General features: G+C 39.5%; 3 protein-coding genes across 3 annotated transcripts; 1 reads left to right on the top strand and 2 right to left on the bottom strand.

The window, feature by feature from the left end:
- The first annotated feature begins 8,008 nt into the window (after window positions 1-8,008).
- Window positions 8,009-37,693, top strand: BEND4 (BEN domain containing 4). Its single transcript, XM_059818138.1, has 5 exons — window positions 8,009-8,381; window positions 16,372-16,938; window positions 29,365-29,456; window positions 33,998-34,238; window positions 37,476-37,693. Exons 1-5 carry the CDS (start codon window positions 8,009-8,011, stop codon window positions 37,691-37,693), a joined length of 1,491 nt encoding a protein of 496 aa, XP_059674121.1.
- A 15,368-nt stretch (window positions 37,694-53,061) lies between these two features.
- SLC30A9 (solute carrier family 30 member 9) lies at window positions 53,062-89,532 on the bottom strand. Its single transcript, XM_059817648.1, has 18 exons — window positions 89,421-89,532; window positions 87,285-87,461; window positions 84,232-84,294; window positions 81,351-81,450; window positions 79,876-79,968; window positions 79,407-79,489; window positions 77,956-78,014; window positions 77,143-77,210; window positions 72,344-72,446; window positions 68,973-69,028; window positions 67,521-67,656; window positions 67,068-67,107; window positions 66,543-66,614; window positions 65,969-66,076; window positions 64,565-64,730; window positions 59,352-59,481; window positions 56,835-56,948; window positions 53,062-55,310 (listed from the first exon to the last, which is right to left on the bottom strand). Exons 1-18 carry the CDS (start codon window positions 89,515-89,517, stop codon window positions 55,266-55,268), a joined length of 1,710 nt encoding a protein of 569 aa, XP_059673631.1. The 5' UTR covers window positions 89,518-89,532; the 3' UTR covers window positions 53,062-55,265.
- Window positions 89,533-100,177: 10,645 nt separating this feature from the next.
- TMEM33 (transmembrane protein 33) lies at window positions 100,178-109,536 on the bottom strand. The gene is made up of 8 exons (XM_059817454.1): window positions 109,502-109,536; window positions 109,360-109,424; window positions 108,106-108,200; window positions 107,483-107,670; window positions 106,470-106,537; window positions 105,552-105,685; window positions 103,544-103,627; window positions 100,178-102,133 (listed from the first exon to the last, which is right to left on the bottom strand). The coding sequence occupies exons 2-8, from the start codon at window positions 109,414-109,416 to the stop codon at window positions 102,004-102,006; spliced, it is 756 nt and encodes a 251-aa protein (XP_059673437.1). The 5' UTR covers window positions 109,417-109,424; window positions 109,502-109,536; the 3' UTR covers window positions 100,178-102,003.
- Between the last annotated feature and the right edge of the window lie 12,360 nt (window positions 109,537-121,896).

Raw genomic sequence — 121,896 nt, 5'->3', positions numbered from 1 at the left:
TGGGTATGAAGATAGCACAATCGAAAGCTAAGAATCTCCCTTTTCAAGTGATAAGTGTAAGAAGTCCTTTTCTAGCTACAAAGGGCTATAAGATGACTGACTTCAAGGCTGACTTGTAAAGGATTAGACACTGTCCTTTCTGCATCTTTTTCCGCACTGTAATGTCAGGGTATCTCCAAAGCTACGTGGCAATTTTAGGGGTTAGAAGAAATCCTTTGCAGAGATATATTACTGAACAAACTGCACGGAAGACACTTGGATGAACCAGAATATAGGATTGATTGATGTAGCTAATCTAAATAATTCAATAATCAGTCATCAAATGAAAAATAAAACACATCATACATGTGTTGTCATGAATGTGTGACAAAAAAGGGTGCTGTCAGACATGGGGTTTTATTTCCCTGGTCAAAGACATCTAATATGTGTCAGGATTACAAAAGGTTAATATCAGATGACAGGAGCAAGAAATCTACTGTCTTCGGAGGTTACTCTTGAAGAATGTCACCATGGACCGGATGGAATATACCACTAATAAATCACAGCAATGTTCTTCCAATAGACCAAGCGATTTTTGAAAAGGGCAAAAAAATCAAATAACATATTCAGCTAACAGGATTTGATCAGCCAATCATCTAGTGAATATTAAAAAAGCTGATCTGATGAATAAATTATTCAGTGGAAGCAGGCAAAATTAACAAATTACGTATTTGCTGAACAACAGTTAAACCGTTCAGCATATGTATAATTAAATATTTATTCATACATATTCATAAATAGTTCTACACATTTTTTTGTTTCATCCAGGTGAATAAAAACTCCCGACTCTTTTTTTCTTTCTTCTGAGGAAGGTGGAAATAGCCTGTCTTCAGAAAGCTTGATCTCAGGTCAGCATCCCAGCGAAGCCAGCTTCATTTGCATTTTTTATCAGATGCCTGTGTAAGTGAACATGTAAAATCTTAACTGTGCAAGTGTCAGATCTTAATATTTAGTTTTACAGTTTTCTGGATGTGTGTGTGTCTGCAAGACAGTGTAAAGAAAGAAAGGCTATGTCTGTGCTCATGTTTTGGCCATATGTATTTGAGCAGTGTATTTTCTTTCAAAGCTGGACAGCTATCTTTCTTGGTACTTGGGTTTTCCAGGAGCCACAGTCTCTTTCTTTCATACATGTATATGGTCTGAAAACACCCTTTCTTTGGAAAGCATGGTTTCCACCATCATTAATAGAGCTGATCAGAAAGGATTTTTATCCCAGCAAAAGAAAATGACAATAACCATAGTATTAAATATACAAGGTGTTCAAGAATTACAGAGACAAAAAAAACCCAAACCAAACAACAACAAAAAAAACCCCACAACACTTTTTTTCTTAACAAGTTAAATCCTACGTAAGTGAAATGGTTGTTTGTGGAGAGAGAGCAAGAAATACTGTCTTCCTTGAAAAGCCACTTTCCTACCAGCTGGGAAGAAGATTGTCATAAATTTTTAAATGTTAGTCCAGATCAAAATAATGTAAATTACCTAAATTCTGATCTCCTTTACTCTAACTAAGGGTGGCAGAATCAGCACCAAAACTAGTACGTATTTCCAAGGATGGTAGATGATATAAGATTTCCTCAATTATAAATTAAGAGATTCAGGGACAGAGCATTAGCTAACGTTAACTCTCACCTCTCTGTTGACATTGATGGGCAAGTCTCTCTCCTGTTTTAGGACATAAACCCATTGTCACATAGCAAAGAAACAAGAATATAATAACAAGGATGCTGAATAATGGCCAGGACGTGAAGAGATTCTCATAATACAGTAATCACAAAAGTAAAGCTGATAGATGCTCGGGGTATTATCATATAATTATTTGAGACAACCACACACAAACCATCAATTTTCTTTCAGATCCTTTGCATTTAAACAAGTAAAAGCATACATTTTTATAGAATGTCGCTTATTTGAAGTGTTCTGAGATCACTTCTGGATGTCTTTTGGGTGCAACTCATCTGTGTGTGGAGGGCCAGAGGCGGGTGGTGCATCAGGTGAATTTCAGCCTCTGCAAACACAACATCTGTACATTTACCATTGAGCAAACACGGTTTCACCTTTTTTTTTTTTCCTAAGCAGATGCAGCTTGTGATGGACACGTTCCCAGGCACAAATACTTGCAGGGTGATGGAATTTCTTCACACTTGAAACCACAGCAGTCTGCTGGCCCTGCTCCCACACAATTTTGCCTTTACATACTGTTGTCTTTTTTTTTTTTTGCATTTCTTTTAATGTGGCATTCAGTCCGGTTTGTGTTCCTAAGGTTTTAGCACCTCTCCCGACTGAGTCATTTTGTGCTGCACTACCCAGTGTGCAATCAAGGTCTCAGGAGATTCCAGGCTTTGCCCATTGCTTTCCTCTTTTCTGGACTGTAAGTAATGATTTTGCCCCCAAGGACAGCTTTTTGGGATCTCCCACAGGATTACCAGTGTTACTTCTACAAGATTATTAATGTAGAGGAAGTCCTTGAACTCTGCATTCAAGAATGAGCTGTTAAGTTGTCATGATTTAATGTAAGGTTTGGGGCTGCCTGAGAATGGAAGAGTGATGAAGGCAAACGCAGGGAAGATTTTACACCCTTCAATTCCTAACAGGCCCTCTTCAAAGCCAGGAAAAGGATCTAATCTGGGGTGAAGGCTGTCTTCAGCAAAGAATCAGGTGTCATTCCCATGCTTCCAGCACTGGTGGTATCTCCAGGCATCTGTCAGGCCTGTGTTTTTCATCAAATTAAGCCTAGATGACTCTTCGCTTGGTAGACGCCGCATGACTGGTCATGTATCTCCTGTTGTGTTTGAACCGCAGTCAGGTTCCCCATCTAGATGAGTTTAAGGAAGATTCTGCTTCCAGCTGTTTTCTCCTGTCCATCCCATCTGTGTTTTAACTGCACCTGATACGCACAGCTTGCTTGACAAAATTTGACAGTATTTCTGAACAGCCGCCAAGCTGTATAGGTGCTGGGCCCGAACGTAACACTTCAATGCAAAATACTAATAACGTCTCTACTTCAGGAAACAACGTTTTCTACTCTAATTGAGTTCTAGCTCAGTATGACTTCTCCTGCCCTGCAAGGACCACTTTTTTGCAAGCCTGGGTAACAGGTTGGAAAGTATATGAAGGGCAAGAAATAGCAGAAGCGGTGAGAGTCGCACAGGTTTGGCAAAGCAGCTGGATCCCAGCCTGTGGAGCATCAGCCCTCCCTTTCAGCACGCAGCCAGCAGACCTTCTGAGGTGCTGCTCTTAAAATGCTAAGTGCCACAAGATGAGGTCTAAACATTGCAAAGAGCAATTAAACATTATAGAGCAACTCTACATTATACGGTGCTGGCCAAGACGAGAGCACCAAGCTTGGGGAAGGGCTAGGGCAAGAGCTAATGTTCCAGGGAGGTGAAGCTGTTCCAAATCACTCCAATACAGACAGTGAAGCTTTCTTAGGGCAGACGGAAGTTTGGAATACGTTATATCATCTGTTTCATCCATGACATATTTCTAAAAAATTCTCAGCAACAAGTACCCTATACTATTTCTCCCTTCTTAAAACTGCTTTATGTAAGCTATCTTTAATTAAAACGAGCTTTTCCATGTGTCCACAATCGATTCCTTAAAATATTAATAATTTTCCCTACATTGGATATCAAAGCCATTACTTTTTCCTGTGTGTCCTTTAACTATATTTAAATAATTCATTTATCCATTTTCCAGCCCTCAGGGAGACCAGTTCTTTTTTTTATTTTACACACTGTGATCCCATTTAAAACATAGGATATTTCCTCCTCCTAAAGTTATAGGATATTTTCTTTCTTGCCAGTGTTTACTCAGCACAAGAATCCAGTTAGCTACCATTTTATTAAGACACAAATGTAGCACAGAAATGTGTGTCTGCCTCTGTATAAATGCCCTTTCCACTGCTCATCAATCTTGCACTAATTAGAAAGACAAAAATATTTTAAAACCAATTAATGTCACTGAGAAACATTCCAGTAATTCTCAAAATACAATGTAACCGTGATAGATACATTTCAATTATTTCAAAGCGTTTTCACAGAGCACTGGGTAAGCGTAAGGGAGAAGCAGGGACTAAAAGCTGCGTCGCTGGGCTGATGGATCTCTGACATAGGATGTGGATTAAGGTTTAGGTGAGACCGGCAGTTCATGTTCTCCCTCAAAAAGCTCCTGAGTCACCTGATTAAAGTGCAACCTTGACAAATATGCACAGCGTTGTCTCTCACAGTTGGAATCACCAAAGAGGCTAAAAACAGCACCATGCGCTGCATAATCTCTAACCTCAGGGGACAACAAAAACAGAGAATTGCTGTGTCAATCTCATTTCCTTGTTAGGCTCATTATCATAAATGCAGGCCTTTGGTTTTGAATGCCACACTTCAATAACATTTACCTATCAACAGCTGCTGAAATATTGAATTCCACAGTCATCTTTTCCTTTTGATGCTCTCCCTTTTGTTTCTTTATCCATAAACATGAGCAACTGAGCTAAGCTTAAATTAACTAGCTGGGGTTAAATGTTTAGGGCAGCAAATTATGGCTAGCCTGCTTGCAGAGTGGTTTAGATTACAGGGGAGAGTTGCCAATCTTAGCTCTCATCATGCACTCCAAATGTGCAGAGCAATATTGGCAGTTCATGGTCAAATCCTGCATGCTTTAGTTATCGCAGGAGCACTGCTCCCATGAATAAGTGGAGCAAGATTTAGCCCCTGCTCGGAAGATAGAGATGAATCACACTTTTATTCTTTGAGTACCTCACGGTACCTTCAACACAGGCACGCTCAGTGATTGATAGCCCGTGTCTAGATTGGGTATTTTTCTATATACTGACAAATATTCTCTTTGTGGTGATTTCTAGGAGCGGAGGAGTATACACTGCAGCAACGTTGGGTTTCTTATTTTTCGTTGTGCCCTTTGTCTTTGTTTTGATTAGGTTTTTTTCCGAGGGTCAGTTACTTCCCATCCTTTTTCCGCTCAGGGTGCTCTGAAATAATCCTGTTACAGATCTCCAGCCCTTAGCGTCAGTAAAACAGTGGAACTTGCATCGGTAAACAGGTAGGGAAAGATGCAACCTTCGCTTCAGGGTCAAATCCCAAGTGGTGGCACAGTCTAAGGGAAATGAAGGTGTTTAGCTTTCTTGAAATGAGCTGCTGGTATCAGCTAAGGCTTTCTTCTTTTTTTCACTTGATCAAGGCAAGGGCTACGTGTTAACTGTTTTAATCCAGTGAGCAACCAAAATGGGACTGTAATACAGAGATAAATGCTTGGTTAATAATAATTTAATGACTACATGCTCATGAGACCGCTCGGGTGCTGTAGGATGTGCCACAGGGAGCGGCTGTGGAAGGGGGCAGCCCACAACCGCTCGCAACAGGTACAGTGGCATCTCCCCGTACTTTGAGACCGTCACGTCACCCAGCCTGCCTCTTTGCCGGTCTAGGGCCACGCTCCTCAGCTGCAAAGTCACGTCAGTTCACTTGCAAGGACTTCATACCTGTACAGAGCTTATGAGTACAATGGTGTTCCCCTAAATGGGGGCATCCTGCAAGGCCAAAGGCTTGACCACCGGGGTTAAACACTTTTGCTCCACAGGGCTGGGTTGCAGGAGCCCCTCAGTTTAGGCACAACACACAGCCTTTGGGCCACGGCACCAGTGTCCCTTGTCTGAAACTCAGGGAAAGACTCATAGAAGGAAAGGGGGGGAAAAAAACCAGCACGTTTTTTAGGTCCACATACCTGGAAGACTCATGGAGAGCAGAGGAGAGGAAAAGCCAAGACTTCCTGAAGGCAACTCAAGGGGCATTTTGGTAGTCCAGTCAAAAGGCACTGTCAAAAACCTCAGCAGAAAGAAATTCAGTGGATAAAGTATGTACGCCATTTTCCTCCTGGCTGAGGTCCCCGCCTCATTTCAGTGGCTTTGGACCCCATTAACCCCAGATCTGCTTCTCTCTTTATGTCCATAGAGACCCAGCATCTGCCTGATGAGCTGCAGGGACCCCAGATAAAGGAGGCAGCTTGGAGTACATGACATGCCAACCCCGGTTTTCTCTGTTTGTACAAGGCTCGTGGTAGGCAAGGGTTGTTTCCTCCACCGGGAGCAGAGGGGTAGGCATCAACATCGAAGAGCAGTGATGTCCTAGGAATGTAGCTGACACCGGAGCAGGTAATTTTTGGCTGTTTATTTGAGCCTAGCTATTAAGAGCCTAATATTAAGTTTATACAATTTTATTACTATACTGACCTCAGTCAGTTGCTGGCCACAGCTGTGGCAGAGGCCAGTCAGATGGAGGAAACATCTCACTTCTGAGTGGAAGCAGAGTTTCCCTCACACTTATTTCCAGTCTCTCTTTTGCATTACAGTACAATTTTTTTTTTAAAGAACAGGCGATCAAAGAGTCAGTCAGAAAACAAAAAGACTTATGATTGATTTTGCTTAAGTAAAACAGTGATTTCTATTACACTAGCCTTTACTTAGAGGCTTTTGGCTGCGACAAGGAATCGATTTATTCTACTTGTCAAAAAAATCAAAATCAGAAACAGCCCAGCTCCTTGTACACCCTGCATGAAAGAAATGCCTGGCTTGTAGAAGTTAGCCTGACTTCTCTGCAGGAGAGGGGCCGAAGACCACAGGAGTTAATTACATCACTAGAGAAGGGTCACTTTTCATTTCCAGCAAGCCCAACTCTGACTAAATAAATAAAGCTGAAATGGGAGAGCGATGACCACAATAAGTAGCCGAAACTCCACGTGATGACAGAGAAATGATTTCCCACCGCCACCGCTTAAATATAACTAAGGTGTTCTGTAATTTTACTTCCAGAAGCCAGAGGGCTTATTGTAATCCTGATAAATTATAGCAGCAGAAGCAGGAGAGAAGTGGGACAGAAGAAGGGAAATGTTAATGCAAAATATAAAATTGCCTCTCAGAAAAGAATGGGGAGAACAAGCGAGCGGTTTGTTATCGTTTATTTTTCTTCAGCGTATCATTCAGTTTCAGCTGTCTCCCATCTCACGCAGATCTCCACCATTTCTCAGAACCGTCTCTCGATGGCATCTCATTCTCTTCCTGTCTTTCAGCAGCGTTTCATTATTTCACTGTCCCTGAAAGGGTCCGGGCAGGAGGCGGAGGGGAGAGGGAGGCGAGGGGAGAGGGACGAGGCTTCGCCCCACGTGTCCGCCTCATTTAAGCAGTTTGCAAAACCGGGGGGGGGGGGGGGGGGGGGGGCGACACGACACACGTTGCAAATAATGTTAAATGTGATTAATCTCCCGGATTCCTGGAAATCTGACATGCATGAGCTACAGCGAAACCTCTTTTATTTCGCCATGAAATGCATTTGCATAATGAGAAAGAAAATGTCCTCTGTGCCCTAATCAACTCTGACAGGTCCTGGACTCCCAAATACTTTTATTTACGGTATTATTTACTCCAACCCTAATAACCGGGGAGGCAGGCCCGCGGCTCGCTCCGTGCGGGGAGAGGGGAGGAGGGCCGGGCGGCCGACGGGGCACCCGCGGCGGGGCTCCGCGCCCGGCGGAGGGGCCACAAAGTTTTCGCCGCGGCGCCGCGCTCCGCGCAGCGCGGGGCGGGGCGGGGCGGGGCAGCAGCCGCGGCCCCGGCGGGCCGTGCCGCGCCGGCCGGAGGGAGGGCGCTGGTCCGCGGCCGCTCGTCCCCCGCGGCGGCGCCCGGCGGCTCACCTGCCCCCGCGGGGGGGTGCCGGCGGCGGCGGCGGCCCCGCCAGGGCCCGCCTCCCCGCCCCGCTGCCATTAGCAGAGATTACCCTAAACACTTGCCGGTCGCCGCCCGTCTCCCTCCAGGCATTGGCGCGGCCGCCTGTCAATCAGGCCGGCGCCCCGCCGTGCCGGGGCTCCGCCGTGCCACAGAGACGAGCCGCGGCGGCGGCAGACACAGCCCCGGAGCGGGGCCGCTCTGCGCCGCGCGGGGCCGGGCCCGGGGAGGCGGTGGAGGATGGAGGAGGAGATGCAGCCGGCGGAGGAGGGGCCCAGCACCCCCAAAATCTACAAGCAGCGGGGCCCCTACAGCGTCCTGAAGACCTTCCCCGGGAAGCGGGCGGCGCTGGCCAAGCGCTACGAGAGACCCACCATGGTGGAGGTGCCCCGCGGGCGCGGAGCGGGGCAGCCCTTCCCGCACGCCGCCGCCGAGCCGCTGCCCTACGCGCCGCACGGCCCCTTCCCCAACGGGCCCGCCCGCCCCGCCGCCGCCCCCGGCGCTGCCCAGGGCCACCCCCGCCCGCCGCCGCCGCCGCCGGCCCCGAGCTCCTCGGGCCGCTACGGCCCCTGCCCGGCGGCGGCGGGGGGCGGCGGCGCGGAGCTGAGCGCAGGTACCCGCAACTCCTCCGCCGCGCAACTTCGCGGGGCACTTTGCAGCAGGCGGGAGCGGGATGGCGGCTGCGGGCTCCCCCCCCCCCTCTCCCGGCGGGCTGGCGGCGGGCTCGGCCCCCCGCGGCGTCCCCCCCATCGGGGCTGGCGGCGCTGGGCGCCCCGGGGCTGGGCGCGGGGGGTCGGGGCGAGCGGCTGGGTCCGCCCGTCGGTCGGGCATCGCTAAAGTTCCCGGGGGCGGGCGGGGCCGCCGTCGGGGCCGGGGCCGCTGCCCGGCCGGCATCGCCCCGGGGCGGCGGGAGTGGGGGCGGGATGGTGGCCGGGGCCGTCGGGGCTGTGCCGGCAGCCGCTCGCGACTTGGCGGGGCGGGCGCCCGCCGGGCGGTTCGCACCTGCGGGAGCGCCGCCGCCGCCGTCTGCGGGGCGGGGGGGGGGAGCCCCGGGCCGGCCGCTCCGCCGCGGTCGCGGCCGGGGAGGGCGGCGGGCTGGGGCTGGCTGCCGGAGGGAGCTGCTGGTGATGGAGAGGCGGCTGTTAAAGAGGTGGTGGTTTTAGCAGAAAGGATATAGGTGGGCTGCTTGCCTGCACCGTTTTCGTAAGATGCAGCGAGGAACAGGAGATCGGGTTATTTTATTATTTCTTTTCTTTAAAGGTGTAAGATACTGAGATGCTGAACGCATATCTTTCTTCTAGTGGTGGCTTGGAGTTAAAAACCACGTAGATCTTGATATGCAGCCTAAATTTGGCATCAGGAAATGGGAAATTGCATCTTTAAGCAGAGTACAATCAAAAATGAATTACAATAAATCCTATATAATTGCATAGGTCATTCTCTTTAATGAGATTTTATTAACCTGACTGTCAAGCTTTTGAGTCAGGCAGATATTTTATCTTCTTCAACTGATAAAAGTGTCAGCTATAAACCACCATATAAATATTCATAAATCTACACATCTGTGGCAGCCTATCAGCATCATTCTTTTGGACATTAAAAGCATTCTAATTACTTTCTGTCTAGCAGAGCTGAAATGCTGCCTGTTATAGTATGTGCTTGGCAGGCATGATTGCTTTTGTTTGCCATCACAAATAGCAGCATCCTATTTTATATACTGATGGTCCAGAATATATTCAGGGTTTGACTGAACAGGATGAATATTATGAAGCACCATCTGGTTTTGATAACATCGGGTATATTAACTCATCTGTTAATTTTTGACACATCATTGATTTATTTATTTAGAAAAATTGGATCCTGTTTTGGTATGTTGCTGTTTGCCTTTGTAACAAATGTGATGACATTTCCTTACTAAACAGGGAGATATGCTAGTTAATAGGATATATGGCTATGTTTTAATGCCTGTTTTCACTCAGAAGCAGCCATGGACTGGATGAATTTATCATGTCTTGTTACAAATAATTCAAGTACTTTACCAAAAAAGTTTAATACTTGAAGAGATTAGCCTGAAAATTCACGGCTCTGACGCATAGTCCCATAATCCGTGGCAGAAGGTCATGTTTTCTTTTTTCTCGAAATTACTTCTTATTTTAAATGTCCAAATGGTGGTGGTATTTCAGTGGGGTTTTTTGTGGCCCACAACCAAAACACTGCTGATAAATGTGACACCTACCTTTCTTTACAGAAGCAGATTACACCATGGAAAACACTCAGCTGTCTGGTGGATGATCTATGAGGCCATATTCACAGCAAAGCCCTCTGGGCTTTGATGAGCAGAAGTTTGGCCTTTCTCCTGCCTCTGTAGACTGTACTAACCAGGAGCTAGAGCAGGCTTCAGAGTTTGTCATTGATTTCAGTTCTGTGCTAAAAAAGATAGTTAAGGAACTGCTGTTTGTGCACTGAATTTCTGTGAAGTCCCTGCCCCATCACCTGCACATCCAAGCTTTACTTTTACTTTAGGTTCCTATATGGGTCCCAACATACCCTTCTCTCAGCTAAGACTGAAGTACCAAGCAAAACAGAACGGAAGAAAACAAACCAAAAACTTGCTATGGTGTGCCGAAGTGGGATTTTGTACAAGTAGTTACCAGAGGCTGGTAAAGCAAGGAGGCGTTGTATTCCCTGAGGTGCGGGTGCTTTGCTGAGCTGTGCACCTATCCTTCCCGCTCGATGGTGGAGAAACACCAGGTGCCTTCTGTTGGAGGAGGCGTAGCACCGGTAAGCTGAGCAGGGAGCTGTCGAGGGTGAGCTCGTTGGGACCTCAAGGCTGTCTGTACGTGAGGTACTTCCATCCCACCATCCAGAGCTCTGAAATCCTCTTACCAAATGTGTGAGCCAATTTAACAGCTCAGGCTGCCGCTGGGGAAACAGAGCTGGGGTTTTGCCCCGGGGGAGTGGGCCTACTTGTGTGTGCTCTGTGCATGGTCACTCTGCGCTTTGCCCAGCACCTGCAGGGTCTCTGCCCACCCAGCTCCTGGGTTCCCCACAGCAGCAAGGGGCACGGGCCGGGCCCTTTCCAGAGCACCTCTTTGCCAGAGGTTTATCTCACAAGTGGTGGGTGTCATGGGGGGGGGTGAGGATCCTTCCTTAGCAGGTATCCAGCTGCAGGTCCACTGGGTTGTTCTCCAAAAGGCAGACAGTCACCATCCATGACTTGCACAGTTTTCCCACTTAGCTTAGACGTAGCACTAGGCGGGTGCTTACTTGAATGAAGGGTTGGAGGGCTGTAGATCACAGTTCTGTAGGGATACCTGTTTTGTAAATTCAGTTTGGGAGGTTTCCCCTCTTTTCACTGATACCCCTTCACTTGTGCAGGCAGCAGTGAGCAAGCTGACTAGTAAAACACCATTCCTGGGATGTCTAACTCTGTGTTAGCAACTTAAACACTTCATGCGGTTGAGTCTTAATCTTCAGGCATGACATTTCTGGCCCCTTGGTATTCAGAGCACCAAGTTTGCTTTTGAGAGTGGGCACCTAAAACACAGGCGCAAGTACGGATGCTTCCATGTTTTTGAAGCATTTCCTAATGGTTAGAGCTTTTGCCAAGAATGAATGCTTTCTTCCTCAGTCCCTCTCTAAGAGACCACCCTGGCCTCCAGACTCGAGAAGAATTGCAGGAAGAGGCGTTGTGGGAAGGAGGAAAAGCAGGTGTTCTCCACCCTGCGCCATGGTGAGGAAAGATCTAGCTCGAGATCCCATCTTTTAGGGAAAGATCCTGCATGAGAAATGTCATCTTACGATGAGAAATGTCGAGCTGCACTGCAGCACGAGCCTTCCCTTTTTCTCTAGTGAGTAGTGGTTACTCTGACCACTGCTGCTGCAGAGTAAGCCACACAAATGGACACATCCAAAGCACCAGCAGATACCCATTTTCTCCCGTAGAATATTAATTCTTTATTAGGCTATTCAGATTTTCCTGGTATGAAAAGAATGTTTGTCTTTGGTAGCATGTGCATTAAACAGTGTCATAGTCCACCAAACAAACTCCTTTTCCGTAGGAAAGCATGATGTAGACCTTACAGTGTGCCTTAAAATGTAAGATGGGCTTTCATGGAAAGCAGAGAAAGAAGAGCAGAGCTGTCTTAAGAGGTGTTACTCCATTGCCAACAACCTGGCATGTTTAACAACCAGTTAATCAAGCTCTATCATGTCTGGACAGAAGAAAGTTTTTAAGTGAACAGAGAAGGTGAAGATCATCATTTTGGCCTTAACCAAGAAGTTAAGAACCCTCATCTGAAAGTGGATCTATCAGTACTAAAATGGCCAAACACTTGTAGTTGTCATCCACTGGACTGTCTTGGTGATCTTCATGCGAGATGCCCAAGAAAGCATTGCTTAGTCATGGGGGGTGTCAAATGCTCTCGATTTTATGACTCAAGCATAGGTATTTGCAGCACTGTTCAAATCTAAAAACATAGTTAAAAGGTTTATATGGATGGACAAAGCCATTTCGGGGGTACAGAGCTGCTGCCCCAGGATCTATAGTAATAATAATATGATAATAATCCAACAAATAAACACAAATCATCAAGTGAGAGGACTGAAACACTGCGAGGTGAAGAGTGAGATGATTGAAATTGCTAAGGAACCTGGACTTTCAAATCTTGCTGAAAATTAAATACCAATGAATACATTCCCCACAGGGGAGAATGTATGGTATTCAGACCCGCTCAATAGTTACAAAGATGACTCTTTAAACCATCTGCGCAAGATTACAAAGGAGTCTGTGGAAAAGGCACGACCTGCATCCAGAGCCACTGAGACCCAACACAATGCCTTATTCATAAACCTGTCTGGTCTAAGTATTGAAAAGATCCTCAGGTGTAGGAAAAGCTGATGTAATACCTGCTAACCTTTCCAGACATCTTTTCTGATGCGTCAGTGTAAGTCACCAGGTTGAGTTTCAGAAGTTTGCTCTTAGCAGTTGGATAGCTAAGAAGCTCCATAGTTCAGCATCAATGAGAAAAAGATATAAAGATGAATGCTATATCGGGGAGTTGGTACCTGATTTGCCATATGATGGTGTCTTCTAGTTGCTTGCACTCTCAATCTGGTTAGGAATATTTATACTTTTAGCAATTTAATCCTGATCTATTAGCACTTTATGGGCCTGATCTGGCAAGTCCACCTTCAGGCAACAGTCTAGTTAAAGTTGATAGAAGTTCTGTAAGACTAAAGACTGCGGGGTCTGAGACATTAGAATTACATGGTTGCTGCACATTGTAATAAGGAGAAGGAATATCACAATAAGACTTTAATAAACTGTTTACACTGTTTTAGTCCAGTGCAGTCATTTCAACAGAGTCCTCCTTTCCTAGAAAATATATACATTATATTAAATCAATTAAGAATCATAGATCAGTGATTATTCAGTAGTGTTCACATAAAAATATCTTTTTGTCATTTCTTGGTGATGAGATGTTGCACAGTCCTTGCATTTCTAATTACAGTCCATAAAAGCTGAAATCCCAATTTCTACGATATATGCTAAATGGGCAGCATTTGTTTTTATTTTTTTCTCCATCGCAAGAAATGACTGTAGTTACCATTCTCATTTAGGGTTGTTCAGGCTGTGGGTACGTGTACCGTTACTGGTGTAGAAGTTGCTTCAAAGTGGTACCTGCTTCAGCAAAGAGCCAGATGTTTCCAGAATGTGTGCTGAGAGCATCCCTCGCTATTGCTGCCCAGTGGTACCCACAAAAACAGCATTTGCGAATATTTTTGCTAGCATTTCAAAATAGCCCTGCTTTGTCATGACTTTCATTTTTATATCTTCGAGTATGGGTTAAAGTTAAGAAGAAAACAGAAATTGCTGTTATTGTGTCTTTATAGTAGTTCTGATACTGAACTGAAGATTAAATCAATACTGTCATTTCTGTATACAATTTCAGTTACATTTTAAGCCATTATCACAGTGAATGTGCCTAATGCATTCAATTTTGCAACAAAACTAATCATTAATTTTATCTTTACTGATGTTAGTATGTATTATAGCATTCTTCAGAACTGGTATTTGAGATGTCAGGTTACTTTTTGCCATATTTTAGGAGAAACCGTAAGATTAGAATAACATATCTTATACTAATCTAATCCTTTTTAAGTTGTTCCATTCATATTTTGTCCCCTTGCAACAAGGATACACAAAGAATGAGTAACTGTTTTGTCAACAGGGACCATAATGATTAAAATAAAACCAGTAAATATGACTTCAGGTCTGGAATCGGATTATAGGATTAAAATGAATGAAAAACTGCTCTGTAGTAGGATTGCAAAGTTCCAATCAATACCATCCTGTAATAATTTTAAAGGGAAAATGTGGGAAGTAAAGAAATAAGGTAAAGAAAGCACAACTTAAGGTTGTTAGTGATGCTTGAGTTTCTTGATTTTCTTTTGATTTATTGGTAGGTCCCAGCTAGAAAGCTGCAGTGTCACTGGGGTTCCATGCTTTTGATTTACATTGCATCTGTTCTGCTGGGTTATTTTGCACTAGCATCGTAAGGCTTAAAGACGGATGACCTTAGGTTAATGCAGTAAAAGGGAAGGAGGGACAGCAGGTATGGAGGCTGCAGAGCACCTGGCACTGGCACCCACTTGCGAAGGGGGCAGCAGTGCCTGTGCATTTCTGCCCTTTTGAGTTTGTAATGTGGACGGAGGGCATTGCTTAACGTTTTGCATCAAAGATGTGTTGGAGAAATCTGCCCTGGTTCATCTGAGCCTATCTACAAGGGTGTGGTACGGCTCGTTAGCACAGGAGGCTGATTGCGAGGATGCTTTAAGTGGTCTTAGGGCCACCCCAATCCTTCACGTGCCGGTGGGCTCTCTCCCTTTGGCCCTGGGCAGCCTCCTAGCCCAGCACTGCGCCTGTGCTTATTCTGTCCGCCTCATGTCCCTGTTCTTATGTTTGAGTCCTCGGGAGATCACATCCTCGGGTTTTGTGTTGGGGAGGTCTCCTCGGCCTGCATTCGAGAGTGAAAGCATTTGTATGCTGCTTCAGCCCTGCCCTCTTTGCAGAGAGCTGGAGGATGGTAAAAATGCAGATTAGCGTTGTTTCAGATATTCTTCAGGCCAGCTCTACTAACCTCAGTATGAAGTAGATTTTCCACCAGAAGGTGTATCTTCTGGTTCATGGATAAGTACCGTAAGAAGTGCCACCTCTTAAAGAACTGAATTCGGAACGTTTCTGTTCTTTACGTATTATCAGTGTGATGAGGCTATGTTTTCATCTCTAGTGATGAAGTTAAGATAGATGAAGGTCTGGGGTGCTTAGTCTCATGCATCTGTAGCAGGTTGCCTTTTCAAAAGTAAATGCGTTTGTCGCTTTCTAAAAGTCAAGCCTGCCTGAGAAGAGCTCTCCAAAATTGGCAGCGCTTAAACCTACCAGTCTTTTTTTTTTTTATCTCATGCAAAATGTTAGTTCCATCTTTTTAGACACCTAGAGGAACTCAGCTAGGAATAAGCTAAAAAAATTTTAAAAGGCATTATTTTTATTAGGAAACCTAACAGGTTGTACCATAAATGTCTTGGTCATTTTCCATTTGGGTCTGAGAACTGTTACAGCAGCTTGAGCTATATATACACTCAGAAATGAACCAGTCTACTGTGTAGGTTTAGGTTGTAGCTGCTATTGCTCCCTGAGACGTGACACCTCCTGTCGTTAGAGGCAGGGCTGACTAGGTGTGGCATGGCATCCTTATCCTGCTTCCAGAGCCGAGCTGCTGCCTCCAGAAACTGCTGCACAGCCCCACACAGAGTTTCCTGATTATGTCCAGAGCAGCTCAAAGAACTCAGCGCTGCTCTCCACTGCGTGATACTGGCCTACCCACAAACTCATAGGAGGTCAGCAGGACAGAAAAAATTCGTCCTCTGATCAGAGGAGCTTCACGTTGTATGTTTGATGCCTTTCCTTGGTGTAAGAAGAGGGTTTTGTGCTTATCAGTCTTGGGGTTGTTCTTGGACATATCTGGAACCTAAAGCAAAAGGAAGACAGAAGCGAAGTCCATAGAATTGGGGGTAGGTCATATGAAGTGTCCTGTGCCCAATGTCAAGTGAGTGCAGCAAAGATGAAAGGGAGAAAAAACAAAGCTTGGAAGCCTTGTTGGAGAGGAGCAGTGCATAGGATGAAGGTGTAGTGCAGAGTCCTGCAAATACATACAGGCAGTGCCCACCAGCAGCTTGAAATAGGCTTCCAGAGAAGTACTTACTTGAACTTTTACTTGTAGCAAATTTTATGGAAATTGTGTTTTCTTCCCCATTTTCCTGTCTTAATCCCTCTGAAAAAAGATGGCAGTAAGCAGTGACTATCATCACAATGCATTTCTGATTAACAGCAAGGGCACAAGGGCACTCTCAAAATAGAAGCAAAGTCGGGATTGTTTTAAATCACAGTGTTGCAGAAGTATTAAAGCAGAAGCCATAATTTTAATGTGTTCAGAAATAAAATGCATGCTACTGTAAACGGTTGTGTACATTCATCTAGCTGCTACTGCCTGGCATAACCTTTTGCATTAGGTTTCTGTGATTCATCTTTTCTTTTGTTTCAGAGAGTCGAATGATTCTGGATGCCTTTGCCCAACAATGCAGCCGGGTTCTAAGTCTCTTAAATTGTGGTGGAAAACTGCTGGACAACAATCACTCTCAGTCCATGATTTCTTGTATAAAGCAGGAAAATCCAAATTATAGTGAAAGACAAGAGCAATGTCAGCTTGGGAAAATGGTCCATAGTCAGACATCAGACATTTTAGACATAGAGATGCAGTATATGCAAAAGAAACAACAAACCTCAGCCTTTCTGAGAGTTTTTACCGATTCCCTTCAGAACTATTTGCTTTCTGGGAGCTTCCCTTCTCAGAACACCTCATCAGTAAATGATTTTAGCCATTTGGCAGATGTGGATCCACTTTCAACCTCTCCAGTGCACACTTTAGGTGGATGGACATCTCCAGCAACATCTGAATCTCATGGTCACCCATCATCTTCTACACTTCCAGAGGAGGAAGAGGAGGAAGAGGAAGAAGGTTACTGCCCTCGGTGTCAAGAGCTAGAGCAGGAGGTAATTTCATTGCAACAAGAAAACGAGGAACTTCGTAGAAAATTGGAGAGCATTCCAGGTAAATAATCCCCTGCTGTCAGTGATAAAAATAGTTTGGGTAATGGTTTGCTTTAAGTTCTAGTCATTTTTTTTAAGGTTGCGATCATAGTAATCAAACACTGGAATTTGTCTCCAGCCAAAATTCCTGTAGCTGTGCCCACTGGAAAATTATCTGCCGATACTTATCCATATGAATCTTGAGTCCTAGACTAGTGAGCTGTGTTCAGGATGGGTTATGTTTGTAATCCCAAATTCCAAACATCAGGTGGTTTGTCACAGTAATTCCAAACATATGCTTTTATACCTAATTATCTGTCTTGTTCTTTAAGTGACATTACAGCTTATAAACCTAATTCCCTTCTGGGGCTCCTTTTTGGTTAGTTAAAGAAACTATGCAAAGTTACATCCATACTTTTAACTGAAATAGATTTGGTTTTTACCTTGAACAGTATCTCTTAGATTGCTGTTAGCTCAGTGAGAAGCATAAATACATCTCCTCCCATTCATCTTCAAATAAAACCTGAAAAAAAAGCTTGACAACAACTTCTTCAGCAATACCTAGCAGCCACTGGGAAAGAGAAAGCAAACAGAAAAACCCAATCTAACAGAAACCCACTTTGTGAAAAATTTCTCTTGCCCATTTAAACTTGGGATTTCTCACTGTTAAGGTGCGCCAAGATACTTGAAGAGTGGTATCGGATCAGAACAAATATCTTGGACCCATATCCTCTAAACTTTAAACACAGACAAAAATGCATCTCAAATAATAATACTAAAAGCAAATTGGAATTTAGCTAAGAAAGTAAGTATACAACACACTTCTGACATGTATAAGCGCTCAGGAGCTGCACCTTTGCTAGCTGAAGTTTAAGGTGCTTAGGGTAGATCCATGCACAGTTAATTGAACTAATCCCTAAATGGCAGACAAGCACAGATAATATAGCATGGACTGCAAGAGAGAAAATGCTTCAAAACTGCTAACTATGCAGAAAGGAAGAAGGCCGTAACCAGCTGCTGCCCCAATACGTAGGTGCAGTTGCAAAATCTGAGCAAAAAGCAAGCAGCAGTCTTCATAATTCTCCCCAGCTATCAGTGATGTATTATGCATTATTTGTATTACACTGTGTTTTTCTTTGGTGCATTGGTCCCTAGGGGTACCAGCAAATCCCATAAGCAACATTGTTCAGTGCAGAGAAAACCCAAAATTTAGAATACTTCCCCCACCCCTCCCAAAATCTGGAGACACCATAACTTGTGCACTCTCGCTGGATTCAGTAGTGGTTCATACACCATGTGGAAACACACTGTGACAAAGGGAATCATGTGGACTTCAACTCCTGTTGAGTCCTAGCTTCAGGTGTGTAAGATCAAAAGTGATCATTAGGGTCTGTAACCTGACCTACAGCTTTCATTCAGTCACCTATACTGAACCCAATAATCTTTTTGACTTTGACTGAAGCATAGCTTACATTTGACTCTAGTAATATCTCAGAAGGCCTCCAGCCCTGAGTTGGAGACTCTGGTGAGCAGTGGCTCTACCTCTTACCCTGACACTCAGCTCCAGTGGTTAGTTACACTGGTGAAAATGTGTGCCTTATTCCCTGCCTGACTATCTGAAATCAGCTTCTAGCCATTGACTTCTATGGTGTGCTCTGCTAAATGAAGTTCTGTGTAGGACTTGGTGTTTTTTCTCGTTGAAGCTACTTCAGGATTGAAAGCTGACTTAATATCCATCTTAGATAAACTAAGCAAACAGAGCTGTTTAAAACTCCTCAAATGAGTTGAACCCTTCTTTGCAGTACTTTTCTCCCATTCTGCTCATTTCTTTAAAATTTGGGCACTGGAAATACATGCAATATGTTCCTATCTGCCTGAGTGAAGGTGAATAGTCTCTTTGTTCCCACTCGTAGTTGCCCTGGTCATTTGGCCATCGGTCATACCGCTGGGCTTCTTGTTCTGCGCACATTTCTTCCTAGACGTGCGTACTTTGTATTTGGCTGTGTTCGTTCACTAAGTGATCCGGATTGCTTTGGCTGCCCTGTTTGCCCACTGTTTGCTGGTTCACCAGTTTCTGTATCAGACGGGATTTTTTTGATTGTTTTCAAATTAACTGTGTGATCCTGGTTAGAAATGTTGAATGGTATTGAGGCTGCTGTCAGGCCCTGTTGAGCCTTGCTAGTAACACATCTATTCATGATGATTCCCCCAATGACAAATACTTGAGATGTCAGTAGCAGGTTCTTAATCCGTGTATGCTCTAGTCTACTGATGTTGTAGGTTGCTGCTTTTGCAATCAGCTAACTCATGGTAGTAAGTTAAATGTCCTTCAGGAGTCTAGGTATATTACATCTCTTCAACTTTTTCAAGCGAACCTATAATCTCATCAAAGAATGACAGTCTGGTTAGTTTGACAAGATCCACTTTCCATAAGACCATTTTGACTGGCATTAATTATATTCATATTCTTTAGTTCTTGAACTAAAGTTCTTGAACTAACTTTTAGTTCTTGAACTAATTTTAGTCAATTGAATCCCGTTGCATTTGGCTGTATTTTGCTAGGATTAATGCTGGGCTAAGCAGCCAGTATTTACCTGGGTCATCACAGTCACCCTTCAACTCCCTTTTAAAGAGAGATAAACATACATAAGCGTAGTCATTTTCCACCCCCCAGGAGTAATGAAACACCTTGTTAAGAGTGTATGAAAGGAAGCAGACAAACATAAAACAAATGTGCAAGGACGTATGACTTCATCAGCCAACATAAAATTGTCATCAAATGCATCTGCTGTGGTCTGGGTGACATATACAGATAGGTCTAAAGTGACCCAGGTGTGTGGGGAAGCGTTAAGAGCCACAGAAGGTGTCCTCGGATTCTGCTTTGTGGTGGGACAGAGATCTGAGCTCCCCAGGCAGTCCCACAGCCACCATTGAGCAATGTTAATCAAAAATCAGCTAAAGGCGATGTCTAATTATTTTTGTCTCCAGTGCTGATTTTGCTCCGGTGAGCTTCTGCTACCAAAGAAGCTGGCAGAATTTTTTCTGTGATTTGAAACGCCCAACTCTGTATGTAAACAGGCGGAACGCTCATTCGTTGAGCATTTTTTTTTGCCCATCAAGACATTGCGTGCCTTGGGAAGGAGCCAGAAAGCCCTCTGCAGAGGGCTTCAGTGTTGTTTGCCACCATCTTATCACATTGGAGTCATCTTGGAGCACAAACTTCCTTCCCTACTCGTTCATACATCTCATGCTGGGCATCAGGCCAGGCAAGGTGATTAGTGCAGCGGAGAAGCAATGGTGGAGGCAGCTATATGAGTGTGGAGGCTGCCATACTGTCCCATCAAGCTGCTGAAAGAGCGTGGTTTTTGACATAGTGGTTTTCCCACTCATCCTTGAGGGAGCTGGGCCAGAGTCGCTCGGTGAGGCTCACGGGGGACCCCGCGGGGCGGTGGGAGGTGTGCACTGTGCCCTCCCTGTGGGCGCTGAGGCTCCCACTAGCAACCCTGTCAACAGGAGGTAAAAGCACCAAGCCCTCCCTTCTGCTCTGTAACCATCTGTGAATTATTTTATCCTTTTCCTGAAATACTTTGCATTTCTTTTTTTTTTTTACTTTCCATATGCAAAAGCCCTTTTAAAATCCATGAGAGTTTGCAGTCTAAAAATAGTTACCACTGTACATCTCTGCCTCTAGCTCTGCAAAGCACCATTTGCATGGCTCACAAAGAGACTACCAGGAAGAAGAGTGTTTTCTCAGCAGATGTAAAGGCAATGACTTTTTTTTAACAAATATTACACAAAATATATCCTCCTGCAGCTTTCAGACACAGAAAATAAGATCTTCCTGTTTTCAGGACTGTGCCCCATTGCTGTAGAAGCCCTCCAGTCCTCTAGGATCTTTTTGCCCATAGCCTAGCATCGCTCTTTGGCAGATCACCACTGGAGAAAAATTATTACATGAGTGAAATATTGCATATGTTTTGGTTGTTGGGGGTTTTTTTCTCAAAAAATACCCGTTTGATTTGACTGAAACAATACTTAAATTTGTGTGAAATCTTAATTGTTTCAGCTATGGAATAAATGAAGAAAAAAATTCCTATTTCAGTGCTTTGGTTGTGGAGCAATGTGACATCTTGCAAATTGTGCAGTTTTCCCCAACATTTATTTTTTTTAGGCAAAACATTTTCAGTTTTCAGTCCAACTGAAAAAAAGAGAAACATTTTTGCTCAGTGTGTTATTTTGTCTTGTTTTAAAAAATACTTAAAGATTAGGTAGTTCCTGGAAGGAGTTTAGCAAACTTGTCATTGGCTCTTTAAGGTTTTGAGACCATCAAGAACAGCGCAAAGTAATCCATCTATATGAGGAGAAAAATGTCTCCTAATCTTTTTCGTCTATATAAAAATTACTAGAGCTGTGATACATTCCCAATAGTAAAATTAAAGACTTATTTGTGAGACTGCACGTAAGACCTGGATTTAGACTCTCTAACATATAAGGATATTAAGCAGTTCTCCTTAACTATTGTCAGCAGGATTTTTTCACAGCTTTTAGCGTAAAAGGGAGAAAATATTTCCAGGTGGTTAAAGTGAAGGCCAGGGTCGTGAGTGAGGGTTTGCCTCCTGGTGCTCCAAGCTTTGCTGCATGGTTTCAGGCCAACCAGCCTGAAAGTAGTGAAAAGGCATAAATAAGTAAGATGAAGCAGCGTGTGATAAATACAGTAATTATTCTTACCTCATTAACCCAGCAGCAAAAAATACTCTAGCAAACAGCAGAAGGATGGGGATGGAAAACCCCCTCAAATGTAGAGAGGTGATCACCTACAGAGACAACATCCATGGTGGCTGCAAGTAGCCAAAGGAAAGTGAGATTTGCAGGTAGAGTTAATATCAATGTAATTGAAAAAGTCAGACAAGTTTTCCAGAAGGTTTTGTGTGCCCAAGGCTTGACTCTTTTCCTGACTATGTCGGATGATCTAATAAAAGATATTACTTTTCCCTACAAATCCTGTCTCCTTTATACTTTCAGAGCATCGCGTTTCCAAAGAGCCTATCACAGCAGCAGCATAGATAAAGCAGCCATCAAGGGTTATGATGAATGCTTTTTCATGTCCTTTTTTTTGGTCCTTTTTCTTGATGTTCACATTTAACCACTTCTTTGGTTTCCCTTGATGTTCTGGATGTTTTGGTCTGATCTCTGGCCTCGTTCTGCTGTTCAGCTTCAAAGCATGAAGTTACTTCGGGAAGAGTGAGCCTCAAGCGCGGTTGCCCAGTGTTTGGCACGAGAACCCCTTTGAATTTGCAGCATGGCTTTGCTTGCAGCTTGGGGGTGCAGGCTTAGTTTGCTAAACTAGCCTGAGTACAAAAACTTACTGAAACACATAACGGCAGCAGACCAGGGCTTTATTAATCTGTTTTCTCCGCGCTTCTGGGTAAACATCCATGAGAATTTGGGGGGACAGGTTTCTTAGCCTACCTTGGGGAGCAAGAGCTGGTGGGAATTCTGCGGGGAGCTGCAGTTCAGCCTGGCGAGGCTGAACTCTTTGGTCTCAACTTCGGTTTGTGTTTCACAGATCAGCATTTGGCATTTTAGTCAGACAAACTGCTGTCCCCGCTCACCGGGGGCTCCTTGGTTTCCCTGTTAGTTATCAGCAGTATGAACGTGTAGAGGGGTTTACAGGGGAGGTCCCTGCCCTGAAGACTTCACGGCTGAAAGGGAGGACAAGAAGAGGTACCTTCTACGTACCTTCTATTAAGTAGAAGGAAGGTGAGGGAGCAGAGACAAAACTAAAAGCCACAGGAGCATGTGGCAGCATCACTTAAATGAGAGATGCACAGCTGCCTTGTTTTATCTCTTTTCTTCTGTTGTTTAGGCAGAGGTGTACATCCCAGGGGTGTATGGAAGGGGCACATTCTTTCTTCTTTCTGGAAGAAATATTTTTGCAAAAGAAAATTAAAAGAAATGCAATGGCTTTTCAGATGCAGCTTAACAGAAGTAAAATGGTTTTCCACTCCACCTGGAAAACACAACCAAGAGGGATTTTAAAAGTAAGGGGATATTTGCTACAATTTTTTCTCCCGTCCCTGCGTTTGGCAGACACGTAGGTCAGTTTAGCCAATCTTTAACACCCTTCCGCGTGTAATACCGATTTTTCTGATTTCTGCTGGCTGCTCTCACTACAAATGGGTGCTGGTTTTATTTTACCATCCAGTTACAAACATCCAAATTTGTAGGGTCTTGAGTACTGAGATCAGTTCCTCTTTACTAACCCCCATCTCTCCTTGCCCTTCGCTCTTTTTCCAGCTCATCGCACCCCAACAACTTGTCTTCACGGCCTGTCCATGCAGCTTTCGCTGGCTTTCAAGCTGACTATTGAAATAAATGAGTGTATGAGCTAAAATAATCCAAGCCGTGTTATACTGCACACTTGTCCAAATCTCAGGCAGAGAAGGCATCTCCGTTAATGTTTTAAGAAATTCGCACTGCCCTCTAGTTCGTTAGCAGGTTCCCTATCATTTGTTACATCTTTTGACAGTCGAGCATCAATTTAGAAATGCCCTGCAATGAACTTGGAGTGAAGCATCACTCAAGGTCAAGCGAAGGAGGACGCGTTGCAGTGCTGAGCCAGTCTTAACTGAGCAGGGTGGATGTAGATGTACACGCTTCCCAATTCCTCTCCTTGTTGGCGGGTCAGAAGTAAATGGTCTTGAGTGCTAAGGGATTTGTCTTCTGCTGTACAAAACACCAGGAGGAACACTAGTCAGTGTCAGCTACAGAGCACAAAATCTCATTAATGAACAGAATAACCACATTTCTTACTGTCTGCTTATGGGGCCAAGGCCACCGCAGGGAGACACGCAGCCGAACCGAGGGTGAGCCATCCTTTCTCACTAGGGCTGTCTGATGCTGTGGGAGAAGTTGGAGATACACCTTATTTACATTGGAGATACGCCTTATTTACAGCAAGCCCAAGTATCTCTTCATAGCACTGTGTTTTGGCAATATAAACAGCCCTGGAGTGTGTTACACTGGAGGCCACATTTTGGGGAGGATAAATGAGAGCCCTCATTTTGACAGATACCAATACAAGTGATTGTGGCCCAATAACATTTATAATGAGCAAAAACCCAGCCCAAACCAATAATAGACGTGTTCTTGGCACTTCATTAAAAGCTGGAAACAATTATTAGAGCCAAAGGTTAAAAGAAAGAAAAAAAGAGTGGGTGATAATTGGGAAACATTAAAAGGATGTTGTTGAAGGCCCCAAAAGACTATCTAGGAGGAAAAGGTTCATGCTGGTTACAAAAACAACCAGCTTAGAGGGAAAGAGAAGGAGCAATTAGAAGCATAACAAATGGAGTAGGGGGGAGGTTGATGGTGATGAGTAAAAAGCAGAGGTTAAGATCAGTGGAAAATTAATAATTAAAATTAAACCTGGAGCACTCTGTCAAGGAGGCATTCTTCCCCTGGCAAATTAAAGGAAAAATATGGCATCCTAGTAACAGTGTCGGACCATTATCAGATGGAAATGGTAGGTTTTGCCAAAAACATGGAACTGCTGATTGAGTATTTCTGTTCTGGTACTTGTGAAGTGTAAAATGATGCAGTCACGCCAATACGATGATGATGATGGTAAGCAGGTGGAAGTATTTTCCGGTTCCGCCATAACTCTGGGGGTTAGCACGCGTTCAACAGCGGCTTCGGGTGAGACTGCAACCTCAGCTGTCTGCCGCAACTCCCTCCCAGTGTCGGGGCAACTGAAGAGCTTGTTAGTCAGCACCAGAATTGCCGGCCTTTTTAGAAATGATAAAGAGATGCTGATTCCAGCCCAGGTTGTAAGACAGAGTGGTTCAAGAGCGGACTCAGGAGTCCCTCTTTCAGAGACCGGCATCACCAGGAGAGCCGCAGCACATGCCGCCGGGAGCAGTAACTGCTTGAGCACACCAGCTTTTCATCCATAAGTACACATCAACTTATTACCAAAAGCATTAGGCAGCTGCTACCAAAGCTTGATGTTTTCAAAATCGTGAGATTTGGACAACTCACTTCAGGAGCTAAAACAAAAATGAAGGTGGACAAAGAGGACTCTGACTGTGATTTGCTTTATGTTTTGGAGTATTTGGGACACTCCCGAAGACTGAAAGATGCAAATACTGTATGTTTGGGTTTTTTTGAAGGATACATGAGGTGTCCCGGATGATTGTAGGCTTGTTGGCCTGATACTGAGCCCAGACAAACTAATTGCACGGCTGATGGCGGCTTCAATTAATAGAGTACAAAAAGAGAATAATGGAGTTAGGACCAGGCAACATCTTGCCAAATTATGGTTTTGATGAGATGAAAAGTTTGGTTGATGAGGGTATTGCAGACATTCAGGGTGTTACATAACACTGTATTGCAAAGAGTGATTTAAAAAACACAAATATATTTGTATTCAGGAAATTGCCACAATGCAGATGAATTTCTGGAGGGATTGTGTGTGAAACTGTTCACAGCCTATGTTTTTAATACTTTCATCAGTGAAAGAAAGCAAACAATCATTGCTCACAGCTTGCAAGCGGTGCAGAGGCAGCAGTGAGTGAGGAAGATGAGAGGTGACAGGCTCAGCCGAACGCAGTGCAGCGTTACCACGTGTTGAGGCACAGAGAACATCAGCTCTGCTTGGTTTCAGCCCCTGGGAAGCGGACACTGGGAAAGGCTTTTGGAGGACACGGTGGCTTTCCGGCTGAGTATTGATGCACAGTATGCCCAAAAGGGCTGGCATGGTCTTTGGATATACAGACATGTAGGTAGATGTAGGGACTCTGCTTTTAGCGCAAGCCCAGCATCTTGGGAAGGTCAGTGTTGAGCTTAGCAAAGACAAGACAGAGAAATGACTTCACCACTAATTACAAGTACGTAACAGGTGAGAGGCATTTTCCATTTCTTTTCCAAAGATTTTATAAAACTCGATTGAAGGAAAACAAAATGCAGGCTTGAAATAAGGTGTAGGTTTCTGAGGGTGAAATGGCACACGCTGTAACAACTAGCCAGGGGTAGAAACTGCATCGCTGGGAGATGACAACTTGAGTTTTACTGTGCTTCACCCGCTCATGCCGTCTGGTGCAAAGAGGATTTAGTCTGGGGAGTTGCTGCGCTGTGCAGCAGGTCAGCCTGAGAAATCACACCCTGGCTTTTGTCATCGGCACAGTCGGTGGCCACCATGCCATTCAACAGTTTATTAGAAATTAGGATACTCTGCAGAGAAAGCGGTGACAAGCTATGCCGAAGAAGCACTTGTTACAACATACAGATGCCTAGAATAACAACGAAGTCTTATAACTTGGATCAATAAATGGCAAAGACCTGCCACCTCTTATGGGTGTCCTGCTTAGTCACTGCTCAGCATCTTAGCAAGACCAGCCTTCCCCGGCGTGCTGAGTCCCCTGTAGCACCTCCTCCTCGCCCGTTAGCTCCCGCAAAGATCTCACTCTTCTTTTCACTCGCTGCAGGCCACGTTACTGTGCCACTCTCAGTGTCTCTTCTGAGTCACTGGCGCTTTCAGAAAGTAACGGCCATGGAAACTTCTTCCTAATGGGCAGGAAAATTACTGCCTCCCTGCAGGCTTTCTACTAAATCACAACAAGTGTTATTTCAACATTAGCGTCTTTCCCATTGGTTACAGTAGGCACAGATCCCTCTTGGTGTTGTCAGTGATAGTGGATACATGCATAAGCCTGCAGAGAATCCACTCTCGGGGTTATGATCTTGTTAACGCTCTAGAGACCACATCAAAGTCAAAGAAATACAAAATAAATAAGCTAGTAGGTTTAAATGATCTTTCATACTCACAGTTGGGAGCCACGTTGCTCTTACAAAGTTACATTTGCTGCAGTGTTTGAAGGAAATGGTTCCTCTTACCTCTTGGCAAAGAAAGTATTTGCAGAGCCGTAAGAGTGACACAGAAGCAAAACCAAACCTTTGACTCTCGGCCTCGTGCTGCCCTCTTTGTGGCTTCCTTTAGGCTTTGGTTAACGCAGCAGCCCAAGAACCCTGGCTTTGCAAGCAGCATCTGGTTTTTGAAAGGCTGAGGTTATTTGTACCAAAAGCAAACAGTGTGATGTACGATGGTTTTACAAGTCAAAAGCGCTCAGAGTCCTCCAGTCACTAGAATGATAGCGAAATCATACAATTCTGTGCTTGAAACGTTACTGCTTTTATGAAGATAGAAGTATAAGTATTTATAAGCTTCATCCCGCTTTTAGTACCTTCGTATTTAGAAGTATCTATAAGCTTCAGCCAGCTTTTAGTACCTTCATATTTAGAAGTATCTATAAGCTTCAGCCAGCTTTTAGTACCTTCGTATTTCTCACTGCCAATGAGAAAGCATTTTATCAGCAGAATACAGTTAAAGTAGAGCTGTACTTCATGTGCTGGGGACACAACAGGTTAAATAGTTCCCTGTTGTCTTCTCACTTGTGCCCCATCCCTTTAGAATAACATAGGTAAATACATCTTTGGCTAGCCTGCAGTGAAATTACTTACTGTGGGTAAAATACCATCCTGCTGTGAGATCAGCTCCTAAAAATTAGAAATTGTTGATGCATTATATTCTGTTCGCTTTCAGGCCCCACGTTGTTCCACGTAATTACAGGTAATAGTACCAAGTATGGCTGAGAGCCATCAGGTCATCACCAGGGACTTTTGCTGATAGAGATAACCAGAAAAGCAAGTGCAAACTTCGCAGACTGTTTTGAGCACAGCTTCATGGGGACCAAAGAAGTCTAAAGCTCCCAGGTACCGCTGATGCTTCGGCAACTGTGTCCTCAGTGAGCTTGTTAAACAAAAAGCGACACATTTAGACAGGCCAGGAAAGGGATACTTTGCACGTAGCTCTGATTTCCCAAGTATCGCTCAACTCTCCTCCGAGTCCAAGTGTCAGGCATCTTTTTTTTTCAGGCAGTGGTACAATCACCCGCCATAGCACAATCACCCCACATAGCCCCTTCCATCCTTGCTGTCACCTTGCAGGAGATCCAGGACCTCACGGGAGATGCTGGTTGTCCGTGGTAGCTTCCACCCAAGTGGGAGTTTTTGCTGACCTTGTCACAGGGTTTCTGACGCTGCCTGGGGCAGCGAGCCTTCTCGATTCTTGTGCCTCTTTCCTGGACACCTACTTAATCACCGAGTAACCTGTGCATGGGTTTAAACCTAGTTTAACCTTAGTTTTGGACATACCAAACAGCAAACACACACAGAGGATAAGAAAAGGATCTCAAAAGACAGACTTACCCTTCAGCCCATCCACATGGAAAAAAAAAAAAAAGAAAGTAAAAGTGTTTTGCACTCTGTCTGCCTAGACAGGGGCATAGTTGCTGTGCAGTGTGAATGCCCAGGAAGGGGTGAGAAAAACCTGTAAATCCTACCTTGAGACATTCTCAGTGATTTCAGTGCTTGCTTTCAGATTCCCAGCTGAAGACAAAGCCCAAAACACTACATTTTTCCAGGTGTAAAGGCTGAATGCCAAGAAATAATTAAAAAAAAAAAAAAGAAGGAACACTGAAATATTTTTTCTGGATTTTTAGCTGAAGCAAAGATTATCTTTGAATATTTTACGAAAACAACCCATATGAAATGTGAGAGTGATAGGGTACCTTAAAAATGATGCTTCTTTAGTCTTGCACAAGTCAGTCGTAATGCTGGGTTAATATCTGTTTAATTCTCCTAAGGTGTTCCAGGCTCAGGCGAAAAGCACTGTATCTCAAAAATACTCCAGAGTTAATCAGGGATGTGGCAGCATCTGCTTAAGAGAGACCCATAATTGAATCATCCCTAATTAACCTATCACCTCAGCAGAAGGGAATAGGATGTTGGTACCACCACTGAAATGGATGAGAGTGATGGGAATGGAAAGGGGGGAGGATGAGGGAAAGAGAAATAAAGCAATTTGCCTAACACCTAGTTTTATAATAAATTTGGGAGGAGGGAGGGAAAAGAAATTAAAGTATATGAATCATTAAATCTGTTCAGTATAGTTAATCAGACTGCAGTTTCAAAAACATTTGAGCATATTTACATGTTAATCAGTGCATGATTTAGGTCCAAGAAATGTTTTCTCCTTTGTATGGTTTGGGCTGTTTACAGTATTTACAGATTTTTTTCTTATTATCATTACTGCTGACCTAATTTGTATTTGTAATAATTATAATTTCAAACTAGGAAAAAAAACCTTTGAAAACTAGTGGGCAGAAAATAAAAGTAATGATGTCAGAGATCTCAGCATAAGAAATACAACATCTGTTGTATATTTATTGAATTAAATGACTGCACAAATCAAAATGAGAAGTATTTCCTATTTGAAATAAATCTCACAGACGTATAAAATAGATCCTGAAGAACACTGCTTGATTTCATATTGTTGTTCTATTTTGTGCTAGATAGCTAATATACAGTAATTGCAATTTGTTTCATGCAGTGCCCTGCCAGACTGTTTTAGATTATTTGAAGACTGTACTTCAGCATCACAACCAGCTTATGGTACCACAGCCAACAGACCATCCGACTGAGGTAGTATACAGTGAAGACAAGCTACATCTCTTTATGTTTGACAATTCATTGAAAGCATGTGGGCAAATAAATCAGTAGGCGCTGGAAGAATATAAGTAGTAGGAAAAATATGTAAAATCTGTTATTAAACTGTCATTCTTAGGTACAGTAATCCCCCAAATGGAGGAGACTCGTCACTAGTATAATCTAGAATGACTTTACTGAGCAGCGCGTAAGTCCCTCCATCGGCACCAGCTGCACTTGCCTTGCTTTGCGTAATTTTTCTCTCACCTTTCCTCAGAAACATCACTTTTGTGGGTAGAATTTAGGCTAGGACTAGCCTGGTGAAAACTGCAGCTGGGTGACTGACGGTGGCTGCACGCGGCTGCTGCCAGTGCAACAGAGGCTGCAGCCCGTGCGTGGGGGTACCGACATGTTGTGTGTATGGACACAGGCACGCGTGTGTATACAGTTAGCATAGCTCTAATGCAGCCCTGAGATGGTTAACACTAAAATACACGTTTCCTTCATTTTGCAGACAGACCCAAATACAGGCTTCTGCAAGTCTTTGGAGTGCTCTTGCTTTTCAGAAAGCATCCCAAACAAAATGTTGAGCGTTGACAATTTTATACTTGATACGGAGTTTGGGGATTTTTGTAATTATGATCTGTTTAAAAGTGCTGCAGTGAAAAAGAAGGAAATTTAAGTCCTCCCCTTCTCTGGAAGGTAGATGTATAGATTTATAAGCTCTAGTGTAACTCACATTAATTTTGCTCCAGTGTGTTTCTATCCAGGCTTGTAAAAATGCCTCAAATGAATGGGTTTTGTTGAGACTTTTCTAGTTCAGATTGTCTGTATTTGAGGCTCTTGCTATGCAAGTTTTCGTATATGTAGTGTATACATGTCACTACCCATTATTCACGCAAACAAATTCAGAAGAGGGAAGACTTTGGTCTACTCTGACCTCCTTTTGCACATAAATTATATGTAGTGCAAGCCTCATGTAGTCCAACTTACTGTAGTTTCACTGAAGATGCTTTGCAGCAGTTCAGGATGTGCATCACTTTGGTCCTCCGTTCAGTTTTATCCTGTGCAAATTGATATATACATATATATATATATATATTTGTATTTATATATATCATTAGCTGTTATCACTCAAATATATTCCAAGGATTCATTTTCCTTTTTTTCATGCTCTTTTACTTAACTAAAATTTTCAAGCACTGTAAAAAATGAGGCTGTTCTGTAACGTCCCACATGGAATAGCTTGTCATGATGTGACAGAATTTTTTATTCAATTAAACACATAGATGCTAATCTTTTATTCATAAGCTTAATCATGTACAAATACAAGCATGAACACATTTGTACTTTGGTTCTTCCTTCAGGATCTGCTTATTTCGTTCCTGGAAGGTTTTATGTTTGTTTTAGTTTAATGACTGCTGGACACACCAAACTGCATCATGTATTTACCAGGAATCTTTTGCCCAGAAGTGCTTTACTTTCAGAGGAAATAATGAAAGTGTATCTGTAGCAGGAACCCAGTAATTGTTTAGCAGAGTAGCATAACACTATATCATGCCTTTGGAGAATAAGGAGGAAAAATATTCTAAATTTCAGGGGGAATAAGAGAGAAGTGTAATAAAATTGGGGCTGAGGAAATTATGCAAAATTTATTGCCTTCTCCTCAGTTAATAGTAACGTGAGCTCTCATGAAATTTAGATGTTGGGCCTTTCTGCACCCTATTTCCATCCGTGCAATACATTTAAACACAGAGGTAGCTTTTAGGATAGCTTGCTACTTAGCAAAGTCATATATGAGCATCCATCCCTAACACACATGAGCACGCCTGGAGCCTTACACTGTGCCGTTACAGGCTTGCATTGCATTGCTCCTGCCTGCCAGGGCACAAAAGCAAGGCAGTGCCTACAGCGTTAGCTGCAGCTTGTACTTTGCACCGGTATCACTAAGAAGGGTTCTTGCTTCACTACAGTTTTTTTTACATCAGGAAAGAAGTAGGTTTCAGGAATCTAAGGTAGGAAAATAATTAGCTTTATGTAGAAGGGATGCTGAGCTCACTGCTGAAAAAAATTAGTATCAATGTGGGGATCAGATGGTCCTGTGTATTACCTTTGTGATGGAACAAGACAAGGAAATACTACTGTCAGCGCTCACTGAGATGGAGTGGTCACAGTTGCTTCTGCATAAGAGCATCATACCCCCAAAGAGCTTTCCATGCTGCCCCCCTGCTCTTCCTCCTTCCCTGGCCCTCTTGCCACCTTGGCAGAGGAAAAGGAGCTGGGCTGGATGGAGGAAATGTTCTTCCCATAGCAGAGCTCCTCAGCTGTACTATTGGCTTCCCAGGGACACGTGTACCTGGCAAAAACTAAAGCAACTTCTTGCGTCATGAGTGGAGGTATGTCGTGGTTTAGCCCCAGCCGGCAATTACGCACCACACAGCCGCTCACTCACTCCCCCCCAATGAGATGGGGAGAGAATCAGAGAAAAAGGTAAACTCACAGGTTGAGATAAAAACAGTTTAATAGGACAGAAAAGGAAGAAAATAATAATAATGATGGTAATGATAAAGGAATATACCGAACAAGTGATGCACAATGCAATTGCTCACCACCCAGTGACCGATGCCCGGCCAGTTCCTGAGCAGCAGCCCTGGCCCCCCGTTTTTGTTCAGCGTGACATCATATGGTATGGAATATGCCTTTGGCCAGTTTGGGTCAGCTGTCCTGCCTGTGTCCCCTCCCAGCTTCTTGTGCACCTGGCAGGGCAGTGTCAGAAGCTGAAAAGTCCTGACTTGGTGTAAGCACTGCTCAGCAACAACTAAAACATCGGTGTGTTATCATTATTATTCTCATCCTAAATCCAGAACACAGTACTATACCAGCTACTAGGAGGACAATTAACTCCATCCCAGCTGAAACCAGAACAAGGGGGAAGAATTGACCCTGGCCCTTTTACAGTAGTGGGAGCGGACAAATGAAATGCAAATTATAGACATAGTTGGACTGTAGGTAAAGAGTTTTTTTCTTAGGGGTTACAAGCTTGGATTTACAAGCTAAAGGATTGAGATGTTTTGGGGAAAGGATAGGGGCTCATCAGACAGACGAAGCCTGTCTCCTCCTTTGTATTTTGGCTTCCTTTGCAGAGTTTTGCATTTGCTTGTGGGTGCCTTTCCCAGCAGTTTGTACCAAACCAGCTAGGTTTGCACCGAGGCAAACAAGTAGCAGACAGTCACACAGGTTCAGCTCCCAGTGATGCTAACCCCGCCGTAGGAGGTGGTGGTATCCTAAATCATACAAACAGATTCTTCAAGGACCCTTTCATCATGGTCTTCACTAAATTCAACCTTCCACGTATTTATCAAACTTGCAAAAAAATTAAAAGCAAATACCTGAGGAAAAACCTCAAAGATGCGCCCAAGCTGTCTCCCAGGATGCTGTAATAAATATATGAAAGGAGGCAAGGGTAGTCCTTAAAATAGTTTTCAGGTATCAAAGATCTGGAAGCAAGGAGGAGAACTTTGCAACAGAGTGCAGCATGCGGGTGATTGCCTCTGTTGAGCATGAGACCCTTACTTCTCTAGTTCACTGTGAGCTCCTATCTAAGCTGGGGGCTGTATGAAGCTTTTACTAATTGGGCCTCCAGATTTACGTGTTTTGATAAAGAGGTGTAGCTGTAAAAGTGAGTAAGTCTCTAGGAGGGTGTGGTTTGGTTTTTTTGTGTACTTCAATTATTTCAAGTATATGAACAGTACCGTTTTATGTTAACCGGGTAATCTTGAACTATAGCATTTTATGGGCAACAAGAATTAAATACAATTTAGGTACAGTTGACTAAAGAGGCCTTATAAATGTGTGTAGATTACAGGAATCCCCATAATTAGTCCCACAGCATTCATTTAATGTTGGAATATTTAAGCACACAAATTATGAAGGTTAAAAGCAAAATTTCTTTCCAGCTGGCATTTCTGTAAAGCTATAATTTGAGTTAATACGGCATTCATTAATAATAATGAAGCTTTTAGTTTTCATAGTTCCTTTATTTATTTTCTTTATATTTTTCACAGTAACATAACTGCTGTCAAGTTTCAGGTGTGTTCTACAGAAGTAATAAATTTATTATGAAAACAGACCAAAAGAGTCACCTCTGAAGTAAACTGTCAGCTGCGATGAAGTGATTCATTTGATCACGCTCTTCAAAGACCCTTTTTATGCATTTTAACAGATTAAGAAGAAAGGTTACACTTAAATAATATACCCAGTCACTGGTTCTTAACTCTTTTTAACCTGCTTGTTAAAGTAGAAAATATCAATAGCCATCTTTCAAAGCATATTCCTTGTACCTCACCAAATTTAAGTTCTAGAAAATGGAAATGTAATTTTAAAAGTACTCATTCTTAGTAAGAGCAATTATGTGTTCACTTCAGGATGTGTTTTGCTGTCAGTATCGTGGCTAGTTAAAAAGTGTATTTCTTATTGCAACTGACATCTTTACTTATTTGTCTTGTAAAATAAGCAACAGAAATATTTCACTTTTTCAGGGGAGCAAGCAGTTGCTGAACAACTACCCTGTCTACATCACTAGTAAACAGTGGGATGAGGCTGTAAATTCTTCCAAGAAAGATGGACGACGGCTCCTTCGCTATCTCATCAGATTTGTTTTCACAACCGATGAGCTTAAGTACTCATGCGGCCTTGGAAAAAGGAAAAGGTCAGTGCAGTCAGGAGAGACAGGTCCTGAAAGACGTCCTCTGGATCCAGTAAAAGTAACATGTCTCAGAGGTACTGCATCTTTTCGCTCAGTGTCCACCATATGTGATCTCATTTCACCACATTGGCTCTGGCTCAGTAGAAGCATTTGGCTGACAGTTGCAGAACTAGAATGGGTTTCACAGGCAGGTGACAAGCAACCAGAAACCCTCTGCTTTTTTTTTATACATACATATATGTATGTATGTATGTATTATATATGTGCTTTTCTTTTTTTTTAAATAGTAAATAACAGGGCTGCCTATTTAAGAGAGGAGACAAACGCAAGGGCAGATGACACTGATATACTTGAAACAGCAAAGAAGGAAAATCAGACAATCCTGATTACACTCTTTTATAATAAACTAACAGGGCATTCTTTAACATTGGAATATTTATAGCCTAATGTGTAGTAAGCATATGGTACTTAAGGCCACAGCGCATCATTGGAGTTAAAAGCTAACCGAGTTTCAGAATAGGTTTGAACATTTTGTAGGGCCAAGAACATCTACAGGTTAGTTACATACAAAGTGTATACAATTGCGTTGTCAAGGATTTAACTTTTTTGGAGTACTGATGCAACATTGACTGAAAAAGTTAGGAAACAACTTTCCCCCATGTTTAGCCTGAGAAGGAGGGGGAGTTTGCAAGCATTTCACAATGTCAGAGAGTGAGGATGTTGGACAATACAGAGAAAGGGTCCAGACTGAGAAGAATTATCTGTTGTGGCAGTTCATAATTTGGTTTCCTAAAATTGTTCAAAAGGCCTTGTACTGGGCTTTATAACAAAACATACAAAACAGGCCTTTTTAAAGCCCAATTAAAAACATGTTTGTAGTATCCGCATCTGCATTTTATAAATGCATATGCTTATCATTTTTTTAATTAACTCATAGTTAACTTCATAGTATTTTGTGAGCATGTACACAAAATTTTGGTTGAACTGACTTCAGGAATGTTTTACTAATCAGTGCAGTGTAAAAAGCTGTATTTTGGCCAGTCAATGATAAAAATACCTTTAGTCATCCAACTGGAGTTCGAAGTGGTTATATACATCAGACGGAGCCTCTTCTCATCTAGGGCAGAAGCATCCAACAAGGCCAAGTAGATAAGACTTGTAGTTGGGGTACGTTGATGTAACCAGGTAATGAACTCAGATTTTACGTACAGCCAAATTAGGCAAAGAGGCTCTTTTTTTGCTACAAAGGAACCTGTTAACCTGTTACATGATGCTCTACCAGACCTCATACTCTATCAGAGCTTAATAGAAGGGCAGGTCCGTTGTACGCTGTGCTCCACAGAGGTCTGGAGCGAGAGTCAGGGTCCCAGAAGTTCTCCTGGAAACTGAAGGCTGAATACAAGTGCATTAACCATTTACTAAATTACTTTAAATTTCACCTAATAATTTATGCAGAAGTAGAGTGTTAATACCCTTTTCTTCCCCTTTGTTCCGCCTGCCTCCCACCAAGACTAACAGTAAATCCACCTGTAGATGGATTTTTGCTTATGGCCACTCTCCTTTCTGGGATCCTGGACATACAGAACATGTGGAGCACTCCTTGGGAGAAAGACCAATTTCCTTAATTTTCAGAAGCTTGAAGAGGAAGGCAAAACATTCAGTATCTAAGGACCAGTTAGGAAAGCAGAGTAGACAGTTCTCCCTTTGGGCTTTCGTGCTGCATGGGTGGGAACATGACAACTTTCTCCAGTGCCAAGAGTTGGCCGCTGGCTCCTACCCATTTGCAAGCCAAGGTAACAAGTGTCTGACTAATTCTCAGCACGTCCAATTATGCCTACCCACCACAGCACAGAGTACAAACTGCTTCTCTCTCTGCACTCAGAGTGGTTTAAACATCTGTAAACATTTTCAATCTATTCCTACAACTGACTGATGTCTGGAACCAGCTTTAAAACAGCCTGGCATGCTTACGTTATAGCATTACTCCTTTACATGGTAACCATTTCTCTAAGAAAAACACCTGTCTGTGGAGCCCCACGTGAACATAACTAGGTAGGAATTACTGTTGCCTGTGTGGATTTCCAGGGAAATATATTTAAAACTGAGATAGCTATCATTTCTGCAGACACACTGCTGGAGGAGCTATGCAAAAACCATGTCCTAATTGTCCAACAGATGAGATACCTTGCAGGCACAGGAACTCACGTAAAAGCACAGCATTCCCTGGTCTCGAGATGTGGTGACAGTAATCAAGTTACCTTATGCCACTTACTGTGCTGTTGGCTTGTCAACAGTAGAGAACAGGATTTAAAAATATCCTGGGACACACAATACTGCATGAGGGAATAACTAATGTTACAGAATACATAAGAAGCTCAGTTTCCCTGTGAGGTACAGTGTATCCAATGTATCTAATAAGGTGCCCTCACATTTAAAATCGTATTTGGACGTTTCAAAGTCCAAATACACCTGTTTGAGCTATGTCTAGCAGTTACAACTCTAGAATTGATAAGACGCCTTCTGCAAGTTTAGCATATTGCATGTCAAAGGATCTGAAAAAGAAATTATAAAAAATGCAATCATCACATACAAATAGCTGTATGTGGAAGCAGCAGCTACTTAAATAGCCGAATTACATGCAGTACAATTCATTTTCTCCTGCATTGAAAACTATTGCAAGGCTCCCCAAATTAGCCCTCTCATCTCATTTAGCTATTTCTAAGGCCAATTTAGTCTCTGAAAAATAGGTGTCAGATTCAGGAAGCTGGAAAGAGCAGGACCTAAAATGAAAGACAGGCCAAACAGAAAGGGGCACCAGGCAACTGAAGTAACGGTAGTGCCATTTTGGAGCTGGTTGTGGGCTACTGCAGCCTGCAGCTGCGGAAGCAGCCAGCAGAGGGAAGTCATAAAGATCCACGAGAGTAATCGCCTTAAGGTATAAATACACAACAGGTTTCAAATTAAATATCTCCCAGTTCATGTTAACTTCCACATGTATTGCACACACTGAATCACAACCGTCACTTCCAATTAGTTCTTTTTACTTCCACAAGAAGGGATTTTATCTCCAGGTCCCATGCATCACATAATTAGCTGAGGTCTAAGTACATACACTGCATGTGGAGAAACACACTTATACAGAAATAAAATAGGTCCAAGTGGCATTATCATGGCATCCCCCATAAGGCTTTACTTCTGCTTAAGTAGAGCAGTAATGCCCCCTGTCTTCTTTCCCATGAGCTTTTGACGCCTGGGCAATAACAGGGGCTGCAAAGGCAAGTTGTTTTTTATCCTTGCATGTCTTCCTGCAGAGTTCATTAGGATGCATTGTACTTCCAACCCAGACTGGTGGATGCCATCCGAAGAGCAAATAAACAAGGTATTCAGCGATGCAGTAGGACACGCTCGTCAAGGGCGTGCGGTGGGGACTTTCCTTCACAATGGGAACTCGTATTACGAAGGGACTGACCATCCAGGATCACAGGATGAAGTCTTCAATAGAGGTATGCAAGATGGATCTGGAGATTGATGGCAGTGAGAGGAACCTCATACAACAGTAGCAACCACTTAATTTAGGAGAGACTATTTGTTAAACATACTTACCCTGCTGTCATTTAAGAGTCCAAAGCATGTTTGAACACATACTGCATACATTTCAGCTTCTCCATCCTACCATGTCCCAGTTAACAGAAAGAAATCCATTTCAAGACCTGCTCTATGGGACTTCTCAGTGCCTATTTTTTGCAAATCCTTCATAGCACCCTCAAAGAGAAATTGCAGTTCCTTTCATCTAGTTCTAGAGGAAAGGTCATTTATAAACTATAAAAATGTCAAGAGAAACAGCAACTACCATCTTGTCTGCGTATTGATAACAAGCCCAGGTCTGGACCCAGAACAGCTGGGTACTATTTGCTTTCCCTGAGTAGGAGATGTAAAAACAGGTCTGCATGCTTAAAAAAAAAGAAGCGGTCTCCCATTTTCTAACAGAAAATAACATAATTATAAATGCTACCTTAAAATACCACACAAGATGGAAAATTCAGGGACTTCCTTTAGCCAACTCCTCCAGGAAATTAATCTTCCCGGGTAAAACAGCAGCGGTCGTCAACAGCAGAATCCTTCAAAGACCCAGAATAATAACAGGCACTTCTAATAGATAAAAATTGCTTTGTATATCAGATAGACACTGTATTTATCTAGATTTCTAGGGGATTAGAGTTGATCATGACAGTTTTCATTAAAACAAGATTGCTAAAAACAAATTGCCATTTCAAAAGACAGGTTTTGCTTTGTCTGTTCCTATTCTGCAGCAATATTATGTAGCTTTAGAGGCTTTAAATTGCCTTTCCTCGTTTTTGTTTTCATTTGTGGTTTATATCCATTCCTTGAAATAGATGAGACAATGTGCTGGTCTTAACAGTTAGTGGTGCATTCAGGGAGGGGTTGGGTAAGAAGAGCCTAGTTTAACCTTCTGTTGTAAGTAAACATGGGGTCCAGACTAACTAACAACTGTGAAAAAGATCTGTGCTAGAGGAGAAACCAATTCATGACGGTGTAAGACATTGGAAGCAGATGCCAACTTTAAAGAAAAAAAAATCAGTCCACTGAAAACCTTTAATTTTAAAGGCTTAGGAATCCATTGTCCCTCCAAATTGATGCACTCCAGAAATACACAATGCCAAAGAAACGATACCCTTTCCTTTCCGTGTCAGGGTGTTTCCATCTCCTTACCCTTGTCCGGTCGCTCAGGCCAGTGCTGGCATCCTTCAAAGCCTGAACCAGTTCTCCTTGAGGCAACCTTTCCCCACTGGCAGGTACAGGGAACCAGTTTTTGGAAAGTAAGTTCGCTCCACTTTTGACCATCCTTAGTGCTACCTCATCAGCGTTGACTCTCCTGAACACGTATCTCATACTCCCCAGCTTTCCTAACCGCCTTCTGCAAGCCACAAGAAAAGCTGCTAATTGCTCCTTTTACGCTTCTCCTCCCCTTCCTGACCTCCCCATGTGCCGGGCAGGAGACACCCAACCCCTTCTTCAAAGATTAGGAAGGGCCCTCGGGGGTGAAATGCTCCTCTAGCTCCGCCATGACCGCGGATGGAGGACTGAGACAGTCTCTCAAAGGTCAGCTCGCCCACACGATAGTTTCTTCCCGTCGTCTGCCTCCTCTTTGCCTGTGGTTGTGACCGGTCTCTCGTGGCCGGCCCGTGGGGTGTCTCGGGACATGGGCTCCACTGCGCACCCCTGTAGACAGGACCTCGCTCAGCCAGGATATGCTTTAGGCCCTTAAATGTCCAATACCTCTCGATTAATTTTATTTTTGGTAATTTTTAAAAGGGGGTTGAAAGGCACTCACTTGCCCCAGAATAACTCACTTATTTTCTGAAAGTGAATGAGCAGTTTAGTCACACTGGACCTACCCAGGCCAAGGGATTTGGGACAGCATCCCTCACTACAGGCAGGAGGTGACTTGCTTTGAGTGGTCAACGGCGCGTGGTGGCCTCCGGAGGAGAAACTCAGTATATAGAAATGTCATGGTACAGATAATCCTGTAGTAGCTTTTCAGTGTTGAACTTACACTTTTTTTAAAAGAACTGTAATAGAAGATGTTACATTGCTCAGATGGTGTAAGTCTTGCTGGTCTATGTTTAATGTGGTGACACTTGCCAGAACTACTTGGTAAAACATGTCAGAATGTGTAAGTCAACATTATACTGTAAATTTGTCCACAGCAATATGTATCATGCTGTATTTTTGTAAACATTGTGATGGTTTCCTTTCAAATGTTTAATCGTATGAGGTTAAAAATACAAATGCTTCATTTTTAACAGTCACAGAACAGAATTCCTGGACTGGACAGACCTCTCTCACTTAATAACCTAAAGATTTGCTGAAATAATTAGTAAGCCTAGCTTTATTTTTAGTGTAAAAAGTGTAGCCAGCGTCCTGGAACCACTCATAATCCTCTGCTCTCATATTGTGCAAAATAACCAAATGTATAGTTTCATCCTGAAGGCCACTTTGGCACTAGAAATGGCTTTGCAGGTTGGGACCTTTCTTTACAAACAAAATTTTGCCCTCAGTTGCTTGTGTGCCCCGGCCAGTGACATGAATCGTAGTCACAGATGGGCATTAGCAGACATCCACTCATCGTTTTTTGTTCGTGTTTGGTTTTAAAATAACAGAGTACAACAACTTTTCTTGGTTGTCTGTCTTTAATTGCCATCATGGCCACTTGGCTCTTGACCCACCCATTTCGTTTAAAAAAAAAAAAAAGACAAACCACAAACCTTTCACAACTGCTTATTCCGATTAATTTGTTCGTGAGGCTTTATAAATCCATACACATTGCAGTGTCTGTATATCCACAAGATGTTAGGTATAATGCTACGGGACCTGAAGTAATAGATAGCACGTAAGCCCTTGCAGAGCAAAATACCCGTATTTAAGCAGTGTGCTTTGTAAGTCGGCACATCCCTTCCCAGCACTGGATGTAGACAGCAGGCTTGCGACAGAAGGAAACTGCTATCTATCATGTCACTCCAGAAAGTCCCAGGAGGATAGAGATTCCTGTCTTATCCTTCCATACTCTTTAATCTTACTGTCATTTTCTATCTGCCTTCTCTCAAACTTTGTGTAGCAGTACCGCACGCCCATCTGTGCCAACATGCCTTCGCTATATTTTCTATGACAAATATTTGTGGAGAAACTGTGATTAAAAAACCATTAATCCTGATATTTTTATTGTTATGGTGTAGTTAATTCTATGAATACTTTCTAATGATGATTGTACTGTGTAGAGTAAGTACAGGTTAGGGATAGACCTTTACCAGATATTGTACAAAAAAGTGCATAGTGTAATATAGACTAGTAAGGTTTTTGTGACAATTTCTATAGGATGTGTGAATTGTTTTCTATGTGGCAACACACATTTCTTTTAAAGAATATAAAATCTTAGAGAATTTTTTAAACAGTCAATATTTTTTAATTATAAAGACATTTGTTACCTACAGTTTACTATTTCAGGTGTTAATTCTGATTTGAATATTGGTTTTATTACTACATACCTCCAGTTCCATTTGTTCTGTTGCATAAAAATGCACAATAAAAGTTAGTCTCTGGTTAACCTGTCTCTCTCTTTTTCTATAGGCATTGTGTCGGTGTGATACGTGCCACAACTGGCTCTCAGTATAAATATGTATATAGTTAAGTTTCAGATTTATATAAAAGGCTAGAGGGTTGTCTTTTGCATTAAATGCTTGTTCAGTATGAAGCACCAGCAAGCGCAGTGAAACATTATGAAGAATTCAACTATGAATACAATATAAATCATTTTCGCCTCAAAATATAACCACATATATTTATGCGCTGGTTAGATAGAAAGACTGTTCAGAGAAAGTACCCATCTGCAATCCTAAGACCTGGATTTTCAAGCAGCAAAGTTTAAATCCCATTTTAATTCAAAATCCAGTGACGGCTGAATGTCTCCTGTTCTCTTAAACGCTCTAGAAAATCCCGACTCCAAATAATTTGTAGAGGTATTACAGTGACAAACATTCACTACAGCAAACCCCTTCTGCTGGGCTGTGAAGCAAGACGGGCCTGACCGCAGGCAGGTGTCATCCATTAGAAACGGTTGCCAAATATTTCCATTATAAAACAATGCTTTCGGGTGCCTGTAACGTCGCAAAACTAACTGAGGTTGGGCTGGTATTTTCTAGATCAGGAGCTTCAGCCTACTGTATTTTTTGTGGAAACGCACATCAGTGAAAACCCTTATTAATGAAACTCTCACCGAAATAATTTCAGGTGTTTCTGAGAAATGTAGGTAAAAAAACTGTGTTAATCCCTCTGAAAAAAAATTATAATTAACTTCTCTTTGGAAAGCTCTAACTTCCCAGCCTTTTGGGCAATGACTTGAAATGCCAGAGGGTAGATCCAGCGGCAGGAGTGAACAGGGATGGGCTATGGGGAAACCGACGGGGCGATGGGGCAGTACCGGCAGGAAATGGGCAGGGAAAGCCGGCAGGGAAGGAGAGCGGGTAGGTAAGGAAGCAGAAGCAGCGATTGGGTTTTTGAAGCTTGGAAAGATGCCCGGAGAGATCGGGTCTAACAGCGGAGCGTATGAGAAGCTGATAAGCATGCGAGGTAGCGACTGGGGCTGGACAGGCAGAGAGAAGGGGTGAGGAAGAGGTTGCTGGGGTGGGGGAGAACCAGGCCTGGGAAAGGGGAACAGGCAGCACAGCTGGGGGGTGTAATCCAGTAATGTCGCGTTTTATCACTCTTCCACTAAGTACCTTTGAAACATACTGGCAAGGCGATAGTTAAACCGTGTTCCCCCGCTGCCTCAGTGCCAGTCTGTTCAGAGCAGCACAGCCCGCTGCTGCTGGCAGTTACGCCTTTGCTTAAGTACTAAGATGTTACTGAAGAGCATCTTTAAGGTCCAAGTCAGCCATTGAATCTCACACATATGAAGGAATGTAGTTTTTACCTCATGTGCTTAGAACAAGCTCATGTGCAAGCTCACATTATAAAAGTCTCTGTAATCTTACTAAAATAAGACTACTCAGTTGTAAAATCTGGCCCTCGGGAGCTCAGCTGGGCAGGGATTGCTGTTTCCTCTGCCACCTTCCCTCTGCTGAGGCAGCTCTGTGGCTGAAGCCAGTGGAAGGAGGACTGTCAGAGTAGGAAGTGCTTCCATCACTCTGAAACATCGGAGTCCCAGGGAACACAGCCTGAGGTGACATGTTTCAACCTTCAGCCCGCTGTGCCCAAAACTGGGAAACTGGGATAGCTCTACCTCTGTGAAGATTAATGCTCGAGAACTCAAGGCTATAGGGATAAGCAAAACAGAAAAGCCCCTGAAGAAGGTAACAAGCCTGTATGCAGAGGAGTTTGAGTGCATGCAGTACATAAGACCAGTCCACAGATCAAATGATGAGGATAAAACAAAATGATGAAGGAGCAGCATCCTCCCACAGCAGGCTGGGGCGCTGGGCAACAGCAGCATTGTGGAGTAGCAGTAGGGGCTCCCTGCCACAGCCTGGAGTCCCTTGGAATACTGGGCAGACCTCTGTATATGACCTTGTCCTGTGAATACAAAAACCCTCCTCCAAAAAGACTCTTCAACATGTGAAGTGTATAAAAGCAGCTTCTACTGCAGATGTATGTTGTTAAGGGGGGGGGGGGAAAAAAAACCCACCAAAACCAGCAGATTAATTGCATGAGTCGAGAGAAAAAAATCTGACATGTAACAATGTTGGGAAAACCCTAAAAAAACCCTTTGTCCTTAAAAACACTTTAAACTCTCCCACTCATCTGACAGATATAATTGCCACTACTAAAGCAGTCTTTGTAGAAAAATGGAAAGAAACAGGTTTGCTAATGACTCAAAGTAGTTTCCCATTAGAACAGTTAGTATTTAGTTCCCATTTAGGAAAAGGGTCAGTAGTACAGCAGAAAAAGTCTAATTAAACCTTTCAAAAATGCCTTGTCGTAATGTGAGTGAAAAACTGAAAAGTCTTCTTGCAAAAGGATGTGAAACTGAAAGAGCCAACAACTGAACTACTTCTCAAACTGATGGAAAGAGATATTTTTTTTCTAAAGGATAATCCAAAACAAGGAGCAGAGCAGCAAGCAGTTCTAACATAGTTTCTTGACACACAGAAAGTGAAGGAAACACCCAGGTTACGTTTCCCATCCAGAGCATCAGGAAGACAGTTCCAGTGAGAGACTAATCTCCAAGAAAAAAGATTAGCCTTGGCACGTTCATAAACCCACCAAGCGCCAACCAGGACATCACTGCGCATCTCCCCCAATGATCCAGAAGTGTCCAATTGTCTACTGAGCAGACAGAGCTCTTGGAACATAGACTTTGGAATTAGTCTCCCCCACCCAAAACCTATGGGCTTGAACCACCTGCAAACTGAAAGACAGAACCAAGGAACTCAGTGCAAGGCATAAAGGGGAAGGAAATTTCAGTTCCCAGTTATTGTAAATGGAGAACCTCCCAAAGGCTTCATCCCATTCTCTACTTCATATTTTGAGAGCTTTATGTCAGATTTCCCAGTCAACATCTGACTATCTTCAAAACTGATGGAAGGTGCACGTGAACAACATACCCTTTTCTTCAGCTTTATTAAAGTGGATAAGTAAGGTCAAGGAAGTTAGCAACATCCTCCTGAACACTGTTATCTGCTCATCTCATTCCCTTAAATAGAAAGGACTTCCTATCTTTGTGAACCAAGATGATATGAGTATTTACCTATTTCCTTGGATTAAAACCTAAGGTCTTAGTGGAATCAACAGATCTGAGCTGTTTAGGGAAGCTGGGAACAATTAGGTTCTAAGCTATAGCGTGGCTTTCTTCAATGGCAGAAGAAAGAACAAACGCCCTCATATTTATGCTCAGAGAGAATTAAGAAATGTGAACAGCATATCTATTCAGGAGCTTCATTCCAGTAGTAGATGTAGGTGTTTGGGGTCATAAGTAGGCATATCATGGAAGTTTTGCACAAGCATGACTTGCAAGAGAAATGTTTCCTTATTCAAATTCAACTAGTACCAAAGCAAACATTATTTCACATCTATCACCATGGGACCAAATCTTAAAGGCAGAGATCTCATTTAACATTAAAAACCAAAATAAAACACCACCACAAATGTGGCTCCTCTTCTCTCATTCCTCTCCTATTTTTCTCTTTCTGTCTTGCATTTAGTAGACCAACATCTGCTGAAGGAAATTAAAGGCTGCAAAAAGACTTCTCCCATGAGAAACATCCCCAGGACTAGACCTGGGGTACCTTGCCAGTGCCTCAGCCTCAGCCTCAGGCTAGGGCTGAAAGATGACCACGTGAGAGGGAGGTGTATGATTTTCATGGTTCTCTGCTCACTTCTATTCTGCTGGGGATACATCCTTTTGATCCCTTCTCCAGGCGGAGCGGGGCTAGAAAATGGGCTGGCAAGAGAAACTGAGAGCTGCCAAAAGAATTCTCTCACCAAGGAATCCATCTGGGCTCAGCCCTGAATGTCTTGCCTAGGCATCAGCTTTCAGTAAGTATGAGCATCCACATACCTTTACTTTATCCTTATGTATTGTTTTTGCGTGGCAAGGTTTTCATAGCGGGGGGGGGGGGCTACAGGGGTGGCTTCTGTGAGAAGCTGCTAGAAGCTTCCCCTATGTCTGACAGAGCCAATGCCAGCCGGCTCGAAGATGGACCCACCGCTGGCCAAGGCCAAGACAATCAGTGATGGTGGTAGTGCCTCTGGGATAACGTATTTAAGAAGGGGGGAAAAAAAACCTGTGCAACTGCAGCTGAAGAGTGGAGTGAGAATATGTGAGAGAAACAGCTCTGCAGACCCCAAGGGTCAGTGAAGAAGGAGGGGAGGAGGTGCTCCAGGCGCCGGAGCAGAGATTCCCCTGCAGCCCGTGGTGAAGACCATGGTGAGGCAGGCTGTCCCCCGGCAGCCCATGGTGGAGCAGATATCCACCTGCAGCCCCATGCAGGAGCAGGTGGATGCCTGAAGGAGGCTGTGACCCCGTGGGAAGCCCACGCTGGAACAGGCTCCTGGCAGGACCTGTGGAGCCGTGGAGAGAGGAGCCCACACTGGCGCAGGTTTGCTGGCAGGAATTGGGACCCCGCGGGGGACCCACACTGGAGCAGTCTGTGCCTGAAGGACTGCACCTCGTGGAAAGGACCCACACTGGAACAGTTTGTGAAGAACCGTAAGCTATGGGAAGGACCCACGTTGGAGAAGTTCATGGAGAACTGTCTCCTGTGGGAGGGACCCCACGCTGGAGCGGGGGAAGAGTGTGAGGAGGAAGGAGTGGCAGAAACAACGTGTGATGAACTGACCACAACCCCCATTCCCCTTCCCCCTGTGCCACTCAGGTGGAAGAGGTAGAGAAAATCGGGACTGAAGTTGAGCCTGGGAAGAAGGGAGGGGTGAGGGGAAGGTGTTTTTAAGATTGGGTTTTATTTCTCATTATCTTACTCTGATTTGATTAGCAATAAATAAAACTAGTTTCCGCAAGTCAAGTCTGTTTTGCCCGTGACAGTAATGCTGAGGGATCTCCCTGTCCTTATCTCAACCCACGAGCCTTTCGTTTTATTTTCTCTCCCCTGGCCAGCTGAGGGAGTAATAGAGCAGCTTTGGTGGGCACCTGGCATCCAGCCAGGGTCAACCCACCGCATATAGAGGTCAAAATTGTGTATGCCTAGCAAACAAAAGTGAGCAGAGAATGTGAAAAAAAAACCCTCTATCCAAGTCACTTGAAAATTGCTTCTTTCATGTACATTGGAGATTGAGGAGGATATCAAAGCAACACCTCTGTCACAACACTATTCAAACTGTTGTGAAGAGCACCTCTTCCATTTCTGTTCAGCTTGTGCTCTAACACATGGAGGTATAGCTCAGCTGCGCCCTTGTAACATGTCTTGCTTAGTAGTTTCATTGCTCAGTTTTCCCAACCTTCTTCCTCTAATGTCAGTCAGTCTGAGTGGCTGAAGACATAAGAGCAGCCACACAAGGTTCAACCACATCTGTTAAACCTCTCTATGCATTCTCCGAAATGATGAAAATGTAGGGCAGAACACAGAACAACAAAAATTTGGTCTTCTCAAAGCCACAACCTCACTGAAACTTCTCCCTTTCATTGAGGTTTCCAGATTGTCCAAATTCATTAGAATCTTCTTCCACAGTATTTAGACTTTTATTTTTGCTAAGACATCAGTGTTTTCATGAGCAACACAATCAACGAGGAGGTACAAATCTACAACCAAAGATACCTACATACAATTATAACATGCAGAGACACAAGTTCACATATGAATATATTTGTATATGCAAACACAAGATAGATTTTATTACCACAGTTTGCTTTGGAAAAAACGTTTTTGACTCTGAACTTAATGCTTTGTGTATCCAGAGTGGCCTGCTACATAAAATGGTAAACTACTATTCAGTCAGTACTTCTGGGGAAAAAAAGAAAATTCTCTAAAGCACTGAATATCAATTTACACCAGAGCACCGAATACCATTTGAGCCATCTCATTTGTAGGAAAGAGGGCCTACAAAAAAAGTCCTATTAGAGGCTACTAAACCCCAATTCTGCACCAGAACTGAAGGAGTCTAAATAAAAAAAATACCACTAGAGAACTTGGTTAAGTCAATACAGGTCATTTACTAGAGGCCGAGCTGGCTGGGCTGCTGTGAAGGAAGAAATTATGTCCCTTTCCTAAGGTTTTCAAAAAGTTTAATCCAAATGGTAGAAAGCAAGGTTTACTTTCCGTGATCATTAAATGAAGTCTCCCATAAAATATTAGGAAAGACAGAGACAAAACTGATTCTTGAACAGAACTGTTAAGATCATCTCCAACCAGTTGACTGCAAGGTTCCACTTCAACCAGTTACCAACCATTTAACACAATTACATAAGAATGGACCTTCAACAAATGCCAGAAATGGCAAATAAAAAAAGGATTTTCAAGTATTCCAGGTCACATTTTGCAGAAAGACAGAGAGCTTGCCCTCTTTCGAAGTGGCTGAGACCATCTGCCTGATTATTCAGACAGCCCAAAAGACAGTCCAATATTTGGACTTGACATCAAACAGAGAAGGCCCTGAAGCCTGTCACTTCCCTGCTCAGGCAGATTTTGTGCCCTTTGGTTCATTTAAAAAAGAAAAAAAAAAAACCTGTTGGCAATGGAAAATAATGTTGCTGAATGTGGGAGATGAGTTTGTGACACACAGCCGTTTGCAATTTGAACACTGCACATTACTGTCCAGTGTTCCTGCAAGAAAATCCCTTGAGAAAGGGAGTCTCTTTCACTATGAAATGAAACATCTTTAGCAACCAAGACATACACTGCATGTCCAAAATCCTTCCTGAAAGATGTTACTTGACCACCTTATTTCTGGTATCTGATACCATACAGGCAAAATCTCCACAGTTTTTCAAGTTTCTCCACTTTATCCCCCAGGCTTCTTGCATTTTTGATTCTTCTTTCCAACCATATACAGATTTTTTTAGCCCAATTAGAAGCAATTCTTTCCATAACTGCATAGATCACCAGTTTGCATCAGTGTTAGTGATTAAAAGTGGCAATTTAATGAACGAGACAGTATGGTAAATCCTTTCTAAGCTGACTAATTTCAAGTGAATAATACCTACCTTTTTCTTAAGAGGCTTGGACAGCTTCGCTGCGATTGTCAAACTCCAGTTACTATGTAAGTCTAATACACAAACCCAATCTCTTCAATAATTTCTCCATATCCTTGACTATACAGAGACATGCAACCCATCTGTCTTACTACCTTTCTTCATGTCATCCTTAGATCTGGATCAGGACTGGTAGTCCAAACTGGAGACAGTGCCAGCGGGGCCTCTGAGCCAGGCAGAAAGCTTTCTCCGTACTGGGGAAGGCACTGCACTATTTGGGGGTGGGGGTGAATAGGAGGAAAGGCTCAGTCGCCAGTGAAGTACAGAGTGTTAATAACTATAGCCTGGCTATCTTAGGCAGGTTGCTCACGTACCCAGTGCATGCTATTTAACAGAGTATGTACTGTCAACATCGCAAAGGCAAATTGAATAACTAGTACAAATAGATGGATATAACCTTTGTTTTGCATCCATAAAATACTGTTATACGCATTCCAAATTCAGAAATGTAGCAAATCATCACGAACTGCCTAAAGGCAGTGTTATTGCTTGCCTTTACAATATATATAAAATTGCTTGAATTAACAGAACACAACCTTTACCAGCTATGTAACATTTTACTGAATAATTATAACTTCCAGACATTTTACAGGATGTACCGAATTCAAGTATAGTTACAAAAGAAAGAATGTATGCAGGGAAATATTTAAATGTCTACACCTCACAAATCAAAATTACTTCCCCATACTAATATGAAGTAACCAAGACACAGAATGAAAAAGCCAAATACACCAAAAAGCATGGGGGGAGGGAGGGCGCGGGGAGGGAGAATACATTTGATTAAAAGGCTGCATGGAAAAACATGTTTCAACTTTGAGATTGTCCTTTGAAAAGTTCTACCACCAATGAAAATCCTGACTTTAAGATTTAATACAATTTTGGCAATAGCCAAAATGCTTTCCAAATGCTTTAGGCATTTTTCAAACGCTTCTTCTCACATAGTTCTTCAGCATCTTTAATTTGAACAGAAACTTACAAAAAAACCCCTTTATATTACATCATTTATACAACATTGCATTTTTTTTCTTTTGTCTTCAGATTCAAAGCAGCTGATCACAACCTCAAAAGTTTTAAATACAGTCTAAATTTAGGTTACAAAAAAATCAAACGTATCCTAAACTGTGGAGCTATATTCCACTATTTTAACAGACACCTTCTCCCCATAACAGCACTATGAACGCTGGCAATACAGAAATTTGACTAGGCTTACTGTTAGTGGTAACCCAGACCTTCTCTTTTAATCGGTGGCTTTGATTTACAAAGAAGAAAGAAATTGTCCTCAAGAGCCTCCTGTAATATAGGCTAGAACGACAATTTTCTGCCTATCTACTATAATATGTTTACAGTATCTGTATGTGGTATTTAAAAAATGTACAACCTTTACACATTACATTTTGAATGTTTTCTTTAACTCCTTTTCAGAATGCGATGATTTAACTAGAAATTTTGCTTATCCACAGACATTTAAGCAACTTGAAAATATGGACTAACATATTCACCAATGGTTGCACTCCATTGCAACAATTCTGTAGGCCTTAGAACATCGCAGCTTTTTTTTTTTTTCCATAACATCTTCAGTACAGTGCTTCAATCATTTTCTGGCTGAAAGAATCAATTCAGTTTTTCCTCTTTCATTCACTCCAGCTCCCATTTCCACAATTAAAATTACTCAACTACCAGTCACCAAATACATACCTCACCAATAAAGCTCCAAACTAAGATTACACCATCACCCTTAGCAGTAAGATTACATTTTCAGAGGGCAAATAGGTTTATACCTGCAAGACAACACCATATTCGGAAATGGTTAAGTGGAGGCACTGATTCTCACTACAGGAAAAAAAACCAGTTTTTTTGCTAATAGTAGGAGGGCAGAATCACCCAACTATCCTAATATTGCTAAAAGAAAGAGAATGTTATACTACATTGTTTTAGGCATTCTAATCAAATACCATTTCTTACTGTTCTTTTCCTCTCCAATCATTTCTTATTTCTGATCACATTTTCTAGACTGTGTTCATCTTTTCCTATTTCCAAGTGCTCAACACCTTAGGTTTTTCCCCTCCTTGTATTCTTTTCTTTTTACCACACACTTTGTTACAGTTTCTTTTCTTTTGCTTCAGCAAAGCCTGATTGACTGCCGTTTCTATAGTCCATACAACCACTTAGAGCTCCTGGCACATTTTATTTTCCTCAAAGGACGTGCGTTTCAAAAATCTGACTATTGTGCTTTAAACCCTGGATTCCTATTTCTTTTTATATGTAATAAAGATATAGTCTACTTTTGATCTTAATTATTTGTGTCTCACTAACAAGAAAAGGAAAAATTACTTATTTAAGGTACGCAACCCCTCTACAAAAAGTCTTTTTGGTACACCTCGACTTCTCATTTACATTAAGCAGATAAACTGCAAAAGAGATGTTAGTTGTACTTTCTATTCAGAACTAACAATAAGAATAGAAGCAGCACAATACTTAAGCTCAAAGAAAAAAGCACATTGACATTTTCTATTCACTTCTGCAATGGAAGCCTTTAGGCATGCACAGAAGTTCAGTTTTTGTACAGGAGTCAATATTAGTCAATTGTTCTATTCTACCAAGCCAAAATGCTTTAAGAACATATGACCATAAAATTAAATACTTTCCTTTCAAATCTTCAACAATATGTTTTTGTGGATTCTTTTGTAAGAAACACATCTAAATAAACTTTAGAAGGATTACTTAATTGAGAATTTTCAAAAATTGCTACACTTTCAATACACGAAAGCCTAAAAACTCTTCGCAGGAAGCCTGTATTTGATGCACTCATCATTAGTAGAGGTACTTCCATAATGCATAATTTTTTCTTTGTTACAGAAAAAAGATAAGTCAGCTAAAATGATAACAAATGAGAATACAGAATTGCAATCAGTGTATTACCTAGACAAAACATACCTAAAACTCCTCCTCGTACTCCCCCTTATCAAAAGATGGGCCAGTAAAAAAATCTCAATAAAAACTGAGTCTCTGCATATAGCTGAAAAAACTGCACCTACCAGAATCAGAAAACTCTGGTAGTTTTGGTTAACATGATTTGTAGCTTTCAAAACAGCAGATTACTATTGTCAAATGTCAATGAAGAAGAAGTACGGTACAGTACAAAACCCAGAGACCAAAAGTAGCATTTAGCCCTGCTATTAAAAATGTAAGATGCTCATAATGGCTTCCTCCTCTAAAAGTAAGAGTTACTAAAAAAAATAAAATCTGTGTGAGGATTCAAGGAAGGAGAAAAAGCAGAGGCTAAAAAACCTTCAGCTTGAGTGTAAGTCACAGAGAATAAAAGGATGCAACTTGTCCTTAAAAAATATGTTCTCCTGTTCCCCGACTCCCTGCTACTTCTAGACCAGAACACACTGCCAACAGTCTTGGAATGCAGTAGTCCACTAAAGTATTTACTACTACAACATGCTTAGTAAGTGCTTTAGAAAGTGGAGGGGTAAAGGGTGAACACATCAAATACTGAATTCCACAGTGTATAAAGGAGACAGTTTAGACTTGAAATTGATTCATGGAGGAATGATAATCACTTCAGAATTTTACCTTTTATATAAAAACAAATTATACAGGAAAACATGTATTATTAGTGTTCAGCCAGCTTTGATTTAAAATACATTAGGATCACTCAGTATATTGGAACACTAAGACAATTTTTTCAAACATCACAAGTTTTACACAATTATGAGACATTGTGCAACATGTAAGCAATATTTCACAAAGCAGAGGGAAGTAGTTCTTTGAACACAATTTGAAAAAATAGAACTTGCAAGGCCAGTCTACAAAAATAATTTATTTTAAAAGACTACACTTTAATTGAAAAAAAGTCATAGAATATAACTACATTGTTACCTAAATCCTCACTCCTTTTCCTTAAAATCAATCTAAAAGAAACATTATGTAATTGCATTTGTGATAAAGAAAAAAATCGACTCCTCCACACTTCATAAGTTTTTAAATCTGAGGATTCTATCATGTAAATATATTAGCTAAACATTTTTCCCAAAAACACTAAAACAAAAAGTAAACTAAGTACTGGACCCACATCACCTCAAGTTTTAGACCATAAAGTCTAAAAGAAAAGTCAAAGAAAAAAAGCAGTAAAAATGATAAAACTGTTAAAAACTATCTGCAAATTATAATATTTATTAAAATGTAACAGCTTGGAATTATTTTTCCTTTCCAACCTGACAGGCTCAATGAATTCATATTTTCATCCAACTGCAAGACATGCAAACTTACAAGGTACTGCCTGCCTTTTTGTGGTACATCATCATCCAGGTCGTTTTTAAAAGTGGAACTGGGTCCTCAAACTCTGCAACTGTTATGTACCCAAAAACATTCAAGTTCTGGCATCTTAAATTTAACATATTGTGATGCTACAATCAGTAACGTAACTGGAAGACAAAGATCTGATTTTTATCCTGGAATACAAAAGGTGTGTGGATGGGTATGCTTCTGACTCAGATAAGGAAATTAAGATCAGAATTCAGACGAATCACATCTCTGATGAGTAACAAAACATTTTATAGGCTTTTGGAGCAGATGCCCTGTAAGAATATAAACTCATGCCTCCTCTTAAACAAGATACGGGAACACTTCAGTACTGAGATAACATTTACTAACCTCTCAGCGAAATGTCTGCCCTGCAAAGTGCACATTAACACTACTCATTCATCGGTAACTCTAGGATACAACGCACTTTTATCACATTGGCTGTCTCCACTAACCTCCCCAGTAAGAACATTTTCCCAGTTTTACTTCTCTTCAGGTTTTTAAGATTTCCAGAATAATGGGTTTATTAAAGTGTTTATTCAAATTCAAAATCCATGTAAATATTCTAGGAAGAAGGAAAGAGGTTATGCATTATCAGATTCCAGTGCTCTTCATGAATAAGACAAACATCAGCAGAGTGCATACTGAGATGAGATTAAGTTTACATGGAAGGGCAAGGAGAAAGGTAAATGACATAATGTGCTAAAATATGCCGTATTTACTTGATACAGTACACTTCCAAACTACCTTTAAACTGCATTTCAAATCATCAGACTTAAATATAATAACTAGTTCTACAATAGGAGAAAACCAGATAAAGTAAGCCTTCTTTTGGATTAGCCATAATAAGCTAATAAGCTATAAAGAAGCCACCGGTGAATAGGGATTATGGACAAGGATACTAAAGAGATCCCTTCACCCACAATTACTGTATGTGAAGTCCCGTCTGTAACTAAACTCTGGAATGTTTTTCTACTTAAAATGACCAGCATACGAAGTGCTTTGCAGTTGTCAAAAGGCATGCTTTTTTAAATTCTCATAATTCACTGGGAAGTCACACTTAGTATGAAAAAAACATTCTAAAAAGCTTTTAGTCAAATCTGGACATATTGCCCTCCACAATTATTATTTGCTGCAATGCTTATCATTTCATTTTAAATTGATTTTTGAAGACTTGTGTTTCATAACAACATTTCTTCTTTCAGCAAGTCACTCACTACTCAGCAACTGAGTCACTAGGAGGGTCTTATTACCACCTCTCACCCATAAGCAATTCTCATTTTACTGAAACATGTTGAAGTGTATAAAGGATTTTCCTCAGAGTTATTTATATGCAGTTATTTCACTTATATTTCAACTTGCATGATCAGTACTCGCAGCCTTATTAATAAAGACTGGGTCTCAAAGAATCTACTACAACTTGGGTGCCTACTGCAGAAAGCCTTGAGGCTAATTATATACAGTGCTAGAATTGCGCATTTCAAAGTTACAAACTCTAAGCACTTATCTCAGGATTGTTGAGGACCACTGATAGAATTACTTTACTTTCCCAAACAAGCAAGGTCAATTCTTAAAAAACACAAAGTAAGTGGTTTAGAATTCAGATAACAGATAATGTCTAGAGGTAAATAAATTAAAAATACAATGTATTCATTTGTTTAATTATAAATAGTTCTAATACATTTTTTAGTATTGTAACTTCCAACTACATCTCTTACACCTTCTAGCAAAGGCCATATCTAGCAATACAGCCTATTAAAAGTATAAAAAGCCAAAAATGCCAGGTAACTTTTAATAAGCACTATCATAAATATCTCCCAGATTACATCTGAAGATATTTACAAATAAGAACAACAAAATTTAAACAGAAGTAGTTCACTGAAATCTCTACACAGTAATTTCTTCACAGTAACTTAACGTACTCTGGCTAACCACATACAGCTGACTCCACTGAGGAGAAAAACCTTATTTTTCTGAAGTGCGGTTGGTAATCATAACGGTGGCAAACAGCATGTTTCCAGGTCATGGTACTTGAGAGAAGGCCAGTGCCTATTTGAAAGAATTTATCTCATAGAAAAGAAAAACTGTGAAACAATCACACAGTTGAAATATTACAATTAGTTTAAGGTCAGCAGGTTCCACTGGAACAAACTCTTCCTAGCTAATCTTAATATCTCCCAAGAACCTTTAATGATATCTTGAAAGAAACTAAAGAAGTGCAAACTGACTGCAAAGGGACACAAATGGAAAAACTAAGTGTGTTGTGTATTTTCAGGCAGCTATATTTGCCTACCTAAACCTCAAGTCTTAAGTCCTGAATTGCAATAAATATACTCTGACAGACTCTCCTGTGGAATTTAAGTCAAGCAGCTTTGTAAAATTCATTTTGCCATGGAAATTTTTGTCTGCGAGTCTCACGTTCTTCAGAAACAGAAGCAGTGCTAACAGTTCAGGAAGCCTACAGCAAAAGTAAGCAAGGTATGGTGCTGAGGTCACTGCAATTTCAGAAGCTTTTCAGCCCTTTACGTTACTTCATTCCAAAATGGTAGCAATCTGAAGATCTCTTCTGCCAAGTCTATAGTATTTCCAAATCCACATGACGAACATCAGGATTTCTTTGCTGAAATAAAATAAAAAAAAAAATTCTATTGAAAATATTAAAAACACATTTTTGCACATGGATACAAATAACATATTTCTGGTATGATGTTAGCAACTGGATAACAAATCCCCTTTTCTGGTAACATAGGGGCTATTTTAACATAGGGACTACTTTAAAATAAGGAATTGCTTCAACAAACATAGCCCATACTATAAGCAATTTTTTGAAGGCTACGTCATGTTTATTTGACAAATACTTTTCAACATCACAGATAAATTAGTTCATATGCTTTATAAAGTATGAAGCAGCTCTCTTGATTTTAAAAAGGAAGTTAGTTTTTATAAAACTAACTGTCCAAATAAACACATATGTATCTCACTTTAAGAAAGTTTTAACAGATACCTTCCTGGATAACGGGTAAGATTGCTGAAATAATTTGTTCTATGCCATTAAAGCTATTTATAAAGATTCAAAATACTGTTTCTATTACAAAATATGCATTTTCTGATATTGTAGAAATAAGTTATCGTCATTACATGGACTGTATAATCCATGAGAGCTTTACTGAAAGTCACCGACTTCAAAATCATCCAGCATATGAATCTGACTAGCATATTTAGTAAGGCTTATTCAACAGCAACACAATCACTGAAATCCCTGCTTATACCAAAAAACTATTTATGTTTATAAAATAATTAGTCATGATCCTACTCCTCAAAAACCATGAAGAACTGGATCTGCTGGTGCAATTAAACTAAAAATCAAAATAATATTTTTTAAACAGCATCACTCTAGGGATAGAAACTAAAACTAGAATATTTATCAAATATAATAAGAAGGAGAGACATGCTCTTGAGCAGTGTCTCCTGATGACTGGAAAAGGCAGTCATGACAGGACTGTATTTGTCTAGCAGTCAGTATACTTATAGTTCTGTACTCATGCCAGAAAAGGTAAGATTAATACCACAATACAAAATTAAAAATGGAAACAATCCTTCGTTGCATCAACCATAGGATATTTAAATCGCAGAATGAAAAAATAGTAATTATAAGAAAGTTATGACAGGCTTATCAAAGAAGTAAACACTGTACTGCTTCAATAAGAGCAAAAATGTTGAGTAAAGCCCTCATCACACACTGATATATTTGATACAATACTAAGTACCAGATTTTAAAAAAGCAAGAAAATAAAATTGAAATTTGCTTCTTCACAACCAAAACAGAATTCAACAGCCTGTAAAATAACCTGACATTCTGAGAATACAGTAACAAAGACACAATCAGGTCTCATTTCAGAAAAATATTTTTTTTCAGTGGCATAAAATTGAACTAAATACATAACAAATGAATCAATGGCAAAGTAAGGATTTGCTGCTGGTTAGAACCTAGTTAATGATACTACAGCAAGAAAATTTGCATTAGGATTATCAACCTTTTCCCCTCCCCCATATTCACAAACAAAATCCCAAAAAGCAGATGCAGTGATATTGTTTAAAATATATCACAGAAATAAGCACTCCCTAATAAGCAGCTAAATTTTACCTTTAGGTCCTTCTCAAGTCTGTCTACTTCAGCTCCCAGTGTGTCAATGATATTCTCACCATGCTTAAGCATGAAGGCTTCTAATTCCTCAAGCGTTTTCACTTGTTGAATTTCCTAGAAAGAAACCAAATTTAAGAGGTTGAGATGAGGGAAAGAAAAGAAAGGAATAACACTACAGAGGGTCCTGACATATTTCAAGTGGGGGAAAAAAACCCAAACAAAAAACCAAACACTTTTCAGCTTTTGCCATTTCCTTTCAAAATGTCATCTGTTCTTACATCTCAAAGACACAGAAGAGTAGCATCTATTAAATGAAAACAGCTGGCTTACCATTACACCTGCACTTGATATAAAACCTTCTTCTACCTTTAATGGCTTTCCTCCTTTATTTTCCAAATAAGCTTAGAGAATTTTATTCATTTTCTAGACGTTTCTGGGGTATCGTTCGCTCACAGCAAGGCAGAGCAGGGTACCCCTATGTATTCTTTCCTCACTTTCATACATTCCTGCTATTCCATTACACTGCTTACTCTGGGCATCACATTACCAACTCATCTGAAAATCCACAGGGATTACTATGAATGCTGCTGTAAATACATCTCCTCCATAATATCAAAAAACTTGAAGATAGTTGATAGGAACTCATAGCATACAAGACTGAAGGAATGAGGTTAAGGAAGACAGGATGCTATGCTCCACCCTCCCAAAAAAACACAGACATCAGAAGCACCAGAGCAGGTATTACAGCATTGTCATGAGCTTTCCTTAGAAGTCTCACACCAAGTTGGCCAGAAGTCATTTGCCCTGTATCATCTCAGCCATAGTTTAGGCGATACAGCTGCAGTATTGCTAACAGACAGAGTAATTATTAAATAGCTAATTCTTCTTGTGTATACAACTACAACACATCATCAATTTCCTCCCCACCCCACCACCCTCAACTGAAGAGGAATAATGCAATTGAGTGAGCTTAAAAGATATCGCAACCACAGTAACCTAAGACTACGATCAGGGCAAGTCTAACAAGAAAAAGAAACAAGATTAATCTGAATGACAGCATTTCAACAAATTTCATAACTTTAGGAAGAGTAATGTTGATAGCAATGCTAGTTGCATGAGCTAGTTATTTGAAAAACTATAGATCAAAAAGCAAGCTCCATGTCTGCCCTTGACTTCGGGTGGCTGAGTCCTGATGAAAGCGGCTATCCTTCAACAACGGTTTTATCAGTGATACAAGGTTACTCCATGAAACTACAATGACCTGTGTAAGAAACAGTTGCCAACCTAGAAACAATCAGGAAGAACTTTCCCAACAATACTAGTTGGAAGAACCAGCAAAGGTTGCATGCAATCGCCAAAGCAAAACAGTGGGTAAAGAACAAAAGCTAACAAAGCCTTTGAAAAGAAAAGTAGCGCACTAAACAGCTGCAACAGCAAAGCAACTGAGACTTGGCAATATAAAACCAAGCAAACCTGCAGTGCCTCAGCTGTACAAAGCTAATAGCACTCTTCCTCTCAAAAATGTATTAAACTGAAATCCAATACATGAACAGATCACTTATTGCACTCTATATATAATATACATACATTCTTATTTTGCCATTAAAGGGCGGGACTTTTTAAAAACTGGGACACTGACTAATGGTTTAAAAAATCACAGTAATTTAAATGTAAACTCAGGTAACTTCCAAGTCATGTTTAATGGACAGATATAAAATGCAGACATCTGACACTTTTCATTTTGAAAGGGCAGCAAAGAAAGAAACCTTGTAGGTACACAATCAAATGTATATAAGCAAGTTACTGGTGAAAATGGGTAAGCAAGCTAAACATTTTGCCCTCTTAAAACTCTCCTTGTAATTTAGATAAATTATTCCTTAATTCATAGCTTTGCCCTGTAGAATCCAGCTGAAAGCAGTTTTGCATTTCTATATATTGAAGAGAGGAATTAAGAAAAGATACTCTGAATGACACTAAAATCACAGACAGACACTTACTTAAGGGTGGTTAATTGTTAAACGCCGTCAAAATGCTAAGTCATGTGATGCAAACAATCCATATTCAAGCCTAGTCTGACTGGCAGGATCTGTAAACCGTACCACTGCATCTTCAGCACCCAAAGCAAATGGGTCTGCCAAAACAGATGGTTTTTCTCAGGTGACAGGCTTCCAGTTTTAATGAGAACTCTTGTAATTCAATAAAAATTTATTGGAATAATTATGTTCTCATCAAAATTATTAGACAAATCTGTATTTTCTAACAAAAAACTGAATTCAAAAAACCTGCCCTCCTCCTACCCAGGCCCTACTCAGCCCAGAAGCAGCTCCATTTCAGCAGCACATGATTCTGTGTACAGATATTTAACACACTAACACAAAGTGAAAACATATTCCACTTCTTCATTTTGAAGGATTGCAGATATCTCACCTACTTGAAAAATCTTGGGTTTAGACATACTTGAAATTGGAAAATAAATATCAAATACTGGAAGTTACAAAATAATTTTTTTAAACATACTTGTAGCAGCTGTTCAATGTCTTGTTTTTCCAGGTAAGAACGAGTAACAACCCGTCCATCAAAGTCTACTTCTGCCTTGAATCTCACTTTGCTCATTCCCATGTCTGTGGCTTTAACATCATGAATTGCTCTGAAACACATAATTTTTAAAGAAAATGTAGAACAACATAAAACAAACAACTAGCTAGTTTGACTTCTGATGTTAACAATATCATCACAGTAAAATGATCCTGTAATTTTGAAAGGCCACTGCCTTTGGCTAACATATCCTCAATTTTGCCACCAAACACTTCCATTAAATACTGATTTATATCAGTAACCGGTTATACCATTTCCACAGGTATCTGCTACACCAACACATCTATAAATGGCTTGCTGCAATAAAAGACAGACTACAAGAAGCACTGCAGATTTAGAAATAGACTAGTAGTGTTAGGGAAAAGAAAAAAAAAAAACCACACACCAAACCATCCCACAATAGAAAGTCAGACCTTCCCTATTCTGAGTTAAAGTTTTAAATTCAACTTATTCACTACTGCACAAAAGTTTTTGCGCATATACATGACACTATTTAATAATCTTTAAGTACCCTGAATTCTGAGGTCAGGAACAATAATCTATTGTCAATTACTGAAAGCTCACACTGCAATTATAGAAGTGTCCTTTCCTAGATAACTACAATTTGTAAAGGCATGAACTTTGGGGGAATCTTCTATTCAAAGTTATATTTGATATAAGAAAAAGTTATGGATATCGTGTTTGGAACTCATTTTTGAGCATACTGAATTATTGATCATGACTAACCACAATACAGCTGTTTGTAAATGCTGAAAAATGTATATTTATTTAAAGGTTCCTAATAGATACTGGAAGGTGAATGCTGCAATATATCTATATTCTGGTCCTTTGAAAACTTCTGTTTTTCTACAGCACAGTTTTGTTCCAGTTTGTTAGATAAACTCTGATGTGTGAATACAGGTAATAAACAAAAAGCCCTCTATTTTTTAGAGATAGTAAGATATGAAGCAAACTCAGGACGCAGACATATTGTGGTGCATTTCAACAGTGGAATAAATATAAAATAAAATCATAAAATAAAATACTCTAGTTTTTTTCTAATTGGATTAACACAAACTTAGTTTGTCTTTAAAGCCAAGTAGAATTTAAAACTGCCACTGCAGAGTAAGCTTCCACATTCTTCCATCAAGGCCAGAAAAAAAGTGGGGACTAAAATACGGGGCATAAATCACAAAAGTTTCAAATTTTTGAAATTCTTTCTCCTGACACTTCCAAAGCAAAACAAATATCTGAGGTCAACTATAAAACAGTCCAAAGACTTTGGTTTTATTAACAGAAAAAAGCAATCTTGACATTTTTTTAAATTCTAGCACAAAATTTAGATTCGGCAATAAAGATCACTTGATGGAAAGTACTAAACTTTTTTTCCCCTGTTCATTTTATGAAGTTGTGCAAGTTCACAGCATTTTTGAATTTAGCATGCCCTTTTTCTTAAGCAAATCTACTCTTCCCAACTAGAAATGTTTCTTCTCATATGAATGTTTATAAATCAGGACTAACTTCACAGGCAGTGCAGGAAGAAAGCAAGAAGGCATATATTTAGGAAGTAGCTTGCTAGAGTGAACAGCCAACAAAGAACAGGAGGCAGAAATTTAAGATGAACAGTCACAGGAAATGTTTCTGGAATATTTCTTGTAATACTCAGGGTGGAAGAGGGGTAAGCACATTAAAAAAGAAATGGAACATGAACTAAATACAGAGACACCAAAAAAATACATCTTAGTAAACATTTAAGCAGATTAAAAGAACCATCAGCTTAGTGGTAGCAATAAAGAATTTCCATCTCCAATCAAATTTACACAGCTATTCTGTGGGAAGCTACCAAATCAAAACAGTATTAACTGGAGTAACCTAACTGGCATCAAACCACCTCCTCAGACAAGAGGGTATTTAAGATAACGGATGTGGTTCAGTGAGGGTTATTGAAGAGAATTTGAATCCATGTGATTCAAAAATGTCGAAGATATATCAAGTGCCTACCAGAGCTAAGCAAGAAGACAAGAGATATTTGAGATTCTCATTAAGCAGTAACCTGATAAAATTCAGTGGAACGATGCATGTTCTGTAAATGTGAAGAAAAAAGTCACCTTACTGCTTATAATCTGTCCAGGAAAGATAAGACAGTGAGTCAGAAGGAGAAAAATCACTAATAATTCAAAAATACAAATATGTATGCTAAAACTTAAGCTACAAAGCTTGCTTATGGAAGCTTCTGGATGGCTAGTAGACACCATCAATTCAAACTAGGGAAAAGAGCAAGTTTCACATTAAAGAAAAATTTGTCAGAGGACATCTAGTTATTGGTTTTGTGCCATCAGTTGTAATACCTTTTTTTTTTTCCTCCAAACCAGAATTACAGATTTTCCAGCACAACAGTAGCACAATTACCCAATAGCTGTTACAATGAAGTAAAAATTAAAGATGAAACTGTCACTAAGAATAGTTTATGCCTAGGGATCCGTGATTATATTCCATAAGAACAAAATCAGGGCAGTCTGTACCACATCATGTATTTTATTTCACAGTTCTGAAAACCTTATCTCCTACACTTCAGTTAAACTGAACACAAGAAAGATTTACGCACCAAAGGTGTGAATAAGAGTTAAGAATGGAATGTTTGTATAGCAAAAAATAAAATAAAATCATTTTCCAGCTGAGAACAACTCTTACTGAAAGCCCATTCTGGATCACAAATAAAATAAGGGCTACAACTAGAAATTACCACACAAAATTAAAAGAAAGGGGAAATAAATAGCCATGGAAAAAAAAAAACCAAAACAAAAGAAACACCAAAAACCCACAACAACCAAGATCTAGCTGAAAAACGGATCAACAACACAGATTATTCTAGTAGTACAGCAGCTAGTATTGTCTGATAACTCAAATACTTTATAATTAGCAGCGGAATATGATGTTCAGGCAACCTACTGCTGGAAGAGTAAGTTAAGTGGTGGTGGTGCTGACGGGGGGTGGGGGGGGGCAGGGCGGGGGGGTGGAAATCAGAGCCTCTGGATCCTTTGGTCAATTTGGATCCAAAATACCTTCTGATGAATACTAAATGATTTCCTAATATATCCCCTTCATATTTGACAGAACACATCCAAAAATAAAGATTGCAAACCCTCCCTGAAAGAACAAGGGAAGACTGTTCTGGGAAGCAGCAACTGCAAAAAGGATTGCATTGAGAACTCAGATACAGTTCAATAGCTGAAAACCCTGAAAGGTTGAAATAAAAAGAGCAAATATTAGTCACAGATTTAAAGCAGACCAGTACTCAGGAGCTTTTGCTTTTACTTTTGGTGTCAGTAGGAAAAATGTAAAAGTAGGACATACTACTACACAACTTCATTTAAGAAAATGGGAGAGTTTGAATGTTCAAGAAAATGCTGAAACTCTTACAAGCCCAGAGCTATGTTGATGAAAATGTACAAGCAGCCTTTTGAAGAAATACTCGATGTTAAAAGACTTCTTCATTTCACAAGAAAAAGCTGACAACAAACAAACCAAAAAACCTAACTAACCAAAAGTTGGAATAAGAGAAAAAAAATTAGAGTAGCTTTTTCCACAAATTACGCCTAGTTACAAGCAAGGGTAATACACATTTACATCTCAGAGAATTTTGAGATCAAGACCAGGTGTCTTACCAGAAGATGTAAGTTAACCAAGCTCAAGATATTAGGCTTGTTACAAGAAGAACTTCGTCAAAGACAAAGCGTGCGCTAAAAGAAATCAAAGCAGATAATGTAACGGATCTAAGAAACAGATCACTCAAGACAAAGTACATACAGAAGGTCCTGCAAACAGTGTTATGAGAAGTACCTAAGTGTGTTTCAGCTTCTAACCTTAAAAGGAACACGCAGTTTCTTACCAAGTCTTCACTTTTTTTATTCTTTGTGCTTTTTTCAAATTAAGTTACTTGTTTTAAAAAAAAGTCTACTTGAGATGAACTAAGTCTGCTCTGTTGAGAAGTTATAGCCATCTACAAAATGGAATAGAATATAAAATGGTGCTTGGGATAGGATAAATATTATGATTCCAGCCTGAGACAAGCAAAAGCCACCTGCGCACTTTGGAAAAAAGAACTACAGAAGTCATGTACAAATAACCATGTGAACTCACCTACTCTAACACAGCACTGTTGACACATGCTCCACCGTTCAGACTAATCCATGGCCACCACAAACACTTTAACAGTTTAGTTACTGACATGTGAAAATTCTAACACAATTCTATTCCAAAATTGGAATCTTGTTTAGCTTCTGGAATGAAAGGCATGTTGTTCAGACCTGTTGCTTGCCACTGAGAAGATGCAGCACTTGGTTTCTTTCAAGTACTCTGGTGTTAACTAACGGGCTTGGGTTTTTTCCCCTCCAGAACTTGGTAATGACTACAAATAAAAAAAGCACTAAAATATTCCAGCTGATTTACACACAAATATATTCCTGAATAAAGATTAAGAAGAAAACAAAAAGGGTTTTGCTTCCAAATCAAAATTAATAGGGTTAAAGTAAGCTAAAATAGCTCCTTAAAAAGCATTTAAACAAGATTTCCGAATTCCAACAAGCTATAAGTTTATTTCACTACAAATTACAGATTTCCAAAAGAAAGATAAATTAGCACTGAGTTTATTCTGTAAGCGTCTAACATGCAGAATCTATTACATCATAATACTACTGCAGCACTTCACTGCCAACTTCTACAGAATTCCAGACGCTGAATATTAACAGTAACAGAATTTAAATAAAGTGTTAATAAACTATAAAAGCAACATTACAGTATCATTTAAGTGCTTGCATTTCATGCATTTGAAAATAATTTTAAGTTTGTGATGGCTTTCTCATTAAGTTGTTGTCAACTCCTGTAATTGATGTAACTGTTAGAACGTCTTTGCAATGTTATTTCAGCTGTGGAACATCTGAGAGGTACATGTATGCACGTACTGAAATTTTTAGCACAGAAGCAGAAGTTAGTAATAATTAAGATTCTAAAATCTCAAAACAGAAGAATCCACCCTGAAAATAATCAATCTCACCAGTTTTCTCTCATTTAAAGTACTTGAACTATATTTTCCAAATGTTATTTTCTTTCTTGCTTTTTGTTGTTCATAGTAGAGATTGAGATGTAAAGATTCTCACCTTACTACAGGATCACTTTCCAGTAACTCAGTGAGTCGCTGCAGTTGTTCAGGTTGAATGGATCGTCCCAGCAGGGCTTCAGTGTTCGTGTAGATGAGAAATGCTGACACAGTTCCTAACAAGGTTCCAACACCTAGAGACCCCACACTGTCATAATAAGGGTTTCCTAAACAAGACATGCCAAATTAGTTTCACAGAGCATTTCTAAAACATAGCAGATAATTCAGATTTCACACTGAAAAGAGTACATAGTTTTGGGGGTTTTTGGTTTTTGCTTTTGGGTGGGATTTTTTGTTTGTTTTGGTAGGGGTTTTGTTGTTGTTTGAGGTTTTTTTAATGCACTGGCAATTCTTTCCACCTGAGGAACAAGATGAAGCTGGAAAAAAAACACAAGATAAAGTCTCAAGTCCCTCCTCTCTCTTGTCAGCTATTTGGGTTTCTGTGTGTACATTTACCTTTATTAATATAAAAATATATACACCTAAACACAGGTAAGTAGCACAAAAGTCTGTGTTCTTTTATCAGTAACTCAAAAACTTGCAAGTATTAACCATTTCTGCAATACAGTACTTAAATGTTTTAAATACGCATTCATTCATATTCAGATTTGTAGAAACAGTAATGTATTTTTAAGTTTATGAAGGAAACTAGAGATGGAATAAAAAACTGAATTCTATGTAAGACATGAAACTTGCAGTTAACTCATTAGAAGCCACAAAGAAACAAAATTACCATATTTATTTTATTAAACAATTGAAAAGCCAAAGCCAATACTTAAAAGGGACAAATAAATAATCTTCTCTCTTTAGAAAACTTAACTATGCAGCAAAGACAGACTTTGAATCAGGTGCCATATAGATCATCCTACCTGCGTAAGTTAGGTTTGCCACACTGTTCAGGAGCAGCTATTGTAACCTGAAGATAACCCTACTACCACTACGCATCAAAAGGAAGGAAGGAACTGCTTCCTTAAATGCTCCCTGCGTGCACATGGAGCTGCACACCACTGAATAAGGAAGCTCAAATTATGTAATCCCACCATCGCACAAAGTGATTTACATAATTGACTACAATAAATATAGCTTTAGTAAAAAATACCTTAGTTTGTATGACAAAATAGCTCAAAAGGAAGTTAGACCCGTCTGCATGTACTCTTTCAAGCTTAACCACACCAATAACAGACATACAAAAAAAACTTTTTTTTTTAATTCTAAATATTTTCAACTCAAACTACTAGAAATCAGATCAGAAAACAGTATAAACCTCCAGAAGTTTACACAGTAAAAGTATCAGAAAAACAGCAGAGATGTATTTAAGTCAACCAATATAAACTAAATGCTCTGTGTTCATATGCACAAGAGGAAAGTCACATCCTGTTTGCATCAGTTTGAGCCGGAATTTTACCTGTTAAAGAAGTCAGACCCATACAGGTAGCAGCTACGGCCACACTCAGAACTGCTGCAGCATCCTCCAGTAACACCACATTTGTACTAGGATCACGACTCTGCACGACTGCGTATACAACAAAAAAAAATTACATTGCTCTGGAAAGCTTAACTTTACGACATTATGCACAGTACTTAAACTATACTAACACCAGCAACTTAAGAGAAAAATTTCCATAAGTATATAGGTATAAACTGAATTTCTGCCTATGCACACGCTTCTGAAAGCATTCGTAACTACACAGAATGAGCCCTGTGCCAGTTATGGAAGCTTCTCCAAAATGTTTGAAAAATTTAAAGGGGCATTTATCCTGAAAAATGCAAGTAGTTTAGTAAAAGTATCTAAGTAGTGTTACTTAAATCAACAGGTTTTCACCTAATTTGTAAAATGTATTTGTTACTAGAATACAAAACAGATCAATAAAGCAAGGGGAAAGGGAAAACAGACAAAACTGTTTCTATCATTATGCAAATACTGGTAAATAGATTCTGTTTTAAATAACCACATACCTTATTGCTATAATGACACATACCATATTGATAAAATGACAGACCCTTGGCTCGAGCACTCCTGCGAATTTCATTTATAGCAACAAGAAGGGTAGCTGAAACAACACCAAAGTAGTGGCTGAAAATGGTTAGAGGCAAAAAGACTTGTTTCCATTCTGAAAAGAGGGAACTTTTCTTTATATCATCATCAAGAAAGATCATCAAGAAAGCTCTGATTATTGACACTTTGAATAATGACAAAGCATACAGTTACGTTCTTTTCTACATGTGTCTCCCACACAAATTGAAAGTTATATTCACCGATAGCTTAACACCAAAAAGACATTCTACATATACTTTCCAAATGATGTGTTCTTCAACTTCTTATTATATAGACCAGTAAGAAAAGTTTTCCCACTCTTTTTGTTTGTTTGTTTACAATACAAGTATTTGCAACAGAGCTCAAAACTTTACTATGTAAGCAAGGACCAATTATTACTATAATTACTCACATTGTACTCTTAGATATTACAAATACTTAAACAGAAATATTTCTTGAAACTGCATACCTCCTTCAGATACCAATGACCCTGCTAAAATGCAGTATGCCTGTATAAAAAAAAAAGTCTCAATTATTATTTTATATGCATATTTGTACAGATATCTTCTCCATAGACTATCCAACCTCAGCATTCCAGAACCTCGTTACTCACTGTGCCGTGTAGCTGTCCATAAACAGAAGGCAACCAACAATATTCAAATTATGCAATATATTGCAAAATAGGAAAGGAGGACCTCTTGGGAGGTGTGAAGGGAAGATGCAGGGTTTAAAGAACAGTTCATTTTGCTATAAGATCAGCTATAGTCGAACATGATTTTTTTCTTAAAACACATTCTCATTAAGGATGGTTTGAGTTAATTGTGTTGGGATTCAAACTGACTCAGAAGTGAATTTCAGACTGCGCCATTACTTTCTATTAAGTCACCAGTGTTAGATACAATATCAAACAAGATTAGCTTACCCAGAGAAGAGATTCTATAGGATGAGGGTGGAGTAAACCTATGATCCCATGATACCAAGAAAGTCCTGCACCCATCATGAAAATGCCCACCCCACTAATCAGGGAGGCAATATAGCGCATGTTTGTGAAACCATACCTAGACGAAAACAAAGAGATTTAGGAAAATAAGATTCTGTATCTCTGCAAACATACCCACAAGTTTTTCCCATTAATTTTTACGTATCTGTAATTATCATCATATGACTGGGCATCTATTTAAGACAAAGCTGCTAAATCCAACCTAATCTAAGGAAAAAAACCACCTGGAAAAGGTTATCTAGTACACACAAGAACATCAAGCATAGATATTTTTTCTAATTCGTTTTTAACAAGCTATTTACACAGTTGTATTACTGTGACATTCATGTCACTTTTACATTTTATTGAAACACTACTTCTAAATTAAAACTCTAGCCTTACAGGCAAGCAGTCTACATATTTTATAATGCTAATTTAAAGGGAATAAAATTTCTGACATATTTAAAGTAGTTCAGCTAACTGCACACATTCAACACTTGCAGTTTTTAAGAGCAGTGGGAAGAGCTAAAGCAATATTAAAAGTGTACCTTTATTCCTTTTTTTGGTATTAACTACTACTACAAACAGTACATTTCTTTAGCAACATTTAAAAACCAATAGTACAAGACTATATTGAGGAAGAAGGGAAAAAAGTAAGAAAGGGGAAGGAAATACAACGAATACTTAGACAAATTTAAGATTAAAATATTTTTCAAATTACCTGATGCTCTTAATGAAGAAAAGCTTAACTAATTCTGTAAATTGGATGTATTTTGAACTAGTGCTTACAGTATGAATGACTTGCCCAAACATGTGAAGTGTAAAGCAGGTCAACACCAAGAAAATACCATGGAGAGTATAGCTTCTAACTTTCATGAAGTTCTAAGAACTTATCAATAATATCCCTATTACTCAGATAAAAACAAAGAGTCATTTAAGTCAAACACATCTTCTTATCATACAAGTAGCTGCCTTGCAGAAAAGCACTTTTTGAAAATAGGAAGAGGATGGTATTTTTTATTTTAAAAAAATCTTGTCATTCACATGAACAGTGTTTAAAAAGGAAGTAAATCTATCCATTGGAAGAAGCAGAAGAGCCCAGCATAACTTAAAGAAATAATATCAATTAAAATAATACACATTAAAAAGCATACCACAAAAAAAAAAATATAACATGCCTCAAGCCACTGAAGCTACAACTCCTGCAGTTTGGAAGAAATCCCTTTTCTTATTTTACCTATTTTTTCTTATTTTATCTATGGTAAAATCAGAAACAATGCATTTCAAAAATTATATGAAGCAGGAGATTAAAAAGAACAAGGTGACACACAAACAAGAACTGATCTTACTCCTATATATAAATTACCAAAATCATTATTTACTCAAAAAGCTTACGGATGACTAGGGTCAGGCGTCCTTGCAGACTGACTGATGCCCAAAGCTAGCAATGCCTATTTAGGACAAAAGGAAAAAACCTTTGTTAAAAAAAAAAAAAAGTATAAGCATTCTATATCAACTGAACTTGAAAGACAAAGGCAGATGCAATTTGCTGATCTGCACATATGTTTTGTTACTTTTATTAGAGCTAGAATATAATCTTAAAAATCTGTCATTTGAATCTACCACCCCAAAAAAAGTGTTACTTATACCTATATATTATATATAGGTAATTATATCATGTGTATGTATATACATATATATATATATAATTACTGTTATTTATAATTTTAAAATTGCAACCAAAAGTGAACATTACATGCAATCACAAGTGTTGTTGCTCTGCTTCAATGTGAAGGAATGAAGTTGTTCAGGGAACAAAGCTATTTAAATAAATCCCTCTTGAAAAGACATTATACAGAGACTATGGTGATGGCAGACTACATTTAAAGCAGTAATTTTACAGTGCAGCTTCTTTCAGCAGTGAACTTCGCATTCTCCAAACTAAAGAAAAAAATTATTTTGAAGGAAGAAATAAAAACCTCTTCCTATCTAAATGGCCTATTTGGGATATATTTAATCAGGCATGTATTAAACTATTGAGACATTAAGTTACAAATCTAGACCTCAATTTTGCAAAGCACGTGCTTTGTTTTAGGACTATGAATTACTGAAACATCATAACAAGTATTAAAATTTAGACAATTGAGTCTTCACAGCAGGAAGCTGCTTTGATGCAGCAAGGTTTCTCCTGGGTTTTTCCCAAAACCACATACTTGAATATTCGAGCAAAAACCCCCGCATTTCCAGTGGAACATCTAATGTTCACATTCAAAAACCAGAATAGCTCTTTCATATATAAGTGGAAGATAATACCACTATCAAACTTGGTTCACCTATAAATTGACACACTTGACCAGATGAAAATCACACACTTTAAGGCTGCCTCCCCATAAATTTATCAGTTGAGTTAGTAGCACCCCTGTCTTCACTTTACAGCTTGAACAGCTGAAAGGTTGTGTAAAACCATTTACAGAAAAATAGCAAACAAAATGTGAGTCCTTAACTCAGTCCTTCCGGACAGAGTAGTATAGTAGGTACAACTGAAGCAAAAAGGTAGCCAAAATTATGTTAAAATGCTTTTTAAGATATTAAGCCTGCTCTAAGGTTCCATACATTCCTCAAATTTGGAGGTGCAGAAGACTGTTGCATTTCATATGAGTCACAAGCTATCCAAGGAGTCCTCTTGCTTGAGCTGCAGGAGGGTTTCAGCCACTCATCTTTAAGTACTTTTTTTGTTTCCAAAGCCTTGCTATATCAAAAACTGCAACAAGAAAGATTCTTTCTACACTGGGAGAAGGGGAAATTTCCAGGTCTCATAATGTATGCTTCAAGCATACCGAAGAAAATAGTGGAAAAAACAACATTAATTTTGTCCCTGCACACTAATATTACATGGCCAGCTCTGAGTCTGCCACACCACCTATCAAAGTAAGTGTGCCAGGTATGTGGCTACCTGTGCTGTGAGAGGCTGCTAAGGTAGTCTAAGAATAGAAAAAGAAACAGAGATGCTCAAATTCTCATCATTATTCTATCAAGAGATGACTAAGCAACAAAGTCTGTCATTCTGTTACAATAACTGACAGGAAAAGTATTTCAAGTTAACATTTAACCAAAATAAGAAAGTGGTATACTTTGTACATCATCTTAGTTTCAAGTTCCACTTATGATCCATGAGGTAGCTGAGTATAGTTCTACTTACTACAACCCCTCTCTTTCAAGTCATTTCTAAAAAAACTTAATAATATACATTCTGACTTGTCTCATTCTTACATTAGTACAGATTAAAAAACACCCAATTTTAATTTTTTTATTATCTGGACAGGCACTTGATAATACTTTAAGATGACCAATATATCATTCTTCTCTGAGAGGGGCAGGGAGCAAGGCAGAGAAGAACGAGCATGTAACCCAATTTACCGAGATTTTGTTCTGACACCAATTCCTAAAGGTAAGGCTGGTCACACTATACATATGCATTGTGACAAACAAAATTAAGCCTGTCCTGGAACTTATTTCCTAATGTTCGTATATTTGACTAATATTATAACCCATTTAACCTTTTTTGATGCACCTTCATCTTGACAGTTATAGGGAAAATAAATTGCAACTGAAGTACAGAACAATCAATTATATGAAAAACCAATAGTTTAGAAAAGAAGAACAGAAGTAATTGGGCAGTTTGAAATAATGTAGATGTATTACAAATATAATAATAGTCCAAATACCATTCAAATATATTTTATTTATAATTACAAGTGACTCTTTCTAGACTCCTTCTGCATTTAAGGCTTGCAGACTACGTCAGTTATTTTACTGTTAGCTTATAAAACCTCCATCAAATTACTGGCATCAATATAAAAAAAATGAAAGAGCAGCTAGATAAACCTATATAAAACACTAGTTGAAACCACTAGTTTTGGCAAGTAAATTTGCAAGAGTAACAACAGCTTTACACTCAGATTGGGTAACAGCAGAAAGAGTTCTGGGCTTAGCAATATTTCTAAAATTATATTAATTTCTGACAAAATATGCCTTCATCTGCCTACAGTTTGATAAAAACTGTATATAACAATAGCATTACTTTGTAAGTGAGATTCACTTTTGTCTCTGGGAAGCTAAAAATTATACATGTATACTACACACACAGAGAAAAAGAGTACCTCCTCCTCCCACTGCATGCACACAGAGCTTGTCACACTCTGGGCAGGCTTTGTAATCTGAATGACTGAAACCAGAAATTATTTACTAATGAAGTAAAACACAAAACCATCCTCTCCCAGATGAAACTGTTTATTTAAAAAACACCTTTAAGACTGTTTGCCTCAAAATTATTTCAATGGTCATTACGTAAAGTACTAGCTTTTTTTCCTCCTAGAATATATTACTATTAATTCTAGGAAGCATGTAAACCATACAAAACAGTACAAAAATGATTACAGGTATTAAACTGGAAGAACACTGTAAATACACACCACAGCAGAATATGAGAGTCATTTTTAGTAAGAGTTGTGGCTAATAAACTTGGAATTTCTAGGCTTCTCTACAATGCCACTGTTACCTATGAAAAAACTTTGTAAAGAAAAACAAAAGTATTTTGCCAGTCTCCTAAATAAAACACTTTTCATTTCTCTGGTGTTTACTATTTAGACAATATAGGCAAACTAAGGAACACTAGTAGACTGAATTATTGCTTTCTTATAAAGTATCTGTCTTGATTCCTGAAAAATTATTAGAAGTGCTTAAGCAGAATGGAAAAAAATACTCACCTGGTTACATGTGTCTGCTAGAGAATGTATGGCTTCTGAAAACATACTTGCTGAACCCGTGTAAACCCAAGCAAGTAGCTTAAAGAAAAAATTCAAGCCGTTTCTGAAAACAAAGAGAAGAAATAAGCTAAAGAACAACACAATATTTGGTCTTTGATATTTTCAGTAAAACCACAAGTGCTGTATAATCATGCATTACCTGCCAGCAAGTGATGAAACCAAATATCGGTTTCATCATTAGCAACCTGTACAGGCAGATAAGGCATACACATTTTCTGCATGGTTACTGTTAAAGAGCCCTTTCAGCTAAACTTGATATGTAAAGACACAATTTATTTTTCCAAAACTGTTAACTTCTAAGCAGTCCTGCATAAGTTACACCTCCTGAAAAATACCATCACATTCACTACTCAGAACAACTAATTGCCTACCAGTGGGAGAATACAAGCCTTAACAATTTCCTTTTCTCTTTCTTCAATCCTTTGCATCCTATACATCCCCTCCTAATACTGGAGTGCAAGGTTCCCCACCTCAATCTCAGCTTGGGCAATTCCCAGTAGGATATAAATGTAAGACAACAGACAGGAAGACAAGGCTGTCATTAGATTATGCTGTAAAAATCATCTATGGAACTCTTCCATTAAGATGTCCAGTGTGAGTTGTCAAGTCTTTTTTAGGTTACGAGCTCACTAGAGCAAGCATTGTGTTATGTTGTACAGAGAAAGGTAACTGTTAGCACTAAACTCCAAGTCTACATTCTCACTTCAAACATTTATTATCAGAATCAGTAGGTTAATTGGTACAATCATATTGCAAAGAAAAATCAGACTAGAGGATTAAAACATTCTCCTCTATTTTTTTTAATATATTTGAGTTTAGCTTATTGGCAATTTTCAGAAGTATTCAAATGAAATTAAACATTATAAATAAATAAGTATTAACAACATCTTGTAGTTGCATTTGAAAAACCACATGCCAAGAAATTATATTTAAGTTAGAGGAAGCACAAGTCCAGCCCCTTGCCATACACAAATTATGTAGTTGATTAAATAACATCCATTTCCAAGATCATCTTTAAAGAACTTCTTTGAGAGTACATCCACTTCTTCAAGCAAGAGGTAGCACTGTTTTCTATACCTCCTTCCACCCAAGGATCTGAACGTGCTTTAAAATTTTTAATTTAGTCTCGTTACCTCATGAGATGGTGAAGCATCACCATAATTTATAGGTGGGAAGAGAAAAAATGCATGTTAGTGGGTAACTTAAAAAGAAAGGAAGGCTGCTGTAACACTAAACCGTAATTTAAACTCCCTGTGTTAATTTCAAGTTCTTCCAACTCACAGCATAGTGCATCTTTAGCATAGAAAGAAAATGAAACAAATTACAGTGGGATTTATGAGCACAGTATCTTGACTTTGGTATTGTTATTCTCAATGTTGTATTAATGGAGCTGACAGCTTATATGAAGGTACAATTCAGCTGTGGGGCTGCCACCGGTTCAGATGACAAAACAGGCACTCAGCTGATACTTTATTTCACCCCTACAAATTCCAAATTTGTGGGGGGATTTGACATCCTAGAAATCTAAAAAGAAACCACACTAAGATTTTCAAATGTCAGGCCCAGCAAAATCAATCTGTTAATGATGGACAGTAAGTTAAAGACATAGCATAGAAAGATGAAGAGTGCTACACAGGAAACAATTACAAAAATCCTAGTGCGTCTACAGAGTCATCAAGGCTATTTGGTGTTTCCTGTCTGACTAGATGTTCACGTCAATATAAGACAATAGATAAAAGTAAATTTTGCAGGAAAAAAGGTCATGTTTTTACTGCAAGTAAAATATATATTGCTTTAAAAAACAAATTCACCACTGCATTTGAAAGTAATAAGCCCTATGAAAGCCTAAATTCTGTTGAAGAAATACTACAAACATTTTAAACAGCAGAGAAAAATTAATCCAAAACCAGCAGATTCTGAGAAGGCAGCTAAAATACTCTGAATCAGTTTGAAACAAAGTTATCTTCTACATCAGTGACCACCAATTCAGAAAGTATTTTCTCTGTTGTACTGAAATGAACTGAACTGACTGATTCAGCTACCTCATTTCTATCTGCATGAACCTGAAAGAGTAGGAAATCTTAACAGAACTTAAACCAAAGCTAGGTAAAGTCTGAAAAAGATTTATTGCAATGTTTTGGACATCATGCCAAGAAATAACAAAAAAACCACCCCAAAACCCCATGATTCATTAGGTACAATTCTCTTGCTTATTAAACCTACTACTATACAGCATTTTCTAATAAGCCTCTCTTCTGCACCTAGAAAATAAGCAGTTTCATTCAACCCAGCTGTTTTTAAGTGTATTACAAAGTCCACATAGGAGGCAGACATTCACCAACAAAATGGGGAAAAAAAGCGTTGAAACAGATATCTATCTTCCTTGCTGTCACAAGTCTTGTCAATTTTAGTGTAAAGTCCAAATTCATTTGGTAACTTTAAAATGTACTGATACATGAACAGAATCAGCCTTTCTTTGAAAAAAAAATATACAAATGCAAAAGTAGATCAAAATAAATTATTCCAATCAAGGTTCCTTAAAATTAAAACAATTAAAACAAATTCAAATAAATCTATCCTGACTGAACTGTAAACTTGAAAAAATTTAAGGGCATTAATACTTGCTTTTACATATTTATCATTCCAAATTTGTTTCAAAGATAACCACCTCAAAACCCCAAGATGTATATGGGGAACATGAATTACAGGGAACTGAGAAATATATATAGGCAATTGTACCATCATGTGAATACCCACTTTTTATACTCTACCTTACAGCATAAAATAATGGTCTAGAAGGACCTGGTCTTATTTACACAACCATCCCTGTATACCTACATAAAATATATTTACGCTTTTGAAGAAAGGAGAGTAAAAAAAATAAATGTCAAAATTAAAAAAAAAAAATCGAACTGAAAATATTCAGATCCATGATGACTCTATGGAAAAAAATCTATTTAGGCTCTAGATTTGAGAACTAAACACATTTCATCACATCTATTTCAAAAGAAGCAGTAACATTACTAACATCCTTGACCACTAGTATTTTTTTTAAAATATCATATACCGTGCAAACTTTGTATTGTTTAAAAGGTAAAGCATTAGCATGACAATGAAATCACTTCAGAAATGCCAGACTCTGAAGAATGTTTTGCTAATAACAGATCATTCCCTTTTTGATAAAAAAACATTACCTTCCTGTATTTCTCTAACAGAGCTTCAAAGTTTTTCCTCACACACCGAATTCTATTAACAACACAGAGTGTGCCAGTGCAGCTGATCTATACCCTCACACATGGATCCGTAGAGAAGAACTCTGCTTTTCACTGAACCACATTTCATCCTTTGTGAGGAAGCCTGAAGTTTGTGAAAAGCCTACCAAATCATTCCAACTGGAGAAGTTAAGACAGACTGGCCTTTCTTGACCCAAAACCAGAAGCCATTAAAAATCATGCTGGTGTCAAGATGATCAGGGCCACACACAAAGTAGCACTGATGGTGGCCTTGACTTAAATCTGTAAAAAGTCATCAAGTATTTGAGGGCCACAAGATCCTTTAACTTCTAAAACAGCTCCACAAAAAGATGACTGAGCAATGCAAGAGGCTCTACAAACTTCTGCTGGCCTGGCTGCCAGGCATTCACCTATAAAAGTACCTAATCATCCAAAAAATATTTATGAAGTGAAGAGAGTGCAATGTTTATAGCAATGCCCTATTTACAAAGCAGGAGGAAAGGTCCATTTTTCTAGATCGTTGTAAGAAAGTGAAGGAGGTGGAAATGACCGTACAACATCCCCCCTTTTTTCTTTTTTTCATTAGAAACATCTGTACTAGCAGTTCTTATATTTTTTTTAACTTAGAAAGCTCTGAATAGTTACTAGTAGAATACTCAATAAAGAAAGAGGGAGGTTTTCAGTCAAATGAGCTTTGTGGGTTTTTTCCCCCCAAGCAAAAAGCATATAGTTTTCCAGGAAAACTCAAACAGTTATTTCCTGATCAGAATGTTGTTTCCTGTGCCAAAAAAGCATTTTCCTTATGTTTCTATTTTGCTCCCTTATATCAACAGTGTCTTAGTAAATATATACCTTTTACAAAATCAAACTTTTAAAAATTCACAGGTTTTATGGCAAGTAAATTTTAGCCATCATTTCCTGAGAGAAACTTAGCACACTTCTGTGTATTTCATGCCAGATAGTCTCTGTGTTCATCTGCTTTAAATCAGGATCATTAGTTTAGTTTTGTTTCATTCAAACTTATAAGACATGTGAAAGGCTAAAACCTCCTAAAATATCCCTTTTTCAGTTAGAGAGGAAAAGAGCTGAATAACAGCAGAAAGAGAAAAGTTAATTCTTTTCTGTTGGTTATATGGAAGATTGTTTAAAACACATGAAAAGCTTCCTCTCAAGAAGAAGCAAGAAAAAAGGACAACTTCAAATGCCTGCCTCTCCATGTCCTTCAAAATTTTAGTTTTTACATTAATAAACTGTTTAGTCTGATCAACTTTAAAAAAATTGCTCTTCTGTGATCAGAGATATATTCTGTCCCTGATCTCTATATACTGATGAATGTATTTACCTAAACTCTCTCACACCAACAATGAATAAACAAATATATTAACTTCAGTTACGGAGACACAGGTATCTTTAGCTTGAATACACAGACTGTTCTCATTTCCAGGATAATAAAAATAAATTGGTTTATACTTGCATAAACAAAACATCTATTTTTTTTAAACTTACATGCAAATAGCTACCATTACCACCTTCCCTGGTCCCTTGAAAAACATAGCTGCTGCACTGGAGCGTGGCTACACAAAGAAATAAGAGATTATTAAAATAAAATAACCAAATCTTGACTTCATAAAGGACCTATCATACAAATTATTAAATAAAAAATTTGCATTGCCCTGTATTGCAAAAGTGAAGCTACAGTCCTTGAAGCCTACTACTGAACGCTCACCCGAACTGCAGTTGGGTCTACGCATTTCTACAAATGGATAGCTATAAAAAGGATACACTAACAAAGCCTCCAGCAGGGGCCACTGCAACCATAAGGACAGGAGCCAGCTGTGCAGCAGAAAGATTAAGAAATCATGCTACCACAGCAGACACCTGGATCTACAGAAAGGGTCCGCTTAAGCAAAGAGGAAGGGCCAGTAGGGCATAGAGCAGTGTTAATGTTTTGGTTTTCTGCCTTAAGAAACCTATTTCATTTCTTTAAATTCACAATATATTTACTATACATGTTTATAGGCTATAGATGAAATCAGAAATACAACTGCAATTTTGCTAATAAGGCAGCAATTGACTAAAAAAAAAAAACGTTACTGGTGGATTACACTGCCACAGTAGGAACCCATTTAAACTGGCATCATAACATTTACCACTGCATTACAATCAGAGAAAGATCTGGTATATTACAGTGCAAATAAATCTTCCAATAATATTCAGTTAGTTAAGCTTATGCAACCGTTTCACAATTTTTTCCTTCAAAAGGTATCATAGTACATCTCATGGCATTTTTCTAGCCAAAAACTTTAAAATATCTCTTACCTTAGTATTTCCAAAGAACTCCTTGTATTCCCTCAATAGCCTTTGGTTTCTAAATAGATCTGCAGTACAAAATTGTTATCATGAACACATACTAGTAACCAGCAGTTTCAGAAACTGAAGTCTATTTTTAATACGCAGTAGCCAACTTCTAGTAAGAGCTACCTGGTCTATCTTTCTTTGTGAAAAACTCCTCTCCTGGTAATGCTAATCAGAAACACATATTGTTATATACTCACGTAAAATGCCAAACACAATCTGTTTTGATCCTATACATCATTGCCATTTCTACCAACAAAGAATGATACACAGAGGGGAAAAACTCAAAGTACACTGCATCAAATCCAGGCATTCTACTGTCATCCTCCCACCCCTTAACCATGAAGGAGAGGGGGAGGATGTTTCAAAACAAGTCTCTTAACATCAGTATTTTTCCATCCACTAACGATGTTCAGTAACTTCAAAATAAACATTGGTACACTACAGCATCTTGAAGCTGTAGTGCTAGATCCTGCCCTACAGAGTTATACAAAATACATTGTGCACCGTAACTTAAATAGATTAAAACAGCCAGTGGAGTACAAGGATACTCTGTAAAAAAAAAAGGGCATTACCACTTCAAGTATACAATGTTTCACTATGCTATTATGACCGAGTAGTATTTTTTAATCTCATTTTTTTGGATTATGTCCAAGAATTATTCTGCTGGTCACTAAAAATTTTTAAGGTACTGACTGCACTCTCAGTACAAACGCTTGCAGGTACCTTAACAAGAGACTGCAGCTCTGGACTTTTTACTACTAGGCTGTTTCAGTGGCACAACTATTTAAAAAAAAAAAAAAGCCCTCTAACTTTAAGCTCCATAATTGGAATAAGTACCTTGAAGCAATATTGCCTCTCCTGTGATTTTAACTGACTAGACAGATCAAAATCCATTACAAACTACTGACTTGACTGTACCTGTTATTGATAATACCAGCAAGGATGACAACAATAATTGTAAGCAAAAAGAGGATTTGGGGGTGTTTTCCCCCCTTCTGAAGGACAACGGTAAGCTGAATTCACTTCACAGGAAAAACAAATGAGTAACGGTATGGTATCAAGATTTGGACTGATTTTAAGTCTTTTCAAAATTCTCAATAAAAAAAATCCAAAACCATTGAAGATGTTAATTATAATCTAAAAATTGAAAGCCCCCAAAAAAACGAAGTATGACTATAGATCTCAGCTGAATGTATATTCTTGCTATATCACATAGATGATAAATTGTAAGATAGTAACAGACTAAACCTGCATAGATAACAATGCATTACTCTAACTATGCTATAAACCTTACCAGTAATTGCTAATTCCAAATGTATATGTTCTCAATGAACTAACACACTATCTAGTGGATTTCTAACAATCATACTTTGTTGTTTACATTTGAAGTTATTTGAAAACTCTATACTCACTTTCTCTGTACTTGATCTCTGCCTCTTTACGTCGTTTTCTTTCTCTAGCAAGAGCCTCTGGACTACCCCAAACTTCAAGAGACCTGCACAGTGTAAAAGTAACTTAACAATGGTTCTATTTGTGCAACTTCTTTTCAGTTCGACTGCATCACAAATGCCTTTCCTAAAAGCAGAACATCACATCACTCTTTCTGATAAGAAGCCACGCAGACTACTTCACAGAATAAAATGCTGGGCAAAAGGAGGCTGAGGACAAGCACTTAATCTTTGGACACATGAAACATATCCTCTAATTTATATAAACCATGTAATTATTACAATAATGAGGATATAAAATGTGTTCAGATAGAAAATGGAAAACATTATTGCCCTTTCACATTGCAAACCTGACTTTTAAAAGGTTTTTTTTCTCTCTCATATAATCCATTTTAAACGATCCAAACATTTTCCTTCATAAAAATGTTCTTACTTTGCCTCTACATCTGATCTCAGGTACACAGTGAAAGTCTCAGTGTCATCATGGGGGCTTCGTCGTTTAATTTTCCTCAGCTGGTCTAAATCACTAAGGAAAGTGGACAAACAGTTTAGTGCAAGAAAAAGTTCATATTATTCTATTTTATTTTATTTTTATGTCTGAGTGATCTTCCACAATTTTGGTATTACTAATTTGCAGTACAAAAAAAAAAATTGTTTACTTGAGCCAAACAGAACAGATACGCAACATGAAGCAAGCAATCTCTAGGATGCTATTGAAAACCACTGTGTTTTCCACACTCCAAAGTCCCAATCACGTCCTCACACTATGAAATACTATATATGGAACACAAAGTAATAAAACATTGAATAATAAAACATCCAATGAATGATCCGCATGTAATTGATAATGTGCACAAGTGCTAAACAAGAGGGTTCATGGCATAACATCTCTAAATGGATGCAAGAAGTCATGTGACATGAAAAGTTAAGAAATTTAACCTCAAAACCTACACACCCAGCACACGTTGAAAAAGGTTGGAGATAACAATACTTGGGAGAACAGATAAATTTCCTGTGCTGAGCTACACATTAGGGCATCCACATTGAGAAGCATCAGGGCTATTTTTTTTTTTTTAAATACAACTGAACATTTCATTTTTAGCCCAACCAATTATCTAGTCCTTTTTTCTTTTTGGTTTTTTCCCCCCTTTTGGTCAATCCAGCAAAACTTTAGCTAGTTATTTCTCTGCACAACAAGCCAGTTATGATAAAAATACGGCAGAGGACTAAGCATAATTTGTCACTGGATTTTCAGTAAAGACCAAGTCTGGTGACATACACTATACGTAAAAACTGGGGAGGAACAATGACAGCATAAACAACGCTGCTAAGCCTTTAGATTTAATATGGGTCACACACATAACATGCATGAAATCTGGCAGACACCTCAACTATAGTGATACTCAGTAAGACCTGCTGGCAGGCATGGCACATTAGTAAAAGGCTGTAAATATTAATCAAGTAACAATAGTTAGGTTACAATGAACCAGATTATATTTTATTCCAAATTACAGACCTCACGTAACATGCAGCTTCCACTGATCTTTTAGAGATGTTCACATCAAACCATCATGACCCCAAAATTCTGAAACAAGAGTTATTTGCCGTTCCCCCCCTATAACTAGCTGCTCTAGAGGTGGACTTCCCCCAACTAGATTTATGGTCATGTAAGTACAAATAAATTACTTTAAGAAGGAAGTACAGAAACACACAAACTAAGTGCAAGCTCCTAATTCACTGTAACACTAAGTAAACAAGAACTAACTTCAGCCACTTATGATCATGTATACCACAAAAGCATTTAGAAAAAGTTGCTGCGCAAAATCACTCTACAATCACAATTACTTTTGAAGCACATACGAATAAGCAAATTTTCACAATTTAAATTTCAACCCAAACCCATCATACCTGGATTTAAGACAAAACTCATTTATTGCTCTGACTCCAGTGATGAAGTTATTCTGTGTGTATTTTGGTCCATACTCTCTTTTTTTAAGGACTGCTTTCACTTAAAAACAGAAATAGGTAAGCAAGTTAAGTCACTCATGAAGACTACAGCAGAAACCTGAAAAGGTAATTCAATCTAGTATTGTATCATGATATCTCTAAGTGGAGATCTGAAAAACAATGCTTGTCAGTGAGACAGAAAACTTACAGTGAAGAGAAAGGAATGTTCTTCATTGTGGAAACGAGTAAGAGTAGAATGATTTACCTCCAAAAATACTACTTGCTAAGTCGTAGTTCAGGGCTCTCAAACATCCCACACGCTTAACTGCCACTGTCAGCTGCTTCTCCAACTTTGATGTCAGAGATGGTGTTTGGCTACTAAAATAGCATTCAAACATGGCAATTTGGAAACCCTCACTCTAGCAACTGAAAAGGCAATACAGAGCTCCATTTCTTTTTTCCCAATACTTAACTTATTCCACCTTCTGCAGGTAAGATTTTTTTTGCAGACCATGCAGAGAACTGAGACAGACTGTATACGTCCTTTTTCTCAACTATTACTTTCAAAATTAGCACACTTGATACTGGGCATTTATAACCATTAAAAATATACTTTATTTATTTATAATGATTTGTATGTCTAGAAGATGCATTCTTATCGCATCAGATTTTCATGCACAAGGAAAAGAATACCACACGTATTCAGAAAAGATAAATGTAATTTTAAATTTATGCCATTGTTTCCTGCTTGTCTATACGTACATAACTTCACCTGATTTTCAAATGTAAGTTACTACACCCTCACTTCTGTTACAAACGTTATGCTTATTGGAAGAAGAGTTACAATTCCTGAAGGATATAACATTAAAGAACACAACTGAAAACAAAAAGCTCAAATTCTGCAGGCGAGAAGACTTATGAACACACATGAACTTCCTGCGTATCACACAATTGATAATTTCTACAGTTAGTCCAGAACTTCTCCTTAAGTCACAGGATACTTAGAGAAAGATACTGCATTTAAAGTCTTTGAGAAAAATTTTCCTGGAGTTCTACATTGTTTTATTTCTGAGTTTTGAAAGTTTACAGGCAAAATACATTGCTTGACAGTCAACAATGCACAAACACTACAGATATCAATATTTACCATAATAATATGATTTCCGTCATCCAGTTTGAACTTAAACAATTTTTTAAGTACTTGACTAATCACATTCATCCCACAATGCTCCTGAGCGAAGGTGACAAAAAATTAGGGACTTCCTAAAAACAGTCCATCATTTACTAAGGTGAGAACAGGATGAACATTTTTAAACAAGAAGAATGCTTCCCATCTTTTCTTATTTAAAACAGATATACATCCAAAGTGTATTAACCTTAGTAAACAATAACTTGTGGATTTATCAAACACTTACTAATCCATCTTTCAGAAACACAGGTAAATACTAGAAGAAAATACTATAACCAATTGCACATTGCAGAATATCTCAACAATCATACCCCTAGTCCAAATAACTCTATACAACTGGAGATAAACGTGGAAAGGGAAAAAAAAATCAATTTGGTATTTCCAAGAGAGCTATGAAGCCAAATAAATGATGATGTAAATAAAACACTTTAAATAGCACAAGTTTTTAAGATTAGCAATCCTTTAAAAATGATACCGTCTTAGTAATACTTGGATCAATAGGTTTCTAAGTCACAGCAGTGTCTGAAGACTAGAATTCCACTTTCTATATACTATTAACATCTTTAACATAAACATTCTTGGTGCACATCTATAATCTACAGAGGCAAAACTCTCTTCGCACTGAAAGATGTATCTATTTTTACAATTATTTCACAGTCTATCTAATTTCTCCTATCTACCTCGTATGTTCCCCCTGCATGCATACACTAAGTGACAATAGACCCAAAGAAATTTACATAAAGCATGTAGACAAAAGCATACAGAAAATATACATAGAGAGACACTGATCTTGCCTTGTTACTAACAAGTATTATGATTTCATGTTTCTTTAAATTTGGGGAAAGACAGGAAGGAATTTTGATACAGTTTATAGCCTGCTGAGTCACTTTCACTCCAGAGATTTTTTTTATTTTTTTTAACAGAGTAAAAAGAAATGGCAATTTCTATTTTGATACAGTTCTTTCCATACATAGAAGGCTAGGAGTGATCAAAAGCACAGGAGTTTTTAGTAGCATAATTCTTACAAGATAATAGAAACTATCAGAGTGAAGATGGAGTGAAATCAAGTCATGATAAATTAAAAACATGAAAGAAAGTTATGCTCTTATTTTATCCACTTATGTTTTTAAACAATGTAACTGAAAACAAAAGCATGCATTTACTACAGGCACAAATGGGAACGTTACAGGACTCAGATTAGGCAGTTCATATGGTCAAAATATATTTAGAAGCAACACTGATTAGATTAACTCAGCAATAAGAAGGAACAGAGAAAGACTTAGAACAAGGAACAGGGGAAGATCAAGTATTCAGCTTAGCCACATTAAGTCTGAGATGGTGAATGGACATGCCTAAAAACACACAAGCAGGACAGACTGTGGTAATAGATGAGAAAACAAATTAGTCTTTTCCTGACAAACTCATCAGCTTAAATGAAACAATTAAAAACAGACATAGAAGAGTGAGAAGGAACATTGCTGTATTTGATTCTTCAGGAGTCATTTTGAACAAAGCTGACATAGAAGTGTGTTTTATAATGTTATTCACGTAACTTGTTACGCAATTGAAGAGGAACCACAGTTTCTTTACACATATCTTTTTTGACTACTAGCATATACCAGTAAAGTTTCAATACGGGAAATATTTCTTTACCTTTTACTTGGATTGGCTCTTTAAGGAAGGACTGCTTTTGACCTGCATTGGTCGTATCTTGTCCTGTAAAATAAAAATAGAGCTCACTGTAAATATGGAAGTATCTACTTTTCTTTTTAGTATAGAGTTTGGTTGACATAACAAAATCTTAATATTGCTTTCCACCCTGACAATTAAAAAACATTTTTGCTAGATTTCCAACATGTGAAACTCTCAAAATAAAAGACAGAAGTAGTAAAAAAATAAATAACAAAATAAGACATTTAATATAGCATTGGTCAATAAACTCTTAGCAGCTTGCAGAAGAGCACCAACTTGAAACATACTTCAGAAAGTATCCAGAATTTTAAAAAAGTCCACAGTCATTAACAAAATTAAAACTGACCTTATTGAAAGTGATACATATAAAAAAAAAAAAAGAAGATTTTTCAAGCAGGTTTGTGTTAATTAATGATATACTCCTAGCTTAACGTGCTACTCAAATTACTCAAAGTTAGATATTCTTTAAGCTTGGACTACATACCTATCCCTCCATCAGGCAACTAGTTATTGCCCTAACAGCAACTGAGGACTAAGGCTAATAAAAATCCAAGTATTCTTTCTTGGAAAAATAACACTCATAAACTCATGAAACTGATCTTATTACACAACAAATAAGGCTGGACCATAAATAACTAGCATTCCTAAAACAGTCATCCCTATCAATTTTTGTGTACTTGAAAACACAAGCAAAAAACCCTTTGCTCTTCCTTTCCCTTCCTTTCTCACCTGGTTTAAAACACCAGGCAGCCGATCTATCAATATTCACGATGAAAAACTTCAGCTAAGATTGCTTAGCAAAAACCGAGTAGTAGCTTCTTTTCAGAAACTGTGCACAACCATTTATGTCATTAAAAGAAATATCAGCAACACTATTTAACAAAAGATAGGGTCGTAAGATTTCAGGGCGAGGCAGGGCAGGGCACAAAAATATCAAGATTTATCTCTATGCAGAGACACCTACGCACAGAGATCTATGTACATCAAGTACCCTTTTAAAGTTTATTACCCCAGCCTAGAGACTGGACAAAATCACGGTGCATCAGTGAGGGGAAAAAAAATATGGAATACTTCAATTCACAATTACTGTTTTTCAGACAAGCAGAGGCTGATATGGTAGAACTTTCAGGATGAATATATTAATATTTTCAGTATCACATTAACAGGAAAAGCATTTCCCAAGTTTACTGATAAAGAAATGGAGGTCCAAAAGAGATCCATTATTTGCTAAACGTTTAAGTTACTGGAAAAGTACAGCAATCTTTACAAGTAGTATATTAATTTTTCAGAATTCCATCAAAATGTCTTTTTTTTTTTTAAATAAACAGTAATAATATGTCCATAATGCATAAGAACTTTCTATCCACTAGGCCCCAGAAAACACCCCATATATGAAGCATGCTTATAACAATACGCATTCCAAAATAAACTTCAAAGCGATTGTTCATCTATGCACAGTATCTCTAGGATGCAATTTCATATACACTTGCATACATCAGCTCCCACTCTCAACAAAAGGTAAGTCTCACGGTGCTCATGTGGCACAGTTCCACTCAAGGCTTACTATTGCTCAAGGCCGCGCTGCCACAAAGGCCAGCGTCTCTCCTCCACCCATTTTAGAGACAGTGAGCAGGATCAGCTTACTGATCCATCCCACCTCTGCAAAACAAGAAAGCAATTAATTTGTCATGAAACAGGCCTAAACATCATTAATGCCAGCACAAGAGAGGGAATAATCAGATAGGGATGGGAGAAGGTGGGAACACCATTTCTGATGCCACTCAACAATTACATAAACTTAAGGCAATCATGAAAGCAATAGTGCTAGAGTATTTTCACGTGACCAGTTTTTAACACCAGTAACTGCACATTAAGAAAATGCCAACAACTACAACTGGCTCTACAGTCTTTCACTGTATTCAGGCAGACATTCTTCTGCAAGAATCTCGGCCACTAGCAACCACCTTCAGCTCAAGACTTTCCAAGAAACATAAACAGTCTTAAGTATTATCCTCTTCTAAAATCCAATCACATACTTAAGAAACAATATCTAATTATTACACTTAGAACAACATTTAAGATCCACTTTTGTACTTCCAAACATCAGAAAAGTAATATGCTTAGCTGGCTATACTTACCAGCTTTTAAAGACTGCTACAAGCCTCAGGAATTTACAAATTACTAAAGAAAAAAGGAATACCTGCTAACCTGACAATGAAAAGAAGGAAATTTCCTTTAGTACACCATTTAGTTTTACACAAAAGCACACAGAAAGGGAGCTTTCATTCTAAAAAGCATTTATTATCTCTTAAGCACGGTAGTCTTCCAAACATGTATCTGCGCAGTAGCACACTTAATAAGCAGAAAAAAACAAGAGGATGCTGCGATGGAGCAAGGACAAAACAGTTCTGAATTTCACAAGCACCTAACTAGCACAAGATTGACAATCAAACTGAACAGCAAGGAGGGTCAGGTTATGTCCATTATATCAAGTGTTTAATGTGAATGTTGCAGTTCTGACAACTGTCAGGTTAGAAAGCTCCAGCAGCTGAAACGCCTCAACCTTCTTTACCAGTCATCTATAGCCTGACCTGGAGAAGTGACAGTGCTCAGTATTCACACTCAATCTTTATCACTAGTTCATTTCACAACAAACCTGAAATACTACAAAAAGAATTGAAGTAAGCAAGCAAAATGGTGAAAGACAAGTAATACATTCCGTTTCTTACCCCTTAAGTTACCTAATCCCTTCTGACATCCACATTTTATCATCACCACTCAAATGTGATTACTCTAAACTTAAATCCTTTAAATACTAAAATGAGAGAAATAAATTTCAGCATTCCTTCCTGCTTATGCATTCGAAATTTAGATACAGATGTCCACAAGCAACAAACACCAAGAATTCTGCAACCATAGTATCACACAATTGGGAAAAAAAAAAAGTTATCAATTATTAAATACCTGAGGTTTTTACATTTATATAAATACTTTTTATTTTAGCTTAGTACTACCTGTTCCAACTTTATGCAGGGTTTCTTCAGGGATTGATCCATTTGTATCTTCTGATCCAAGATCTTTTCTCTGACCATTGGAAGTATAAACTCTCACTTGACTCAACAACTGCACGGGCAGACGATTGCATGGTAGAATATATGACAGACTCCCACTTTTCATTGAAGCTTGCCATCCTAACAGGGGGAGGAAAAAAAGATGTTTCAGGCAACCATTTTGGAAGGAAAAAGAAGGGAAAGTGGTCCAGCTATATCAGCATAAGTTATGGGAAGTTAGCTTTTAAGTACTGATCTGTGCTTATTTTACCCATGTTTAGGAATTACCAAGTGGGACCACACAGCATGCTTTCACTGCTTCCCTTCAAACATCCACTTTTAAACTTCCTTCTAACGCTAGGGTTTTTTCCCATACAATCCGGTAGGCACTTTTTCCAAAGACCTCGAGATGATTTTAAGGGGCGCTTAAAAAAAAAAAAAAAAAAGATACAAAGCTATTTTATAAGATTGGCTTACTGAAACATTAAGTCCTGTTCTAGTCATATTGAACAAATACAGACCACTACCAAACTATCAGCCAGTGTTGCCGTTTCATTTCACTCTGTGTACATTCTGTACAAACCACAGCTTACCAATTAAGAAAAATTGAACTGCGTGCATTACACATTAAGAGCAACCTGCTACAGAAATCTCACGTAGAAAAGCACGCAACATTGTATAAAACATTTTATACAGAAGAATCTTAAATTTTGTGACACTTACAACAGACGAATCACAAGATAAATATGTAAAGAGCCTATTGAGAAATCACCCTGGGTAGGCAATCTTCAATTTCAAAAGACTAGCCAAAAGTAGAATTGTATGCAGTACAGGCCAACCTATATTAGCAAACAGTTTCTTTTAGGCAGCACAAACACTTCTGTAGAGAGGGTATATAACTCCTCCAGCCAGAAAGGCAACAGGCAAACTGGCTGCTTTGGAAAGTACTCATTAAAAGAATAAATATATAAAACAAAAACAAACAAAAAAAATTAAACAGCACTGGTAAATTAAGTCATACAAAGTATGACTAATCATATATGAATAACGCACCTCTCACAAAATTATAATGTTTTATAAAACTGTTTATTCCATAAAAATCTCAAGGGCTTTCCTTTTATTTTAGTCTTCTACAGCACTGAAGCACCTGCACGTGTGCATGCACTGATTTGAACCTTAGAGAAGAACGATTTCACCAAGAAAAAGTCAGATAAGATCTTACTATTAGTTGTTGCCAATGTGACAAAACCCCAGAAAAATCAACTCTACGCAGCTCAGTAGAGCACTGATTACAGCTCATAAAAGACTACAATAAACATATGGCACAAGATGAGCAGTGCTGTCTCCTAAGCTTTGGTGATACTGAAGCAGTTGAAAAAGGGAAGCGTAATCAGCATGTTTAGATGACATTTTTCCTGCTAACCCATACGTACACAAGAAACCATTAAAGTGTATTTGCTGCAATTCAACCATAAGTGATTACATGAAGAGGGACAAAACTGGTCTGAATTTAAATTTCACGGGATCTGCGGCCTAAAGGAAAAGCCAGGGCTCACTCCTCAAACCAACTCAAATCCTGCAAGACCGCACTTCATTTTATCCAATTACTGCAAACTTCAACCCCAACACGGGCATGACATATCAGTTTTACGTCAGACTGGGGCTGACAGGGCAGCAGGCCTACACAGGGCGTGTGAAAATACCCGCGATCAGGTATGACGCCCGCCAGGATACGCCTCGCCTACCGAGGCAGCTGTGACTTGAACACTTCCCTCCTTCTGAAGTCGACGCTCGGCAGGCAGCCCGCGCTCCGCCGCGGCTCCCGGCCCGGAGATGCCCCACAGCCGGGGACAGCGTCACTGCCTCAAGAGGAATCCCTTCCCGCCCCTGCGGGCGCCCGAGGCCGGCTGGCACCGGGCGCCTGCGAGCGCTGGCACTCGCTGTTACCCACGCGACCACGCAGCTGGGTTACAGCTTCCTACGGGACTCGACCGGGGAAGGCGGGGGTCCACCGGCCCGACAGGCCCGGCCCTGCCCGCCCCGGGGGGTTCCCGGCTGCCCGCCGGCGCAACGCAGCGGGCCGGGCCCTGAGGGACTCACCGTGGCAGGCGCGGGGGAGCGGCGCTGCCTGGCACCGCAGGTACAGGCGGTAGAGGCCGCGGCAGCCCCGCCGCTGGGCGGCCAGGGCCGGCATCATGGCGGCGACCGCACGCGGAGCCCGGCCGCTCCCCGCCGCACGCCAGCGGCCGGCGAGCGGGCGGCGATTCGCATCGGAGAAGCCCGGCGCGGCCCCCGCTGGCCCCGGGCGGCAGCCGTAGCCGGGAAGCCGGCGGTGGGCGGCGCCGCAGCACCCGGATGTGCGGAGGGACGTCCGGGCCGCCGGGCGGCCGCGACGCCCAGCGGCCGCCGCTGACTCACCCACCCCTCCCGCTGCGCTTGCGCGGAGTGGCCGCCGGCGCGCGCCGCAGCGTCGCCCCGACGCCCCACCTCAGCTCCGCGCCCCCGGGGAGGGGCCGCGTCCGACCCCGGGAGGGACGGGGCGGCCCGGCGCTTGAAACCGGCTCGGCCCTGCTTCCCCCCCCGCGTCTGAAGCGCGCGTCGGGAGCGCCTCCTCCTCGTAGCGAAGAGATAACAGATTCGCGTGTGTGCAACGCGTGTATGTACGCTAAATTTGTTAGCGCAGGTAAAAACACCTAACAGTGTTCTTATCGATAACATCAAAAAGCGTATGCTGACTCTGTTGGCAAGATTCTTACGCGAAAACGCTCTTCCCTACCGTTAGATGTCCCCTAAAATGTGCTTCCCGGGTCAGTGCTGATAAAACAAAATGTAATAAAAACCTGTTTGTGTTTGCAGAGCGCCCTGGGGGTGATCCCGCCGTGCCGTCTTGCACCCACCCCAGCCCTGCCGTGACACCTCCTCCGCTCCTCCACCTACGGCCTGGCTCAGGACCATGCACGGAGTTAGTCCCGCTGGCCTCAGATTACACCCTTTTTTGTAAAAAAGCGTTCGGGCAGTTTTAAGTTTTTCCAGGAGAGCTCTGATGTTAGTTAACGTGACTCTGACAAAACGTCTCTGCCTTCCTTGTCTTCATTTGCACACTGTGGGGAACATGGGAGCTCACCAGAAGTTAGCTTGGCAGGGAATTCGGATAATTAATGTACCTGATAATCCACAAAGCATTTGATCGCTGAGGAGAATTATTAAGGTGCCTGTCTTTAACATCCCTGATTAGATTTTGAGCACGGTTTGCTGGCACATAACTACTTTACCAGCCCGCTAGTGATTAGCATTGCCAATACAACTTTTCCTAGAAGCCCGATGGAGGCAGATTGAAGTAAAATACTTGCATAAAATAATTAACACCTATCTATCTTCCCAGTAGTCCAATCACAGCCATACCAGGTGAATCAGAAGTGTTGCAACAGATGCTGTATCATTAAGTACCAGATGGACAGACATGGAGTTAAATGCTAAATTCACTGTAAGTTGTAAAGTAGCAAAGGTGGGGTCAATTCACCAATTTTAGTTGGGGTCTAACATGCAGCTGATATATCTCTTGCTGGCTGATTGTTATTTTGGCAGGAGCCTAATAGTAAAAAAAAAAAAAAACCAAAACAAAAAAAAACCCCCAACACGTGAGGTTGAAAGTTCCCGTTCTTTTCCCTACATAGAGAGATTTGAAAGACTAGAAATTCTTGAAACATTTGTAATTCCTGAAGAGTCTCTGCTATACTCTAGAAGAGATGCTGTTGCATTACTTCTAAAAATGTTTTTCTTTAGGTTTATCATTTCCTATCCAAAACCAAATGGAATTAAACTATTTCATATTCTTTTACGTAGCTGAATAACTGAATTTGCCTTGTCTGGTGGTGGTGGTGGAAATACAAAACAGGAAGGAAAATAATACTGTAGACAGATTAATAGATACTACCAGTGTGGCAGACAACCAGGATTTACATGATCAAGAGCTCTGCAGAAGCCTTTCTATTGATAAATACTGAAACCTGAGGAAGGAGACAAAGAGCAAGCAAAAGAACATCAATGACAGCCTGTTCATCATGGGATAGCCAAGTACATAAAAGCAATTGATAGTGAATTACCATACCTCATGGCATGTAGCTGCAGCATCCTAAGACAAAAGTCTCAAATCCTTATTTATGAGCATCACAACCATTAGTTATCAATCAGTAGAAATGAACGGAGAAACGCCCTAAATGACAGGGAACTATTTACATATTTCAGCACATCCAAACTACATTGAACAACTTTCTGCCTATGGCAAAGACTACTATATATAGCTGTAGCAAATAAATGTTTCTCATTGAGTGGCAACATTTTCATTCAATAGAGTTGGAATTGCATCCTAAGGTTTAATTCTGAATAATGGTCATTCAACAGCTGTTTTAAGCCCATATTTCATTAAATCAAGCCAGTTTAAAGAAAGAAAAAAACCAAAAAAACTCATTCACATTCAAGTTGCTAAACTCTGACCTGATTTAAAAAATTATTATTTATATATGCCGTGCTTGTACAGGGGCTTCTGTGCCATCTGAACCTCTGGCTAGGGGACAGAGGTTGCTCATATACCTATCGTGTGAAGATCTTGATATATTGCTCATAAGAGGAGGGAGGCTGGCTACCATATTAGGGTCATTTCCTCAGGCATCCTTTTGCAAAAACTCTGGAACCTTGTTGTATAAAGCATATTATCAGTAAAAACTTAGAAGGTTAAGTTGCTTTACCACATTAAAGGTCTTCAGGAAGAACAGGGACTGCATGGGTACAACCTCTTAAGATTTAGAACCTGCTTTATGGAGATGCTTGGAAAGTTTCTTGATCTATAAGCAGTTCTAAGTAAAGACAGGCAACTGGATTGAAATATAGACCTTTGGAAACTTTTTTCCTCGTTCCTGTTTATTTAAAAGAAATAAGTAACTGACTGGATTACTCAAGCCACAACAGTAGATCATGATGAAATTCTCCAATGTTACTATCTAGCAAGAAATCTGTGATACATAAAGGCTAATATACAGTAAAGGATTTTAGTGTTCCTTATATGAAAAATGATGTAATATAAAGCCAATCTGAGTATTTTTGAATCTGAAATTCATTAAAGATTTCAAGTTTATACAGTGGAGGAAACTTGCAATGTCCCCAGATCAGCAACAAGAGTGAGGTAACGATTTCAAATGTTTAAATTACGCTTTGGGATTCCCGTAACATCCTGCCTTGTATGTCTTTCATACAGCATAGCAAGGTTTTTGAAAGGGAAAGACTGTTTTGATTTTGTACCTTTTATAATACTACATATATATTAACACCAAGCAAATAGATACTGATAGTTCAAAAAAAAGTATGAATACGTAAGTGTCCAGTGATCAAAAACAGCCTTTAAGTTCTTCAGGTAAAATATTTAAATCAACAGAAAAAGAAAATATTTTGTGGTGGGTGGGTGCACGACAGGAACGACTCTTCTGAAGCACAAAGTGATGAATCTACAGAAGGCTGCGTAACACCACCACCGAGTCACATAGGTCTGTAAAGTTATTTCATGGTCACTGGGTCAAAGATCAACATAAACTAGAAGTAAGTATCTTTCATCTCCAGCACATGGATAAGTGTTTTGTGTTATTCACACGCAGTTCATTCATCTGAACACCAGCAGAGTCATCTCCAGTTTCTTGAGCTGCGTGCAGCAGTGCTCCGCCAGCATTTTTGACCCCAGCAGCAGCCAGGGACCTCCTGCTGCTGCTGGAGCAGCCTGCAGTCCTCTCACAGCACAGGCTGGCAACCACGTCCTTTCCTCAGGAACCCAGGTGACACTTGCCAGATCTAAGCTGCCATCAGTACTGCAGAACTGGTTGAAGAGGGAGTACAGTAAAGAAGAGAGAGGGAATTCCAGAAGAGAGAAAGGGTTTCACAAGAGGAGACAACACGGGTAAAGAAAGGAAGGAATATCAGGATAGGAGAAAGATGGGATCAAGTTTGAGGGCTAGAGGTTGGCAGCAGACAGGGAGGCAGAGATATCATTTGGCCCTTTATTTAGTGCTCAGAAGACCACTGGACACCATGTGTTGTCTCCATGGTTTGGAAGCCCTCCATTGCCATGTGCACTTGGTACACACGGGAGAACTTGGCAGTAATGCAGCCCCCACACCAGTCAGGCCCTGTGTCCCTGGGAGAGACTAAAGCCCATTAGGAGTGAGCCTAGAGCAGATGTTCCAGTTTGGTTTCATGGTAAATGAGAATAATCAGGGGAGTCACTTAAAAAAACCCAGGCTCTGATTTAACATGCCAATGCAGGCACTCGTTTTAGCTACCCAATACTCCGTTTTTCCTAAAGGGAGGCATTACACTTTTAAAGAATTCACTGTCTCACTGGGAGAGTTTCTTGCCTATCTCAACAAAAATCAATGGGAGTTATACTGGGACATTTGCAGCTACAATCAAATTATGGAAGATTCATACAACATATATCCAGAAATGTGCACTTCATGGCTATGCAGGAAAAAAGATGAAAATATGACTGTTCCTGAACCAATAATCCCACACCCACACATGTAGGAAAGACTTCAACTGTAAAGCAGCAACATCCTAAGCAAACAGGAATCAGGAGTCTGCTAATACAATTACCATGTTTTATGACTGCAAGGATTTGACAATAAATGTTTTAAGATCTTTATTATGGGATGCTCTCACAGATCATAGGATCTTATAGCTTCCCAACAATCACAACAAACATTTGGGCTGGTGAGTAATTACTTCTTTAAAGAAACCTTAACCATAAATCTGTTTTTCTTTTGATCTCCCTTCTAATGCATAAGGCAGATAGATACTTGCGAAGCCGAGTACAGTAAGTCATGAAGAGACATTATTCTCCTGAGGAATTTAAAAGGAAAAAGGCTCTCCTGTAGCCAATAGACACATGAGGAGCCCATTAAATTACTAAAATGTTTTGCCTCATAGTTGCAAACCAGCCACTAGATGTCAGTGGGTTGGAATAAAATTACCACATGGAAGAAGAATTCCATTTAGTTTCAAATGACCAAACTATACCATCAAATAGAATTCCCATCCTTTGAGCAAGGAAAAAGAACTCTTAATGTTAGCAGCACTTATCTTCATCCTAAAGCAGAAAGCTACTTGAAAATTCTTAAAATCAATACTAGTTACACAATACATAATATATTGAAACAACTACTCTTATTCTCTACAGTAATATGCAGACACGCATAGGAACGCAGGACTGGAGGAAGCTTCCTGCATCATCAGGCCTGTCTCCTGCTACTCCACCTGTCCTACAGTCTCTTACATGAGCAAATCAAGGACCAGCTTAAAAGCAGCTTGATTCTTTCACTTGTAAGAAAAAAAAATTACAAGAATGTGAAGTAAGCTTGACTAGTACTTCTGAAGCGTATAAAGGCAGGATATTAGAAGCACCTATGCAGCACAAGAATCTTTTTTTAAGAACTATTTCCCTTGCAAATGTGTAACTGTCTGCAAAGAGAGAAGGCTGGCAAAGGGCTGGAAGAGGCTTTTTAATCATAAAAAGTATTAACATACCCAAATGGCAAAAGCCCCTCAAAATATCATGTGTTTTTAGTCATTTCCTTGCTGCTGTAATTATACATACATACCATCAATCCATAGCACATATACATTGATGCAACCAAACGTCTTGCTTACCTCTGCCCCAGAGTGATGTTAAAAAAAGTTGAGACAATTAAAAATGTGAATAGAACCACTGGATGCTCAAATGCACACTGAACTAATGCTTGATGCTATAACTGTAGTTTCTAAGGTTTCAGTATTTCTCTACATTATACAGTTACACAACTGACAAAATGCCAATGGACACATTCAGAAAGTCAACTTCGGATTTCCATCTGCCATTACAAAAAGACTTGCTAATAATGGCTTTGATTTAAAGTTTATCTCTGAAAGGATTCACAATGATTTTTGTGGTGCTTTAGTCAGAACCTAATTGAAGTTGCTATAGCAGAAAGTATGTGGAAAGGGATTATAATAGGCAATAGACATTGTTATCTCAAAACACTGTTTGGTCAGATTTTCTAGACTGAAAAAATTAAATCCAGAAGTGTTAAAATGTTAAGTTACAAATATCATGTTTTATATGTGTCTTTGCACACAGAAGCAAACATACATCAGGACAAAACCCCATGCACATATGATACTTTCCCCTAGATTGCCAATATAAGAACGTAGCAAAGCAACATGGAAAGAAAAGCATTGAAAAAAGCCAAGAAGCCCAGTAGCAATATAGACCATAGTAAGTGTTTATTTCTCTACTTTTCCACTACAGGAGCTTCAGACATAATGGACAAGACGACATAATTCCACTGCAGCTATTTTCCGTTTTAAGTAAACCAAGCTTGTCAGCTCTTGTACAGTGTGGCAGCATCTGAACATGCTATTCCAACAGTATTTTAATAGAGACTAAATTAGAAATAATTTACAGCTAGAAAACTTAAGTACTATCCAGAGGATACTGACAGCTTGAAACCATGAATGGTGAATTTGAGTTTGTGAAAGCAACAGAGTAGGATTTCCATACCTCTTTTTAATCACAGAGCTGAACTCTTCTGCCTTCTCACTATTTTTTTCCCCATTCTTCTTCCTGTTACATTTCTACCTTTGTGAAAACTATAGTTGACATTGCTTTAACCCTTGCAGATAATCTAGCCCTGCAGCTTTATAATTTCTGATTTCCAGCTTTATTTTCCTGTGAAATCTCTCAACCAACTGATGCAGCATCTTCATCCAACATACTCTTGCTCTTCACATTGGCAGAGGTGCATGAGTGAACATTCATAGGAACACACAGAGCAAATGAAAATATCATGATCCACACGTTCTCAAGGAAACCAGTTTCCTCACCCCAGGCAGGAGTCTCGACTGCTGCAACACTTCACTCGCCTCACAAGCAAGGTATCATGGTCAGGCACATGGAAACCGGAAGAAAGGGAGACGATCCCAAATTAACTATCGCTTTCTTTTAAGAGTGGTGTCTTTCATGGCTCCTCAGAATACAACCCACATTATTGCTTCTGCAAAACCGCAGCTGTATGGTGGTAGCCAGCTGTGGTAAAATAAAGCCCATCTGGTTGGCACTGGGGTTGAACAGAAGTCAGCTATTTAACATGCCATCACAAATGAGCTAAGCCTAACCCAGAAATTATTATTATATGATATAAATTCCAAGTACTCAAGTGCTAGCTATGACTCATTTTCAGTTCAGCAGTGGCACTTATTTAGGTAGTGGGATGTAAGCAGTCACAAAGTAACCTATTTTAAGATTAAAGGGACAGGACTCCTGCCAAAACACAGGTGTACAGTCAGCTTTCTCTATTAACACCTGCACTGAAAATATAGGGATAAACCGAGCACGTAAGTAGATATTTTTTACAGGACTTGGTGTTACGTATGCCAGGTGTAAAGGAGAATAGCTCCAATGACTTAAAGACAGGGATCAGCTCTTTTAGTTTATGATACACAGCTTTATCTTCCTTTTTCTCTAGAAAAAACAAATGAGAAGCTGCAGTAGCTCACTGTATCCTGCACTAAACATGCAAAAAACACAAAACAAAAAACCACAACACGCACCTATAGCATTTAACATGGAAACCTGTCAGTCACTAACTCAAACTCAGAGATTTGAAATTAAAGTTCTGTTTTGCAACATAATGTTAGTAGTATTTTAAATCCAGAAAAAACTCTACAATTTGATTTCAAGAACATCAACAAAACCATAGCTGTATCAACACAGAAAACAATTTAATTTGTTTCAAAATAAATATCTGCCATACAAAGCACATACAGTGAAAAAGGGTCACAATAAATTACAAATGGAGATACTTGCTCGTTCACTGAGAAAAGCCCTTGATATTTCCAATTTCATACCATCAAATTTATCATTCTTGCCGATTTAAGCACAGCACTAAACAAATATGGATCCCAGTGCCTTCTTTCACAGGTACTGGCATGGATAATTTACCGCAGTGATCCAATTTGAAAATCAGTAGGGACCAGTAACTTGCTGCATAAAATAAAGAGTGAATGAGGTGCTTTTTCCTTAGTGTCAGCAGCCTGCTATTATTATGTTTATTAGATTTTCTTGAAAGGGCTTCACATTTTCTCAAATATGCAGGAGAACTATATTTCCCCTCTGAGCCCTTACATTAGCATTTTGCGCCTGAGTCCTTGAATACAAGTAGAAGATGAATTTTTCAATTCATTTTAGAAGTTTGTACCATCTGGATGGCACAGAACTAAGCAATGAAACTCCCTTACCTGCACAATATCTGGTATTATCACAGAGCTAGCTTCTGCGGAGAAGTTAATAAGTAACGCTGACATTTTATGAAAAAGATATTTTTGAATCCACATTTAAGATTAAATTCAATTACATTATCCATACTGATAACACATCTTTGAAATAAAGGCTTACTTAAGGTTCTATCCTTAAAAGGCGATTTAAAACAGCAAGGCTTGACTCTTCCTGGGATTTTAAGAAACTTACAGCACATTAAAAGTTACAGTACAAATACACACTAACCAATTTCAGTATAGTTTAACCACAAATATTTGCACTGCAGCAATTAAAAGTTATAGACAATTACAACAGATCAGCATACCCTACTAACATCTAGCATGTAAGTGCTCGCGATCTTATTCTATTGTGTTATTTTTCCTCACCAGAAAGATGAGGATACTAGGGGCCATACCTAGCTCTTGCACATGAGAATCAGTTTTTGACATCACCTTAAAAGAACATGCTGTTCTAGATCAATGGTCTTTGCTACCCTTAATCTGAGCACCATAAGGTATAGTATTTTTGAAACTGTCTAAGCAGCAGTTAGTATTGTTTTGGAAACAGGCCCAAAAAGTCATATGTGGTATAGAAACAAGTAACAGTTCCCCCTGGACTCTTATCCAATTCTTTTTTCCTACTTCCTGCTCTGACAGAGCTCTTAACATCACCTCAGACAAGTGCTCTTTCCTTCCACGACACAGTTCCTGTCTGTAAAATGGGCAAGAACTGTACTTCGTTAATTAACAAGGGATCTGTACAGCAAATGTTGCTATACAGGCACCCAATGGTAAAAACGTCTAACACAGACTGTACAAAATAACCACTTATGTTATTTGTTTGGACAGTACTATCACATATACAGTTAGCAGCTCAAAAACTGTTGGAACAAATAGTGGCTCATCATTATAATAAAAAAATCCTTGAAACATGTAACTTAAAATATTAATGGATATTGCTCCCCTTGAACATCCATCAAGGAAGGGAGCAAAACATAAACCTGACAGCACAAAAATTACAATAAAAGTATAAAATCAAATAAGAGACAAGGAAGGAAAGGATAGATGCATTTGTGAATTACTTTGTGTGTAAGACATCCCAACTGGCATTAGCTACTCCAACAGACCAGACCTAGCGGGTCCTGATGCTTTATTTATCTACAGGTGAGAGACAAGTCTCACACTGGAGCGTCACTTCTACAGCAAGTTTGTGCACAGCAAGGGGTAGGTCTACCCACAGAATTTATGCAACAGCACTTTAACTTATGAAAGCTAAGACGGTAAAAACAATGACCAGTGTGATTTATACCAGCGGAAACCATTACCAGATTAGGTAGACAGCCTTTCAGTAGGACAAAAGCTCCTCTGCTTCACAGTTCGGGTTGGCAGGCATTTTATGGTCAGTTGCAAAATTTCTCTACCACCACAGACTTCTGTTACAGCCTCTGCATCACAGCTAGCTGTTGACAGCACAGCAGCATGAACATACAGTTCTTTTCACCAGAAAAATCTCAGGCTATCAGGACACAAGCAGCATTTCATGTGTTTAATTTAATCATTAGTATAGAAACAGTCACGAACCGTGGTAAGGAAGCAGGCACAAGGACAGAATGTTTTTGCCAGCATTGAGTAAACTCAGTGTTATCATTTAGGCAGCCTAAGGGCTACAGTAAAAATCGAAGTTGATGCAGAGTGCAGGTCAGTTGCCCTATCTATTTTGCTTGGAAGTTATTCTTACCCCATCATTCCATGTTTTCTTGGCACATCAGAGAGATAAGTTTTATCGGGCCACAAGTAAAATCCAGGCCTCACTCATCAAGCAACTCCTTGCAAAGCCAAGAATATACTACTAGCCAAATCAAGTCAAAATCCCATTTATGAAAAATCTTCCTCCTCTTGATCCATTTTTAAGCCTTAATAGAGTCAACAAAAAATTCGGTATCCACATATAAGCCTTACTCTGTAACACTGTCTTTCAACGCTCTAATTATTGAAATCTCATTCATTTATTCCTTTTAATCTTCCTCGTCCATTCATAGAGTTGAATCTCAAGCCTTAGCATACTTCAGTTACAGTTGCAATACATCAGATCCAATTTAGACTATTCTCTAATTTAATGCCAGCATACAATTACAGGAACAGTAGACTGCACCCGTAACAGCAGTCTCAGACCACAAAAATTTGCTCAGAAGTAACATGTTATTTTGCTTACACTAGTTACGGAAGTATTTATTTGCCTTCCACTCCCAGTATGGTGGGCCAACTTCCATGACCGAATCAATTTTTTAAATGACAGTGGTGCAAAGAGCTGAAGAGAGTCTGATGTCACCACTCTAAAAATATACCACGTAACACGAAAGAGGGTCTAGAACAGCACTGAAGAATTCAAATGGTGAGAAGTAGGTCTAGATTTCTGCTCTGATTAGATATAATTGTTGCAGTGCTTATTCTTGGGTTAAATTTTGAAGGAAAGGGTCATAAATTTTTGCACTTTAGAAGGCAAAAATTCCCTATAAAATAACTTAGAAATGCACATGACATTATGTCCCAATTCAGAGGCAGCAGTGGGAATATAAGAACATGCACACATACACACAGGACAGCATTCTGCTCAACTTCCAGGTTCAAGCATCAGTATGCTCTGTTAGAGAGAAAATACGCTTGAAGAGCCTAGCAAATTACATTTAACACTCCTTTTATTGCAGTAGAAATTTTAGTTTTCATAAAATCCTTAAATTACAGGATATACATAGTGAATCTCGTTGCAAATCTTTAGCAGCTGTAGAGCATTACTGCATGTAGTTGCTTCTGCAGCTTGCAAGTGTTCTATAAATAGCTAATCACGTTCAGAGAGCAAGACAAGTAGTCAAAGAGTATTGTATTCAATTATCAATTGGTTCATCAGTATCAAGAGGTTGAGCAAAAAGTGGAGTAAGTATAAATACATGGCTCTGATCTAACAAACTAATACAAGTGGAAAGTCTGAATGATATCCACATCACAAGATAACAATAGTTACAGGAAAATACTTCGCTCCAAGACTGTTTTCAAAAGTGTTTCACATAAGATTTCTCTGACCAAGGAAGAACAGTGAAGTACAGTGCTACAGAAGTTTACAAAAGGCCAATGAAACCCCTTTAATTTTATGCAATTAGAATATTAACATTAGCTACAGAAGATTAGGCAAATATTTTTGCCTTGAATTTATGGAAAGAAGTTGTGTTCAGACAGACAATATTGTTTTTCCATGACCTACCTTTCAGCTGCAGGGTGAATACATCATCAGCACTCAATTTAATATTCACTTCTGTAGTCATGACACTGGCTTCAGATCAGTCATCAGATGGATTTACGCCAAAGAATCCTACACACATTTGTTTCAGAAGCTGCCTAAACAGGTGCAATCCTTTATGCAAATTTCCCATCACAATGAGAGGCTCAGAAACTGGAAGAACAATTTATATAGAGCTAGCTACAGATTAATTTTCTAAAAAGCTGACATGCTTGAATTACCGCAGTCTCACATTTGTGTGGACACAAGAACAAATCTGCAGTGATTCTGCAAAAGTTACTTCATTTACATTGATTAGTTCACTTAAGAGATGGTTAGAAGTTTAAGCATTGCATCTTTGTCTGAAAAGTCTCCAGGTCAGCAATTTGGCTTGGTAAAACATCATCTTATGACAAGGTAACTGCAGAGTTTTCCGTGATCAGAGTCTTGAGATTTCTTCCAACAACGTAAGACTATGTCACAAGGTAGAAACTTGGAAGAGTTCTTTTTAAGTAATATTAATAAAAATAACCTTTCCTTCAGAAAAGGTGCTACCTATGCCAGCTTGATAGATTTTAATCCCTTTTGTTAAATTCAGAGTGGGTCATATTCTTACACTGAGTGTAGTAATTTAGACAAAATGGTTCTACAGATACATTTAGTAAGCAGAAGAATACTGTCTAAAGTGTACTGCATAGGTATGTGTACCAACTGCTATCCACTGGAGACATCCTACAGTAGCTGTAGTTCCAACTAACATAAACGTACCGAGCACAGACTTCTTAAAGCTTTAATCAACCTCAAACAATCCTTGATCCCTAAAAAAACAATTCTGTATGACTGGGCATGTTTTGGATAGGACGCAGCTACTTTTTTTGACAAATTAGCAATACAGCACAGTAATTTTACGTTTCCATGACTTGCTTTTGATATGCTAAATTTCATATTATCTCCAAGAAAAGCATATACACATTTTTATACAGCCTGGAGTGAGATCAGTGTAAAACCAGGAATTTATAATCATCAGCAGAAGTGCCAGCTGCTTATAATGTTCACAAAACCCAAGTGCCTGAAATTTGGCTATGCAACAGTTGGTGCCAATCTGCTTATAAAGGAAATGCTGCTGAGGCATAGTCTTCTTACAAAAACAGGGCACGAGGGCTTCATTATTAAGTGTTCAACAACAATCCTCAGCTCAGTGAAGAGAGTCCTGAAAAAAAACAGATTTAAAGAGAGTATTAAAATCCTGCAGCATTTTACAGAAGTATCATCTAAATCTATCTTTTTTTATTCACTTCTTTTCTCAACACCCCCCACACACTCTAGTTAGCAAGTTCTTTAGATCAAGTCAGTGTTGAAGCATCTTGCAAGAGCTTCAGAATTCTTGTCCTTTAAACATTAAAATTTTAATTAACTTTAGTTCAGCAACTTCCAGCTGATGACAGATATAAAGACAGCAGAAAAATTCCACCTCCAAGCAGAAAAAAAAGAACACTATAAAAAAGACACTATTAAAAAAAGAGAGAGGAATGTTTTATTAGAACTAGCGTAAGGAGTTGGTAATAGTCAGTAGTAGCATAACTGTGTGTTTGCACTGCTTCTTGCCAGAATGCAAGAACCCTGCACTCTAGAAGTAACTATTAAAAGACAGACATGAGAAATAAAACCCACAATACCAGTTTCCCTTAAAACTACTTAAACACCAGCAGAAAATCTTGGATAAACTAATTCTATTGAAAGTTAGTTTTAGTATTGCACAACTTAAATTATTTTTAGATACTAAAGTAGTAAAGCACCTTCACAGGTTTTTTTTTGTTAAAAAAATACACGTACTAAGATGGAACAACTGATTTCTTACAAAATAGTAGGGAATAGGAAGCAATTAAGTTTATGATTCTTAGACCTGTCTTTGCATACCATGGCAGCCAAAGCCACTTCCTTGGTACTTTAGCAAACCATTTTCAAATTGGGTAGTGATCAGACTGGAAAGTATGTTCACAAAATCTTACACTGTGCAACACTTGTCATAAGAAAAGTTCTGAGAAAGCGCTGACCTGAGCAAATCCTCACAGAAATATTTATGGTTTCAAAAGTTTAAAGCAATAGTATTGGCTTGATCAACTTTCAAACAAAATCAATAAGGCTCTATTTCAATTATAATTAACCTGACTTATGAATTTAACTAAAGGAGGTAATGAACATGTTTAAGATCATCGACAGATTTTTTTCTGTCAACATTACACAAGTTCGTAAGTGCCTGTTCATGTATAGATTTAGCCTCAGATAGGCCTGGAAACTAAAAATAAGGATATCTTTCTTTTAATTGTTCTGCAACCATTTACCAGACTTTCTTCTCCCAAAGTGTAGTTTTAGTTACACAAGCATGTTCTGAAAGCTCCCACTAAAGGACAGTGGTACATTTCTGAAAAGTTCAGTTACGTGAAACAATGTAACCTTAAACCAGCTGTTCTTTTTCAGCATCCAGGTGTATTCCATATTTTATAATACTAAATCTTTAAATGGTAATTTGAGTTATACATTCATTTTAGAATGAAAAATTTCTGAATGCCTAAACACAATGCAGTTAAACATTAACTTCCAAAATCAATTTAGTGCTTACCGACAGTACGGATTTCGCCGAGAGGAGTAGCGTAATGTAAGAAACCTATAGTAAATGAACGGCTGAAGCAGGCTCCCTTGCCCACTGAAAAAGAATAGAGAAGTAGAGCTTAGTAGTGACAAAAAAACCCAGGACTTTTCCTAATAAAAGCATGCAAACTACTTATGCTCAAAAAAAGCTAGATTGGCATCACATTGGTTCAGATGATCTAGATCTAACAAGAAGTAGTACATAACCATATACTTAGGAAAGCAGAAACTTACATTCTAGAATAAAACTGTTCAATGAAGCAGTTAAAGAAGTGCTGTTCTTGTATTGATTTTGTACTTACGAAAATTTTTTTATATGCCTCATTTCTGGTAGTGGGCAAAGAATCACAGAAGTGATAGTGGATGCCTGTTCAGTATTAAGAAAAAGCTTGCTGGTCAAGCACAGACATTGGCTGACATAACTAGTCCAGTTACAGAGAGCATTTTCAGCTCTAATTGTAGCACTTTGAGTATCTGGACCATATTTCTAGTATCTTTTGCAAAACTTCTCAGGACACACTGGAGACTATTATAGATGCATGGAGATATTAATGCCAAGCTGATAACCAGCTATTTCAGTTACACTGAAAGTAGGGTTTGATACTTTACAAAGCTGCTGTTTTCACACGATGGTGCTGAAAGCATGAAAGGGTAGCATACAAACCATACATAGCAAAGCACAGAAAAATCATTAGTTTAATTTTGAAGACTGAAGCTTCTTTATAGAACAATATTAAAAAGCTCTGTTTGAAGATGAACATGACAGTTCCAGTAACTAGAGCTCCTTCAAGTATGAGCAGTATCTTTACCCAGAAGAAAAAATATAAAGTGAAAAGCAAAGTGAGCTACAGGAGGGGGAAAAGAGCAAATCTTGCACCTGTACAGTATTTACAAGCAATTTAATATGCTAAAACACTTTAAAGAACAAATTCTCACAATAGCATTTAACCATTATATTATTTTAAAAATTGGTATATGACCTTTTACAAGCTTCAGTATCTACTAGATGACTTATCAAGTAGCAACACTCCACATAATAAATTCTCCAGAGAGAGAAAAAAAAAAAAGAAGTTCTCCTAAGGAGAAGTTTAAAGCACTTGAATGTTTCAGATACTGGATACAGAGTGTATCTGTGAGTTGGTAAGCAGCCTTAAATGAAATGGGATCCTTCAGGGCTGAAGCATTGAAGTGTTCAGCTGACATATCAAAAGATAAAGACAAATTATGCATTCTATCAACTCCCAAGAAAATAAAGCCTCTCTTCTGCTGCCTGCAAGACCACTCAGGACAAATGCTCTCACTGTACTACGACTTGTATAGAACAAAGGGCGTTATTCCCCTTCCAAATATTAAAAGGCAATGACCCAAACTTCAGTGACTGGCAGGTTGTTATGCCTATATGACTTCAGTAAGATTCCGACATGCGTATGCTCAAGATCCCTAAAATAAACAGGCTGCACAGCAGGCAAAACCAAATGGAATCATAAAAAAAGGGACAAGGGTCACTGACCAGAAATAACACAGGAGAGGACATAACCTACTCCCGCTTACATACTTTTAGCACGATGAAATTTCATGCCACTTAAATTTCTTGAATCTAATAGTCAAAAATAAGAGTTCACTTTTGGTGAAGCTGAAGATCTTAATATACTATTACAGCAACCAGAAAAACTTACTGAACGATGTAGGAGAACACAAGATTACAGGCCTGAAAAAGCTTTGATTTGATCCAACAGTGTCACCCATGCTATGAAAGGGAAGGGTTTTTTGGTGCTCAGTTATATCAGAATGAATGCTTTTTGATTTCATGATGCACCAACTTGAGAAGTTTAAGAGTTAATTTTATTTGATTGCAACGTCAAGCCTTGGTCAGCCAGAATCATACAAATGGAGATCCATGACCCACAGAGAACTCAGCTGCAAAAAGTCATCTCATGTGGAAAGCTTCTGATTCTGAAAATATTTACGGTAATTCTTACCTGAAAAGCATAAAAACTGTAGCTGGCATCAGGAAAATTTCATTGCAAGCAATAAATTTCAGAATATTCTGTTGATTAGCATTCAGTTTCTCTAAAAGATTTCTCAGAAAGGGCAGACTATTTGAACTTCGTGCCTTTAAAGAAGAAAAAAGATTACCAGAAAACATACAAGTTACATCTACCTTCTCTAGCACAAAGAAATCAAAATGCTAACAACTATCATTTACAACTCATTTCAGCATTTAAGACTAGGTCCTTTAAAAGTATTGGTATTAGTATCCCAAAGAAAGCTACCAGAAGCTTGGAACTCCATAATTACATAGAGTTCAATTAAAAACATGAGGTGTTGCAGTTACCTCACCCACCCATTTTAGGTTCAACTGCATAAAGATGGCCACAAGCCTTATTCTGTCCACTAGGAGGAAGTACTTATGGTAGCAAGATAGCCTAGTTAGGAACACCAAAGGTTGGAGTTACATTAAGCTGCACAAGGCAGTTCATTGAGGAGCAGGTCCACCTCACAAGTATTTTGCTTCCTAGCCTCACCCTGCAGTTTGTTATTTTACTACTGAAACAGAACATTACATTTCATAGGCTATGGTTTAGCTTGAAAAGACATGTCTTAAGTTTCAACTTAACTGTTACACAGCATTTGCTTCCTTCAAAGGACAGCATTTGAAGAAAAATAATTAGTGTCAACTCCAACATATCACTGAGTCATAACAGAAGGGGAAAAACAAACAAAAAACAACCCAAAAAGAAAGACTTATCAGCTTCTCTGTGCTGAGATTCCATACTACATTTTCACTCTAACTCCTCTAGTGTAGCTAAAGGAAACCATAGCTGCAACTCAAACCTGTTTATAAACCCCAAGAATACCAGCAGTAGTAATTGTATCATACATCATATCATACTTACATCAAGAACCTTCTTTGTATATGTGGCAGCATGAAGCAAAGAGAACAGCAGAACTGGAAAAATACTCACTGAAGCAAGCAATAAGGAAAATTACAGGCTGCAGAAGTGCTTCATTTCTCCATGATGTTATGCTAACACACAAGTCACAGCCTGATGGCTCTTTGCAAGAGGTTGGCTGGAATGACCTATACTGGATTAAGACAGGTATATGTCTAACAACTGTATTTACAGTTCTTCCCTTTGCTTCTTACACCTTCTCTTCACTATGCATTTTTATTAACTTCAAAATGTGTGTGTATGCAAAAGTACAACATACACCATTACACACCAGTGCATTTCTACTGAAAGACACATGTAAGGTTACTTCTTAAAATCTATCATATACATGTAGTCATAATATTTTTTATTAAGAGATGCTACAAAATGTGTTTCTTCACCAAAGAACACGCAGTTGCCAGCCATTCAGATTTTAGAGAGTAAGAACATAGACATTCTTCTGCCAGAGGCATTTTAAGGTTAGGACATTAAGTCCACATACAAAGTGGCACAAAGAAAAGTCAGTTCTTACATGTCACCTTTGACAAGCCACAGGAGTAAGTCTTTTTTGCAGACTTTATCTGTTTAATAACTTCTCTGAAAAAGCTACTACTGAATAATTGTCTCTCTACATGATATATGTCCTACTTACATTGAGGAGTCATATATAAACTCTGTACTGGTAATAAATGAAAGTTACCAACTTCTCAAAGTATCACATGAGGCTGGTCATAAAATCCACTGAACTTAGCCTCAGGAAAAGAAAATGTAAGTAGTCAGAGACTGCAATGCACTAGTTATAGAGGTGACTAACCTGAATATGGATCAATCAACATAAGCCTCTCCTATTTTACATGTTCTATGAATAGCAAACATATTCTAGTTTAAGCTAGTTTTTCAAATCATGGCACAGGTGATGAAAAGAATGAAGTTAAGATATTTAAAAACATTACCAGGGTGACACAAGTAAAGGATACTTGTAACAGGGTAGGAATTCACAAAGATAAGAGAGTACAACAGGTAGTGGCAGCTGTCCTCCAGCAAAGCCTGGGCCAGAAATGCCCTGCTAAGCTGAAAGTGCGGTAGCCTTTGGTGTAGTCGGAGGGCACTAGTAAGAGCATTTGCCAGCAAGGCACGCTGATAAAAGCTTGCTGCTTCATGCAACCTGCAAATCATCAGAGGAGACGTTACCATATGAACCAAGCCCTGCTCAGAAGTCTTCCACCCTTGAGAATTGCATCACAATTGCACAATACCTGAAGTATTTCTACTATCATACATAAGCACTATTACCAAAACACAACTCAAAAACTGGTAACACTGACTTACTGCAGGTGCCAAAGGTAAAACTCAGTGTACTACTCCATAACTACAAATAAACACATGCATTTGCCACTACTTTACAGTTGCTCAACACATTTTCCAAACACAGCTAGAAGTGTTTTAAATCAGTCTAAAAAACTGTAAACTGTTCTGACAAAAAGCATCCAAGTAAGCTGAATAATAGAAATTTACCCTTACATGAAAAACAACTCTATGAAAAGGGAGTGTAGTTACTTTGTAAACTTTTAATGCTATTTTATAATATTACAATACATACCCTAAAAGAGGCAGGACAAATAAAGCTGAGCAGTAAACTGTGAACAAGCGGGAAATCCACATTGCTGTATCCAACTTGTTAGCCATCAGAAATTGCTACATTAGAAGAAAAGAGAAAACCCAACCCCCACAGAAGTTGGTTTCTTAATATTTGCATATAATGAACATTCTCCCCTTCTATATGAAATTGCAATTCTTTCTCTAACCTTGCATAGAATCAAGTTATAGCTTGAAGCAAAGAGGGTCTTTTTGTTCTGTATGAACCTTGACTCATACGACATCACTAACCAGATCAAAAATAGCTTGGCTCTCTCAGAATCAAAAGGCTCCTTTGTACATTACAACAAAATATAGTAGTAAGATCTTGTGTGGAGATAGTTTTTCTAAACAAACCAACCTCACAAAACAGCCAGCTTAAAAAATGTATCATGCAAGGTCTTTCGACTTGATTGACTTTTGCATCTATTGCTTCAAGGTTCTTCTTAGAATACACTTCACCCACCTGGGGCTAGAACTCCACACTTCTTACAGAGGGGAAAGAAAAAGGAAGGGGTCAGGTAAATTTAGCATAGCTACAGCATAAGGGAAGTGGCATCGTTCTGGCCTACATATTCCTGGCCTAAAAAAAAAAAAGTTTTTAATGGTAATCTAGCACCTCCCCTGTTGCTGAGCTCTCCTTAGTCACAGTTCTCTTCACACCTGATATAGTCCCTGTACCAGAAAGGCTCCAATGAAACACAGCATGCTTTTGGCCATTAGGTGCCAAAGAGTCAAAACATCAGCTTCCTTTCACCTGAAAGAGCTCAAAACTTTTTTCCGAGTTTGAACCAGCTTTTGAAGACTGTTCTCTTACTCTATGTTCCTAGACCCTTTTTATGAAAATGACCAGAAATTAGCCTAACTAACCTGCAAGCGTCTTCATATCATTATCTACTGACTTACTTGCACAATATAAGCACAGACATACAGCTACAGTCACACGGAATTCGTTTCGACTGCGGCGTTTTCAAGAACGGCGGCACAGCAACAGCACGTCTTCAATCAGAAAGTGGAAGAGCTGCTTCCCCCCGCCCGCACCCGGGCGAGCAGTCCGCCATACTGCGCCTCCAGCAGGACCCTCCCAGCAGCACAAGGGGCGCCCGCGCTGCTGGAGAAGCACCGCGGCCAGCCCAGGACCCTCAAGCCCCCGCCAAGAGCCGGGCCAGCGCTGCGGCCTGCTCCCTCCCTCCCTCCCCCACGGCCGGAGGCTCCTTACCACGGCTCCGCCGCCGGCCCCGCCTTGCATGGGCCCGTTCTGCGTGGAGTCCGCCATGGCCGCACCTGCGGGGAGAGAAGCGCCTCAGCTGGGGCCGGGGCCTCCCGAGCTCCTCCTCCCGGCCCCGCCACCCGCGACCCACCTCAAGAGCCACAAACGGGAAAGCACCACACGCCGCCACCGCGCGCTCCCCGGATACGGCCAGACGTCACTTCTCCCGGGCCGCGGGGCCTGCCGGGCAATGTAGGCCCGGCGACGTGACGCTTCCGACCGCGCCTGCCGACGTCACAAGGCCTTGCTGGGAGGTGGCGTGGGGCTGCTCCGGCCATCGGCTCCGCCGGGAGCGGCGCCCCCTCGAGTCCGGGAATGCGTCTGCTGGGGCGAGGCCACCGGGAAGGAGGATGGCCCCTTCCTCCGCCGCAGCCCCTCCGGTGCGGCGCCTCGCCGGCCCCTGGGGCCCCGCTGTCCACAGCGGGCCCGAGCTCTGCAGGGTCTATATGGAGGAACGTCTGTGTTGTGACACTAACAGCAACAATACTAACGCTCGCTTCGGTGCCGGTTTGGGGAATGTTTGCTCACTGAGGGCCAAACAGGCTTTCCAGAGCGTTGTAGCCAGACGCAGACCTAGTGCTGTGTGTCAGCGAGGTGGATGGGAATCGTAACGGTCCCAGGCAGCGTGCTCTCCAGTTACGTGATGCTGTGGGAGCACGGTGATGTCACACAACAGTGATGCCATGTGTGAATTAAATAATCATGCCGCCTCAGGCTGTGTCCTTGTGGTTTAGTGTTACTGGTTCCCTATAATGTAGAAAGGCAAAAAAAAAGAAGCCTTTTCAAAGCTGCATGTGCCCAAACATTCATACTGTAAGTAGTATTAAATCAAAGGGCAGCAGCTCTGAAATAAGTTTATGAAATCTTTGGTCAATAATCATTACACCTTAAAGCTACAGAGCTTTAATCAAGTACGGGTACATCAGCAACATCGATAGGAGGACCAAGCTGGACAGCACAAAGCAGAAGCCTCCTGCTCACTCTGTAGCATGCAGCATATGCCATTTGCGAGATCTTGGGAAGGGTCAATCCTCCCTTCATCTGACCCTTGTCTTAATATTGATTCTTTTTGTAATGATCTGGGCTGGATAGCTACGCAAACACGTTTCTGTTTTCAGCTGGAAGTCTGTAAACCTAGTATAATTCTGCTGAAGTGATATTGAAGTAAAAGAAAACAAAGTGCGGGCCTCAAGACCGACACCCTTGACTTTTATCCCCTGTAGCCTCACATGGTTTGTACGCCTGGGTTTCTCTCAAGGATGTGTAGCAGGTTCCCCCTTCTGGCAGCATGGGTTCCAGGACAGCAAGCCATCTGCTCCAGTTTCTAATCGTTCCCAGATGTTTTCAATTACTGTTTAGCAGCAAACAAGACGTATTTTTGTGACCAAGGATGTTGGAGCCAACATCCACAATCAGCCTCATTTCTGGCTTATGATGATTAAACTTGAAAATGGATTGGAAGAGACTCGGGAAGACATCAGGAGAACGTGTAATGAAGTACTTTGACGGGGAAGGAGCAAAAGAAGAGTCAGCTGATAAGGCTTCTAATACCACAACAATTACAAGTAAACTAAGGCTTGAGCCTAATTAACACTTTCAAATTGAAGAAGCAGAACCAGGTTTTCCACTTCTTTTCCCAGCCGCTCATCTCTCACTGAAGTGGCTGCAAAGTAGGCATAAGAACTACCTGTTATTTTGGGACCATTTTTCTACAGGTGGAGGAGATGCTATGGGTAAACAGCACTAGAGAATTAGGACTCTCAGTGTGTCTGCTCAGTGTTCTCAGATGTGTAATAAAAAGACTGACAAACACGCTAAACCAAAATTAAGGCTTTGAATATTGCCCCAGTAAATTAAGTTTTACCATTACCAGATTATTTTCTTCATTACAAAAGGAAATATTAATATATCCAGGAGATTTCTTTAGATGCAGCTGAAATGTTGAAATACACATTGAAGACCACCAGACGTTTAATGCTGCCAAACTGAAATGTCACAAGGGAAAAAACCTTCTGATCAGTCTTCAAGATTATGTATTTCTTAAGCAGACCTAAGATGACAAATCCATGTCTTTATCAGAAGTGCTTATTTATTTCTTAGCACATGTAATTTAGGAAGGACTGAATGGACATGCAAAACATTCGTTTCTAGAGTCTGGTTTGCTGGCTGTCAGTCATAACACTAAATTTTATATTTTCTTTTAGTAAAAGTTGTCTTTCACAGATTTGCCTTAATTTCATTTAAATAGAAAGTTAAACCATTGTTTAGTCCCAAAAGTTAATGGCTTAAAAGTGCCATACTTTGGAAAATTTAATAAGGAATATCATACTTGGCCCTTTACAGCCAAGAAGTCCCCTTTGGTTTATATCATTTTTAATTTTCCCAACTTTCCCCTTCATTTTTGTTCTACGTCTGTTGTTGCTTCTCATTCGATACAGTCTCTCCTGTGGGGTGATTCGGACCATGCTACTGTTCACTTTAACTTGAGAGAAGACATTAAATTATATCTTAAGCAATCAAGTTTCAGCTATTGGCTTCTCCCTTTCCCAATTCTCCTCTGCTATAGTATTGCTGACTGAGCAGAGAGGAGGGGCAGAAATTGATTCCTGCGTTATTAATGATTTGGTTTACAACCGTTGTAAGGATTCTTCCGGACCATCAAAGCACCAGTTTGCTTTCATTGATGATTGATAGTTCAGATATTTAGAAGAATATCATTGTAATTGCTGAGGACTTATCTACCTCATTAGCAATATAGTCCCATTTCTCCTCCGTGGCAGACCAACACGATCAGCACAGACATATCTGAAATTGTAACTAACACATCTCTTTGTTGCCCTCCAGTAAATTTATAAGAGAATTATTGGCAGTAATGATACCTGGAATCAGCTCTCTCTTAATTTAAAAAGTTACGGATGCAAAGAGATATATTTTGACCTTTCGCGCCCAAACGTATACACCTACTTCCACTAACCCACTTTGAAGTCTTCAAGGAAAAAAAAATAAAACACCTTAGTATGTCTATAAAATCATACACATATTTTAGAAATAGATGAAAGAAAATAGGCAATGCTTTGCATTTGTTCAGCTCTGGCTGAAACTCTCCAGACACACTGCAAGTTTACTAATGCTCACAACATCATTATAAATTAGATGTTCAATGAAGACCTTGTGTCAAAAAGGCTGATAATTTACTTGTAGAGACACAAGCAGTAGCATAGCTGGGCTGGAAACAGAATCCACAGTTCTTGAGTCCACATTGCCACTGTCCTTCATAGTCACTATGTGTTTTCAGATGAAATAATTTGCAACGCTCCATATCTAATTTGAAGCCTGTTTGAATATCCAAAGAAGAGGGAGGCTTTTTTGGTATTTCCAGTTAATTACTGAGAACCTTGTTACAGATGCTGTGGATATATTTTATAAACAACAATTATTATTAAATAACTTTTGACAGGCATAATAAAATATTTTATAAAACCAGTATTTTGCATTACAGATTGTTTTAAATTTGAACTTTTTATTGTCTTTGTAATAGCATCACCATCAGAAGCATGCAATCTTTTGTGGTCTCCAGTGCCCTCAATTCTTAATCATTTTAACAGAAGCTGATGTAATATTGTTTATGTGGTGTTCACCACCTTGCAGCATGGAGCACTTGAGGTTCAGATAATGATTTATCTATTTTGTTCTTCTTGATTTGAAAGAAGATACTGTTGCTAACATCTGTATACAGTTTTCATTTATTTCGAATAAAAGAGAGAACATTCCTCCAAGGTCGATAGGATTGCAGTTCCTCATAGCCAAACTAGCTCCATTATTTGTATCAGTAGTGTATAACGCAAAGCTAAAATAAGTTTTTATGCAAAGTTGTAATGAACAATTTGGTTCTTGTTTGTGGTTATCTCAAGCTGGCTGTCCAAATCTCAAGAAACAATAAAGGACATCGGGTCAATGCCTGTAACATTTTTCAGAAAAAGAAACAGAAGTCTTCTGTCTCTCTCTACCAGATTGCTTTGTGATTTTTGCTCGATGGTCTGTAGCAATATCAAACATGGTCTTCTTTCTTTTCCCTCACAGCTGGAGTTTCCATTTACTCACTCTTCCTGGAAGGATTACCCTTTTAATCACTGAGTGCCTGCCAAAGCAGTGAAAAAGAGAGACCACAACCTTTCTGAAGATGTGCAAAATAGGAAGATATTCCTTCCAGTTGCTTTCTGCGTCAGCATTTTGGTAACTTTCAGCATTTCGGTATATCCCTGTGTTATTAAGATACGTGACACAGAGGCTGCAAGTGTAAGCTTAAGATGATACAAAGAACTACGATAAATATATATATATCTTTTTAAAGACTGGAGGTATGGCAAAAGGCTTGGCCTGTGATTGAATCAGAGATCAGCCTTACCGGTGTATTTTATTTGCAATGTCCAACCCACTAAGGACATGAAAAATACTGGAAGCTTAAGAATGGAAAGAAAGATGGGCAACTGTTCTAATAAATGCAAGGAAGATTTGGAAGATTTTAGAATTCTGCAGCAAGAGACCGTATCAACAAATGGAGGAACACGGTGAATTATAGATGTGAACTTTCGACTACCTGTACTGCCTGATTAGAAATACCACAGCAGGAAAGATTGATAAGCATCCTCTTGCAAGCTTGAAGAAGTTTCTGGAGGTGTATTGATCAATGCTGAACTCAGTACTGAGTTGTTGGTAAAAGCCTCCTTTTCCCCTACTAATCACGAGCTACAACAAGGGAATAAAAAGAGGACAAAATCCCAAAGTTGTGAGCTTTCCCAAGGAGAAGTTCAGTTCATGATGCAAGGAATCTTAGCTGTATGTATGCATAGAAATGTGCAAAGAAATATTCCCTTTCTGAAATAATGTCTGTTATATGAACTGAGCAAAAACCCTACAAAGTTTGGTGACGGTAACACTTGACACGGTACTGCACTAATAACTAAAGACTAATAACACTATAATCTCTGGTCCAGCCTTTTTCACCAGAGATATTCACGACAGCGTTACATTTCTGCCACTCATTCAGCATAAGTAGATGTTTGCAGAGGAATAATTAGGGTTGCAAGCTGTAGAAGCTGAATGAAAATGAACCACCAAGAAATTTTCTGCTTCTATCCGAAGGTCACAGAAGCCAAAGACTAAATATCTTCCCTTGACATAAATGTACCAGTCAGAATGTGGGGAATCTCACCCCATTCACATACAAAACTTTTCTCACAACTACAGCAAATGTGGGGGCTGCACTTTTTTTGTTCTCTGCACCCACAAAGCTGTCTCTGGTTTCATCCATAGGCATCTTTAGGCATTTGTTCATGTCTGTCAGGATCATCTGTGCTCTTAAGACCGTTACAAAAGTACCTAGGTAGTAAATGTTTTACAGGCGTTTATAGAAATCCTTGTTAAAATTAGAGGAGACTTCAGAGAGAAGCTTTTGATTTTAGACAGTTCTTACACAATCCAGTATGTCTTCCTAACCAGGGTAGGTTCCAGTGGTCTCATTTATTATATTACATAAATTCTTCATGATCATTTACCACATGCTCCAGATGCTGAATTTTCAAAAGCACTTTGTGGTACAGATAAACTGAAATCAGTAACTTTCTGCATTCTTTGTGAGATCCCATTCAGAAATTCAGTCACAGAAAACTGGATGGATGATTACATGATAGGGGTTTGTGGAAATATTTTTGATATTTTGTATTTGATATTAAATTGTTTAAACACAATAGACTGACATGTCTTCTGTAGACATTTTTTGGGTTTTTTTGGAGGGGGCATTTTTATTCATTGGTGTTTATTCATCACAACATATCCAATTCCAAACATAGAAGGCAAATGCTCCAAGGGCTCCAGTTTATATAATTAATCCCTCTATTTTTTATTTTATTCTATATAATTTAATTAGATTAATCTAGCTTTTTAATAATTGCCAAAAAAAGTATATGCATATTTTATCCAACTGGTTTTTGTGGCCACTGATAATCAATAAGAGCTTAGAACTTAGAAAAGATAAAGAATACATGGAAAGACAATCAGGGTAATTAGATTTGTCCTTCCAAACAGTCATAGGTAAAGTCCATCCATTTAAATCTGATCTAATCATGTGCTGAAGTGGCGTGAAATTGAGTCCAGGTTGGACTCGATGATCTTACAGGTCTTTTCCAACCATACTGATTCTGTGAAATCAAGCTGTCCATATCCCAGAAAATGTTCTTACTGAGATATAAAAATCCTGAAGGATACCAATTAGTCAGATAGTCTACTGATAAGTCGGGGATAAGTTTCTCACTCAGTCGTAATGCTTCAGATTTATATATTGACCAGGGTGGCTGGTAATGGACGCTTATTCTTGGAGGCTCGTAACTTCTTATTGAATTCAGCCTTCCGTGTTGCGACTTTTGCAGAAAAGAGCTCTCTTACATTTCTTCTTTGGCAATCTTTCGTTGCTTATATATACCCACTAGTAATTACTTTATTAGGAAGGTAAAATACAGGGCGGTTATGGTTCAAGGGAGGTATCTGGCATTATAAAAAGGAAATTGTAAACAATCTAGAGAGGGTCACAAGTAAAATGAAGAGTTAAACACAGAGCAAGATTATTGACATGGATGACAGCTTCTGATATGTAATGGTCAATGGTGTATCAGTCAGTGGCACAGGAAGAGATGCACAGGGAATTCAGGGAATGTATGTAGAAAACTGTCTATACTCACTGTTAGCTTCTTCACTCAGGTTTAATGATGCTTTTGGTGATACAATTTTGGTGATATGGTTGTTCTTGTTGATAGGAATTTTGATGAGTTGCACGCTTCTGAAAAGTAAGCAAATATCCTTGATCTCATCTTCCTAATCAAAAGATAAACCAGAGATTTTTAAAAATTATTCTTTGTCATAGATAAGATTGTCTTACATTACAGTTTGTCCAAGACAACTACAAGTAGTTCTTTGGTGAGATAAGATGTTTGGCACCTTTGTTTTAATCTTCATCTTTAATGTCATGGATGACATTAGGTAGAGGGCCTTGATATATTAAAAAGTCTGGCAAGCTTGTCATGTGATTCCTTTAGAGTAATTTATCTGCAGCAAGAAAAAATGTGCAGATGTAAAGTTTAAAATAATTCTGACAGGAGCAGAAAAACAGTTCTGAAAGTTTGCCTGACATGACAAAATTCACATTGCAATGATTGCATGGGTAATTAATATCCTGGGAAAGATGCTTAAAGGAAAAGGAGCCCAGCCAGTGCTCAGTGTAATTCCTCTGATAGCCCATTGGGGAGGCAGAAGCTATGAGAAGATGTCCTCAACAGGTGAATTCATGATGGGCAAGGTAGGAAAGACATGAACATGTTGGACCACGAAGAGTCATTCATGCTGAAGTTTTAAGCAGCATTCTAGGATTAAGAGTGGCAGGGTGAATAAAAAAGAAAATGGCAAAAGAATATGAAAAGGGAAAGGTGTAATTTGCACACTAATTTTAGCACAAGTAGGAAAAAATCAGAGAAATAGAGGTATTAAAATAGATAAAGGAACATCAGTCAGGAGAAGGTTGAAGTGTAGGAAGAAAGCTGTAGCAGGTATTGTGCTTAGTGACAGAAATGGGAGATGAATAATACAAAATGAGAGAATAATTTACATGCAGCAGTATATTGCTCAGAGGTAGTGGAATCTGTATCCTTGGAGATTTTCAAGACTCGGCTAGAAAAAGCCACAGGTGACTCAATGTCATGTTGACTATGGTCCTACTTCAAGGGGGAGGTGGGATCCTTTCCAATCAATGTTTGTATGATTCGGTGAAAAATGAGGGTCTTAAGCAGCAAAAATTAAGAAACTGGAACAACTGGTGATGAGTGTGACATCCACCATTGTCAGGATAACAAACACATGATGGAATAAGAGATGTGGTTGTGAAGGGGTACTGAAGGATAAGGACTCTTAAGGTTTCATAGAAATTAAAGTGATGAGTAACAGTGAATGTTAATAACAGAATAAATGTTCTCAGGAATTCCATCATGATGAAAAATGTTGATTTCTAATATACAGATGAAAGAATACAGGTTGTTTGTAACCATACAGTGCAGCTCTTCTAAAGTGTTAGAGCTCACAAACTTCCTCATCAATACTGCATCAACAAGCTGAGGTGCTACATCGGTCTTGGTTTTGGAAATAATACAAATATTGTAAGATAACCATCTATTGAAAATAACCCTAGACTGAGCAATTGCAAGTTGATACGGTTTAAAACAAATTGAAGAATAAACAAAATATATTTATCTAACCTTTTTCTATTTCAAAAGAATATCCATCAAAAAATTAAATAAATGGTTAGTGAGGTCATCTGTACAGAGGAATTCAAGTAAAGGTGAAATAAGAAAATAAAAATTATATATGCTATAGCAGGATGTCTGTAATTCCTTCCCCAGTTTCTTAAAATGGCCAGGAGGAAAAAATCTCCATTTCAGATAGTGTGGGCTGCTGGGAGAAGACAGGGAGGTTGCTACTGATGTCACCACCCTCACATAGATCTGAATGAATACATACTTAAGAAAAGATGTTGGAAATAAACATAATGGACGAGATTTCTTAATGTAACAAGCAATTTAAAAATAAAAGAATTAAATTGTAAATCAGCTAAAAGTCAATATAACTATGAAAGGTGTCAAATTGAGTTGTTTTTCTGTAAAAAGGAAATGTAGTAGATTTCAGCTATCTCATCAGTTAAAAAAAATGGCATGATGCTGCATGGCACTGCTAGTGGAAATGGAGAAGGGTATTAGCGGAACCGCAGGTAAGTGAGGAACTGGCTCTGGCAAAGATGGGAATGATTAAAAGGGGAAGACTGATGGATGCTTACTAATGTAAATCCTTAAAGATAAATTGCAAGACCGCTCTTGATCATTATGCTCATAATTGCATAATAGCATAGGTATTAGTATGGAGATTGGGTTATCTGCAATGTTGCAAAGATAGGAGGCATCTTCAAGACAAATAGATTTCTTTATCAGGAAGAAAAAATCTGTATGGCTTCAAGGGCTTAAGAAATAGAAACAAGATCAAATTCAGTAGTACTAAATGCAAAATCATAACCACGTGGTCTCAAGAAAACTGCTAGTGGAAAGAATCATCATCTGGAATTGACCTAGGTGGAGCTGAAGGTACCTGTTGCAAATGAGTGGTTTAGGCCACTTAAAGAATCACCATCAAGGATATTGGCAAAAACGATTTTAATAGAAGTTTATAAAAATGTGACTTAACAGAATTTGATGGCAAAGTTCACTCTACTACTTAATAAAACATACAAAGGAAAATCAAGATAGAATTGAATCAGAATAATTTATACAGAGAGACTGGAGAAATAAAAGGGTAAAGAGGACACTCCCATTGAGTCATGAGATTCAGAATAGACCCCCTTGCTTTCTAAACTTCTCGGAGAGGAGTTTAGGCATGGCTGAATCCAGACTTAGTCTCAGACTTAGTCAATGGCTCATATCTAAAGGAAATGAAGGGTACAAGGGACAAAGAAATCCTCCTGTTGCATCACAAGGTTCAGAGAAGACTTGGCTACGTCCAATCCTAGTTCCAGACTTGGACAACGGTTTATGTCTAGTGGAAGAAATACAAAGAGTAGGGAAGACCCTCCCATTGAGTCACGAGGTTCAAAATAAACTCCCTTGCTTTCTAAACTTCTCGGAGAGGAGTTTAAGTGCGGCTAGGTCTAATCCTAGTCTCAGGCTTGGTCAACAGTTTAAATCTAAAGGATTATATGTATTTAGCAGCAATCTAAGGTTCATTCACAGTTTAAGGTAAATCATAAGATCTTAGCAACACTTAATCATGGATTAGATTAACTTTTACAAAGTGAGTTGGTAGAATTTACTACAGTCACAACAGTGGCTTGATTATAGATTTGGAATGATAGTATTATACTTGCTATTGAGTACTCAAATTGATTCACACATGCACACACACAGAGACAAAGAGATAGAGATAGAGATAGAGATAGAGATAGAGATAGAGATAGAGATAGAGATAGAGATAGAGATAGAGATAGAAAAGTATACCTGTTAAAAATTCCCCTCGAGTTCCGTGAAATATTCACTTCAAATGTCTCAGCATTTCTCAATGGGCCAGGGTTGAGCTTCAAGGAGGAGAGGGTTTTAGCCCAGGTCTCGTCACCAGCTTTCGGTGGCGATCCTCCAAATTTCACAAACTGGCAAGTTCATGAAACTCTGAGAGGCATCCCACTCAGAGGGAGATGCTGGTCGCAGCCCGCTGCAGTCCAGGAGAGCTCAAAGGGTCTCACTTGGGACCGCTGTTTATAGGTTCGCAAGATGATTGGCTTTAGTCATCAGCAAGTCACTGGAAAGTTACTGGAATTCCAGTAACACTGGTACCATTCCACTTGGGCTACAGTCCATGCAAGGGATGTTCCAAGGCTGTCAGGGGATGACTGATGATTCCTGCTCTCATTACCCGCCTCGAGTTGGGTAACAGGAGTGTTTGGCACGGTCAATGCTGCTCCCCGCCTTAGCCATGCAAGAGTTGCTGGTATGGTCGAGGGATGCTTAACTGCCCAACTCACTGCGCAAAGGCCAAGGCCTAGCTGGAATTCCTGATATCGTAGAGCAGCTGAGGAGGGGGGGAAGGAATGCACCACCACAGTACCAGACTACCAAATACGAGCTGCCAAAATGACAGGCAATGTGAAGGATAGACATGACCATCTGGGCAATAAGAAGAAATAAGGAAATATTATTGCCATCATATGTGGCACAGATGAAACCTCATCTAGAACACACTGTACAGTTCTGGCGACGTAAGTGCAAGAATAAGGAACTGAAACAGAAGTATAGAGAGTTGTATTCTTCAAGGGAATAGCTGATTTTATGAGAGAACAGTAGAAGAGAATTGCTCTGTATTAGTTAGGTACCATCAGGACAGGTATGCAATTAGTTAAGTTGAAGTTGATAGAAAAATAAATGGGCGTGAATTGCTATTCATGTAGAATAGCAATTCAAGAAGAAACCTCCTAACCAAATAATCAGAATCTGTAACAGCCTTCCAGTGAGAATGGTGGAAATAAAACTTCTAAATACTCTTAAAATGGGGTTTAGAGAGTTTATACAGCTTGACAACCCAGATGGTTTCTCCTGGGCTGTTAAGGAGAAACTCTCTTTAAGTCATTCTTAAAAGTTTTCAGTTGATTATATCCATTCATTGGAAGGCATGGAACAGCATCAGACACGATTGTTTTTACTGTTTTGGTTTAAATAAAGCTATCAACATATCCACAAAATGAAGAAAATGTCAGTGGTTAGTACATCGTTTGAGATCTGCTGCTATATTCATTTTTACCTGAAAAAAAATGCTGGTGGTGCTGATATATTAAGATTCTAAATACTGATTAATTTTTCAGAGCTAAAATGTTTCTCCATCATGAGTTTTTATTCACAAATGGAAATTAATTTTTTCTGTGATTTTTTTTTAATAATCTCAAAACAAAAATGTACTCTGCAATTTCTGAGGGAAAACAGTATTTCAAGATGGCTAGAAAAAGGCATCTCTGAAGTTCTGTGACTAAAATGAGATGCCATAGTGGATCCCATAGTCAAATGATTAAAATTTCCATAATAACTTGCCCCCAGGTTTGGAGCTGGAAACAAAAGCGTCTTAGAAGTGTCTAAAATACAAGTCACCAGACAGGAGAATGGCCTGTCAGTGCTGTCTCCAAGCTCAAGGTAAAATCTTCCAAACACCAATTTCTCAGATTTCATTGAATCTTTCCAAAGGTCAAGTCCCAGTCTTTGGCCTGCTTTTGGATGTATTTTGGGCACCATCCAAGCCAAGCAAGTCAGAACCTTGTTCATCGGCTGTAATCCCAATTCAGCCTTTCCTCAGTACCCTATGGATGCTTTGAACCTAAAGTACAGCTAAGCTAATAGCCTGAAACATGAACAGAGAGCAGGTCATGGGGCTTGCCCTCCTGAAATCCACAATGAAGATGTGGCACTTTTGCCCGGGACACCAATTATTCACCCAATGAACGTGGTACCAACTGTCTGGAGTTGCCCATGGCCAAGATAAGGATGCTGTCAGAACCGTAGAGTTCAAAACATGGCAACCCTAACAGGTCTGACTGCCCAAATTAACTTCAGTCCTATGTAAAATCTGCTTCCTCAAGAATATTTTCCAGTGGACCTGCATTTATGAAGACCTCGGCTTAAAAGAAACAAATAAAAATGTTTTTCCAGACCAAATATGAGTATTGATAACATTTGCTACTCTAATGACCTGACTATCCTGGCAGTGTACACTTCTAACTATTAAATATGATCAGGCTATTTTACAACATCAGAGGTGCCTCAGGCATAAACCATAAAATCTAATTATCTTCACCTGTGAGCATCAACTCATGCAATAAAATAAAACTTGTGTCAATCAAATATGTGTGTCTTGGCTTTGCATAGT

Source organism: Gavia stellata, chromosome 5 (assembly GCF_030936135.1).
Source record: "Gavia stellata isolate bGavSte3 chromosome 5, bGavSte3.hap2, whole genome shotgun sequence".
Taxonomy (NCBI): Eukaryota; Metazoa; Chordata; class Aves; order Gaviiformes; family Gaviidae; genus Gavia; species Gavia stellata.
This window is presented reverse-complemented; position numbering and strand designations above follow the sequence as displayed.

What these genes read in the sequence shown, in the direction of transcription:
- BEND4 (XM_059818138.1), top strand. Translation starts at nt 8,009, where the DNA reads ATGGAGGAGGAGATGCAGCCGGCGGAGGAGGGGCCCAGCACCCCCAAA. An exon ending in CAACAGACCATCCGACTGAG is followed by an intron (nt 29,457 to 33,997) that starts GTAGTATACAGT and finishes TCACTTTTTCAG; the next exon opens with GGGAGCAAGCAGTTGCTGAA. An exon ending in AAAAGTAACATGTCTCAGAG is followed by an intron (nt 34,239 to 37,475) that starts GTACTGCATCTT and finishes GTCTTCCTGCAG; the next exon opens with AGTTCATTAGGATGCATTGT.
- SLC30A9 (XM_059817648.1), bottom strand. Translation starts at nt 89,517, where the DNA reads ATGATGCCGGCCCTGGCCGCCCAGCGGCGGGGCTGCCGCGGCCTCTAC. An exon ending in GAAAGTGATCCTGTAGTAAG is followed by an intron (nt 59,482 to 64,564) that starts GTGAGAATCTTT and finishes TATGTGTTTCAG; the next exon opens with AGCAATTCATGATGTTAAAG. An exon ending in GACTTGAGAAGGACCTAAAG is followed by an intron (nt 55,311 to 56,834) that starts GTAAAATTTAGC and finishes ATTTTATTTCAG; the next exon opens with CAAAGAAATCCTGATGTTCG.
- TMEM33 (XM_059817454.1), bottom strand. Translation starts at nt 109,416, where the DNA reads ATGGCGGACTCCACGCAGAACGGGCCCATGCAAGGCGGGGCCGGCGGC. An exon ending in GGGCCGGCGGCGGAGCCGTG is followed by an intron (nt 108,201 to 109,359) that starts GTAAGGAGCCTC and finishes CTTCTAATGTAG; the next exon opens with CAATTTCTGATGGCTAACAA. An exon ending in CGGCGAAATCCGTACTGTCG is followed by an intron (nt 102,134 to 103,543) that starts GTAAGCACTAAA and finishes GTTTTTTTTCAG; the next exon opens with GACTCTCTTCACTGAGCTGA.